Consider the following 134,803-nt stretch of genomic DNA (forward strand, 5'->3'; position numbering starts at 1 on the left):
CTAATTGTCTTGAGCTTGTTCATGCTGACCTTTGTGGGCTTATGAAAACAGAATCCTTTGGTGGAAGTCGATATTTCTTGTTGTTTATAGATGATTGTAGCCGCATGAGTTGGGTGTACTTTCTGCAAAACAAATCAGAAGCATTTGGAATCTTCAAAAAATTCAAAGCTTTTGTTGAAAAGCAAAATGGAAGAAGCATAAAGGCATTATGAACTGATAGAGGAGGAGAGTCTGTATCTCACGATTTTAACAAATTTTTTGAGGAGCATGGTGTGCATAGAGAGCTGAGAGCACCTCACACTCCGGAGCAAAATGGCATTGCTGAACAAAAGAATCATACAGTTGTAGAGATGGCAAGGAGTTTGTTAAAAGCCAAAGAACTTCTAGATGTGTTTTGGGCAGAAGCAGTTGCCACGACAGTCTATTTGCTGAATTTGTCACCGACAAAGGCTATTATGAATCAAACACCATATGAAACTTGGAGTGGTAGAAGACCATGGGTAAGCCACTTAAAAATTTTTGGTCGTATTGCCTATGCTTTGTTAGACTATCATAATCATAGTAAACTTGATGAAAAATCTGTTAAGTGTATTTTTATTGGGTATTGCTCTCAATCCAAAGCATATAGGGTATATAACCTTGTTAGTGGCAAAGTGATCATAAGCGGGAATGTTGTGTTTGACGAAGATTCTAACTGGAATTGGGGAGGAAATAAAGAAGCTGCAGAATTTGAAATTGTGATGGGAAGTGAAGGTCAACTAGATAAAGCAGCAAATCGAACTCCCACAAATACACCTAGTTCATCAGCTTCTTCTTCACCATCCTCCACTTCATCAAGTAGCAGAAGCTCTCCTTCTCAAGCATCCTCAGATGAAACTCCTCCAAGAAAATTCAGATCATTAATAATATTTACAAGGCCACACACGCCTTGTTTGTATCTGACCCTACAAGCTTTGAAGAAGCAGCAGGCAAAGAAGAATGGCAAAGAGATTGAAGCATTTTAGAAAAATGAGACATGGGAATTGGTGGAGCTACATGAAGGGAAAAATACCATCGAAGTCAAATGGATGTTTAGGATGAAGTACAATTCTAATGGAGAAATTCAAAAACACAAAACACGACTCATGGCCAAAGGATACTCGCAGCAACAAGGTATCGACTACGATGACACTTTCTCTCCTGTAGCACGGTTTGAAATGGTGAGAACACTTCTAGCCTTGGCTGCACAATTGAGTTGGCCTGTTTACCAATTCGATGTCAAGTCTGCCTTCTTAAATTATGAGCTGAAAGAAGAAGTTTATGTAACTCAACCAGAAGGGTTCATTGCTCGTGGTAAAGAAGAAAAGGTGTATAGGCTAAAGAAAGCTCTCTATGGCCTGAAGCAAGCCCCGCGAGCATGGTACAACAAGATTGACTCTTATTTTCATCAAAATGGCTTTGAGAGAAGCAAGAATGAGCCCACACTTTATTTGAAGAAAAATGGTAAGAATAATCTTCTCATTGTCTGCCTATATGTTGATGACATAATTTATATGGGTTCTTCTTCTTCTCTTATTGAAGAGTTTAAAGTTTGCATGAAAAAAGAATTTGAGATGTCTGATTTAGGTCTATTGCATTATTTCCTTGGTCTGGAAGCGAAACAAGCTGAAGATGGGATATTTGTTTCATAAAGGAAATATGCAACTGATCTTCTTAAGAGGTTTAACATGCTTAATTTCAAAGTTAAAACCACACCCATGAATGTAAATGAGAAATTGCAGCTTGAAGATGGTACTGAACCAGTAGATGCGAGATATTTTAGAAGCTTGGTGGGTGGTCTGATATATTTAACTCATACTCGACCGGATATAGCCTTTTTGATTGGAGTACTTTCCAGGTTTATGCATTCTCCCTCAAAGCATAATCTTGGAGTAGCAAAGAGAGTCTTGCGTTGTATAGCTAGAACACTTGAATTTGGATTGTGGTATAGTCATGTGTCAAATTTTAAGTTGATTGGATTTATTGATAGAAATTGGGCAGAGTGTTTGGATGATCGAAAAAGCACTTCGGGTTATACTTTCTGTCTTGGATCAGGTGCCATTTCATGGAGTTCAAAAAAGCAAGCAACAACCGCTTTGTCATCTTTAGAAGTTGAGTATGTAGCTGCAACTTCATCAGCATGTCAAGCTGTATGTTTACGAAGGGTACTTGAGGAACTTGATCAAGAGCACAAAGAAGCAATTGAGATTTATTGTGACAACAAATCTACAATTTCTATGACTAAGAATCCAGCCTTTCACAGCAGAACCAAGCATATTGGCATTCGTGTTCATTTCATCCAAGACCTTGTAGTAGAAGGACTGATTGTTTTAAAGTACTATAGCACAGATGAGCAAGTGGCAGACATTCTAACAAAATCTCTTCCTCATAGAAAACATGTTTACTTCAGATCCCAACATGGTGTTTGCAAGTTTGAATCAAGGGGGAGTGTTGAAGTTGATTTAAAAGTTGAAAACTAGACTTGGTCAAGTTTCTGTTGAGATATTTTCTCCTTTATTTTCTGATTGTTTAATTCAAGTCTGATGTAGTGCCAATAAAATCATTTTGTTGAGAAATTTTAGCAATTTAATTTTTAATTGTAAGCCTATATATAGGCACATTCAGTTCAGAAATAAAATGCAGCAGTTAACTACAAACTTCAACAAATAAGTTTGTTCTGTTTCTACTTGTTTTCTTACTTCGATCTCCAACACACCGATGGTGGCGCCAGGTGTGAACATATTAGTTGGTTAGTCTGGCATGGTAGGAACTTCTGCTGCGAGGAACTGCTGCTATTATCACCGGTGGTGGCAATCTTCACGTACGACGCCATGGATACATGGAGGAACTACCGCTGCAAGGAGAAACTTCACGTCATCCCGTTCGACACCGCATAGAGTGGAGGAACTGCCACTACGACCACCACAATGAAGTAAACGCTGACACTGACGAACATAGGCACTCTAGGGATGTATAAGGCGTCTGTGACATCACAAATGGAATTAGTAAAAATCTTGGTTGAGCTGATTTCGTTGGTCTTTAGTCAACCAAATGAGAAGAAAAGGTATACAGTGATATTCAGTAGGGGTTCGATGCCATTAGGGATGACTAGCTTTGCTCGTCTCAAGTGGTCATGCTAGGTGTGAACATATTAGCTGGTTGGTCTGGTGTAGTATAAACTGACAGGCGAAGAACTGCCGCTATTATCACCGGTGGTGGTAGCCTTCACGTGCAACGCCATGGATACGCAGAGGAACTGCCGCTACAAGGAGAAACTTCACCTCGTCCTGTTCGACACCACACAGAGTGGAGGAACTGTCGTTGTGACCACCACAGTGAAGTATACATGGACACTAATGAATGTGGGAACTCTGGCGACGTATAAGGTATTTGTGACATCGTAGGTGGAGTCGGTAAAGATCTTGGTCGATCTGGATTCATTGGCCTTCAGTCAACCAAATGAGAAGAAAACATATATAGTGACGTTCAGCGGGGGTTCGATTACATCGGGGATGACTAGCTTCGCTCATCTCGAGTGGTTGGACGGAGAGCATGCTGTTGAGAGCAAGAACACTCTAGGTTGAGAACAAGAAAGATTCAATGAGGAATTTTGGTAAAAAAAAACTTTAAAAAGCTAAATCACCATTCAGGGGCAGTTTAGTCATGAAACATGCATTTAGGTTGACGTGGACAAATTGGGTTATTGAATTTTAATGTGCTCAAACTGATGGTGAGTTTTAGAAAATAAAATCTAACTGACATGGTGAGTTTTGGACATTTTGAAAAGTTATGGTGAGTATAAGAGAATTCATAAAAAGTGATGGTGGGTTTTGAACAATTTCCCTTTATTTATTTATTTTTCACAATAATTTAAGGTCCGTTTAGTTTGCAGTCGGAATTGGAATTGGAATGATCTATTCCCATATATAGTCTGTTTGGTTCAGATAGAAATCGAAATGGGAATATAAATAAGTTGGAATGGGATTTCATTCCTAAAGGAGGGGGAAGGAATGGCCATTCCCTCAAATGGGAGAATGCCATTTCACCAAAAATGAAAATGAAGGGATGAGAGATCCATCATATGGATAGTCGAACCCTACAGGTAGGTTGGGCGAAATTTCAAAATTTTCTCTCTTTCTCATGTGGGAATCACATTCCCTATTTTAGAAAACTGCATTTTCAATGATAAATCTTGAACCTAATCCAAACCAGATCTGAAACCAAAAGGTAGGAGAGGGATATACCTGATACAAAGTAGTAGTAACCCCCAACGAAGGTGTTCATGCCCAAGGAGAATACCAAAGACTACTCCCACTGAAGATGACACAACGTAGGGTGGAGCAGAATCAACAGGATGGTTCTTCAATAAGAACCGAATACTTCAGCAAGAACTCGATGGAGGGCAGGTGATTACGACTTCTGATTATGTTTTCTCCCAAAAGATAATATCAAGAACTCTTCTTGATCACTCCTACAGGTGGAGTTCGAACTAGCAGAGGCGGCAAGAGTAGGAAAGGGTAGAAATCTGAAGCAGTCAAACTACAAGATTTCTTTCTTGTGATCTGTGAACCAGAAGATCTCTCTTCTTTTCTGTATATGTTTGGTTCGCCCCTTGCTACTCTATTTATAACCTTTAAAGATAGGTTCTCCTAATCCCATTAGGAATTTCCTAATCCAAATCTTGTATTTGGATCTGGACTCTCTTTAAGAGATAAAGATAATCAATCCCTTATCTTATTTGCAAATAAAGGTCAACCCTCCTAATCTAATCAGGGGTATCCTGATCCAAGTCTTTATTTGGATATGGACTCTCTAAGTAAATAGGGATAATCCCTTATCATTTCTGCTAATCCGAATCCCAAAATCACCCTCTTTTAATTAATTACATTAAGCTAGTTCGATTTGGGCTTTAGGCCCATTAAGTCCATTTGTTCACTTACCCTTCTATCTATTGCCCAGTTGGATATCCTTTGTGGTGTGGAACCCAAACATTGATCTACACATCAGCCACATGGGTTCAACTCAGCTTTTGTTACAAGGCCTGGCTGAATTCACTATATGAGACAGTGAACCCTTGAGCCCATCACCATGGGCTCTTAAAGGGCCCAACATTTACACTAAATGGTCATTGGGTCAAGCAACCTTATAAAAACCTAAGGATTGTGGGAAAATGCAAAATTAGCCCATCAGGTATTACCCTCAATGGTCTTACATTTAACCTCTCAGCTCATAATGATTAAGCACTGCTCGGCAAGAGAGGGCTTCTCCCTCGGCTGCAAGGTACAGTGCTGCACTCTCTACTCACATGGATCCTGATAATTAAAACCTTTTGCAAACATTTTGAATATCTCTATATAAATATATTTTGCAAAACAAATTTCAACAGTTGAAATTGACTGCCGGCAATTTTGGTTTCCATCAGAGAGAGTGCATCCCCGATCATTCACTTTATCTAACAAAGGGGATGATCTTGTTACTATGATCACTGACTCAGATGAATTCTTGGACTATCCCAACATACCCAGGTTTTGACTCCCTCTAAGGATCTCGCTGATTGGCATATCAAAGACAGCCCAATCTGATACTTAGTGCAGTATCATAATCGAGTCTAGGTGTTAGGTATAATATTTCAGTTTTGACTATCTATCTCCAAGGTCCAGGGAAATATTAGAATTTTGGTCTGGTTCAGGGTTTCAAGAAAACCCACACTACATGTACCTCAGGTCTTACCCTGGCAGCTGAGACAAGCCACCCCAACCAACTTGGCAGCACATTAGTATCAGCCTTGGCAGGATAAATCTCCACAGATCTATCCGACGGCTATGAAGATTCTAAAATAACACAAGTCTCATATGTGTCCAATTTAAGGGTATTACAGAGAAACACACCATAATAACATGAATCGAATATGTACTTTATTCATTTACATTAAATGCCATAAGGTACATCATTCTGATTGGAGCTAAGGGCATACACTATCTAACAGAAAATGGGATTTCATTTCTACCCAACCAAACAGTTTCGGTTTCAATTCTAGACCCTTATTCTCACGAACCAAATTGACCCTTAATTCTCAAGGGAGACTGTTCAAAGATTGAAAAATCACCGTCAACTTGCACAGTGTTCAATAAACCTGCTAGATTGTTGGATGCAAGTAACTGGAGGAGACCTTTAGTCGCTTCATTAGAGATAAAATTTCCACAACTCTTCAGCCAAAGATCAGAAATTTCTGAATAGGTTGAATCATAATCTAGGGTTATTTTCATCTTCCTAGATATGAAATTCGTTATCTTAAAACATTTAAACACTGTGTTATAAGTTCGTTAATAACATGATGTCTGCTACATTGTGACATTTTGTTTAACAACAGCAGTGAAATGATCCAACAATGAATGCAAGTGAAAAGACTCGTTGTCTCATTGACACTTTGAGTTCTAACTTGTAAGGAGAAGGGTCTCTAAATCACTTACCTGTTAGAATCTGGAACAAGAGTCTTACTTCACTTGGTTGAGGCAAGATTCTAAATATGGATACGTCCAATATGCTGGTAGGGCGTATCAAACAGTATCGATACTGTTTTTTTTTTATTTATTTTTTTACTTCTTTTTTTCAAATCCGATTGAAGGTGGCCAGTTTAAAGTTCTTCCACCCCCTAAATTGGTCAAAACCCCAATACATACTCTATAAGAATATATCAGAATACTCCCAATATAATATATCGGCCGATAAGTAACAATTTTTTGACCCTTGGGTTGAAGTAACTTTTGCAAAAGTTTGGGCTTAAACCCATAATAGATTCAGATTCTATTGATGCTAAACAAATGATTCAAAATCGATGCAATATAAGAGAAGCATTTTGGGGAGGCCCAATCCTAATGTAGCTTGAGTGATTGACCCAACCCAAGCTTTTGTACCGGTTGAGCTTGGATCTTACTCAAATTTCAGACTGCCTTTCAAGTGGGACCATTTTTCCTCTACGCTAGATAATGAGCACCTTGTACGAAGTATGGGGCCACTATTCTGACGTACTCTCTGTTTACACCCATTATCAATTATTATTATTATTATTATTATTATTATTATTATTATTATTATTATTATTATTATTATTATTTGTAGGTATTTTATTTGAGTTAAGAGATTAAATCAAAATCTAGTATATCTAATTAGAGTTCCTTATTTAATGTAATTAAAACATATTTGTAATTGATATCCTATTTCTTTTGTGAGAAACAACTACTTTAACTCTTTCATTCTAAGAGTGGGTAGACGTCTCTTGAGAAAGAAAGCTTTTATTTGAAAGTTAAAAGAACCAATTTCCGGATGCCTTTTTTAGAAGTTAGGGTGCCACTTGGTTGAAGTAGATTAAGCCCTATAATAATGGGGTTCTTCTTTAATATAGGTTAGATTCCAATTCAATGGATGTTTAGGTAGAATTTGATAGTCAACCATCTGAAACAAAATTAACCTTAGGATATGTTTGGTTTCAAGGAAAAATTTAAGAAACCTATACAAGGTTTGTAAAAGCTTTTCTATCTTTCCCTTGATTTTCCTATTTTATCTTTCAAACCAATCACAACCTTAAGGTTTGAAATCTTGGGTGGTTTCATGGGCTAGGAAAATCAATCTATTATGTTCTATGTTGTCTATAGTTTCATCTTTAAGAGTAGACCACACCAATGTTTTCAAAACTGGACTGAACCGGATCAGACGGTCAGACCAAAAAAATTGGGAACCGATCACTTGATCGATTCCATTTTACCCCAAAACTGCCATTTGGCCAAAAACGTTGATTTGGTTAGTGAACCACTAACCCGGGCAGTTGAACCATCAAACCATTCAACTCAAGAATGGGTTTTGGCTATTTTTTGGGTTTATTAATTTTTTTAATTTTTTTGTCAGAGCAGGTCATCCATTCAAACCGAATGATTTGACCGATTGACCTAGGAACCGGACCCCAGAATGGTTCCCTGTCCGGTCTAGTTTTAAAAACCTTGGACCACACATATAATGTATAATCAAGGTAAATAAAAACAAGGCCTCATGTAGGCACAATGTTGTAAGAACGTTCAATGAGCACTTAAAAATAGATTTTTTTAACACTTGTCCATTAGAATACCCCCCAAACTACCCTCGAAAAAGATTAAAAACCACTTCTGATGGTTGTCAAAATATTTGTTAAGTGTTCATTGAACATGCTTACTATATTGTGCCTACTAGATCTAGCCCCAATCGATCTTTCAACTTTGTTGGGTTTACCTATGATTTTCATAGGGAGATGTAAAAATAGGTCACCAAGGAATGACGATTCCTCAAATGTTGCCAATTCTCTTGTGGATGGGATTTTACCACATATGAATAGATTGTGTGGTATATATATATATATATATATATATATATAGTAAAGTAGAGCTTGCTAGGTCAGATGCCCTCTCTTTGCCCCATTACCCAAACCAAGCAATTCTCTAAGGGGTGCAAGATTCCCTCATGAAACCCATGGAGTTTCCACATGGCATGGCAATCTCCCCTTTCTTTTCCCCATTAATTTAGAAAGAAACCCCACTAACTTTTATTTTAGGAAGAAAACCCATTAACTTAGGAAAATATTTTCCTATAATTTCTCTTTTAAAATCTCTCTCCCTCTAATCTTTTCCTATAATCTCTCCCAATCCACACTAATGGAAACTTACCTAAAACCCAACCCTTCCATGTAGTCACGTGGCAGTCTTCTCTTCTTCATTAGAGTCTCATTCCAACTCTCTCTCTCTCTCTCATGTTTCTAAACACTTAGCCAACCCCTCTCCTAAACTATCTCTTCCACCTAAAATTCCTCCTAAAACACCTCTTAATCGAGATCGACTTCCATCAAGGCAAACCTGTGCCCACACCGTTCTAACAGCCTTTTGCAACCTTGCATTGGGAATATCTCCCCATGAAAGTACACAAGTACAAAGATATTCTCAATGCAAGGCAATAAAGGTTGCTCGAATAAACTCCTCTTAATCTATATAACATGCCCAATATACCATCTAAAAACCAAAAAAACATGGTTAAATTTAATTTGTGTAATATTTTTAATATTTTCAATAATCACTAATATTATTGAATATTATTCAGTATATATCAACACCTAAACTATAATTTTTCATAATTTTGGTAACTTGGAAAATTTAATTACTAAAACTTACATGTTGAAAATTACTAATTTTGGTAATTTGATTTCAGAATTTTTTGAAAAATAATTACTGAAATCAATAATTACTGAAAATTGATAGTTAATTAAAATATTAATAAATATAAATTTATGAATTAAAAATTATTGGTAATTTTTCATTGAAATTTTTATTTCATTAAATATAATTTTTTTAAAGCCTCAATAAAATTGATACTGTTAGTATTTTTTTAGCAATAAGTAGTTATTGATATTTTTAGTATTTTTGGTCAATTTACTAATATTTAATGATATTATCAGATAATAATAAAAAAATTTTAGTAATTTATTTTTTAGTGAAAATTTAATTTCAATAACTATAAATCTATTTTTTATATTTTTAATAATATTGATATCTACTATAATTTTTAGCAAAAATTAGTGATTTTGGTAATTTAATTACTAAATATTACTGATTTTGGTAATTTAATTTATTGAAAGTTAAATTCTAAAAATTCCAATTATTCAAGTAAATAATTAGAAAATTTTAATAATTTCCATAATCATTGGATACTACATTTATAATTACCATAATTATTGGAACTATATTTATGGGTTTAGGGAATGACTCCCTAGGTAGGAATGACAATGGGCGGGTTCAGAGCAGGGATCATACTCCCCGTTCAAATCTAGATTTTTTAAATTAATTCCCGTCTCTAACCCCGATCACCATCGGGAAAAGATTTAACATGCATCCCCGATACCTGATGGAGACGAGTTCCCCAATGGGGACCTAAATTCCCAAAACTTTTAATTAAAAGTTTCTTTTCAGAAAGGTATTTGATGAAGGGTGATTTGGCCCTCCAATGACATTGTGACCCATGGCACGATAGAACTGTCGCATGACACCTCAGGCACATGAACAGTTATGGATCCCACTAAGTCAAGCAGGCACACCCAGGGACCAATGTGAGCACCTTGTATACAACTCGGGCACCTCAAGATAGTGGCTAGCAGAACCTCAGTGGGAGGAGTGACCTCCCCCGAAGGACTTACCCACTTGATTGAGGCCTAGGTAGCAACCCATGAGACATGCTTTCTGACCTCCTCTACGTGTGTCTTATCACTCTCGGGTCCACTAAAAGTTAGCTCCCACACTGATCATTTTGGAGGCAACCAGATAAGGCACGGAAGCCTAGTCCTTGTGCGAAACTACCTCCGAGGACATCAAATTGGTAAGTCACATCCTCATAGGGATCTCAAATGTGGTGGGTGAAGCTCACACTAACCGACGCCTATATAAAGGCACCCCCATTTTTTAAGAAAGGCACGTGCAATTTGGCTATCACTGTTCACTAGCTCTCTAGTTCTCTTGCTTTTAACTCTCTCAAATCTCTTCACTGACTTAAGCATTAGAGTGCCCACCTTGAGTAAAGCAACCCAAACACTTTGATATTTGTCTTCTTGCAGTTCGACCAGGCAACCTACTTAGTCCAACGTCCGAGCTGCCTGCCAGTAAGGAGCACCAGATCATGCAACATCAATTGCCGTTGTCTATAGGAACATGCTACACAAAAGCTAAGTTCTCACCCATTATCTAAGCCTCAAGTAATGGAATCCTTAACCAGTGACAATAGCAGATGCATAAGAGAAACCCTCGTAGGGGCAAAATCATAACGACCAGCTTGAACGATCCCTATCAACCATAATCGCAAGGTCGCCTCCACAAGTTGAGCCCTTTGTGGCTCCCGTGGGAGTCAATAGCCAATGGACTGTGGAGTTGCCCTCATGGGTCGAGCCCTACAAGGCTCCCATGCGAGTTGAAAGCCTACAAATAGTGGAGTTGCCACCACAGGTTGAGTCCCCTGTGACTCTCATAGGAGTAGACAGTAGGTGATGATGTGTGATCTGAAAGCTCCTAGCTGGAAGGTTGTCTAGACGTTGCTACTCACGTGACGACCTGGATCAAACTACAAAACAAAGACCGGGGTGGATGACCTAGCGAGGTCACTCCAATGCCTAAGTTAGTATGCTTGCTGTGGTTGCGAGCTAAAGGTTTGAATTCTAGAAAGCTTGTATGTAAATAATCGCGCATACCTAGACCCTGGAGGGGTTGATGCCCTTATATAGTTGAGCTATCATGGGTCTCATGAAACGGTTCCAGGATCTTCGGCCTGAGTAGATAAGATATGTTTCTGCTTTAGACAGGGAGTAACGTATCAGTCAATGAAGTCCATCGCTACCTCCCGGTCCAGGTGGGGGGAGGATAAGGCCTATTTTTACGTGGTGTGATCCCGAGAGGTTTAAAGTCTGCTGAGAAACTTTTGGAGTAGATTATGTGTCACTTTGGTTCTTGGGCCCCAAACTAGCTTAGGTGCTGAGGTGCCTTTATACTGAGGTGACTCTATGCCGAGGTGGCTTTGTACCGAGGTGATCGAACGCCCGAGCTTTGAAAATGACTGACTAGGCTCCTCTTGTTGAGTTGTCATCCTATTGGCACATTGCGTCCACGTGACCTTTGCTTACCAGGTCGTGCCAAATTACCCCTCATCAATTTCCCCCCACTCCTCGTGCCAAGGGTCTTGACCTGGCGCGGGTAGTTCATGACGAGCCTAGGTGGATTTGGCACAATGTCTAGGCGGTACGAAGGGCGGACCTTTGGTTGGACTTGTTCAACTGTTTGGCTCGACTAGGAAATGACCCAGATTGCATATCAGGTACACGTAGACGCCAAGCCGGTTATAAACTCTACAGATGTCAAAACGCGCACTCAGCTGATTTCGACCTCGGGTAGCATGCAATTGGTTTTCCTAGGTTCCATTGGATCGCGCAAATCTCGGCCATTGATCCCTAGATATAATGACTATAAATAGGGGCCAAAGGGCCCATTTTCTTCACCACAAATCATGAATCTAAAGTCCTTGAGATCACGTTCAAATATCCTAGCTCGATGTCAGCTATTCCCAAGTTCGAGGTCATCTTGCTTTCTTTGGTCTTCTTTGGTGAGTTCGTCTTCCTTTGCTTTAGATTCCATTGTCCTTTCTATTAGCATGTCTAGTCTTATCTTAAATAGCCTTTTAGCTGGGAGCAGTGAATCCACTGGGGCCCAGGTGGGTACAACGGAACAAACCACGGAGCCTTGTCCTATCGAGGTGGGCACCTCGGCACAGGATGTGGAATCCAATTCGTCCGAGGCGGACTCACCTCGGCGAAAGCAAAAAGCCTTTGGCAAGTCGGCCTTCACCTCACACCGAGGTCACCTACTGGACAGCTTTGGTCCATCTACAATGATAGCGGACAAGCTCCTACCTTTAGTAGCTTGGTATAGACTCCATAATAACTTAGTATACAATATTCCCTTTGGTAACTTTCCTTGGGATCACGATCATAATGAGATCGTGGTCTTCGAGGAGCAGCTCGTATCTAGGCTATGTCTTCCACTCCACCCTTTCATAGTCGAACTCGTTATTTTTTTGTTTGACAGTGAATGCCCTTAGCTCCAATCAGATTGATGTACATTATAACATTTATTGTAAATGAATAAAGTGCATAATTGATTTATGTGATTTGGTTTGTTTCTGTGTAATACCCTTAAATTGGACAATTATGTGACTCGTGTTAGTTTAGAATCTTCACAACCGTTGGATAGATCTGGGGAGATTAATCTTGCCAATGTTGACATTGTTGTGTCACCAAGTTGGTTGGGGTGGCTTATCTAAGATGCCAGGGTGAGACCAGAGGTACATGTAGTGTGGGTTTTCTTGAAACATTGGTATTGCTTTGAACCTTGGAGATAGATGGGCAAAACTAAAATGTTACACTTGACCCCTATACTCGATTGCAGTACTACACTAGGTGTCAGATTGGGCTATCTTTGATATGCCAATCGGTGAGATCCTTAGAGGGGGTCAAAACTTGGGTATGTTGGGACAGTCCGGGAGTTCACCTGAGTGGGAGATCATAGTGACAGGGTCAGCCCCTTTGTCGGAGAGTGCAGCACTATACCTTGCAGCCAAGGGATCTTTGTGAGTAGAGAGTGCAGCATTGTACCTTGTAGCGAAGGGAGAGGTCCTCTCTTGTCAGGCAGTGTTTAATCATTAAGGGCTGAGAGGTTAAGTGTAAGACCATTGAGGATAATGCTTGACGGGCTAATCTTGCATCTACCCACAGTTCTTGCGTTTTCATAAGGTGTTTGGATCCAAGAACCATTTAATGTAAATGTTGGGTCCATTGAGAGCCCATGGTGATGGACTCAGGGATTCACTGTGACATACAGTGAATTCGGCCTGGCCTTGTAACAAAGGCTGGGCTGAACCAGTGTGGCTGATGTATAGATCAATGTTAGGGTCCCACACCATACAAAGAGAGCCAACTGGGCTAGTAGATTAAAGAGTAAGTGAGCACATAAGCTTAATGGGCTTAAGGCCCAATTCGAACTGGGCTAAAGTTAGTTAAATTAAAAGGGAGCGAATTCAACTTTTAAGCTAATTAGGATTAGCTAAAGGATAAGAGAAGTGTCATCCATTTAAGAGCCTAGATCCAAATATCATATTTGGATTAGGAAACTCTCTCCTAATTAGATCAGGAGGCTAATCCAAAGAAGGCTATAAATAGGGGTGAATTCCTTAGATTTATACAACAGCAAGTTGTAGAATTCTTCCCCAATTCTTTCCGCCCCTACCCAGTTCAATCTCCAATTGTGGATCTGATCAAGAAAGGTTCTTGATATTGTTTTATGATAGAAGAAACAATCTAAAGTTGTGTTCACCAGCCCTTGCTTGATTCTTGATGAAGAATTCAGGTTCTTGCTGAAGAACCATCCTGCTGATCCTACTTAACTACACACTGTGTCATCTTCAGTGGAAGCGGGTTTTGGTCTTTTCTTTGGGCGTGAACACCTACGTTGGGATTTATTGTTACTTTGTATCAGACATATCCCTCACTCTCTTTTGGTTTCAGATCTGGTTCAATTTTGGTTTCAAGAACGAACCTTGAAAATGTAGTTTTCTAAATTAGGGAATACAATTCTCGGATGGGAGAAAAAAAAATTGAAAATTTGCCCAATCTTCCGATAGGGTTCGGCCATGCATATGATGGATCTCCCATCCATTCAGTGGTATCAGAGCCAGGCTTAATTCTTGAGCCAAAAATAAACCAGATCTGATTTGCACAAATTGGCAAAAATCGTTCTACTCAATTTGTGTCGTTTACAGTTTTGCTGGGAAATAGGTTCCTAGTTTTGGGCGATTGATCTGAAAATTAAATCTTTATTAATCTGATATATATTTAGAAATTTTCTATTTATATTTCTTGGATTTTGGGCTATTTGTATGGTGGAGATCAAAATCTTTTATTGGCGCAATGAATCTACACAACTGTTGTATTCTATTCATTCTTGATCTGTAAATAACATTTTTATTTTTTAGATGGAATGTATAGGATTTGCTTCTGATGTAAATTAATAGAAAATTTAGACTTTTTCTATTTTATTTCGTTAGAAGAAGAAGCTGGTTCGCGTGGAGGAGAAAACACTTGCCTAGATGAGAAATCTGTGATCTACGATTTGCAGAAATCAAATCTGCAAGGTGCGACTAATCTTTTTCCTGTAGGTTTGGATCCACACGATCACCCATTGTTTTGTTTATTTGCTGATTATTGATTGTCATTTATCAGCCATATTTAATTTCATATCATCTTCTTGAATTAGACACCACACCCTAGGTACATTTGACCCAGATTGGACCAAATTGGTTGGACCAAATCTGTGGCTCAATAGAGACTGTTCAAAGCCCCAAAATTTCATAATGGACCGAGGGTTTGATGGCTGATTGCAAGACACAATTCGGCCCAGCCTGTGAAACCTAGTAATGTTAAGTTAAAACTGCATTAGCCCTAATTCAGCTATATGGGTCAAACTACCTTTTGTAGTTCAACCCATGTACCTAGATAATATTACATGATAATGTTATGGGCTTTAATGGGCTGATTCTAATTTAACCTAACTATTTTAGGGTTTTACAGATGATTAAATTTGATTGGATCAATTGCGCTTTTATTTCATGCATGTGATATATGATGTGTGATGTTCTACGTACATGGGTCATAAGCACTTGGCCCATGTTAATTTGATAGTGGCTCTTTTGCACACCATGTCTGAACACACATCAATGCCATGGTATCCATAAGATCATTGCATGACTTCCCTTCTTGATGGGCCCCATTTCAGCTTCCTCCCCAAGAGGAACCATGTGGAACCCTAGTCGTTTAGGGCCCATCTGAATCTGACTTTAAGAAAGCCAGTGGGAGCCACTTTGGTTTGACCTAAATAAACCCTCCAACAAAATATAAGTGCATGTGATAGGGAGATTCATATGATTAACTCTCTAAAGGACTTCCATCATTAGCATGAAGATGGGTCATTTAGCAATAAGGAGATGCACCATAAAATTGGGCTATCCATTTGCTGTTGGATCTGTTTGATTGTTTCATAAGATGATAGGGGCATCATAGACTGATGTGGGAGGGGCCTATCCTAAAATGGAAGCCTCTCTCACAATATCTTGGCATTCATGAATATGATGGGTAAACACTTACTGGACAAAAAGGTTTAACCTAAAATGGCAATAAACCTTGTTTGACAGAGCCCAAAGGGAAAGCTCATAAGATGAGTGGATATGATCCTTCACAGAAGGTGGTGGGGTTATGCAGCTGAAATAGTTGGCTCCATGCACTATATGTGATTTTCCACATTTCCAGAGACATACTTCATAGTCTCCATCACTTAGACAAGAGGGAAATCTCAAAGATGAACAAATGGAAATGGAACATAGATTAAAAGCCATATCTATGTCGTAAACATGAATCAGTTTAGGTTGTGGACTAATGAATTGCCTTGTCTTTTATCAAAAATGTTAAACGGACAATTTGCCAAGTTGTTGGACGATAATAAACTTAAGGGCCCAAACCATGCTAACTGGTTCCGTAACCTTATGTTGGTGTTAACGTACGAGAAATTGGACAAGGTTGCTAAGGACCTAGCTCTGGATTGTCCGGGTGATAGGGCTTTCAAGGCACGTAGGAAAGAGCATCAAGAATGGGAAGATAAGAATTCTCTTGCTCGGTGCTACATCATAGCCTCCCTCGATAATCCGATACAAAGACAATTTGATCAAATCGAAGTATCCAAGGATATCTTGGATAATCTGAGGACCATGTATGATGAGTAAAATCATTTGACTCGTAAGAAGGTCTTGAAGTTGTTCATGACCGCTAAAATGACTGAGAGCCAGATGGTTCATAACCATTATCTTAAGATGATGGGTTATATTAATGAACTAGAGGCACTCGGGTCAGGGCTAGATCATGTCACCAAGGTTGATTCCATCATAAATTCCTTGCCTCCCTCCTTCGGTTTATCATGAACTTATAACATGAATAAACTAAATGTTATCCTTCAAAAACTCAGTAATATGTTGCAGAGGGCTGAAAAACTGGTTAAGAAGGATAAACTTACAGACATGCTTGTTGAAGGTTGCAATTCGGGTAAAAAGAAGAGGAGGGCAAAGAAAAAGCCTCAAAAAAAGACTAGCAAACCGAAAAAGCAAAAGAAGAACAAAGCATCGGATGCCTGACACTTTTGCAAATAGATCGACCACTGGAAGAGAAATTGTCCTCAACATCTTTAGATTAAGAAGCAAGGTTTGAATCTTTTATCATAGAGAACAATTTTGTTGGTCACTTCTGTTTCTTGGTGTATTGACTCCGGGCTTCAACTCATGCATGTAACACATTACAGGGGTTCAAGACAAGCAAAAGATTGAACGGCGGAGAAGTAACATTCTACTTGGGGACTTTTGCAATAGTTGTAGCTGCAGCCATAGGAATTGTAAAACTAGTTTTCAGAGAAGGAACAATTGTACTTAAAGATTATCTTTTCGTACTTAATTTAAGATGAAATTTGATTTCTGTCTCAAAATTATGTTTAGAGTTTTTCTATCTTATTTATTAATGTGATTACTATTAAATGAAATGGCAAATTTCTCGCATATGGAGAACTTGAGAATGACGTCTATGTTCTCCATCCTTCTCTTTAAACGAACATTACCAAAGCTACAACGAAAATAATCCCCAAGAAGAGAACTACTGATACACTTAATCCCACATGCTTGTGGCATTATTGACTTGGAAACATTAATATAGATCGTATCACAACATTGGTAAAGGATGGTCCTTTGGATTTTCTAATTGTAAAAGATCATCTAACCTGTGAGCCTTGCCTTCAGGGTAAGATGACAAAACAGCCATTTACGGGAAAACTTGAAAGATCTACAGGCACATTTGACCTTATACATACTGGTGTATATTGTTCCATGAATATTCACGGTATGGTTATGTGTACCTAATGAGACATAAATCCAAATCCTTTGAAAAGTTTAATGAATTCGGACAAGAGATCGAGAAACAGTTAGGGAGAGAAATTAAGACCCTTTAATCAGATTGATGTGACGATTATCTCACTAACGAATTTAGGTTCTACTTAAAGGAAAACGGGATTGTATCACAACTGGCTCCTCCTACTACACAACAGCTAAATGGTGTGTCAGAGAGGAGAAATCAGACTCTATTAGATATGGTCCCTTCACTTCTCGTCCACTCAGAGTTACCCACATACTTTTGGAGTTTCGCATTAGAGATTGCAATTTACATGCTGAATTGGGTTCCAACCAAATCCGTTCCTAAGACTACATATAAGCTATGGACCGGTAAGAAATCAAGTGTGAGACACTAGAAGATTTGGGGTTGTCCGACACATGTTAAAAGAACTAATGCTGACAAATTGGAATCCAAGACCAGTCGTTGCCTATTTGTAGGTTATCCCAAAGGATCTGTGTGTTACTTGTTCTATGATCTAAAAGAGCAAAAGGTGTTTCATAGTCGAAATGGCCACTTCCTAGAGGAAGATTACATCCTGGATAATCTTCATCAGGAAGTTGTTCTTGATGAGGAGAGCCCAGGGGTAGTGGGAGATGTCCTACGAGCTCCAAAAAATAACCAACCTATAAGATACCCGGGTATCCAAGCCTCCAGTTCGTTATGGCTATGACCAAGAAAGTTACTTGGTGGAAACCATGACAAGTGAGGAGGATCCCATGACTTATACGGAAGCTATGTTGGACATAGATTCCTTGAAGTGGGTAGATGTCATGAGAGGTGAAATGGACTCAATGGAAACCAATGGAGTCTGGACTCTAATAGATCCACCCCTAGGTTAAAAGCAATTGGTTGCAAATGGATCTATAAGAGGAAGAAGGGCCCCAATGGTAAGATTGAGATCTACAAGGCTCACCTTGTGGTGAAAGGATACACTTAGAAAGAGAGAATCAATTATAAGGAAACCTTTTTGCCAGTGGCCATGCTTAAATCCATTAGGATCCTACTAGCTGTAATATTATACCATGACTATGAGATTTGGCAAATGGATGTCAAAACCGCATTCCTAAACGGAGATCTTACTGAAGATATCTACATGCAGCAACTAGAAGGATTCATTGCTACAAGTCAAGAACACATGGTATGTAAACTTAATCAATCCATATATAGACTTAAGCAAGCTTCTAGGAGTTGGAACATCTGGTTTGACTCTACCGTCAAACTGTTTGACTTTGAGCAGAATCTGGATGAGCCCTGTGTTTATAGGAAGGCTAGTAGGGATAAGGTTACATTCTTGGTTCTGTACATAGATGACATTCTACTCATGGAGAATGATGTAGGGATATTCACTACAGTAAAAGCGTGATTTTCACAACAATTCTCCATGAAAAATCTTAGAGAAGCCTCCTAAATCATGGCTCTTCAACTATATAGAGATAGATCAAAGATTATAATAGGATTATCCCAGTCTACTTACATTAACAAGATTGTCAAAAGATACAGTATGGAGAACTCCAAGAAAGGAAATGTTCCTTTCAGGCACGGAGTCACTCTCTCCAAGGATATGTCTCCCAAGACTCCCGAGGAGATTGAGGGCATGAAAGAGATTCCCTAGCCTCAGTCGTAGGGAGCATCATGTATGTCATGCTATGCACTCATCCTGGCATTGCTCAGGTAGTGAGTGTGGTAAGTAGATACCAATCTAATCTAGGGTAGGAGCACTAGACTGCTATGAAAAATATACTGAAATACCTTCGAAGGACAAAAGAGTTTTGTCTAGTATTCGATGGCAGTTCACCATAGATGGGATCGTGTGCAATTAGTTAGAAAAGTAGCAAACAGGGGTCCACCATATATTCCACAATCGAAGCCGAGTACATTGCCACAAGTGAAGCTGCCAAGGAAGCCATATGGATGAAGAAGTTCATTCAGGAATTAGGAGTAGTTCCATCTAGCACATCACCCATTCCTATGTTGTGTGACAACACTGGAGCCACTGCATAGGCTAAGGAGCCACGATCCCACTCAAAGTCAAAGCACATCGAGAGGAAGTACCATGTACTACGAGAGATAGTTGGAAGAGGGGACGTCCTGATTCAGAAGGTAGCATCTGCAAAAAATGTAGCAGACCCATTGACTAAGCCACTAACACAAAAAGTGTTTGAGAAACACGTGGAAAGTATGTGACTCTGGCTTGTACCCGTTTAGACCAAAGTAAAAGTGGGAGCTGTTAGATAGTGTATGCCCTTAGCTCCAATTAGAATGATGTACACTATCCCAATTCTTGTAAATGAATAAAGTGAATAATTGATTCATGTGATTTGGTGTGTTTCTATATAATACCTTTAAACTAAATACTTATGAGGCTCGTGTTACTTTAGAATCTTCATAGTTGCTGGATAGATCTGGGGAGATTTAGCATGCCAAGGCTAACACTGCAATGTGGGTTTTCTTGAAACCCTAAGCTAGACCATATTTCAGTATTGCCCTAGACCTTGGACATAGATGGGCAAAACTAGAATGTTTTACCTGACCCCTAGACTTGATTATGGTACTGCACTAGGTGTCGGATTGGACTGTCTTTGATATGCCAATTAATGAGATCCTTAGAGGGGTCAAAACCTGAGTATGTTGGGACAGTACGAGAATTCACCTGAGTGGATGATCATAGTGATAGGATCAGCCCCTTTGTCAGACAAAGTGAATGATCGGGGAATGCACTCTCTCTGATGGAAACCTAAATTGTTGGTAGTGGATTTCAAATATGTTTGAAATTTGGTTTTGCAAAATATATTTATATAAAGATATACTTATATATTATGGTTTCAAAATGTTTGCAAAAGGTTTTAATTCCTAGGATCCATGTGAGTAGAGAGTGCAGCACTGTACCTTGTAGCTGATGGAGAGGTCCTCTCTTGTCGAGTAGTGTTTGATCATTAAGGGCAGAGAGGTCAAGTGTAAGACCATTGAGGATAATGCCTGATGGGCTAATCTTGCATCTACCCATAGGTCTTTGGTTCCCATATGGTGGTTGGATCCAAGAACCATTTAATGTAAATGTTGGGCCCATTAAGAGCACATGGTGATGGACTTAGGGGTTCATTGTGACATATTGTGAATTCAGCCAGGCCTTGTAACAAAGGCTGGGCTGAACACATGTGGCTGATGTGTAGATCAATGTTAGGGTCACATGCCATTCAAAGAGAGCCAATTGGGCCAACAGATTAAAGAGTAAGTGAGCACATAAGCTTAATGGGCCTAAGGCTCAATCCAAACTGGGCTTAAGTTAGTTAAATTAAAAGGGTGCGAATTCAACTTTTAAGATGATGAGGGTTAGTTGAAGGATAAGAGAAGTCTTATCCATTTAAGAGTTCAGATCCAAATATCAAATTTAGATTAGGAAACTCTCTCCTAATTAGATTAGGAGGCTGATCCAAAGAAAGCTATAAATAGGGGAGAATTTCTCAGATTTACACAACAATAAACTGTAGAGTTCTTCCCTAGTTCCTGTCGCCCCTACCCAGTTCGATCTCCATTTGTGGATCTGATCAAGAAAGGTTCAAGATATTGTTTCTTGGGAGCAGAAACAATCTGAAGTCGTGCTCACCAACCCTTGCTTGATTCTTGGTGAAGAATTCAGGTTCTTGTTGAAGAACCATCCTACTTATCCTGATTCACTACACACCTGCGTTGGTCTTTTCTTTGGGCATGAACACCTGCATTGGGAGTTACTATTACTTCGTATCAGGTATATCCCTCACTCTCTTTTGGTTTCAAATCTAGTCCAGTTTTGGTTTCAGGAACGAACCTTGAAAATCCAGTTTTCTAAATTAGGGAATACAATTCCTAGATGCAAGAAAAAGAAATTTTTGAAAATTCGCCCAACCTTCCTGCAGGGTTTGGACATCTATATGATGGATTTCCCATCCCTTCAGTTTTTTGATATCACCATAGACCAGCTACATCTGAACTCCATCCGCAACATCATAGGTACCATTTCCCTTTTCCATGATTATAACCGACCTCTAGACCTCGACATCTTCTCTTCAATCCTTTCCATCAAGAAGAACTCAGCCTATGTTCTACCCCAGCACAGGCGAAGTGATTACATTTCTCCTCGCCCCGGGTACAAGCTGTTGCATGAGTTCCCAAACAAAGCCCAGCCTGGAAGAGACGTTACTTCGTGGTCCATAACACCGAGGAGTGGTTGTTCCTGACTCACTGGAGGGCAGCCATCCATGATCCCGGCATCAGGTTGGACCCAAATCCATCCAGGAGGAGGTCCAATCTTGGGCGAAGCTCGGCTTGATGTTCAAAAACTTCATGACCAAGGAGAAGCTTGAACAAGCCAGTCTAAGTCCTCCTAGTAGGTCGCCAACTGTTGTACTTGTTTACTTTGTTTTGTTTTACTTTGATGTTGCATCTAACTCGATTCGTCAGCTTTCTATAGCTGCCATGGATGACATCCCTACTGACAAGCTCTTCGAGAGCATGCAAAAGGGGAAGAAGAAGAAGAGGGCCTCTAAGAAGGCTTGCCTCCACACTGAGACCACCACCTCCAACGTCGAAGCCTCCATCCCCAAGCACTCACCAGTCACTGAACTGCCTCCCGTGATTGACTTGGCTGAGGAGGACTAAGGCAAGGCTACTCCGCCTCGCATGCCCGAGGAGACCACATCTTCCAAGCCCCAGCACGTGCAGGCGACCACCACTCTGTCGAGTAGCGATACTTCTACTCATAGCATTTTGACTCCGAAGTTTGGCCTCCTCAAAAGCAAGGTTGCGGTATTTGCCGAGGAGGTTGATCGTCAGGCTGACTAATTGGTCGCTCAGCTCGGGGCCAAAGCAGCAATGCAATGCATGGTGGTACGTACTTAGCCATCAGGATACTTTATACTTAGATTTTCTTCATACTTATACTTGGTTTCTTCTTTTAGCAGGTGAACTCCTCAATCCATGCCCTGGCCTACCAATCTGAGGTGAACTTAAAGTGAGCTCTCAAAGCCGAGGAGTCCTCCGAAGTGACCACTTTGAGCTCAACTTAGCTCGCAACGAGATCAACTAGCTAAAGAATGATGCACGAGCCAAGAAGGAGCTATTGACTCTGCTGATGGTGGAGAAGGAGTTGGAAGCAAAGAAGGAGCTAGTGGAGTGCGAGGTGACTCTAAAGAGAGAGAATAGAATCTCGAGGTGCTGGTGAAGGAGCGGACTGAAATTCTGCTCTAGGCAATGAAGGATGCCAAGGTTAAGGCCGTCGAGGAATACAAGTCTTCGGTGGAATAACACGAGAAGCCAGTTGAGGCCAGGACAGCGGGCTACCACAAGGGGTTTAATCTCAATAGATGGTTGACCCATCGTGAATTTCCCCACCTCAACCTCAGTGTCATCACAACATCCAAGATCACCAAGGAAATGGTCGTTGAAGCCGCTAAGGACCTGGACTCCGAGGAGGAGAGCGACAATGACCTTCTCGATGTTGAGACAGCAAGAGAGGGAGAGGGAGCTGATGCCGCCGAGGACCACATGGAGACAGATCCGTCTGCCAACACCTCTACTGGGGATGAGGAGCCCTGAACTAATTGATGCCTCTTTTCTTGGACCCCCTTTGTAAATACTTGATGTCCCGAGCCTCTAAGCTCAAATAAATAGTTGTAATTTTTTTGTTGTTTTTATTCTTTTTTTTACTATGTACCTGAAGTGCTTTATTAATGGAATACAAGTATTTTGCAAAACTCTTTGTGTGCAAAAAATTTTCTAAGTATAGATTACTCCTGACCTAGCGAGCTAAACCAAATAGGAGCAAAATTTTTCTAAGTGTAAATTATCTCGAGCTGGCAACCTCAACTCGAATAGGAATAATCTAATCATCATTGTACGCCGGGGTGAACAGAAACTATAGGGTACTTGCCCGACCTGTCTATGCCTGGGCTACTTCACCTTGCCCATGCCAAAGCGATTGGGTTTTAATGAGTTCATACCGAAGAGTCGACCGGGTTTTAAGCTACCTATGCCAAAGAGGCGATTAGGACTCCTCTATCCATGTTGGAGAGGTGATTGGGTCTTATATCATGCTAAGGTCTCTTGTCAGATTGGCACCATAGCCCTTGAGTGACTTAAGGTCCTCTCTCTAGTTCGTCATCCATAGGATCAGCTCGTTGATCCTATGGACTGTCATTTTTGTCTGCATTGAGGTTTATAGATAGTATCTCCTTAGGTTGTCAACGTTCCAAGCTTAAGGTACCTGTTTCCCTTCCATGGTCTCGAGTTCATAGTTTCCTTCTCCGAACACTCATACCGAAGAGGCGATCGGGTTTTAAGTTGCCTATGCCGAAGAGGCAACTAGGACTTCTCTGTCCATGCTGGAGAGACAACTGGGTCTTATATCATGCCGAGGTCTCTTGTCAGCTCGGCACCATAGCCCTTAGGCTTCTGGTAGTGACTTAAGGTCCTCTCTCCAGTTCGTCATCCATAGGATCAGTTTAGTGATCCTATGGACTTAGTGATTTTTGTTTGCATTGAGGTTTACAGATAGTACCTCCTTAGGTTGTCAACATTCCAAGCTTAAGGTACATGTTTCCGTTTCATGGTCTCAAGTTCATAGGTTCCTTCTCCGAACACCTGTCTCACCTGGTAAGGGCCTTCCCAATTTGGACCGAGCTTACCTACGTCAGGCTTAGGTACCATTACCTTATGGAGGACCAAGTTGCCGACTTGGAATAGTCACTTCCTGACCCGAGTGTTATAATACTGAGATACACGTTGCTGGTAAGCTATAGCTCGAATGTGGGCCAGATCGCGTACCTCCTCGACGAGGTCCAAGTTAGTTCTGGGCTCGTTGTCATTTATCTCTGTTGTAAGCTTCAAGTCATAATGTTGGTACTTCAACCTCTGTCAGGATCACGACATCCATCCCATATGTAAGGTTAAAGGGTGTCTCATCGGTAGGCCCAAAGGACACTGGGTAGGTCATCCACCCACAACCCTTTAGCTCGCGCAAGGAAAGCTTTCAGTTCGCAGAGGATAGCCCTGTTCGTCACTTCAGCCTATCCATTTGCTTGTGGATGTGCTACCAAAGTGAAGTTTTGTTGAATCCCCATCTCGGTGCACCAGTTTTGGAATTTCATGTCCTCGAATTGCTTCCCATTATCTGAAATCAAAGACTTTGGGCAGTCCAAAATGACATACAATGCTTTTCCAAAAGAAATTTGCACATTCCAGGCTGTAATGCTTACCAACGGTTCGGCTTCCACCCACTTCATGAAGTAGTCCACTGCCACGACTAAGAACTTCCTCTGCCTAGTTGCTAATGGAAAAAGACTGAGGATTTCGATTCCCCACTATGCGAAGGGCCACGAGCTAGTAAGATACTTCAAATCGACAACAGGTTGATGGAGGATGTTGGCATGCCTCTGACATCTGCTGCAATTTTTGACAAGCTCAGGTGCATCTACCTTCATTGTGGGCCAATAGTAGCCCTGCCTTAATACTTTTTGGATGTGCTACCGAAGTGAAGTTTTGTTGAATCCCCATCTCGGTGCACCAGTTTTGGAATTTCAGAAATCAAAGACTTTGGGCAGTCCAAAATGACATACAATGCTTTTCCAAAAGAAATTTGCACATTCCAGGCTGTAATTCTTACCAACGGTTCGACTTCCACCCACTAAGAACTTCCTCTGCCTAGTTGCTAATGGAAAAGGACCGAGGATTTCGATTCCCCACTATGTGAAGGGCCACGAGCTAGTAAGATACTTCAAATCGACAACAGGTTGATGGAGGATGTTGGCATGCCTCTGACATCTGCTACAATTTTTGACAAGCTCAGGTGCATCTACCTTCATTGTGGGCCAATAGTAGCCCTGCCTTAATACTTTTTGGGTGAGGGCTCTGCCCCCCAAGTGTCCTCCACATAATCCTTCATGGATATCACAAAGTAAAAACTCAGCTTCTGAGGGTCGCAGGCAACATAGATAGGGGAGGGTGAAGGATCTCCTATATAGTCGTCTATCTATAAAGACGTACCGTGCTGATTGATGCTCTACCCTCTAAGCTCCATTGCATTTTGTAGGTAAGGTCCCGTGGAGCAGATAATCGATGAGTGGGTCAATCTAGCTCGGTTCCGCTTGCAACACGAAAGCGACCTCTTGTGCCCCCCGAGAATGTTGGACTAAGACAAGTTCTCTATGTACACAATCCGCATGGTGTTGATGCTAGTACTAGCTAGTCGTGATAAGGCGTTGGCCTCAGTGTTCTCAGACCTTGGAATTTGCTTAATGAAACAAGAGCTGAAGCTTGGTAGAATCTCCCTGACCGCCATAGTCGAGTCACGTGCTTTGTAGTCACAGTTGACTTGGTTAACGACCAGTTGTGAGTCGCTGCACATGATGAGATGTTTTGTACCCATTTCCTTCACTAGGTTTAGCCCGATAGTTAGTGCTTCATACTCCGCCTCATTGTTCGACGCCTCGAATCTAAACCAGAGAAAGTACTCCAGCTTCACCTTGTTGGAGCATCCAAGGAGCCGTCTATGTGGAGCATCCAGGGGTTCCTCATCCTAGGTCAGTACTGCTCTGACCGGGACCGGTGCCGCACTGGTTGATGACTCTGACGCATTAGCGGGCATAGTCAGTTCAGGGGCCAGTGTGCTGAAAGTCCGACTAGGGCTTTGATTGCTAGTTGTGGCTCGAACCAGATGTCATATTCGCTAAGCTCGATAAACCACTTCGTCAACCTCCCTGACACCTTGGGCTTAAGTAGGATGTGCCTCAAAGATCTATCAGTAAGGACGATGATGGTATGGGCTTGGAAGTATTGGCATAATTTTTGAGCTGATACTACTAGCGTGCACACCAGCTTCTCAATGTCGGGATATCTGGTTTCCACATCCTGCAACACTTTATTTACATAGTAGATGGGTCGTTAGACTCGATCTATTTCTCTAATTAGTACTGAGCTAACCACCTCATCACTCACAGAGAGGTACAACTTCAACTCATCTCCTTCCTCAGGTTGGGTTAAAATTAGGATGGTACTTAGGTATCTTTTCAGCTCATCAAACACAAGTTGGCACTCATCAGTCCATTCGAAAGTTTCATTCTTCTTAATTACCTTAAAAAAGAGGAGGCACTGACCTGCTAAGTTAGACATAAATCGGTTTAGGGCAGCTACCCGGCCAGTCAGTCATTGTACCTTCTTAAATTTCTAGGGTGGTCGCATTTCTAAGATAGCCTTGATTTTATCCGGGTTGGCTTCAATGCCACGTTGGTTCACTATGTAACCGAGGAATTTGCTTGACGTGACCCTGAAGACACACTTGTTTGAGTTTAACATCATATTGTATTTCCTTAAATTTTGAAAAATAACATCTAAATCATTGATTAAAAATCTAGAAAATTGGGTCTTTGCGACCATGTCATCAACATAGCATTCCACTTTATTACCAATCAACGGTTCAAAAATTTTGTTTACAAGCCACTGGAAAGTTGCCCCAACGTTTTTCAAACCAAAGGGCATAACTTTATAACAGAACAACCCGAGTTCAGTTACAAAAGAAGTTTTATCTTGGTCGGCTGTGTCCATCCTAATTTGGTAGTAGCCGGAGTAAGCATCCATGAAACTCAGCAACTCATGCCCCGAGGTCATGTCTACCAAGTGATTTATTCTGGGCAGGGGGAAGCAACCCTTTGGGCAAGCTCTATTTAGGTCGGTGTAATCAATGCACATGCGCCACTTGCCATTAGCTTTCTTCACAAGCACAAGGTTAGCAACCTAGCTCGGGTAATGGACCTCCCTAACGAAGTCTGTGGCGAGGAGCTTCCCGACCTCCCCATCGACTACCTTTCGTCAGTGGCGAGGAGCTTCCCGACCTCCTCATCGACTACCCTCCACCGCTCTAGGGTGAGGTTGCATTTTCTTTGTCTAATTGGCCTAACTAAAGGGTCCACATTAAGCTTATGAGCTATCACACTAGGGTCGATTCTAGGCATTTCTGTCATGGTCCAGGCAAAAACATCTAAATTATTAAGTAAAAAACTTACTAGCTGTGTTGGGAGTGGTTCGCTTATCAATGCATCGATCTAGAGAGTCTTGGTTGGCTCGATCTCAAAAACTGGTATGTGGATTGTCTCTTCCATCGAAGGCAGCTTGCTCCTCGGTGTAGTCCGTTGGTTGCTCTGGTTAGACATCTTCTGCCAGTTTTGCCTTTCCCTTGAGGGCAGCCACGTAGCACTTACGGGATTCGAGCTAATCGCCTCGTATGACCCCTACTCCGTAATTTGTTAGAAACTTCATCACGAGATAGTAAGTCAAAACTATCGCGCGTAAAGCATGTGTAATGGCCGACCTATAATTGCATTGTAGGAGTACGGAGTCATGACCACCAAGAATGTGTGCTCGAACCGTGCAATGTTTGACCATGTGCTTGCCTTCACTAGTACTGTGACCCAACCTATAGGCCTAACTTCTTCTCCGTTGAACCATACTAGTGGGGTGTCCACTGGTTTCAAATTTCTCTTCTGCAGTTGTAACTTGTCAAAGGTGTTAGACAGTGTATGCCCTTACCTCCAATCAGAATGATGTACATTATGACATTTAATGTAAATGAATAAAGTACATATTTGATTCATGTTATTATGGTGTGTTTCTGTGTAATACCCTTAAACTGGACACATGTAAGACTAGTGTTAGTTTAGAATCTTCATAATCGTTGAATAGATATGGGGAGATTTATCATGCCAAAGCTGACACTGATGTGCTGCCAAGTTGGTTGGGGTGGCTTGTCTCAACTGCCAGGGTGAGACCTAAGGTACATGCAGTGTGGGTGTTCTTGAAACCCTAAACTGAACCAGAATTCTAGTATTGCCATGGACCTTGGACATAGATGGGCAAAACTGGAATGTTACACTTGACCCCTAGACTCGATTATGATACTGCACTAGGTGTTGAATTGGACTGTCTTTGATATGCCAATTAGTGAGATCCTTAGAGGGGGTCAAAACCTGGGTATGTTGGGATAGTCCGAGAATTCATCTGAGTGGGTGATCATAGTGGCAAGATCAGCCCCTTTGTTGGACAAAGTGAATGATAGGGGATGCACTCTCTCTGATGGAAACCTAAACTGCCAGTAGTTGATTTCAACCATTGAAATTTGGTTTTGCAAAATATATTTATATAGAGATACACACACACACACACACACACACACACACACACACATATATATATATATATATATATATATATATTATGGTTTCAAAATGTTTGCAAAATGTTTTAATTCCTGAGATCCGTGTGAGTAGAGAGTGTAGCACTATACCTTGCAGCCGAGGGAGAGGTCCTCTCTTATCGAGCAGTGTTTAATCATTATGGGCCAAGAGGTTAAGTGTAAGACCATTGAGGGTAATACCTGATGGGCTAATCTTGCATTTGCCCACAGTCCTTGGGATTTTATAAGGTGGCTTGAGCCAAGGACCATTTAGTGTAAATGTTGGGCCCATTAAGAGCCCATGGTGATGGACTCAAGGGTTCACTATTTCCTACAGTGAATTCAGCCAGGCCTTGTAATAGAGGCTGGACTGAACCCATGTGGCTGATGTGTAGATCAATGTTTGGGTCTCACGCCATACAAAGATAGCCAACTAGGCAGCAGTTAGGAGGTTAAGTGAGCACATAGACTTAATGGGCCTAAAGCCCAATTTGAACTAGCTTAATAAGATTAATTAATTAAGGGCAGTTCTGGAATTTAGATCAACAGATAGGATAAGGGATTATCCCTATCCTCTCAGAGAGTCCAGATCCAAATAAAGATTTGGATCAAGAAACTCCTAATTTGATTTGGAAGGTTGATCTTTATCTGTAGATAAGATAAGGGATTATCCTTATCTCTTAAAGAGAGTCAAGATCCAAATACAAGATTTGGATTATGAAACTCCTAAAGGGATTATGAGATGCCCTCTTTAAAGGCTATAAATAGAGGAGCAGGGCAAATCTCCAATACACAATATTCAGTTTGCAGATTACACAGAGAGAAGAATTTGCAGTTTAACTGCTCTTGTCTTCTACTTTTTCCTGCTCTCGCCGCCTCTGTCAATTTGATCTCCACCTATGTGAGTGATCAACAAAGGTTCTTGATATTACCTTTTGGTAGAAAATGTAATCTGAATTCGTTCTCACCTGCCCTCCATCACATTCTTGCTGAAGAATTTGGTTGTTGCTGAAGAGCCATCCTTTTGATTCTGCTCCACCTCACACTGTGTCATCTTCAGTGGGAGCAATCTTTGGTTTTCTCCTTGGGCGTGAACACCTTCATTGGGAGTTACTATTACTCCGTATCAAGTATATCCCTCTAGTCTTTTTTTGGTTTCACATTTGGTCCGGTTTGGTTTCAAGATTGATCCTTGAAAATGCAGTTTTCTAAAATAGGGAATGTGATTCCCACATGGGAGAGAGAGAAATTTTGGAAATTTTGCCCACCCTTCCTGCAGGGTTCGGCCAACCATATGATGGATCTCTCATCCCTTCAATGGTACCAGAGCTAGGTTCAAATCTTGAACCAAAATTGACCAGATCTAGATCTGCGCAATTGGGCAGAAGGCATTCTACCCGATTTGTGCAGATTAGCATTCTCTGGAAAATTGGTTCCCAGTTTTTAGGAGATTGATCTGAAATTAAATATTTTTAGATCTGATTTATATTTAGAATTGTTCTATATATTTTTCTTGATTTTTGGGTTGTTCGTACGGTGGAAATCGAATTCTTTAATGGCGCAAGAAAACTGAGCACCTAGTATTCTATTCATTCTTGGTCTGTAATTAATTTTTTTAACTTTTTAGATGAAATGTATAGGAATTCAATTCTGATGTATTATTAATAGAAAATAGGTTTTTCTATTTTATTCCATTCGATATTGAAGCAGAAAGCGCAGAGGAGAGATTTTCGCAGATATGGGTTCAGCCATCTGCGATTTACAGTTTTGGAAACTGCATGCTACGATCTAATTTTTGTTTTACAGGGTATCGATCCTATGAACAGCCCTCCTACTGATTCTTGATTGTCTTGTTTCAGTTATTTAATTTCAGATCAATTTTTCTTGAACTAAAAATCAAACCCTAGACCCATTTGAACCGGATTGGACCAAACTGGTTGGACCAAATCTGTGGTTCGACGGGGGCTATTCTCAGCTCTAGTTTTTCACTCATGGGTCCAGAAGTTGATGGTTAATTGCAAGATGCAATTCAGCCCACATCTGTAAAACCCAGTTTTAATATGTTAAAACTGCTTTAGCCCATTCAGCATAAAAGCTATATGGGTCGAACTGCTATTTGCAATTCAGCCCATATACATAGATAATATTAATCAGTAATATTATGGAAATTTATGGGCTTTAATTATGGGTTTTACAGTTATTTAATTGATTGGATCAATTATGTTTTTACTGCATGTGATGTATGGATGTGTGATGTGCAACGTTCATGGGCCATAAGTACTTGGCCCATGTTGATTCGATAGTGGCTCTTGCGCACACCATGGTTGAATGCATATCATTGCCATGGTGTCCTTAAGATCAATGGATGATCTCCCTTCATGGTGGGCCCCACTCTAGCTTCCTCCCCAAGAGGAACCATGCAGAACCCTAGCCGTCTAGGGTCCATTTAAATCTGGCTTTATGAAAGCTAGTGGGAACCACTTTGGTTTGACCTAAATTAAACTAGGGCATAATATTCTGTTCCCTCTACTGAAATATGAGTGCATGTGATAGGGAGATTCATATGATGAAATCTCTAAAGGCCTTCCATCATTAACATGAAAATGGATCCTTTAGTAATGAGGAAATGCACCATAAAATTGGGCTATCCATTTGCTACTAGATCTATTGGATTATTTCATAAGATGATAGGGGCATCATAAACCGATGTGGGAGGGGCCTATGCTAAAACTGGAAGACTCTCTGACGGTACCTTGGCATTCACGAATATGATGGATGAGCACTCATTGGACAGAAAGGTTTAACATAAAATGACAATGAACCTTGTCTAGCCGAGGCCAAAGGGAAAGCTCATAAGATGAGTCGATATGATCCTTCATAGAAAGGTGGTGGGGTTATGCAGCTAAAACAGTTGGCTCCATGCACCCTATGTAATTTCCCACATTTCTAGAGACATAATTCGCAGTCTCCGTCACTGAGATAGGCGAAAAATCTCATAGATGAATAAATGGAAATGGAACATAGATTAAAAGCCATATCTATGTAGATAACATGAATCAAATAAGGTTGTGGATTAATATTTGTTTTGCCCTTTATCAGAAATGGCAAATGGTCAATTCACTAAACTGTTGGACGAAAACAAACTTAAGGGCCCAAATTATGATGACTAGTTTCATAACCTTATGTTGATCCTAACGTCCGAGAAATTGGACAAAATTGCTAAAAACCCTGCTCTGGATCGTCCGGGTGATAGGGCTTCTAAGGCCTGACGAAGAGAGTATCAAGAGTGGGAGGAGAAAAATTCTCTTGCCCGGTGTTATATAATAGCCTCTTTGGATAATCCAATACAGTGACAATTCGATAAGATCGAAGTGTCCAAGGACATATTGGATAGTCTAAAGACTATGTATGAAGAGTAGAACCGTTCTACTCGTTAGAAGGTCTTAAAATTGTTTATTACCGCACAGGTGACCGAGAACCAATAAATTCATGACCATTGTCTGAAGATGATAGGTTATATTAATGAGCTGGAGGCTCTCAGGTCAGGGTTAGACCATGACACTAAAATTGATGTTATCCTCAATTCCCTGCCTCCCTCCTTCAATCAGTTTACCATGAACTATAACATGAATAAGCTAAACGTTATCCTTCAGGAACTCAACAAGATGTTGCAAAGGGCTGAAGAACTGATTAAGAAGGATAAACCAATAGCCATGCTTGTTGAAGGAGCCAAATCGGGCAAGAGAAAGTGGAGGGCTAAAGGGAAGGCTCAGAAAAAAAATAGAAAATCTAAAAAGCAGAAGAAGGATAAGGCATTGGATGCCTGTCACTTTTGCAAACAGGCCGACCACTGGAAGAGGAACTATCCTCAATTTCTGGAGACTAAGAAGAAAAATAATTTCGAATCTTTTATCAAAGTGACCAATTCTGCTTCCTGGTGTATTAACTTCGGGGCTTCAACTCATGCGTGTAACTCATTACAGGGGTTCAAGATAAGTAGAAGATTGAGTAATAGAGAAGCGACACTCTACTTGGGGACTTCTGCAACAGTTGCAGTTACAACCATAGGAACTATAGAATTAGTTTTTAGAGAAAAATTATTGTACTAAAAGATTGTCTATACGTACCAAATTTAAGAAGAAATTTGATTTCTATCTCAAAAGTGTGCATGGATGGTTATTCTATCTTATTCAGTAATGTGATTACTATTAAATGGAATAACAAATTCCTCACATACAGAGAACTTGAAAATGGTCTCTATGTTTTTCATCCTTCTCTGGAAACGAACCTTACCGAAACTACGTCGAAAATAATCCCCAAGAAGAGGACCTGTGATACAATGAATCCCACGTGCCTGTGACATTACCTATTTGGCCACATTAATATAGATTGTATCACAAGGTTGGTAAAGGATGGTCCTTTGGATTTTCTAACTATAGAAGATCTTCCAACTTGTGAACTTTGCCTTCAGGGTAAGATGATGAAACGACCATTTAACAGTAAGGCTGAAAGACGTACAGGCACACTTGACCTTATACATACTGATGTATGTGGTCCCCCTGAATGTTAGGACACGTAACCAGCATGCTTATTTCATAACCTTTGCCAATGATTACTCACGGTATGGTTACGTGTACCTAATGAGACATAAGTCTGAATCTTTTGAAAAGTTCAAAGAATTCAGACAAGAGATCTAGAATCATTTAAGGAGAGAAATTAAGACCCTTTGATCAGATCGAAGTGGCGAGTATCTCTCTAACGAATTCAGGGACTACTTAAAGGACAATGGGATACTATCACAACTATCTCCTCCTGCTACACTATAGCTAAACGGTGTGTCAGAAAGGAGGAACCAGACTTTATTGGATATACGTACACTCAGAGCTACCCACATACTTTTGGGGTTATGCATTAAAGATTGCAATATATGTGCTGAACCGGGTTCCAACCAAATTCGTTCCAAAGACTCCCTATGAGATTTGGACCGGTAAGAAATCAAGTGTGAGATAATTGAAGATTTAGGGTTGTCCAACACATGTTAAAAGAACAGGTGCTGACAAATTGGAATCCAATACCAGTCGTTGCCTATTCATAGGCTATCCCAAAGGCTCTATGGGTTACTTATTCTATGATCGAAAAGAGCAAAAGTTGTTTTATAGTCAAAATGCCCACTTCTTAGAAGAATATTACATCCTGGATAATCATCATCAGGAAGTTGTTCTTGATGAGGAGAACCCAAAGTAGTGGGAGATGTCCCACCAGCTCCAGAAAATAACCAACCTAGGATATCTACCCTGTGTCTACAGGAAAACCAGTGGTGATAAGGTTACATTCTTGGTTCTGTATGTAGATGCCACTTTACTCATTGGGTTATGGACTCATTAGAGAAGCTTCATACTTTTTGGGTCTTCGACTCTATAAAGATAAATCGAAGAGGATAATAGGATTATCCTAGTTTGCTTACATTAACAAAATAGTCAAGAGATACAGCATGGAGAATTCCAAGAAAGGAAACATTCCTTTCAGGCATGGAGTCACTCTCTCTAGGGGTATGTCTCCCAAGACTCCCGAAGAGATTGAGGGCATTAAAGAGGTTCCCTATGTCTCAGCCGCAATGAGCAATGTATGCCATGTTGTGCACTCGTCCTGACATTTCTCAAGCAGTGAGTGTGGTAACCAGATATCAATCTAACCCAGGGCAGGAGCATTGGACCACTGTGAAAAATATACTAAAATACCTTCAAAGGACAAAAGAGTTTTTTCTGGTGTTCGATGGTAGTTCACTACATATCCAGGGGTATATTGATGTCGATTTCTAGTCAGATCCAGATGATAGAAAGTCTACATCTGGTTATATCTTCACGATAGGATCGTGTGTTATTTGTTGGAAATGCAACAAACAGGGGTCCTGAGTAGTAAGAATAATAGTCCATAACCCAAGCCGAACACATTGCTGTAAGTGAGGTTGCCTAATGAATGAAGGTGTTCATTCTAGAATTTGGAATTCAACACTTCACCCATTCCACTGTTGTGTGACAACACTGGATCTACGGGAGATTGATGTTAAAAGGTAGCATCAGTGGAGAATGTGGAAGACCCATTGACTAAGCCACTAACACAGAAAGTGCTTTAGAAACATGTGGAAAGTCTGGGACTCTGGCTTGTACCCGGTTGGACCTAAGTGCAAGTTGGAGTTGTTAGACAATGTATGCCCTTAGCTCCAATCAGAATGATGTACATTATGACATTTAATGTAAATGAATAAAGTACATATTTGATTCATGTTATTATGGTGTGTTTCTGTGTAATACCCTTAAACTGGACACATATAAGACTCGTGTTAGTTTAGAATCTTCATAGTCGTTGAATAGATCTGGGGAGATTTATCCTGCCAAAGCTGACACTGATGTGCCGCAAAGTTGGTTAGGGTGGGTTGTCTCAGCTGTTAGGGTGAAACCTAAGGTACATGCAGTGTGGGTGTTCTTGAAACCCTAAACTGAACCAGAATTCCAGTATTGCCCTGGACCTTGGACATAAATGGGCAAAACTGGAATGTTACACTTGACCCCTAGACTCGATTATGATACTGCACTAGGTGTTGGATTTGACTATCTTTGATATGCCAATCAGTGAGATCCTTAGTGGGGGTCAAAACCTGGATATGTTGGGACAATCCGAGAATTCATCTAAGTGGGTGATCATAGTGGCAAGATCAACCCCTTTGTTGGACAAAGTGAACGATAGGGGATGCACTCTCTCTGATGGAAACCTAAACTGCCAGTAGTCGATTTCAACCGTTGAAATTTGTTTTTGCAAAATATATTTATATATATATTATGGTTTCAAAATGTTTGCAAAAGATTTTAATTCCCAGGATCCATGTGAGTAGAGAGTATAGCATTGTACCTTGCAGCCGAGGGAGAGATCCTCTCTTGTCAGGCAGTGTTTGATCATTATGGGCTGAGAAGTTAAGTGTAAGACCATTGAGGGTAATACCTGATGGGCTAATCTTGCATTTGCCCACAGTCCTTGGGTTTTTATAAGGTGGCTTGAGCCAATGACCATTTAGTATAAATGTTGGGCCCATTAAGAGCCCATGGTGATGGACTCAGGGGTTCATTATTTCCTATAGTGAATTCGGCCAAGCCTTGTAATAGATGCTGAGCTGAACCCATGTGGCTGATGTGTAGATCAATGTTTGGGTCTCACGCCATACAAAGATAGCCAATTAGGCAGCAGTTATGAGGTTAAGTGAGCACATAGACTTAATGGGCCTAAAGCCCAATTCGAACTAGCTTAATAAGATTAATTAATTAGGGGCAATTCTGGAATTTAGATCAACAGATAGGATAAGGGATTATGCCTATCCACTCAGAGAGTCCAGATCCAAATAAAGATTTGGATCAAGAAACTCCTAATTTGATTTGGAAAGCTGATCTTTATCTGTAGATAAGATAAGGGATTATCCTTATCTCTTAAAGAGAGTCAAGATCCAAATACAAGATTTGGATTAGGAAACTCCTAAAGGGATTATGAGATGCCCTCTTTAAAGGCTATAAATAGAGGAGCAGGGCAAATCTCCAATACACAATATTCAATTTGCAGATTACACAGAGAGAAGAATTTGCAGTTTAACTGCTCCTGTCTCTGCTCTTTCCTGCTCTCGCCGCCTCTGTTAGTTCAATCTCCACCTGTGGGAGTGATCAAGAAAGGTTCTTGATATTACCTTTTGGTAGAAAAGGTAATCTGAAGTCGTACTCACCTACTCTCCATCACATTCTTGCTGAAGAATTTGGTTGTTGCTGAAGAGCCATCCTATTGATTATGCTCCACCTCACACTATGTCATATTCAGTTGGAGCAGTCTTTGGTTTTCTCCTTGGGTGTGAACACCTTCATTGGGACTTACTATTACTCCGTATCAGGTATATCCCTCTACTCGCTTTTTGGTTTCAGATCTGGTCCAGTTTGGTTTCAAGATTTTTCCTTGAAAGCGCAATTTTCTAAAATAGCGAATGTGATTCCCACATGGGAGAGAGAGAAATTTTTGAAATTTTGCCTAACCTTCTTATAGGGTTTATGCCATCCATATGATGGATCTCTCATCCCTTCAAAAGGTTCCTTTGAAGAGGATATCTGCCGAATTGCCTAAGTCCACCAAGATCCGCTTCACGTCGAAGTCATTGATGATCAATTTTATGATTAGGACATCATCATGAGGATACTAAATCCCATGAGCATCGTCCTTAGTAAAATAAATGGGTTTTTCGATCCAAGGTCACTTGGGTGGGTTCTTTTCCTTGCTCTCTAGTTCTCGGACTGATGTCTTTCCTGCTACAGTTGTGCACCCCACTACAATGGATCCTCTAGTGATCATATCGATCACCCTACAGATCAGTCTTTCGTCTGGTAAAAGGCGAGGTGGTTACTCATTCTACCTGTTAGTGTTCTGAGGCGTCTTTCTTCCAGTCTCCCTGTCGGTCCCCCTATCCTTTCTCCTCGTGCAAAGTGTATTTCTTCAAGTACCCACGGCAGAGCGGAGGTTTCTGCAGTTCTTCGTCCTGTGACCATGGTCCCAATGAAAGTGACAATAAACATTCAGGTTCCTGGTCGTTGGGTCTCCCCGTAGCCTAGGTGGCCATCTGACAATGGAGGAGTTTTTAATGGCCATCAAGATCTCTCCTCACTTCGCGTTAAGGGGAGTATAGTCGGTTCTCTCCACTGGCAGGGTCTTGGAATGCCGACCCGACCTGTAACTTCATGAGGGGGACTTACTCCTCGAGCTCAAGGACTTGCTTCTTTGCCTCGGGGACTTGCTCTTTTTCCTTTTCTGCTTGTTGCTTGCTCCTTCTTCCTTTCTCTTTCTTTTTTCACCTTGTCGGTTGTCAATCTTCTAGTTTATTTCCTCTTCTGTACTGATAAATTGATCGGCCAACTTGAGGAATTTAGTGATGTTCTTCGGCTTGTTTGCCATGACGTACCACTTGAACTCCTTATGAGTAGTTCCTTTATGTGCTACAATGAAACGTACCGCCAGATCAAGGTTTGGTATCTGTAGGCACGTCTCGTTGAAGCGCTTGATATAGCTTCGAATTGATTCTCCTTCCTTCTGCACCACGTTCAAAAGGCTCTCCTGCGACTTCGGGCACTTCTTATTGGTGATGAAGTGGGCTGTAAACATATCCACGAACTGCGCTTAGCTTCTGATGGATCTTGGTGTGAGGTTCCTATACCTGGTCCAAACTACATTAGGGTCAACATTGTCATTTTCCACTATCATCTAATGGAAGATTGATTAAATCCATTGCAAATTATAAGTGGTATTTTAGTAAAATGCTAACTATAGGATAAATTTTAGTAAATCTATAAAACTATACAAGGTAGTTTAATAAATTACTCATTCTATTATTTAGCTTTTATTTAATAAATCCTGTGCATCTCAGAGATCCCCATTAGTATCTAAACAAAACACATCACTATGGAAATATTTCAAATACAAGATTGTAAAGACTGTTCAAAACAGTGTTGGAATGGGTCTTGCACCGACTGAAGTTGATCACCATTGATAGACGCTGCAAATGTGAACTCCACTCAGGTAGAGTTTTTGACTCCTTATTTGTGTTGTATATATAGTGAATGAAAAGCTTTCTATTAACAAATTTACTATTAAAAAGTTTTTATTTTATTATTTTTAAGGGTTTATGGGCTAGACACCGGGGTAGAGCATTCCCATACCCATAACCCCCAATCCTGATGGCAGCAAAATTTGATCACACGACTCTCCATTACACTTAATCGGACATTCCATCCAATCGCCAGCCCTTTTTTTAGTCCAAACAACAAAAATTCATTTATCTCATTTCCAAAAATTGTGTTAGGAAGCAGTGTAAAATCCAGGTCGATGTAATTTTACATTTTGGTTGATTAAAATATATAAAAAAGAATATTAATGTAAATAAGCTTTTCCATATATAGATTTTTACAATGACAATCGATGTTAAAAATACATCAAAAAAATCGATGTAAAGGTAGTTTCAATCTTCTCCTAGTAATATCTCTCTTCTCCTCCAAATCACTTTGTCTCAACCCCTTTGTTTCAATCTTCCTCGGCGCTGCTGCTTCTCCATCATGCATCTGATGAGTGTGATTCTCTTTCTCTCTCACTCTAAGAACAACAGTAATTGCAGCAGCCACCATGACCTTAAACGTCCGATTGCAATCACAATCATGACTACAGTCGACCGACGGCCACCACGATGCGACGTTCAAGATTCCGAGATGGAATCAGTCGGTTGGCGGTGAAAATCTGAACATGTCTTCGACAAGAGAGAAGCTTCTGCAACTACGTGGTTTGGAGTAACAGTAAAGAAGCTTCAGATTTTGATCCCAAAACCAGAATCTTAGTCTATAAGCCAAAATCTTACGAAACTCTTGTCAAAGATGCTGCAGATTTTGATCCCAAAGCTAGATTTTCAGTAGGTTTTCGTGTTACCAGATTTCGTCTAGAAATCCTACGAAGCTCTTGTTCTTTTTCCTGTTTTTCTTTTTTATTTTTTTGCAAATATTTAACATGCACCGATTCATCCATTGATTCATCATAGAAAAATAGGGGTTCTTGTTCTACAATGAAAATGAAAACATTTAATCCCAGCTGCAATTTAGGGTTTAGAAGATCATGTTCAATGTCGGAATAGAAAAAAGAAGAAAAATTATAAACAACGCTACCTTTTACATCGATCATCCAAACATACAAGAGTGTAAATGAGTATAAAGCTGATTTGCTTTTAATACTCAAAAATCTAACTCTCCATCGATGTAATTTTGCATTTACACGCAAACAAACACAGCCAAAACATCAGAAGTTACAATGGGAATGATCGCTTCTGGACTCAAAGACCAAGTATACGGTTTCTTACAAGATAAAGCCATTTTCGCTAATCAGTGAGCGACTTTGTTAGCATTAAACGTACCGAGACATTAAAATTTGCAATTTCTGCAATCAGCGATTATAGAGCTGATTCTACAGGGTGTTGGTTGGTTGTGTTGTATCCACCAACAGAATTTGAACTAATCATGATAAACAAATCGAGCTGATTATCGAACCACCAGCCTGGCTACGTGACTAATCATGATAAACAAATCGAGTCCAGATCACCCGCCAATAAAAATGTTTCAACTTCATCTGATATCACATATTTCATACATAGAATGGTCCCGCTTTTACGATGGGCTCAAGTTCATAATGAGATGTATGGTGTCAGATCAAATTAATAAGGTGTGAAAATTAAACTTATCTTATTGTACGAAATCCCAAATCCCAATTCAAACAAACCAGTACTGTTTCATATTCACTCATAGTTGGCGACGTAATTAGATTTACATACTTGTATTTACAGTTGATTTCATGCAATCTAAGGCAGCATTGTCTTAGCCCTTAGAATATTCCTCTCCATTTTTATTCATTTTTTATTCACGTAGCCCCTTGTATTGCTACCTCTACCCATGATTTCCTGCTTGTTTTGTTTCGGTTGAGTGCTGGAACTGATTTGTATTAATTATTAGAGACAAAGTTTAAGAAAACCAGCAATTATAACTTATTTTTAACCCGAGGAAATTTATAATTTTAGATGACGATGGTGATGGATAAGGATTCTCTCATTCTCCCATTAGGCATGCATATGATGATGGTTTGGAACTTGGAAGTTAATAGAGTGGGCGCGTTTTAAATTCCAATTAGGATTTACTCGTCACAGAGCACGCCTCAGATACTTGAAAAACTCTCCCATACTTAATTTTATCATTCATGAAAAAGATGTGACATGAGGTGTGTGGTGTGTTCAGGGTGTGACCTGGTTCAAGGGGTTCAAGGGGTAGACGGGCTTTAAACTGATCCTTCTGTATCAAATTGATTTTTTAATCAAATTGCTAATTTGCTATCGAGGGTTGAAAATCAATGGGTGTTCCACCTCATTAATTTGCCATTTTCAAATTGCTATTTTGCCATTTTCATCCGCTGATCCACCTCATTAATTTTAGGGTGAAAGATTTAAACATATCCTGAGACTTAAGCATACTCTGAGATTTTATAACAGACGTAAACTTGTCTTGTGACTCTTTTACCCTTCTTTTTCTTTGAAATTTTTTAAAAGAACTAAAGAGAAGTCAAACTTAAGCTTTTAAGGTCTTATTTGGTTCACAAGAATAGGGGTGTGGAATTGGAATTGGAATTGAAATTTTATTTCCATTCTTACTGAAATGGCATTTCCCCATTTGAGAGAATTGTCATTCTTTGTCCCTCGCTTGAGAATAATATCTCATTCTTCTTGATTCCAACTCCCATTTTCATTCCTGTATGAACCAAACATACAATAAGAAGAATAGATCATTCTATTTCTGATTCCAAAGGATTCTGAATCTAATTCCGAATGTGAAGCAGATGGACCCTAACTCATTGCTATGTTTTTAGTTCATCACATAAAAGAAATAAAAAGAGCATATCTCAAGGTAATGAAGATTTGACATCTTAGTGGATAATTGCCTTGAAAAAACTAGGGGAAGGTAGTAACTCCCTTTGCTTCTCGGGTGCATACCTCTAGCCTCTGCTTCCAACTCAGGTTTGGCAGATTTGAGCCATAAAGATGACTTTTTAGGGTCCTGTTCTTCATAAGATCATCCCATTCCTTTCATCACAGTACCGATTCAACGATACTAGATGGCGATGGCAAAACTGAGATAACATCTCAATTTCAGTTCAGAATTCCGCAAGACCCTTGTGAAAGGGGATTACCCCTTAAGTACCATCCATTAAAACTCCCTTGTACACCTTTCCAAAGCCACCAACCCCAATAACCCGACTCTGATTAAAATTGTTTGTGGCTTCCTGCAACCTCAGAAAAGCAACACGGTATTCAAGGTTTGGGGCAATTCTAGTTGCAGTTTATCAGACTGTGTTTGGTTTGAAGGAAAAGGTAAGGAAAGGTTTGGGGCAACAAAATTACAAAATTTTAGAATTAAAAACAAAAATATATCATACATAGATGCTAGCAATAAAACAACTTAATTGAAGAGTAAAAATTAGGGATATCCATTGGTGGGTCTTGGAAGTAGATAATACTTTTTTCTTAATGAATTCTTCTAAATGGATATCAAGCACATAAAAATACTAATATTTGGTGATGTCAATTCCCAAGAAAAAAATGCTAATATGGCATTTTGTACTAAGAATTAAGAACAAAAATGGTGTTTTTTAAGGCACTTGTTAATGCATACTTGAATTAGTAATTAACTTGTTTTATATTGAGTTAATATTATATATTATCTAAATATATAAAATAATATATCAACTCTGCAAATACATAAAAAACACATTCTAATAGTTAATAATATCTAGGAGATTCCTTAAAGGAATCATTAATTAGTAAATATTAAATAATGCAGCCAAGTTGCTTTTCAATATTTTTTTTATGGAAACCGATAAGCTGATTTCCAAGATTTCATTAGATTAAAGGAGTTATTCATTTATGACAAAGGCCTACTATATATATAATCATGTATTAAAAATAGTAGGGAAAACTGCATATTAGTAACTTGTACTTTGAGCTTATCTTAATTTGGTTTCCAATTTCAAGACATGTCAATCCAGTACCTAAATTTCCAGAGTGCCAAATTAGTATTTGCTGTAAATAGACTGTGAGGTATCTCCATCACGTGATGACATGTATAATTTAAAATTTTTGAAAATATCAAAATTGTGCTTTAAAATAAGGCATTATTCATCATCTTCTTCTTCAATAATCAAGATTGATTTGAACCAAAGCAATGGTGAACAATTTCAAACCGACCACCAATCCAAAGCAATGATCAACAAGGCAACTGAATTAGAGTCGATGGTGCCGTCGATTTTGTAAAGATACTAATCGCTTTAAACCATGCCCACCACCAATCCAAACCATAATAGGGGTTTTTATTGTTCAATCCCCCTCAAAAGTCCTATATAAACTTGCTGCTTTTGGATTCTTGAGCGACCACACCCACACTCGTCTCAATCATCGGTTCATCACTTTGAACCATAGCCATGAATACTGAGGGGAACGATTAATCCTTCATCACAACAAAGATTTAATTTGGTTTCTTCTAAAGAAAAGGTACGCAATGACTTTTCTGTGTTAAATCTTTGAATGTCGTTTACCGAAAAGAAAAAGAAAAAACTACAAATTAATGTCATGTTTTTGGCTTTAGTCTCAAGTCTGAAACCTGTGAACTTTGTAGCTTTCATTTCCGATTCTCCAACTGGCTTGGATTTCTTTTTTCTTCCTTCTGTCTTATTTTAAAACTCAGAAAGCAGCACTCATTGCCTGGATTGTGAGAGGTGGCCCCATCAATTTTTACTTCCAGTTAGGGGTGTCAATTGGACTGGATTTGGTCCAATCCAGTCCAGTCCAATGTGATTTCATTATAAATTGATCAGATCCAATCCAATCCAATAAATGTTTTGGATTAATTTGGACCAGTCCAATTCAATGTCTGGACCATTCAATATGTTCAAATTCATTTTATTTAGATTGATTTTAACCCAAATCCAAACCATTGACACATATATTCTTATCCTATATCATGGACCAGATATTGGCTTAATCCAATCCAATCCAATATAAATTTTATGGATGGACCAGGTCCAATCTAATCCAATAAATAGTTTGGACCGGATTGATTTAATTCAATATGTTTTATTAATCTGTCCAATCGTCCAAATTGATTTTGGACTGTATGGGATCCAATCCAAAACCGGTGCATTGACACCCTTAGTTTCACTCGTGGATGTCAACTGATGATGCTTGCTTGGGTTTGCCCGATAACCTTCTCATGTTCTCAATTTCTTTTCCTGTCTTGTTTTATCTCTTTCGGGATATCAGGGATAGGGAAATGGTGATCCCTCAATTCGTGTATGATGTCCCTCCAAGCTTATCCTCTTGGACGTCTTGAGGGATGAGGGGGGAGTTCATATACTCATTGAGAGGAGCCTACACTCGTACAATATTACCAGGACTTTGACTTCTCCCCTGTCATGAACCGTGAAAAATTACAGTGGCAAGCCGGTTATAAGTGATCTCTCCTACTGCTGTAAATTAAAATGGAATTCTTCTACTAAACACCTTGTACTCGACCAAATTCAGGGCCATCTTCCAATTACAAGTGTATAAGCTTCCGCCTGATATAAACCGAACCGAACTGCCATTCTCAATCCAGATTACAAGTGTGGGCCTCCTATTAGAGTTGACCCAACAGAATTTATTTCCAGACCCAAGCGAGCTTCAACGACAAGCTCAGCCATTACAAGTTGGCAAGTTGTCTGCAACATCACTCTCGACGAAAGGAGAAGAAGTCTCGCTGTTGTATTTCGTTCTCGGGTTTCTACAACGGCCAAAAGAGAAGAAATGCATGGCAAACGTTCCTCATAGGAATCTATGGATAAGAGTCTTCAAAGGGCATGAGTTCGACAATGAGATATGAGTTTTGATCTGTCCGGAAAGGCAAAAGGAGGAGAATTAGTTCTGATGGTTGATAAAGAAAATTAGATGACACTTGATCCAGTATATTCTTTTGTTTTGTGTAAATTGTATCCCCTTTGTAGTTTCTGAGAATTGCTTTAACCTTCCTTGAACCTTCTCCTCTCTAAAAACCTCCCTCAATATTAAATTATATAAAACCCCTTCGTTAATTTGTACAGACAGGGAGGTTAAATTACAAGTTATTCTTATATCTCCAATTCAGGTATAATTACAATAATAATAATAATAATAATAATAATAATAATAATAATAATAAACAATGTTTTAAACAAAGCAATATAGAAATTTGGTGAGAGGGAGGGTAGGAGAGAAAGGGGTTGTGTTCAAAGAAACTTCGAGTAACTGTTTTAATTTTTTCTGTTTCATTGATATTTTTGTTCTTGTTGCATCAAATGAGATTCCAAAGCATTTATCCTTGGACAAAATCGAAAGTTTATCATGTTTAAAAGCATGACACCATCTTTTCTTAAAGCACCTCATCGGCATCAAACTAACGAAAGGAGTCAATGTGTAGGAGGGGGATTTTGGAGAGGTCAAATTACACTTCTTAGTTCATTTTTTGTTTCTCATAGCCTAAAATTTATTCAAACGATACCTTAATTGGATCGATTTTTCTATAAATTAATTTTAAAAACTTGTCCTTCAGAACCTCCCCTCGCGACTTTGTTCTTACTTTCTTATTTTCTGTTAAACCAGAGATAGCTTACCCTTAAGGCCCTGTTTGCATTTCGATAAGTTATTTATTCGGGTAAATGCATCTACCCAGATAATTATTTTCCAGGAAAGATTTGCCCGGATAAGTGCAGTTACCCATTTTTTTTATTTTTCATGTAAAGAAGGCAATGGCCATTTTATCCATAAAAATCCATTATTACAAGGGGCATTTTTGTCCCTTTCAAGTGCTGACAACTTTTCCCCAAGGTGGGAAAATTATTTACCCACCTAGGAGATGGTATCACTTGAGTAATTGATACCCAAGAAAATAAACTTTCCTTGATCCCCACATAAATCCGAAAAAAAAAAACATGGGATTTTTTGTCAATGATAATCAAAATCCCATTGACTAACTTTCCCCCTCTCAAGAAAAAGATATTTCTACCATTTTCCATTGCAAAAATGGAATTTGCAAGATTCTTTCACATGCATGAAAGTCAAAATCATCCAACTACAACCTATGTGCTTATTTTTCTTATATATATATATATATATATATATATATATATATATATATATATATATATATATATATATATTTTTTTTTTTTTTTTTTTTTTTTTTTTTTTTTCAAACGGGCTAACCCATGTTGGACTATTTGATCGATAACCCAGTCGTCCTCCTGATTTGTAAACAATCCGGGTCTAACAAAACTGATTGCCAACACGGATCTCCAATCATGCCCGAGTTGGTTGACGGATGCTGCTAAGGATGCAAATTGCATATGGATTCCCCTATTGGGGTGGGTTTCGCATGTTCCTAATCGGGTTAGGAAATAGGATTGGTTCGGGTCATTGTATGTTATATCTTTAATTAGATTGCTATACCGTGATCCGTGAACCCTTCCAAGTGTTTCTTGTATAGATTTCAAGTATCTCATCCCGCTCTAATCCATTCATGGGCCGGGATAGGTTCGGGTTGATACGTGGTCAAGCCAGGTCGGGTTTTGATAGAGCACAACCATACATACTAACCCGATCGACAAGTTCACAATCCATAATCCGTTATCCGTCCCTACCCGCTGTTATCTCCTTGACGAAAACTTCACTATTTTTTCAAAACAAAAGAACACCGACCGAACTACGGATTAAGAAGCCAAGAACTATACATGAAGGCAGAATCTAGAAACTATAGCCAGTATTTAGCTCAGAAGAACAATCCTCCCCCAAAGTTGCATGATAACACATACAGCATGGCATCGACTTGTTTGCAAGGCAATCATGTCAACCGAGCTGCATCATTTTCATTTGATCCTTCATTACTAGAAGGTGAAGTTGCAGATACACCAACCTCACCAGGTCTCAACAGTCGAACAAATCCTAACGGTTCAACTTGCAACCCATCATCAGATGCAGGTGAGGAAACCGAGATCAGTAAGCAACAAACTAAGTTACTGTTTTGTGATTTTAGAGCTCAAATCAAAAGTCAGGCAGGCTTGAAAGTGTTTTGGCTTTAGACAATGCACAAACAACACACACACACACTTCTCTGTCGTCTGTATCAAATCTTACTCTAACAATGAAAAGTTTGGTTCATTAACAGATCAAATCATGGATCTCCTTACTCATCGACAAGTGCTGAAGGAACTGAATCATTTCCGGCTCCTGTACAAAGCTGCTCTAAGAGGTGATTGGGGAGCTGCTAATCTTTTCTTGCAAAGGAATCCCGACGCTGTGGCTGCTAAGATCAACGTCTCTTGGATGACTGCGCTAAGTGTCGCTGCTAGTGCCGGACACGCTCAATTCGTGCAGAAGCTAGTGGAGAAAATGTCTGTTAAACAACTGGAATCAAAGGATAGATTGGGTAGAACTGCTCTATTTTATGCTGCCATGGCCGACTGCACCCAATCTGCCAAGGCGATGGTAACAAAGAACCCTAATTTGACGCAGATAAGGAATGATGAAAACGCGACACCCCTTCTGTGTGCCTTAACATATGGCAGCACAAAGATGGTAAGGTATCTCTACTCCGTTACCAGAGATGCAGATCCCAGTCCTTTTCGAGGTGGAAATGGTGTTCGATTATTAGTTTTCATGATCGCCTCTGGTTTCTACGGTGAGTGGCGACCTAAAGCTGAAGATATCATCAGTATCAGCTATCGTTCAATTACCGATCTATTTCTCTTTCTCTTCACAGATACTGCACTTGATCTAGTCCAGCGCTACCCTCAGCTAGCTACTGCTCGTGATGATAAATCTGGTTACACTGCTCTCTTGGCGTTATCTCAAAGACCTTCAGCATTTCCAAGTAGAAGTCGCTATGGATTTCTAGAACGATTGATCTATTCATGTTAGTTTTCCCACCACTCCTTTCTCTTTTCTCTGTTAAGCACTTCCGACATCTCTCTTCTTCTCTTCATTAGAAGTTAGAGAAAGAATTCAGATATATTCTGACTGCCTTTTATGTCTATAAGTGATCAGCGTGGAACAATCCGGCAGCCCTCGACAGACGATCAACGGAGATGTTGAGAATCCACCGGAATCTGGAACCCTTACGCAAGTGCCTGATCGGCTTTGCTCTCTCCTGAACGCTCAAATCAATAAAGGTCTGCAATTCTATCAAGTCAACGAGTTATGTTTTGACAAAAAAAAATTAACTGCAGCTGAATTTCTTATTCCCTTTTGACTCCGAATCCGGAATCCACTATAGAGACGGAAGGATACTAGGCCAATCACGATATTCCACGTCAGCGGGTTGTCGTTGACGTGCATGTGTATATCACGGACCCCACATGTACGGAATTAATGTGGCCTATCGTGAATTTGTGATTGCCACAATCTTACCATCCCCTCTTTAATGTATTCGGTTCCTATCGAACATGATGTTTTAGGTAATAAGTTCATGCCAGGGTGACAGTACACTTGAGCTCAAAATTGATGTCAATTTAAGGGGATATTGGTGTATAGTGAGGGGGGTTTTTGACATTTAAAATATTTATAATTTTGCAGTAAAATTCAAAAATTTGCATTGGGCCGTACTTTTTCGTAATATCAATGGAAAAACAAAAATTATCATAAGAGATGAGAGAAAGGGTACCAAGATTTTCTTTAATTGTTTTTATTTTATTGATTTTTTGTGCTTTTTAAGTTCAATGGATATTTCAATATTCACATATTTGGGAAATTAGATTTTTATATATATTTAAAGCATGACATAATCTTTTTTTCTGTTAACATCTCCATGTCAAAGCTAAGGGAAGGGGTTAGTTGTATAATTTATGTGAAACTAGTTAATTAACATGTGATATGTACACATGTAAGTGATATATGATATATGGTACCGGTATTTAGATTTAACTTTTATGATCCACACAAAAATTAAGTAAATCATTTTTTTTTTCAGGCTCAGTTTGGAATGAGTACAAATACAAATATGTAGAGTGTAAAATCTTGTATTGTTTTTATTATTGTGTATGTATTTCAGTATTTGTGTTGTACATATATGTATTTGGGCTCAAGTTGAACAAATTAGGGTTGACTTTGGTTTAAAGCCTTAGGTCCAATGCATAGAGTTGGGTCTACATTAAACTTAAATTTAGCCCAACCTACTTGACTTGCACCATAATGGTCCAATCGTTTGGGTAAATTAGTTAACCAATGATGTCATAATTAAATAATAAAAATTTTAAAAATAGATAGAAACACAAAAATTTTAAAAATACACAAAATTTATAGAAAATTTTGAGATATCTAAGATATTATAACCTTATGATACAAACAAAAATAAGAGTGATAAACAATAATTATTTTTAGAATTAATTATGTAAATGAAATAAAAAATTTAAAGTTGCCCAAAAATGATACTGTCTTTTTACAAGTCAAATAAGTCAGCACATGGTGTTATAATTATATAATAAAAACTCAAAAAATAAATGAAAATAAAAAATATATATATAGAAAGCACAGAAATCTGTTTATAGAATTTGTGCACATGTCTAATATCATATATTTATCATATTAAAAATAAATAAATATGATAAATAAGAAATATTTTTATTAACAATAAAAGTGAAATATAAAATCTAAATACATCAGCACACCTATTACTTATCCTTTTTAAATGGTTCTAATAAGGATATTGGAATTATTAATGCAATCTGAAATTACTATGTGTGCATACTTACTAATATATATAGAAGTTTTGCATAACCTTTCCATGCAATGCAATAATAAATATTAAAAAATATGATTAGATAATATATATGAAGTTGTATAGTATATATAGTAAGATATAAATATTATCTAAACTATACATAGTCCAGAAATATGTTTGTAATTGTACTAAATGGTATAACTATAGTATACTTGTTTATTCCTAAGGAGAAAACTCTAAAGAAACACCTTTCAGGGATTCCAACGTACCAAAGGAGGTCCCAAAAAAGTAGAATAGTTGTTTTTTATACTCAAAATTTTTAGCTTCTCAAAGAATAGAGTTAAGATTTAGGACTATAACCGGGTCGAGTTCGGATCAGGTTCAACTATATCTAAATCCGGAGTTATTATTGAAATCCCAAATCTAAAATATTGGATTCGCATTTCTTTTGTTATTAAAATAAAGAAAAATAAATATTAACTCGCATTGTTATTAAACGAATATTGCAGGTTTTTTGTTTTATAAAAAAAAATATTGTAGGTTTTAACGAGTCCGTATAGGTGTCAATTGGACTGGTTGGACTGGATTTGATGCAAGTCGATCCAGTCCAATGTGAGTCCACTTACAAATCCAATCCATTAAAATGTAAATGGACCGGATTGAATCTAATCCAAACCAAATGAAAATATAAAAAATTATATAAAAAACAAAATATATAAAAAATTACAAAAATATATTAAAATGAAGAAAATCCGAAAATTACAAAAATATACCATCTTGGCATTGAAAACACACTTTTGTAAAAGTGATTTCATAAAAGCATTTTTAAAAGTATTTTGTACTTTTATAAAAGTACTTTTGTAAAACTGCTTTTGCAAAAGTGCTTTCGTAAAACTTCTTTCATAAAAGTGCTTTCGTAAAAGTTCTTATATACAGTACTTTCATAAAAGTGCTTTCGTAAAAGTTATTTCATAAAAGTGCTTTTCGGTAAAGTGCTTATATAGAAGTACTATAAAAATGCTTTCGTAAGTGTTTTATAAAAGTACTTCTATAAAAGTGCTTTCATAAAAGTACTTCCATAAAATGCTTTTATAAAAGTACTTCTGTAAAAGTTGCTTTATAAAAGTGATTTCATAAAAGTGCTTTTGTATAAAAGTACTTTTATAAAAATGTTTTTGTAAAAATATTTTTCATAAAATTACTTTTATAAAAGTGCTTTTGTAAAAGTGTTTTTATAAAAATGCCTTCGTAAAAGTACTTCCATAAAAGTATATCGACTTCAATTTTGATTGATTTCAAATTAGACAAGGGCTTGGCCTCATGATCGGATTATTAAAATTTGGTTTCGGTCCAATTTAGACCAATAAGAGCATGGACCAATTTATTTTGGATTGGCCCAATCCAAAAAATATAATGGACCGTCTAAATCCAATTTGGTAAGGTTTGGATCAGATAAGATCCAATCCAAAACTGGTCGATTGACACCCCTACAAGTCCGGATCTATTCCTCACAGAACACGCCTCACACCAACTTCACGACATGTCCTTACCAGTTACCACACAAGGAGAAAGCAGGATCTACTCCTCACAAATGGGCGCCCCAATGATACATCCATTGTGCGGTGGAAACATCTCCCATGAATAATAACTAATAAGTACATGAGATGTTTCCAATACATGATAGGATGTGCGTGTGAATAGCAGATCCGGTCTCAACATGGAGAGCATATCCCGTAATTGTAATTACTATTCATGTTTCTAATACAAGGTGAGAAGTGAATGAGGTCGATGTTAGGCGGGTTCAGTGAGGAACAGATCCCAAATCGGCTTTAACATCCAAATACGAGTAATCGGATCGGTTGTCAAATCGGGCAACGGATTCTCCGAGTCCAATCCGTTGACAAATGACAGGCCTACTCAGATTTACCGCCACCCTAGTTTAGTTTCATTGATTACATAAAGTACAGTACAGTTCTTCTATGTGATGAGATACGAAACCGTTACTCCATCTCCTTTTTGCTTTTTCTTTTCTCTCGTGGCACTGGCAGGACTCCTCCGATGTTTGAATGCTGTATTTTGGAGTTTGGCTGAACTAGGTAGCTCCTGTTGCCTATGTTACTCCGAGTAAATCATGTTCAGTCAAATTGATTCTTTCTTTTTCACTTGTGAGATTTCAGTCAAATTGATTCTTTCTTTTTCACTTGTGAGATTTGTGTAGTTCCCATGGTCAAGCAAGTGCGCGACATGAAATTGACGCAAATCCAATCTGTCAAACTAGTAAATCGCATTTGTGAACAACTTTCATCCATGGAAACTGATGAGATGCTAGAGTGCTTCCTCAATCCCGCCGTTTTGAACATAGCCGCAGAGCATGGAAACACTGAGGTCGTCATTCAGTGCTGTGAGTATTTTCCTGATCTTTTATGGCTGACAATGAAGGGAAGAAGTATATTTCATGTTGCAGTTGAGCATCGCCAAGATAAAATTTTCAGTCTTGTATATGGTATGAGTGCACGTAGAAGGCTCTTGACTTCTTTGAGAGTTGATGATTCCAATACCATGTTGCATATGGTGGCAAAGTTGGCTCCTTCCCCACAACTTAATGTAGCTTCTGGTGCAGCTCTGCAAATGCAGCGAGAACTTCAATGGTTCAAGGCAATTCTTCTTACCCATTGGTCCATGGTTTTAATTAATAATATTTCGATTTGGTGAACGGCTCTGATAGATTATGATAGATCTTACCTCGATGCTTCTACTGTTGTAGGTACTGTAATTGCTATTATCTTACCATCATCTGGTTTTTGTGAATAATTAAAACTAGAGAAACACATGAACATGGAAGACAAGATTCAATGTGGTTTGGCAATGGCTTCTTATGTTCATGGATGAACCCCTAAGGGATTTGACTAAGTTCATCACAAACCCTAATTCAACCCCTATTAATTCTGTTTAACCATTGTGAAATTATGATTAATTATTTAAATCATTTCTTACTACTTCAATTATTCAAGTCCTTTTTTTTTTCTCCTAGCCCTTCTAGCCCCTTCAAGTTGCAACAGATTGCTTCTACTTATGGGTGTTGTAGATGGCCTTAGAATACAAGATATCTACACATCAAATCTAACTGGACCATTGATGAGCCCCACTTCAAACAAAAAAAGAAAAAAAAAGTTAGCATTTCTTTTAATTGCAAACCACATCCACATAAACAAGTTACAAACTCATAATCCTAGAAAATGGAGACTCTCCTGAATGGACCAAGCCTGATGACTTATTTTCTCTAACCTTTTCTGCGTAGGGGGTCGAGAAGATTGTGGACCCTTCCTTTCAAAATTTGAGAAATTCAGAAGGGAAAACGCCTCGAGCTTTATTTAGTGAACATCACAAGGAGTTGGCTGTAAAGGGAGAAAAATGGATGAAGGAAACAGCAACACCATGCATGATTGTGGCCACAATCATAGCCTCAGTGGTGTTTGGGGCAGCTTTTACTGTTCCAGGTGGAATTAATGGTGATTCAGGGATACCCATCTTTTTACAGTCCAACTATTTCATGGCTTTTGTGGTATCAGATGCGATGGCTCTTTTCTTCTCAACTACTTCAATAGTTATATTCCTATCAATCCTAACTTCAAGCTACAACGAAGAAGATTTTCTAATTGCTTTGCCTAGAAAGTTGATAATTGGTCTTGGAGCTCTCTTCATCTCTGTTGCAGCTATGGTAACAGCATTCAGTGCAGGCCTTTACATTGTACTTGGTCATCGAGTTAAATGGGTCATCTTTCCTATCACTCTACTTGCCTGTCTTCCATTATCTTCATTCGCATTATTACAGTTTCCTCTCTTTGTGGAAATTATACATTCCACATATGGGTCTCCCATATTCCAACAGAATGGTGAACCCAAGGTTTAATTGCTAGTCCTAGCCTCATATATATGGATTATATTTTCACTATTGTAGGATATATTTACCATAATATATAGTATATATTTCTCTATCTTTATTTGGAAATCAAAAACTTCTGAATTTCATTTCCATTTCTGCTCTTTGATAAGTAATTGAGAACGGTAGGAAGAATCATTATTTCCATTTTGCTCTCAACAGAGTATTATTAAGGCTTCAATTATGATGCTGTACACTTGAGAAATGACAATTTTACATAAAAAGGGCAAATAGCTGAAACTTTCCATGAAGTTTCTGCTTGTTGCTGAAACCTCCCCTAAATTTTGGTAATCGCTATCATCTCTCTTGAACTTTCTGACATAGTTGCAAGTAGATTTCTTCTAGTAAAATTTTCTAAAAAGAGTTAAAATACCTATACAGTTATTTTGACAAAAATATTTATTTTCTAAATTTTCTCCTTCATATGAATCACTACTTCAAATCCTTGCAATCACTTTTCTGAAATTGATTTGTTTTTCAAATTTATCCTTCATTTCATTCACTCAAAGGTAAAACTGCAACTTTAAATTCTCTTTTTCTTGTTGTTCATAAAGTTTGTATTGTTTTTTTTTCGGTAAAAACCAGCTTCAATAGTAACTTTATGGTTATTTTGGACAATTTTTATGACTCTTGTTAAAGGATTCTAACAAAGGGGGTCTATTTACAACTGTATCAGAAAGTTCAGGGGAGGTGATTGCAATTACTAAACTTCAGGAGAGGTTTTAGCAATGATCAAAAACTTCAGGAGAGGTTTCAGTATGGCAGCAAATATATAACTACATGGCACCCCCATGCTGTTCCAAGTTGTGCATTTCATTCAAGGATGTTACACTTACCATTACCTGATGCTATTTTAGTCAGTAGCAGGACCTTCTGTCAGCATAGGTATTTATGGCTCTAATATGAAACATCCACTTAATTGAGGATCCTTTAAATTGACTATGGGGTGAAGCAATATGATTGATTTTGTTTTTCAAAACAAAAACAATTGCCACATGAGAAAAAAAAATCAACATATTTTTGCTGATGTGGCAGTTTTTGTTTTCAAAAACAAAACCATACACTTTGCAAATACTATCTAATCAAATGCGAAGTCCACCCACGTCAACCTTGTGTCCAATCCCTACAAGTCTAATCCAAAGTCAATACTAGCTATACCTAGTACGGGTGTCAATTGGACTGGGTTTCGTAAAAGCACTTCTATGAAAGTATTTTTATGAAAGCACTTTAATAAAAGAATTTTTATGAGAAGTACTTTTATGAAAATACATTTATGAAATTCAACTAGGAACAGTTTTATAAGTGGTATTTTAAAAATTAATTAGAGATAATTTTGGAAGAAAAATTTGAATAAGTACTTATTATATAAGCACTGAAAAAACTGAAAATTTGAGCTTGAAAAATAAACCCTTCCTTTTAAAATAAACACATCTGATTTCATACTGTGAAAGCTTTGCCAACCTTGATGTAAAGCTGAAAAACAGACACACCATTTTAGTAGGATGGAGATCCTCACAAGATAAACTTCAATGCTTTCACCAAACCCAGAGAAGGGGGCTTCCACAGGTTTGGGTAAGCACATCAAAACCCCGTCAAATAGTACCAACAATTGATGCCATGGGTAGCCAAGAATGCAACTTAGAAGGTGAACCAACATAGAACTTTGCAACTTCCTCCACGTTGTGGGAGTCCAAAATTATTATTGACTGTCTCAGTAAGAGAATCATATAAACCATGCTTCTACAACACCCAACGTTAAAGATACAGAGGACCATACAACAATACAACCTGGTGGAAAAATTCACCTAATCTAATCCATAACTTATATTAGCTTCACCTTATCTCCAAATTCTTCAAAATGGGAGCTTTTCTGTAATTTTCCTGTGTGCTTTTTCCTAAGTTTGTTATAAGAAAAATAGGAAAAGGAACCTTTTCTTTTCTTATTTTTATTGTGGTTCATGGCACTTGTTGTACACAATGATGATTTTGTTTAGCATCATTTTTCTGGGTAAAAGAATTAAATACTATAGTTCTACTATGAGAATTGACGATGGTAGATTTGGCCCTCCATTGACATCATGACATGTAGCATCTCAAAACAATTGAACTACACCCCGGTACCACGAGGAAGATGATTTGTCTTAGACAAAATGATAGAAACCCAGCTGCCAACCTATTGGAAACCCATCTGGCAACCTACCTCCACCGACCTGATGGAGTTCCAATTGGCGACCTCATACACAACTTGGGCACCTTGACAAGGCGGCTAGGAGCACCTCATCCAGAGCTGACTTGTGGTACCTCATCATTACTGGTCCAAGGGACCTCGACGCAAGGAGCGACCTCCCTCGAGGACTTGTGGACTCGACTGAGGTTTAGGTGGCGATCCACGAAATGTGCTCGCCAACCACATCTGTGTGTGCATCCCGTCACTCTCGAGTCCTCCGAAAGTCATCTCCCGCATTGAATGTTTCAGAGGAAACATGATAAGGCACAAATCCTAGTCTACTTGCGCCACTACCTCCAAGGACTTTAGACTGGCCAGCCACATCTTCCCGAAGATCTCAAACGTGGTGCGTGAAGCCTACGCAAAACAACGCCTATATAAAGATCTTATTTCCAACCTCAGAAGATACGTGCAACTTAACTCTTGCGGCTCTCTAGCTCTCTAGCATTTTATCTCTCTCCAAAATCTCCACATCATTGACTTAAGTATCGAAGTGCCCACCTCGGGTAAAGAAACATGAGTACTCTAACACTTTCTGTTTGTAGGTTGACCCAGCAAACTATCCGGCTCGGCATCTGTGCCACCTTCCAATAGGGAACTCGCCAACTCGACATTCGAACTATCCTCCAGCAGGGAGTTCCAAGATTGTGCATCATTAATTGGTGTCGTCTATTGAATATGCTACACAAAAGCTAAGTTGTCACTCATGTTCTAAGCCTCAAGTAATGGCATTCTCAAGCAACAACAACAACACATGGATCAAAGGAACCCCTGCAGGGGGGAAGAATCAGAATGATCAGCCCGAACATGTCCTAGTAGTCTCGCCCGAATAGAATCTCTCCCAGCCCTAATTGTGAGGCCACCCCCACAAGTCAAGCCCTCTATGGTTCCCGCAAGAGTTGACAACCAACAAGCTGTGAGGCCACCCCCATAGGTCGAGCCCTCCATGGTTCCCACAAAAGTTGACGGCCAATAGACTGTGGAGCTGCCCTCGTAGGTCAAGCCCTCCATCGTTCCAATGGGAGTTGATGACCAACAAACTAGGGAGCCACCCTACTAACCTCAACTCATTTTAAATTTGCACTTAAAATCCAGGTTCTCAACTCATTTTTAACTTACACTCAACGGTAATCAGCCCGGATGAGCCTTGTCAACTCTATTTGCAAGGTGCCTCTATAGGTCGAGCCCTTCATGGTTCCCATGAGAATTGGTGACCAACGGACTCTGCGGTTGCCCTTGCAGGTCGAGCCTTTCAAGGCTCTTGTGCAAGTTGGTGACCTACAGTTAGTAGAGTTGGCCCCTGCAAGTTGAGCTCTTTGCGGCTTATCATAGGAGAAACGACCAGCGTTTTAGAGGGCTAACGTAGTGTAGCAATGGCACTAATCCACCATTCAAGTGCCAATAGTGATGCACGTATCAACAATGCTATCACAAGGGGGGCAAGAACTATACAACCAGCCCAAGCAAGTTTCAAAAGTTTGGCCCAAATTGCCTCCCAACCCAACTGCAAAGCTTCACTACTAATCGAGCCCTTCATGGCTTCCGTGAGAGTTGGCAACTAGTTGAATGTGGAATCGGCCTCACAAGTTGAACTTTTCATGATTCCTGTGAGAGTAGGTGACCCGCAGACAGTAGAGCCACCCCCTCAAGGTGAGCCCCCCATGGCTTCAGTAGGAGTGGGTAGCCAACAGTTCCAGGAGTAGGTGCAGTACATGTGCGGCATTGACCCGCGAACATAGACCTAGGAGAATCAATCCCATGTGATGTCATAAATGAATCTATGTTTAAAGATACTACAGAATGACCATCTACTTTGGCAACCTAGTCAAATCAAATTCTAAGGGAAAGCCAAACTACTTTTAATTAAGGCCCCTATGCCAACCTTGAGATACATCGGTAGCTCGAAAGCTCAACGCTGTTTTGATTTTAAGGAGAAGCCACCCCACTTTTTAGCTAAGGTCCCTCAAGCCAATCTCGAAACACATCAGCAACAGGTAGACCGATCTAAGTAGGTCGGCCCACCATCTATCTAGCTCGGTTGGGTTTTGACTGCTACTACTACACTTAAACTGATCTCAAAGGACATCGGCATATCACCGCCAACCTGATAAAAAAAAGGAAAGAAAAATGGAGGAAATGAAGACTAGTTCACTTTCAGCACCACGACAAAACAGCGAAGTCCTGCATAAGGCTACATTCAACCTTTAGACTCTTCTGACCTAGGGAGCAAATTGGACCAACGCCTACGAGTTCATCAAGCCAGTCATTTCGAACTAAAAATTTACAACGAGCTACTCCCTTCACCAAACCAACCTCATCCCAGGAGTGGAGAGCAATTGATGAGGGCAGATTTGTCCCTCCTCTGACATCATGACACATGGCATCTCAGAACAGCTAGACGACACCCCGACACCACAAGGGCAATGACTTGTCTTAGCCAAAATGATGGAAACCCAACTACTGACCTACTAGAAACCCAGCTGGCAACCTACCTCCACTGACCTGATGGAGTCTTAGGCTCCCAGCTGGCGAACTTGGGCACCTCGACAGGGCGGCTAGGAGCACCTCATCCAGGGCTGACCTGTGGTACCTCCTCAACATTACCTATCAAAGGGACATCAACGCAAGAGCGACCTCCCTCGAGGACTTGTTGACTCGACTAAGGTCCAAGTGGCGACCCACGAGACATGCTTGCCAACCTCCTTCGTGTGTGCATTTCGTCACTCTTGGGTCTTTTGGAAGTTAGTTCCTGCATCGAATGTTTTGGATGAAACCGGATATGGCACAAAGCCTGGTCTACATGTGCCACTACCTCCGAAGACTTCAGACCGACCAGCCACGTCTTCCTAGAGATCTCAGATACGGTGTGTGAATCCTATGCCAAACAACACCTATATAAAGGTCCTATTCCCAACCTTAAAAGGTATGCACAACTTAACTCTCGTAGCATTTCAGCTTATTCTAATTCATGTTTAAACCAAACAAGCTATAGGACTAAACCATTCTGATTCTGATTCCAAGGGTTCAATTCCAATCCCGAAAGTAAACCAAACAGACCTTAAATATTAATAGGTATAGACTATAAATAAAGAGCTCTGGCCTAAAGCTGTTTCAAGTCACACTATCTGAATCTAGTTTTGCGGAACAAGTTTTTATATCATACGATTACATTTTTATGTTAATTACAGAATACTGTGGATTTCACTTCACATGAATTCATGAAAACATCAGAAAGCAATGCATGATATACATGATTTCATTGCATGTAGAAATTTGGCTTTGGGTGGGTTTGGTTGCGCTTTTTATTGGCCCATGGTCTACCCAAAGCCAACCCATCCTAAAAAATGCGCCCTATTTCAGACTGAACCAAGTTGGGTTAAGCCAGCCCGACCCATGTCCCAACCCCTAGATATGCTGATCCAATCAGAAAAGGACAAGAGTTGTAGTTTTGGCAGGTGGAAGGGTCAGCTCAAGAATAACCCCAATTGGCTGTTCTATTAGGACAACGCCAATCCATCCCCAGTCCTCAAGAAAGCACAAAATGACAACTCGTCAGTTTCCTGCCATCCAGAGGAAAAATTGCCTTCTTAATTCTTGCAACAAAGTGCCAAAGACAAATTTCCAAAGCTTACTCTTTTTAATATTGTGATTAGCATTCGTCCAAGACTTACCTAAGACGAAACCACACGTTCAATGAAACAAAATTTAGTCGTGAACCAGAGTAGGTAGCCCACAAGAAAGATTATTGCATTACCGTGGTATTCGCTGGAACCGGACCAAAAAAGAACTGGACTTATGTATATATATAAAAAGACGGCTTTTATATCAGCTACGAATCTGACAGAATCCTGCAAGAGGCAAGACATGGACGGTGGGGATGTCTCTGGATTCCAATCTGACGACCCAACAACAGTGTATAGGAATATTCTCCCTTGAAATATCACACGTCCACGTGTGATTCCATATAAAGTTACTACCCGTGATAGATCAAAGGTTTGCAATTGGACGGTTAAAAAATTGCCAAGTTGCTCAATCACAATCATCGGTTTACAGTTGAGTCCATGGTCAATACAAGACAAACAACGTCACAAGCGGACGCCAGAAAATGGAGTGGATTTCCTAAACGGGTCGCCTCCACTCGAGTCTTCTTCCTCCAGAGGGCTCGTCTACGCTAGCGAAACGGTTCCTGCCGGATGGCCCACATCTTTTGTCCAATAAAACCCTGCCATGTGCAAAACAACCTCTATTTTTGTTGTTGGAGTGCGACAAAGTTTCAGGCTTTCATTTCAATAACCAAGCCACGTGGCACGACGATTTTTTGTCCTTATTTAGAAGATAAAAGCTATTTGAAATTCAATGGCTATTATTATTCAATAATCAATAGGCATGGTGGCACAGATGACAATGGAAATCGTCGGCCTGATGCGTGGGTCCCGTCGTAGGTAGCTGACGTGGTGTTTCTTGATGGCCAGTGGTACTAGGAAATTGTAGACGATTTGAACTCTGGGATCAGGATTTGCCACGTTTATACTAGCACACAATCGTCCAGAGAAGGGATATGCACCAACACCAACACGACCACCCACAGCACACAAAAGCACATCTGATCGTCACAAGATCCTGGAGAGAGTCGTTGCTAAGGAATCGTAACAGTCCTTTGAACTAAGAACTGCCTCTCTCTCTCTCTCTCCATAAAATACCAGCCAATTTTGAATTTTTTGTGTGAGATAATCGAAGTTAAGACCAGACTTCACCACCCCATCTAATTATTCGGCTGATGTAGCTCTGAGAGAGAGAGAGAAAGAGACGTATCTTATTTTCAATTTTCTCGATTTTTTAATTTTCCTGGATTGGTTTGATAATTAACTAATGCTCTCGAACACACGAATACGTATGTGGATGAGAAGACCCATTGGCATGATAGGATGCGGAATCAAATGCACACCTTGAAAAACTGATCCACAAAGCTGTAAATTTCCCTCCATGATCTCAACCCCTTTGTCTTCTTGTGCTGTTTTTTTATTTTACCCATTACGTTTGTTTGCATTATTTTAATTCCTCTCTTCGTTCTCACTTCAATATTATCTATACCTCTTCTCTTCGTTTCTTTCATGCATTTTCCTGCTTAGTCGAAGAAGCCAAGGTCAGCTCTGCTCCTCTCTACTGTTTGAACTGTTGTGATTCCAGCTTGTTTGTTAAGTAGGTGTTTGATTATCAGAAACTTTCCATTTCAGATTGTCTATTGTGTTTTCTGTATATGGGTCTTGTGGAAATTTGATAAATCCTGAGTGCTTGAGTTTATATTTTCTTGTATGGAGTAGGGACGTGACTTTTTCGCTTGATTTCGACCTCAGCTGTGTACTCCCGTTATTGGGTACTTACATGGATCAGACTACATACTGTCAGTTGTGTTTTTATCAAGTGGGGTTTATATGGGATTTAGCTTGCCGCTTCTTTCAGGAACTATGATTTAAATAGAATTTGATTATCAGGTTCTGTTTTTTTTTTTTTTTTTTTTTTCTTATTCTTTTTGCTCCGGGAATTTGATTGCAAGCTGTTTAGTGGTGATATTTGCAAGTTACTAGGATTTTCCTTGAAATTCAGTCTTACTCTTTCACTGGGATCATGAATTTGAGCTGTTTTATTTTTTTGGTTGGTACTGGCAAGGTTTGAATGTTAACAAAACTTTCTCTAGGACTAGCGTTTCAGTGTTTCAAGGAACTCCTTTTATAATGTGACCTCTGATTCAGTATTCCTATTTTCTTGCTGGGAATGTGAAGATCTTCTGTATAGAATAGTATGCGGTTTTTTGTGTCTTTTTTAGTGTGAGTCAGTCTTAAGCTCCTTTGCTTTTTCTGCAAGCTGCCTTTTAAGTAACCTGTGGCCCAGCATCCTTTATCAATAGATTCTAATAAAAGGTTTTACAATCAAGTCTGTTTAATCTTCCGAGATTCAGATGAATTTGTCCATCTACCTATCTTTACTCTCTAAATTTGTCTTACAGTGACTGATCTTAGTATTTTTCTACATGTTATGTTGGAAAATAAAAAACTGGGGTTAAACTAAATTTGATTTGAATCACAAACAAATAAAACTCCAACATGTTACATTCTCTTTGGTTTTACTTGAGTTTTTGAATGATATATTTTTTTAGGGATTTTATTTTCTGTTTTAGCTATTTCTTACTTATCTCGGTGGATTCCTGTCTCTTTGGTTACCCAGATTTTGATGTGACTGTATACTTTAGTTTCAAATAATGAATGACTAACTTTAATACTATCTATATATCATCTTATTGCCTGTAAAAAATTTATTTTCTTTTCCTGTTTCTGTTTCTTTGGGCTCAAGAACTAATTCTTTACATGATAGTAAACCAGAATTTAGTTGCAATCAGTTTTTGTAGGTTTGTGCAAAAAATATACTTTTATTGAATCTCTCTTATATTGATTTTGGGTGGTTCAAGGGAGAAAAATTCTTCATTTGTAAAGATGGAGATAACCAATGTTATGGAATATGAGGCCATTGCAAAGCAGAAACTGCCAAAGATGGTGTATGACTACTATGCATCAGGTGCAGAGGACCAATGGACTCTTCAGGAAAACAGAAATGCATTCTCAAGGATTCTGTAAGCTTACTTTATTAGTTTATTCCTTTATGGTCATCAAGAATCCAACTTTGGCAATTGGTTACATTCCCAAAATCCTAGTGTTTGCGAATTCCTCTATGCTCAAAGCACTTCTTGTGGAAAAGCCAAAAAAGAGATTTTCAGTTTCTTATTTTGATTGTATGCTTACTTGCTTTCTTCTGACAGGTCCCATTTGTTCTATACTTTTGAACCAAGATTTTCTCTTCCAATGAGCTTTCCCTTTAAGCAAATTTGTGTAGTTTTTTCTTTTAGTGTGAAAATGTGGTGGAGTTCATGTTGGTGATTCTACTAATATCCCTGTTTGTTTGTACAAATAGGTTTCGTCCTCGTATTCTTATCGATGTAAGCAAGATAGAGATGAACACCACTGTCTTGGGATTCAAGATATCAATGCCCATCATGATTGCTCCCACTGCCATGCAAAAAATGGCTCACCCTGAGGGTAATCCCCTGTTTCTGTACACATGCCCGTTTTTCATGCTTGAGTAAAACTCAGAAATATCTAATATAAACAAAATTTGAAACTTATTCATGTACTTGAATGATACTATTTTAGGGTTATTTGAGTCATATCAAGTCATTACAGGGTATTTTTTTAATGCATTGTTCAGTTCTGGAAATGTATTGTTGAACCATATCTTGGTAATCTTGAATGAGGTAATCTGAACAAGTTCACTCCAAACTTGGTTGACCACTTGATATTTAGTAAAGCAATGTTTTTGAATAATTTGTTTAATCCTATTCCTTTATGAAAAGGTGTTTTTTCTGTATTGAGTTTTAAGAAATTTGGGTTGCTCATGTGCACCATAATCAACTATCTAATTGAGTTGATACAGGAACTTTCCTTCTTACTAATTGAGCTTCTAGGTATATTTTCAGTTAGAAATTCTACTAGGCTTAACACATTTCAAACACCTGAACGATTCTAAACATTGGTCTATTAGCTCAATGGAGTTGGAGATTAATTAAGATATTTGTTTCTTTGGTTGTGTTTTTGTGCTCTAAGAGTCTAAGACTGACTACCTAGTCGTGGAAAACTTCTTTTTTAAGGAGTTTCAAGGACTGTAATTTTTCTAAAACTTATAAGCTAGTCAAGCTGCAAAGGAAGCTCTTCAAGTTATTAATTAAAATTTTAACCATAATTATTTCTCCTAAGAAAGAAGAGAAACATGTCTGACCCCAAAATATAATCTTTATGCAGGAGAGTATGCGACAGCAAGAGCAGCATCAGCCGCTGGCACTATCATGGTTTGCTTTCTCATCCTTTATGTTTCATTTCAATTTGTTAGTTAATTATGTTCTTACAAGCATCAACCCATTAACTCCAAATCAACATTTGTCTGAGTGCGGATTGTTCAAACTAAATAACAATAGCTTATGAGCAATGTAGGTAAAAGAATCCATCCTGTTGAAAATTTTATATGTTTGATTTGATTACTCATGTTCTCCTATATAGGATCCTGATGTGATTAGTGATGATAAGCTAAGCGAATATAAACAAAATTCCTTTCCACAACAAACCATTTGTTGTTCATAAGTAAATAAATATATATGTATATTTTATTATAATCTCCCTATACTTACACAGTTCTGAATTTATATGCAGAACAAACATTCTTTCTATTGGCTTCATGGATGTTACATAACTAGTATACATTTGTCACTCTGTTTATGCATGATTGTTATTCCAGACGTTGTCATCATGGGCTACTTCTAGCGTTGAAGAGGTTGCTTCAACAGGACCTGGCATTCGCTTTTTCCAGCTCTATGTAGGCTTCCTTATTTTCCTTTTGTTAATTATTTTTTGTTGATCTGGTTCTTTAAGTGCTTTTTCCATTTTTGGTTCTCAATCAGGTAAATGACTATCCTGAAAATTGTTCAGGTATACAAAGACAGGAATGTAGTTGCTCAGCTTGTGAGAAGAGCAGAAAGAGCTGGCTTCAAGGCAATTGCCCTCACTGTTGATACTCCACGATTGGGTCGCAGAGAAGCTGACATCAAGAACAGGTGGGTCTGAAATTTTGTTTGTTAAGACAATTACATGATTAGGTTGGGTTATTTATTAACTTTATAGAGTAAACTCAACCTACGAGAGTTTTGAGTCGTAAGGTTTTTGACAGTATGTATGCAGAAAAATCTTGTTATATATTTACTCTGCTGTTTCTTAAGAATCTGAATTCCTTTTAATTGACTGTTCTATAGATTTACTTTGCCACCATTCTTGACATTGAAGAATTTTGAGGGGTTGGACCTTGGAAAGATGAACGAGGTGAGCAACAAAAACTCTCATGGTTCATTATGGCCCTTAACTAATATTATCCTTCATGATTTTCTTTCTGGGGCCAAATACAGACAAATGATTCTGGACTTGCCTCATACGTTGCTGGACAAATTGACCGATCTCTAAGCTGGAAGGTATGTTAGTGAAACTTCAGTAATTGTGTTTTTCTTCAAATTCGAGAATATCATTATCATAGTTCAATAATGAAGAGATGGACACAACTATTCCTTGAATTATAAAAGTGTACTCTTCTGAAACTTTTATGATGGATTTTGACAGGATGTGAAGTGGCTTCAGACAATCACCAAATTGCCAATTCTAGTGAAGGGTGTACTCACTGCTGAGGATGGTGAGTAATAGATTTGAAAGTCCTCTCTTTTCTAATTTTATTGTGGACTCTCCAGCAATGCTTTATAAATAAACCCTCTTGTATGTTGACTATGCAGCACGGTTGGCCATACAAGCTGGAGCAGCAGGAATAATTGTCTCAAACCATGGAGCTCGTCAACTTGATTATGTCCCTGCTACTATCATGGCTTTAGAAGAGGTATAGTTCCTTAATTATACCTTTCATTTATTTGAGATTATATGACATGGTGTTGACATAAGAGATTCTGTTGAACTAACTTTAGGTTGTTAAAGCTGCACAAGGCCAAGTTCCTGTTTTCCTGGATGGTGGAGTCCGGCGTGGAACAGATGTTTTCAAGGCACTAGCCCTTGGAGCTTCTGGCATATTTGTAAGTAAATAATCCACAGGATCATGGTAGTGAAGCCCCATTTATTTTACTGTCTATATATTTAGCCAATCTGACCTTGGTCTCGATCTCAGATTGGAAGGCCTGTGGTATTCTCTTTGGCTTCTGAAGGTGAAGCTGGTGTTAGGAAGGTGCTCCAAATGCTTCGTGATGAATTTGAGATGACTATGACATTAAGTGGTTGCCGCTCACTCAAGGAGATAACCCGTGACCACATTGTGACTGAATGGGACCATCCTCGTCCTCTCCCTCCTCTGCCTTCAGCCAGGTTATAAACATTCTTGAATTTCAACAACAGGCCAACATAATCCTACAGTATGATTAAGGTTTATCTTTTCAAGAGCCTGATGTCATTGGGAGAGCTTATTTAAGATTTGAGAGTCCAGAAATAATTTAGAGAACCTAATCTTTTTTAATGATGATTAATCGTACTTCCATAAGTGGCCATAATAGCCTTTTTTCTGTATATTCTTTCTTTGAACCAGGATATTGTTTCAAAAGATACAGTATTCTAAACTCCCATGAAGGATACTTGTTATTCTTGGATAGTATGAAAGCGTGGGTTGATAGTTGATACCCACAAATTACAACAGCACTACCCAAAGGAATCTCAAAAGAGTACATAAAAATGGCATCCTGAAAACCTCTAGTACAGTACCTGGTGCGTGCCTAACGCCTTGTAAGAGTCTCAAAGGCCAGGGACTGAGAGCTGGTGCAATAAATAACTAGTACTTTTCAACCATTTGGTACTGGTGAGCCCTGTCATATTCATGGTTAATGGGACCATAGATTTGATAAACCCAAGTTTACATCTGTTTATGTTGTCAACTGGAATATGAGAATGGCATTAGCTGTAATGGCATTGCAGGAGCAAAGGCTCAATAGAAGCTTTGAGTTTGCATTACTGTAATCTTGTAAATACAATCACTTTGCCCCCTTTATATGTTGGCAATCATAACTTCTATCTATTACTGATAGAAAAACTCCCAAAGCCAATTATGCTGCTTCAGTTGTCGACATTTCAGTTGGCCTATTTGGGACATGAATGTTTTAGAGGTTCAATGTGAGGGAATCAGTTCAGACTCCAGAATCTCCTCCACAATAGAGTCAGTGTGCTGCACAAAACCTATTCCTTTGAGGTTTTTCCTGAATTTTAAGGGTTTTGAAAAATGAAACTGTAATAGACCATAGATGGTTTCATTGAAGAAATGATCAGTTCTCTCCTTTACTTGAAGGTGGATGAAAAGTGTCTCAGCATTGTTGCAGTTGTTTATGAAATTAGCAATCTGTTATTCGGAATTGCTCATTTTATCAAACTACTGAAACTTAAAAGCATTCTTAGAAGATGAATGTGGTGATGGCATGGCCATCTGATCCATTTATCAGAAGGTATCTCCTCTGAAATTTCATCTTTCAATCTGGTTCAGATTCAGTTGCTCACTTGCTCAAACATATTGGAATGCAATATGTTGGTTTAATCTGTGTTCCAAATCAGATTGAACCTGGGAACTGGACTGCTTGCATGGTCAGGGCATCCAAAGCAATTCAGCAGTTTGGGCAGTTGTACCTAGCGCTACCCCAAGCTGCCGTGGGACTCTTCGAACCAATTTGAATTTGATCATCACTGGAGAGTGAGGCAAAGAAGTTAGTTTTTTTCAAAGTGATTGGCATGATAAATCTTGGGGATTTCTTGCCATTATTGCAGTGGACTGATTGTCAATGTCTGGAGTAAGACATTGCATTCTTGGAGGTTTTGATGAATGAACCTCTACATCCACAGAAAAGAGTGAATGTTAAAGAATGAAAACCTATTCAGGAACCTCACCAACAGCTTAAGCTTTTAGGCTGCATGGTTCCTTGAGATGATAGCCTGTTTGACCAAATGTATTCTAGTGTTCCATTCTTGTTGCCCATTATAATTAATTAAATTTTAACATGAGGTATTGGTGGGCTTGTGTTTGTATACAGCTCCACACTTCAATCCCAATAGGCTTTCATGTGAGGGGCATGTTAGAGAATGAAAACCTATCTAGGAACCTCACCTAACAGCTTAAGCTTTTAGGTATGTGCAATCTGACACTATGGGTGTTTTAACATCTGCAGTAGGGCTAAAAGGAAAAAATAAGAGGATGGGGTCAATTTGGACATTTTATTTTAACTATTAGACTAATTGAGCTATGACTTACGCATTTGAAAATGTCAAAAAAATTGACATATTGAAATGCCAAATGAACAAACGAAGTAGAGGGTATTTCGATCATTACAGGGAACTAAAAGACAATTAGAAGAAAAGAAAGGAGAAAAACCTCTCAAATCATGTTTTCCCTCATTATGTATTGTTATCTTTTAAGTTATTCTATGACCCCATTAGAAAAAGTTCCTCACTATGCCGCTGCCTGTTTGGCTTTTGGTTTGAGATCATTTTGAGTCAAAACAGCCACAATACACTTTGCATGGAAATCCATGTGGGGAGGGGTATTTGGGTTTCAATATGGAGTTCACATCTGCACCCACAATGCCCCACAGCACATCCCCACCTTGTATTGGGAACATCTCCTAGTGATGTCTCATCATCTCCAGTACTTGTTATCGGGAGATGTTCCCAATACAAGGTGGGGATGTGCTGTGGGGCACTGAGGGGCGCTCCCTTGTGGGGTGCAGATGTGAACTCTTCAAGATGAAAGTGATTCAACCCAAAACATTTCAGGTTGAAACATCAATAGTACCAAGCACAACGAAATCATTGAGGCCTTCTTCACTTTTTGGGAAGTTGAGTACCCATGTTCTTTTATTTTCCAAATAAATAAGACAATGGCCATTTTAGCCATAAAAAGCCATTATTAAAAGGGGGCAATTTTGTCTCATCCAAGTAGGAAAGTTAGCCACCAAGGAGTAGTATTTTCAACCCATCTTTGACTCGGCCGGTTGAATAGTTTGAATCATCACCCGGCTATGACTCCAGGTTTGGTTTTAGTGAATCCCAAAATTTTATAAAAAACCATTGACCAAGTCAAAAGCTGTATGAAAACTTCAAAGGCCATAGCTTTGTGCTCCAATGTTAGATTAAAGTAATCTTTTTTGTTTTGAGTAACTTTTCTTTATCTATGTGTTCTAAGGCTTCATGCCCTACTATTTTCGTGGAAAAAAAAAAAAACCTTTTTTGGCCTCAAATTGTAACTGTTAATTTTTTTTTTTTGTTTGATAGTGACTCCAAACCCAAGACACTAGATGAACCAATCTAGGTAAGACTCGGATGGGAGAGGACACTTTTCCCGAGTCCAATAGGTGCCATCAACATGGGGTTCCATTGCAAGCACAAGCATAAAAAAATAACTATTTAATTAACTAAGAGCATATTAATAAGAAATAAAGCAAAACAGATAAAAAAACATCACAAGAGAATCCCCCTAATTATATTTATATTTATATTTTTTATTTTCTTTTTTTGAATTTTATTTTATGACAAATTTCTTAAACTACCCTTATGGTTTAGCTAATTGACTAACTCTATCCTTATTGTTTATTTACTTTCTTAAAGTATCCCCAAGTTTTTTGACAATTACTAATTACTCCTCTGTCGTTAGGATTCCGTCACAATCTGTCATAATCCACTCACATGCCACACCACGTAACTGTTATATTTTGAGAAAATGGTAGTATCCGATACCAATATTGATTTGGAAAAATTCCCGATTAGTACCCTTTACTTTAGCTCGAGTGACAATTTGGTCATTGAACTTTAAAATGTGGCAATCTAGTACTGAACTTTCAAAACGCAACAATCTAGTACTTAATCGTTAACCAACTGTTAAGTGGCATATGGAAAGACACAAATGTCGTTCAAGTAACATATAATTTTTTTTATCAAACATTCGCTACAATCAAAACCAATAGTCAAATTTTTTATCCATTTTAATTTTTTCCTCTAAGGCCCCGTTCGCTTTTCGATAAGTTACTTACACAGGTAAATGCAATTACTTGGGTAAGTTTTTACTGGGAAACACTTGCCCAAGAAAGTGCATATACCCATGTTCTTTTATTTCTCAAGTAAATAAGGCAATGACCATTTTAGCCATAGAAATCCATTATTAAAGGGGCATTTTTGTACCATTCAAGTGTTAGCAACTTTCCCCCTAGGTGGGAAGTTATTTACCCACCTAGGACATGGGTATCACTTTCCTGGGTAAGTGATACCTAAGAAAATAAATTTTCCCTATTCCCCACATAAAGCTGAAAAAAGAACATGTGATTCTTGGTCAATGGGAACCAAAATCCCATTGACCAACCTTCCCTTGCTCCAAATCCAAAAAAAGAACTAAATGGGATTTCCTACTCACTTTTCCTACCCACTCTCTACCTGTAGTAAATTGCATCCACACATCTCTATTATGAATTGAGAGATGTGTGGCTGCAATTCATGGCGAGTAGAGAGTGGGTAGGAAAAGTGAGTAGGAAATCTAGGTTCAAAAAGAACACCCCCTAAGAGATAATCAACCAAATAAAAAACTGAACAAGAATGATAGAGGAGTAGGTAGGGAGGAGATAAAGGGACAAGCAGAAGTCAAAATAAATGAACAAATTTCCATGAGTAATCCAACGCTCAATCGCGATACACTCATTTAGTAAGAAGGGCCCCTTCTTGGGTCTTACGAAATAGCTTTGTGAAGAATGTGTTGAGCGAAGGTGCGAGGCGGATAGCATTCTAGCTCTGTTTCAGTGACAAGCTCCAGTAATGGCTTGAGGATGATTTTTTATGCTGCTCAATCCTAGGTAATGCAAGAATCGAGGTCACAGTCAGATAATCCTTGCCAACTAGGCAGAGCCTAGGTGGAAGGATGGAGATGCACACCAAGATCTGTGAACAAGAAACAAGTCAGAGGCCTAAGGAGTTATCCCTGGGTAGATACTCCGACGCTCAAGTTAGTTGAAGAATGTGGGGGTCGGTCCAAGTAGTTGGAGAACAGTGTTGGTTCGAGCAGAGTAATGGTATGAAGTCAGAAATTGTATCCCTTACCTTGAGTGGGAGGTACCTTTTTATAGCCAAGGACTCGTGTCCTGGTCGGATGAGGCTACCAGGGTTGTCAGGATGAGTTCAATCTTCAAGGTCTTCGGGATAAGACCTAATCTCCAACAGGGTTGTCCCTATCCACTCTCCTGTCTTGGTCACACTAATCCACGTGATGTTGTGTCGATGTGACTGAAAAGATAGGCTGGGCCATGGAGGTGACACAGCGCTAACATGGCCGAAGAGATGGGGTTGCCACATAGGTGACACATGGTGTTCGAAGCCAGCTCAACCATAACCCAAACACCACTCCCCCAGATTCAAACTTGACGAGTTAAGTGCTCGGCCGAGGTGTAGCACGGAAGAGTACTTTGGTCCTTGACTAAGGAACATGAAGTTGACTATGGTTGAGTACGACGCCAGGGTCAAATGGCTTGGGTTGGACCAGCTTTCTGGGCTAAACCATCCGAGTCAATGTTCGCACTGTCTCCGAAATGGGTTGTTAGAAGCGCTACCTCATTCTTCAAGGCTTCACACATGCGAAAGATGGCAACATCATTTTGTCTTCCCGAGGTGTCAAAGAGCAATGCCTAATTTATACCGTTGATTTGCTTTGTTTTGGGTTATTGGGAGCTCTATAAAAGGGGGTGAAGCGCATTTCCCCTTTGTCGTTTGTGAAGGGAGTGCTTTCAAAGCTCGACGAGAGGTAGTCTTCGGTTGCTTGGTGATTGCTTTAGTTCCGCGGTCTTAATTTCCTGAGTTTAGTAAGATGTCTTCCTCATCCGCTGAGTTTTCCTGATCTTCTTCCTCTTCTTCGGCTTCCTTTGCTTCCACTTCATTTTCTAGTTCTGAGTTCGAGCCAGGGTCTCTCACCGAGACTACCATGCTCAATGTTCCCGAGGTTGGTGACCAAGGGGTTGAGGCCGAGAACATTGGTGGGTTCATATTGAGCGGTTCACTGAAGCCAAGGTGGCAGAGGAAAGGCCGTCGACTAGGGTGGTTGATCTTCCTATACATGTCAGTTGTCGGTTCGGAACCATGCCATGATGTCTAACACCTGGAGACATGGCCCAGATCCGAAGTTTGTGTTGCATTCCTAGTGAGTTTGAAACCAGATGTCCAATGCTTGGGAAGAGGCCCACAGATGCTTGGCCAGGGGAGCTCTATGTGTATGAGCACAACCTGATGGTCGGGCTGAGGTTCACGTTGCACGAGGGACTGGTCGAGGTGTTTAGTCAGTACCGGGTACTGCCGCTACAGCTGATGCCTAACTCATTTAGGTTTTTTATTGGTCTGATGGCGTACTGTTTCATCCATAATATCGAGCTCACCCTAGGGATGATCACCTATTTCCTTTAGCTGCAGCATCACCAACAGGGGTATTACTACTACTCGGCCAAGCAATGCATCAAGGTGTTGATCGGGACCCCGTCTTTGGTGTAGTAGTAGAAGGAGAGATTCTTCTTCGTGCATTATCCTGAAAGCTCGGCTCTACCAGCCGAGCTCTAGGAGTCAAGGACCAAGGTGAAGCAGCCCGAGCTGGACCAGCTCACCGAGGAAGAAAGGGTGACTATAGAGATGATTGAGGAGGTCGATGTGTTGAATTACATGTCCTTCTCAAAATTGATTAGTGCTGGGTTGATGAGCGAGGAGGTTGGTATGTCTGTCATGCCGATTTTCCATTGTCTTCTTTTCTGAGCTGTATGACCTATACTAATTCATCATTTGGATTGTGCAGGTGTCGAAATGGTGAACCACGAAGAGATCAACTATTCTATGAGGGTCGCGGCTGAAAGAGTGCCGTCCCGTGCGGCTCAAGGGACCTAGCTCCATTCTGCAAAGGTGCAACTGACGTTTGTGGGGCATACTCCTCGACCACAAAAGAGGGCGAGGTCGCCCAGTCGTGGTAGCCGATCCAGAGGAGGGCACTACTATCGTTCGCTCTCCCCTCTACGGGATAATGTGCCAAAGAGCAATGACTCCGTAGTCTATCTATCGTGATGGAACATCCGACCTCAGGACAATCTAAGGATGGGGGGTGGGCCACGAGCATATGCTTTGTGGTCTATTGACGCCATCCATAAGGCGCAAGCTACTTGATACGACAAGGGACAGATCACACTCATGTTTCAACTAGTTGTGGTGAGTCTTCTTGCTTGTACCGGTTACTTGCTTTGGTTGGTTACTCCTACTAATACTTGATTTCTTCTGTACAATGCTTGTATGGTGGTCGCCACGGTTGATCATTTTCGGCCGGTGAGATGTCTCTATGAGGCCGACAAGTCGAGGTTGAGCGATCAAAGGCTTGGGCGGCCGAGCTCGAAGCTACGAATGATTGGCTGGCCACGTTGGAGGCCGAGGTGGCCGAGCTGAAGCGCGGTATTGAGGAGCGGTCTAATACGATCTGTAAGTTGAAGGACTGCATCACCAGTTTAAAGGCCAAGCGGGAGGCGTTGAGGAAGGAGGCCAACAAGTGGGTGTCCCAGGCCGAGGAGGAGGCGGTTGCTCGGTTCAAGGCCTCCTAAGAGTATCATCATGAGATGGATGACTTCACTTTGACCTCTTCGGAGACATGGTTCTATCTTTGATGAGAAAGAGTCTTGTGTCAGCTTCCTAATGCGGCCGAGATCGTATAGGGTTTGAGTCTACATGATCTCGGGACACTGATTTAGGGCGATGTTGCAGCAACTGATGTGCCCAAGGAGGCCAGGGAGACTGAGGAGCACCCCATTGTGGGTTGAGATACTATTGTTGACCTGATCTTGTTCTGCCCTATTGAAGTTGTCTCTTTTTTTTGTTGATGTAAGCGAGTCGGTATGCCAAGCTTAGAACCTTGTACAGGCTTTTTTGAATTAATGGAAAAGTATGTTTTTTTTTTCCGAGCTTGTGTGATACCCTTTTTCTCGCTTTTATTTTTTTAAGTTGTAGGCCTCGGTCTTTCCATGGCCAAGGTCGGGAGTGGCCAAGATCTTTGGTCTTCGGCTTACTTGGCCAATGTGTTTTCCAAGCTCTCATCTTTTGGGGATACTCAATTACCAGTCTTGAGAGCTTTCGACTCTTTGTGGGTTGACCATTCATCAACTAGCTCTGGTCTGATGATTCGTCAACAGGATGTGCGGAGTTCAGTGACCAACCACTAGCCTTTGAGGCAAGAAAGTTCTTCTCCACTTTGGGCTCTAGCCATCAATAGCCGAGTCAGTTTGCTTGGTCGGCTTTACACTTCCTAACTATGCATCGTGGGCTCTAGCCGTTCAATGGTCAATCGAGTTGATGTGTGGGCACTCCATCATTGTGATTTCAATTGAGTGACGTGTGATGCGCAGTGTGTGCCGTGTAATGTACGATGTGTGTGTGTGTGCAGTGTCTGCCATGTAGTGTACGCAGTGTGTGTTTGTGCGGTGTGTGTCATGCAATATGTGTCGAACAACCATCTTGTAGAACAAAAAACCTCTTTATTGATATTGGATTACTGACAATATATTTGAAGGTTCCCAGTATTCCAACTCTTCTGTATAGGCCTACCATCGAGGTCTTCTAGCCTGTTGGTACTAGGTTAGAGGACTCGGGTGACTTTCTATGGTCCTTCCCAGTTGGGTTTGAACTTTTCCTCTCCTGGTGCGAGCACTATGACTCTATGGAGAACAAGATCATCGGTTTTGAATTCTCTTCTTCGAACTTTGGAGCCATAGTATTTGGCCATCCTCTGTTGTTGTGCCACCATCTTGATGAGTGCTCACTCCCGTGCTTCCTCTACCAAGTCAAGCTCTGCACAGAGGTCCTCATTGTTCTGTTCCTCATCATATAACTCGGTCCGAAGAGTCGGTGAGCCTATTCCTATAGAGATCATGACTTCAGCCCCATAGGTTAGGATAAAAGGCGTCTCTCCAGTAGTTGTCCGCGGAGTGGTCCTGTAAGCCTAGTGGATATTGGGCAACTCCTCCACCCACCTTCCCTTGGCCTGGTCGAGTTTGATTTTCAGGCCATGCAGTAGGGTCCAGTTGGCCACTTCGGTCTACCCATTACTCTGGGGTTGGTGCATGAATGAAGTACAGTGGTCGATCCTTAGGTCGGTAGAGAGGGCTTTGAATTTCCGGTTAGTGAACTACGACCCATTGCCAATTATGAAAATCCGAGGAATACTTAAGCGATTGACAATACCTTGCTAGAAGAAGTATCAGGCATTGTGTGCAGTAATGCGTGTTGAGGCTTCAGCTTCCACCCATTTGGTGAAGTAGTCCACAGTTACCAAGAGAATTTTCTTTTGCGCAACGGCAGTTGGGAAGGGGCCAAAGGTGTCCATTCCCCACTGCGCAAAGGGCTATGGACTAGAGATCGGCCTCAAGGGGCTGTTGGCTGATGGTGGAGATTGGTATGCCTCTGACAAATGTTACACTTTCTAACGAGTTGAGTTGCATCCTACTTCATGGTCGGCCAAAAGTACACTTGCCGAAGTGCCTTGTGATGCAGGGTTCGAGCGCTGAGGTGATCTCCGCGCATACCTTTGTGTATCTCCCTGAGGACATAGCCGGCCTCGGAGAGGAGAGTGTGTGAGCAGTGGTAGAGTTGTCCCTAGATGAAGCAATATTGTGCTAATCTGTACATGAGTCTTTTGGCCTATATTCAGTCTTTTGGCAATGTTCCATCCCAGAGGTACTATACGATGGGGTCCATCCAGGATGGATTGTGTTTGATAAGAAGGATGAGAAGGGTTGCCGGCGCAATGCTTGGCTGGGCCAAGGTATCCAGTTGTATCATTGAGTCAAGGTCAATCTGTGATGAACTAGCTAGCTTTGAGAATATGTCAACTCATATGTTTTCGACTCGGGGAATCTGTTGACTGTTGAACTGCTCAATTCGTTGGATGAGATCTTGCACCTTTTGTAGATAGCTCGCCATGGTTGGGGTCCGCATCTCAAAATAGTCATGGGTCTTATTGACTCGCCGAGCTCCGAGGTCTAGGGCAAGCCGAAGTCTGGCTATCAAGGCTTCATACTCATCTTCATTATTTGAGGTTTCAAACTCAAACCTAACCATCCACAAGGAGGGTCTAAATTTGTGGCATCGGGGCCAGGTTCTGTGCGATGAAGGTGCATTCTACGAGAAAATCAGCCAAAGACTGGGCTTTGATGGCGGGCTGAGGAGCAAAGCCAATGTCGAATTCACTCTACTCTACACTCCACTTGACGAGATGAATAAATGCTTCTGGCCTCTATAGGACTTGCTTGAGGGCCTAGTTAGTAAGCAGTTGGATGTTATGAGATTGTAAGTATGATCTGAGCTTTCTTACTAAGGTGACTAAAGCCAGAGCCACTTTTTCTGAGTTGATGTTCTGGGTTTTTGCGCCACTGAGGACCTTACTGGAGTAGTAGATCGCCCTATGTACCCAGTCTTCCTCCTTCACCAGTACCAAATTGAATACCTCATCCTTGGCTAAGAAGTAGAGCAACAACTCATCCCTTAGGCTCGATTTTGTGAGGAGAGGTAGTGAGCTTAGGTACTTCTTCAATTCCTGGAACACATTCATCGGTCCATTGGAAGCCCTTTATGTGTTTTAAGGCCTTGAAGAAAGGCCAACACTAGTACGTGGACTTAGACATGAATCTACTGAGAGCGGCTACTCATCCGGTGAGGCACTGCACTTCTTTGTGGGTCTAGGGTGATTGCATGTCGAGGATGGCATGGATCTTTTCTGGATTAGCCTCAATTCCTCGTTAAGTGACCATGAACCCTTTGCCAGATCCAACCCCGAAGGCACATTTGATCAGGTTCAGATTCATCTTGTACTTCCTAAGGGTGCCAAAGACTTCCTTGAGTTCAGCCATGTGGTGCTCGGCTTTCTTGCTTTTACAGTCCACGGTCGGTGATGAAAGTGGTCTTCTCCTGGTCATCTAGGTGCATTTGAATCTAATTGAAGACCGAGAATGCATCCATAAAGCTCTGGAGTTCGTGCCCCATCGTTGCATCTACGAGCTAGTCGATCCTTGACAGGGAAAAGATGTCCTTAGGACAGACTTTGTTCAGGTTGATGAAGTTAGTGCAGATCCTCCACTTCCCATTGGCCTTCTTCACCATTACCACATTGGCAAGCTAGTCTGGGTACTTTACTTCCCAGATAAAGCTAGCGTCGAGCAACTTTTGGACTTTGTCGTTGATCACCTGCCACAGTTCTATGGAAAAGCATCTCTTCTTTTACCTGATGGGTTGGTAGCGTGGGTCAGCGTTCAGGTAGTGGGTGATGACCTTGGGGTCGATCCCCAGCATATACGCTGCTGACCAAGCGAACTCGTCGGCATGGTCCCTTAGTAGTTGTACTAACTCATCCCGAAGAAGATATCCCAGGAGAGAGCCAACCTGGCCCGTCTTTTCGAGGTCTTCTTCGGAGAGCAGCACATGGACGAGGTCTTCAACAAGTTGGTCGCACTATGTCTTCACATCATCCCGTAAATCTATACTTTTGGTCATCAACGTTTCAGCGGTAAGGCGTGGTCCTCAACAGGAAGTCAAGTAGCATTGATGTATGTGAAGGGAATGAGAGATCCATCCCATGGACGCCCAAAGATTGCAGAATAAGGGGCGAATTTCAAAAATTTTTCTCTCCCTTCAACTGGGAATCACATTCCCTATTTAGAAAATCATATTTTCAATGATCAATCTTGAACCTTAAACTAAACCAGATCTGAACCAAAAGGAATGGGAGAGAATAATACCTGATACGGAGAAGTAATATCTCCCAACGAAGGTGTTTACGCCCAAAGAATGATCCAAAGACTGCTCCCACTGAAGATGGTGCAGTGCAGGATGGAGTAGAATCAGCAGTGTTCTTCCCAAGAACTCTGTCCTTCACAAGAAACAGCAGGATGGAACGTGAGCATAGCTTCCCTTTTCAGTCCTTTCTCAAAGAACTGATGTCAAGATCCAATCTTGACTTCTCCCACAGCTGGAGATCGAACTGGAAAACAGGGCGGCAAGAGCAGGGAGGCGGCAAGAGAGTATTCGCAGGGTGCAGAATTCTCTCTTCTTGATTTCAGCACTAAAGAGGATCTGATGTGTTTCTTGTTTCTCTCAAGGCTGCCGCCCCCTCCTTCCTTTTGTTACCTTGAAAAGATCAGCTCCTAATCCCATTAGGAGGTGCTTATCCAAATCATATTTGGATCAGCCTTCTCTTCTAGTGATAAGGTTAAACCCTTATCTTATCTGCAGATTAGATTAGCTTTATCCTAATCCCATTAGGAGGTTTCTAGATCTGAATCACATTCAGATCTTGACTCTCTGAGTGGATAGGATTAAGACCCTATCCTAACTGCTAATCCATCTCAGAATTCGCCCCTTTAATTAACTAAATTAATAGCCTAGTTCGAAATGGGCTTTAGGCCCATTAAGCTTATGTGCTCACTTAGCCTTCCTAACTACTGCCCAGTTGGGCTTCCATGTATGGCGTGGGACCCAAGCATTGATCTACACATCAGCCACATGGGTTTGGCCCAGCCTTTGTTATAAGGCCTGGTCGAATACACTGTTAAAAACAGTGCACCCCCTGAAACCCATCAAATGGGCTCTATGGGCCCAACACTTACCCTAAGTGGTCCCTGGGCCAAGCCACCTTGTAACACCCAGGGACTGTGGGCAGATGCAAGATAGCCTATCAGGTATTATCCTCAATGGTCTTACACTTAACCTCTCAGCCCATAATGATCATACACTGCCCGACAAGAGAGGACCTCTCCCTCGGCTGCAAGGAACAGTGTTGCACTCTCCACTTATATGGATCCCGGGAATTAAAACCTTTTGCAAACATTTTAGAAACCATAATATATATACTTTTATATCTCATATAAAATATATTTTGCAAAACAAATTTCAATGGTTGAAATCGGTTGCCGGCAGTCTTGGTTTCCAACAGTGAGAGCGCATCCCCGATCATTACCTTTGTCCGACAAAGGGGCTGATCCTGTCACTATGATCACCCACTCAGATGAATTCTCAGATTGTCCCAACATACCCAGGTTTTGACCCCCGCTAAGGATCTCACTGATTGGTACATCAAAGACAGCCCGATCCGACACCTAGTGCAGTATCATAATCGAGTCTAGGGGTCGGGTGTAACTTTCCAGTTTTGCCCATCAATCTCCAAGGTCCAGGGCAATACTGGAAATGTGGTCCAGTTCAAAGATTCAATTAATCCCACACTGTATGTGCCTAGGGTCTCACCCCGGTAGCTGAGACAAGCCACCCCAACCGACTTGGTGGCACCACAGTGTCAGCCTTGTCAGGATAGGTCTCCCCAGACCGACCCACTGGCTGTGAACATTCTAAACTAACACGAGTCTCAATAAGTGTCCAGTTTAAGGGTAATACACAGAAACATACCAAGGGAACATGAATCAAATATGTACTTTTATTCATTTACAATAAACTCATAAAGTACATCAATTTTGATTGAAGCTAAGGGCATACAAAACTGTCTAACAGTATGACCCCTCTATGCGCTACTCCCACAACGTGCTAGGTCAAGAATTTCATCGCAAGGTGGAACGTGGAGACTGAGGCCCGCAAAGCGTTCAAGGTTGGTCAGCTGGGAATGGTGTTGTATGATGACAGGTAATGGATGACGATGAAGTCGACCATGGCCGTGGTAGTGATGTCATCATCTTCGATTAGAAGGAGGAGGGTTATCCTCCCAGTTGGCATGAGTGACTCCTCGGAGAAGCCCATTAGGGGAGTGTTAACAGGGATGAGGCGGACTCTGTTGATGCCGAGCTTTTTGAATGTGTCTTCGAAGAGGACGTCCACTGAGCTACCAATGCCAACCAGGAAGCGTTGCACTTTGAAATTGGCCATTTCGGTTGTGATCACTAGGGCGTCATCATGCGGGGTCTGGACCCCCCAGAGGTCATCCCCTATGAAGGTGATTGGGTCTTCGTGTCTCTTCTTCTGCTCTTTGTTATCGATCTCGAGTAGTTGTGCATACTTTTTGCAGCTTGAGCTACTTTTTCTCTGGTGGCAATCCCTCCTGAGATCACGACAATGACACCGACTGGAAGAACCCGAGGTTGTGGTCAGGCTACTAGGCACAATTGCTCTTGTGCTGACTTCTCTACCTTATCGATGAATCCATTGAGGTATCTACACCTGATCAGGTCCTCAATGTGGTGTGCAGATCGTAGTAGTTATTCGTGTTGGGGTCATGGTCTTTGTGAAACTCACAACACTTGTCGCATTTTCTCTTGTTGCATTGTGTCCTCATCTTCTTAGGCCATGGGACGAAGCTAAGGTTGTAGATTTGCATCAGAACTTAAAATCGCAGCATATTTAACGGCATGAAGTTTCCGTAGATTGGTGGAAGTGTCCTTGGTTTGCGATCGGGCTGGCTGTTGGACAGTGCATGCCCTTAGATCCAATCAGATTGATGTACATTTGACATTTATTGTAAATGAATAAAGTACATAATTGATTTATATTATATCTGGTATGTTTCTATGTAATTACCCATAAACTGGACACTTATGAGACTCATGTTAGTTCAGAATGTTTTTAGCCATTGGATAGACCTGGGGAGGTTTATCCTGCCAAGGCTGACACTAATGTGCTGCCAAGTCAATTGGGGCAACTTGTCTCAGCTACCAGGGTTAGACCCAAAGCACATGTAATGTGTGTTTGCTTGAAACATTGAACCCGGACCAATTTCTAGTTGTGCCTTGGACCTTGGAGACAGATGGGTAAAACTGGAAAGTTACACCTAACCCCTAAACTCGATTATGGTACTGCACTAGGTGTTGGATTAGGATGTCTTTGATATGCCAATCAGTGAGATCCTTCAAGGTTCAAAACTTGAGTATGTTGGGGCAGTCTAAGAACTCACATGAGTAGGTGATAATAGTGACAGAATCAGCCCCATTGTCAAAGACAAAGAAAATGATCGGGGAATGCACTCTCTCTGATGGAAACCAAAACTGCCAGTAATCGATTTCAACCGTGTTTGAGTTTTGTTTTGCAAAATATATTGATATGAAAATATATATATATATATATATTTTTTTTTTTTCTGTTTTATGAAAAAGGTTTGCAAAAGGTTTTAATTCCTAGGATCCATCCGAGCAGAGAATGCGGCACTTTACCTTGATGCCAAAGGAGAGGTCCTCTCTCGTCGGCCAGTGTTTGATCACTATGTGCTAAGAAGTTAAGTGTAAGACTATTTAGGGCTTTCATACCTGATGATCTGATCTCACTTAATAACCATAGTTCTTGGGCCTTCATAAGGTGGCTGGAGTAAAGGACCATTTAGTATAAATGTTAGGCCTATTAAGAGCCAATGTTGATGGACTCAGGGGTTCATTGTGTATAATAGTGAATTTGGCCAGGCCTTATATCAAAGGCTAGGCTAAACACATATGGCTTTTGTGAGATCAATGTTAAGGTCCCACGCCATACAAAGAGAGCCAAGTTAGCTAGCAATTAAAAGGGCAAGTGAGTCTACAAGCTTAATGGGTAAAGCCCATATTTAACTGGATCAATTAAGAAATCACATAAAAACTTAAGTAGTCATGTGACTTGGGCGAATTTGGGTTTGGATCTGGGACTGGATCAACAAGAGGATAAGTCTTGTTCAGTTAAGATTTTAGATCCAAATAAAGATTTGGATCAAAGAACTTCTAAAATGATTAGGAGAGTTGATCTTGAAAACTTATAAATAGAGGGGGCGAACTACTTTATTTTTCACCTTTCTACATTCAATTTTCTCCCTCTGTTCTTGTCACCCTACCGTAATTCGATGTCCAGTTTCTTGGACAGATAGAGATCAGTTCCTACCTCTACTTTTGCTAGAAAATCATATCTAATTTCACACTCATACTCCTTGTTTGTTCCTTCTGAACCTACTTCATCTCAAGTTGTGTCATCTTAAGTGGAAGGGGATTTTGGTACCCTCTCTAGGCATGAACACCTAAGTTGGAAGCTACACATGTGGATTCTGTACCAAGTATTGCTCACCCATTCTTTTAGTTTCAGATTAGGTCCGGTTTATTTCAAGAATGATCCTTGAAAAATGTAGTTGTTCTAAAACAAGGAATACAATTCTTGGAAGAGAGAAAAGAAATTTTTGAAAATTTGCCCAGCCACCCATCATGGTTCGGCCATCCATATGATGGACCTCCCTTCCCTTTGGTGGTATCAAAGCCAGGTTCAAGTCTTGAACCAAATTTAGATCAAATTTGAAGCAGTACAAATCAGTAGAAACAGGTCTACCCAATTTGCACAAGTTAGTAGTTTTTTGAGAATTCGGTTCTTAGATTTAGGTGTTTGATCTTTAATAAATTATTTATTATTCTGCAATAATTTTATAATGGTTCCATGATTATTTTTTGAATTTTTGGGCTGTTTGTGTGATGAAGATCGAATTATTTTATGGCACCAAGATTTGCATACCTTGCAATTTCATTCTATTTAATTTGGTCTGTAAATACTTTTTTTTTAGACACAATGTATAGGATTCGATCTGATGTAACTAATAGAAAATTAGGTTTTTCTATTTTTTTCATTGGAAAGATTTGCTGGAGCGCGTGGAGGAGAGGAATATTTTTATAGAAAAAAAAATCTACAATCAGTCATTAACCCTTTTATTGCAGGTTTGTAGTTTGTCCAGAACAGATTCAAACCATCACACTTGTAACCCTAGTTCTTGTGTTTTCTTGTTGTTCTTGAATGTCAATTTCATCTGTAATTAAATTCAAATCATAATCTTGATAATTGCATCATGTATTGGATACCAAACCCTAGGCCGAATTGGCCTAGTTTCGTCCAAACTGGTTGGACCGAACCCATGGTTCGATGGGGTCTGTTCTCAGCCCCATAGGTCACGTTTTAGGTGATTCAAATTTAGTTATGGGCCAAGGGTTTGATGGTCCATCACATAATGCAATTCGTCCCACCCCTATAAAACCATGTTTTGCTAAGATAAAGCAACATCAACCCATTTTTAGCACAACAACTATATGGGCCGAACTGCTCTTTGCAGTTTAGCCCATATAGCTAGATAATATCATTTGATGATACATGGGCCTTAATGGGCTGATAATGTGTTAGCTTTAATTAATTAGGGTTTACAGATTATTTGATTGATTGGATCAATTTATGCATGTGAATGTGTGTGATGTGTTGAATGTGATTCGTACATGGGCCATAAGTACTTGGCCCATGTTTAATCATTAGTACCATGGCTCAATGCACATCATTTGATGAGTGGATAAGATCCTTCACTGAAAGTGGTGGGGATTTACAGCTGAAATAGTTGGCTCCATGCACATATGTGATTTCCCATATTTTCATAGACATAACCGAGTCTCTGTCACTGAGATAGGAGGGAAATCTCAGAGATGAAGAAATGAAAATGGAACATAGATAAAAGACCTTTCTATGTAATTAACATGAATCAATTTTAGGTCGTGGACTAATAATTTATGTTGCCTTTTATCAGAAATGGCAAACGTCCGGGTGATAGGGCTTCCAAGGCCCATCAAAAAGAGTATCAGGAATGGGAAGAGAAGAACTCTCTTGCCCGGTGTTACATAATAGCATCCTTAAACAATTCAATACAGAGAGAGTTCAATAAAATCGAAGTGTCCAAGGATATCATGGATAGTCTAAAGATAATGTACGAAGAGTGAAATTGTTCTGGTCGATGGAAGGTCCTCAAATTGTTGATGACCCCATAGATGTCTCAGAGCCAACAGGTTCATGAGCATTGTTTAAAGATGATGGGCTACATTAACGAACTGTAGGCTCTTAGATCTGGGCAAGATGATGACATGAATAAATTTATGTTCCTAAAACTGATGTGATCTTAAACTCTTTGTCTCCCTCCTTCAATCAATTTATCATGAACTATAACATGAATAAGCTAAAAATTAGTCTTCAGGAACTCAACATTATGTTGTAGAGGGCCGAAAAATTGACTAAGAAGGATAAGCCAATAACCTTTCTTGTTGAAAGTGGCAAGTCAGGCAAAAAAAAGATGAAGGCTAAGAAGAATCCTCTGAAGAAAGTTGGCAAGCCTAAAAAGTAGAAGAAGGACAAGGTATCGGATGCAAGACACTTCTACAAGCAGACTAGTCACTGGAAGAGGAATTATCCTCAATATCTAGAGACCAAGAAGAAAGAAGGTAATTTCGAATATCTTGTCATAAAGGCTAATGTGTTGATCACTTATGCATCCTAGTGTATTAACTCTGGAGCTTCTACTCATGCATGTAGCACTTTGCAGGGGTTCAAAATAAGCAGAAGGCTGAGTAACGATGAAGTGACACTTTACTTAGGGACTTCTACAACAGTTGCAACTACAACCATAGGAACTATAGATTAATTTTTCAGGTAAGGAATTATTAGCCTTAAAGATTGTCTTTGTGCACCTACTTTGAGAAGAAATCTAATTTCTGTTTCAAAATTGTGCAATGATGGTTATTCCATTTTGTTTAGTAATATGATTACTATTAAACTGAAAAACGAATTCCTCATTTACGGAGAACTTGAGAATGATCTCTATGTCCTCCGTCCTTCTCTAGAAACAAACATAACCGAAACTACATCGGAAATTATCCCTAAGAAAAGATCGCATGATACGGTTAATCCAACGTGTCTGTGGCATTGCCGACTTTGCTACATTAATATAATCATATCATATGGCTGGTAAATGATGGTCATTTGGATTTTCTAACTATAGAAAATCTTCCAACCTATGAACTTTGCCTTCAAGGTAAGATGATGAAACAACCATTTTTGGGAAAGCCTGAAAGATCTACAAACACAATTGACCTGATACATATTGATGTTTGTGGTCCGATGAATGTTAGGACACGTAACTAGCAAGTTTATTTTATAACCTTTACCGATGATTTCTCCCGGTATGGTTACGTGTACCTAATGTGACATAAGTCTAAATCCCTTGAAAAGTTCAAAGAGTTTAGACAAGAGGTTTATAAACAGTTGGGGAGATAGATTAAGGCCCTTTGATCAGATCGAGGAGATGAATATCTCTCCAATGAATTCAGGGACTACTTAAAGGACAACAAAATTGTATCATAGTTAGGTCCTCCTAATACACCACAATTAAATAGTGTATCAGAGAGGAGAATCCAGATCTATTAGATATGGTCTGTTTACCTCTCGTCCACTCAGAACTACCTATATCATTTTGGGACTATGCATTGGAGACTATGATTTACGTGGTAAACTAGGTTCCAACCAAATCTGTTCCTAAGACTCCCAATGATCTTTGGACCGGTAAGAAACTAAGTGTAAGACACTTAAAAATTTGGGGTTGTCCAGCACATGTTAAAAGAACAAGTACTGACAAATTGGAACCCAAGACCAGCCATTGCCTATTTGTAGGCTACCCCAAAAGCTCTGTAGGATATTTATTTTAGGACCCAAAAGAGCAAAAAGTGTTTTGCAGTCGAAATGCATACTTCTTGGAAGAAGATTACACTCTAGACAACCATCGCTAGGAAATTGTTCTTGATGAGGAGAGCCCAAAAGTAGTGGGAGATGTCCCATAGGCTCCAAATAACTGAAAAGATCTACCCGGGTTTCTAGGCCTCCAGTTCGTTACGGCTATGATCAAGTAAGTTACTTGATGGAAGCCACGATTAGTGAGGAAGATCCCCTGACTTATACGGAAGCTATGTTGGACATATATTCCTTGAAGTGGGTAGATGCCATGAAAGCCGAGATGGACTCGATGGAAACCAACAAGATCTGGACTTCTTGTAAACCCACCCCTTGGGGTGAAAGATATTGGTTGCAAATGGATTTATGATGGGGTCCTATGCAGTTAACTATAAAAGCAGTAAACAATGGTCCACAGCAAATTCCACGACCGAGGCTCAGTACATTGCCGCAAGTGAAGTTTTTTCAAGGAAACAGATCTCAAAATAAGGAGCCCCGAGGCCACTCGAACTCAAAGAACATCGAGAGGAAATACCATGTATTGCAGGATATTTTTGATAGAGGGATGTCTAGATTCAAAAGGGAGTATCAGTGAAGAATGTGGAAGACCCATTGACAAAGCCACTAACACAGAAAGGGTTTGAAAAGCACGTGGACAGTATGAGACTCTGGCTAGTACAAAATTGGACCTAAGTACACATAGGAGTTGTTAGACAATATATGCCCTTAGCTCCAATCAGATTGATGTGCGTTTGACATTTATTGTAAATGAATAAAGTACACAATTGATTCATGTTATATCTGTTATGTTTCTATGTAAATACCCTTAAACTGGACACTTATGAACTCGTGTTAGTTTAGAATGTTCTCAATTGTTGGATAGACCTGGGGAGGTTTATCTTGCTAAGGCTAACACTAATGTGCTACCAAGTCGGTTAGGGCAACTTGTCTCAACTACCAGTGTCAGACCCAAAGCACATGAAGTGTGTGTTTGCTTTAAACACTGAACCTGGACCAATTTCCAGTTGTACCCTGGACCTTTGAGACTAATGGGAAAAACTATAAAGTTACACCAAACCCCTACACTCGATTATGGTACTGCACAAGGTGTCGGATTAGGTTATCCTTGATATGCCAAAAAATGAGATCCTTACAGGGGGTCAAAACCTGGGGTATGTTAGGACAATCTGAGAATTCACTCAAATGGGTGATCATAGTGATAGGATCAGCCCCTTTGTCATACAAAGTGAATGATTGAGACTTCACTCTCTTTGAGGGAATCCAAAACTACGAGCAATCAATTTCAGCCATGTTTGAGATTTGTTTTGCAAAATTGGTTAGACAGTTTTGTATGCCCTTAGCTTCAATCAAATGGATGTACTTTATGAGTTTATTATAAATGAATAAAAGTGCATATTTGATTCATGTTCCCTTGGTATGTTTCTGTGTAATACCCTTAAACTTGACACTTAATGAGACTCATGTTAGTTTAGAATGATCACAACCAGTGGGTCGGTCTGGAGAGACCTATCCTGACAAGGCTGACACTGTGGTGCCACCAAGTCAGTTGGGGTGGCTTGTCTCAGCTACCGGGGTGAGACCCTAGGCACATATAGTGTGGGATTAATTGAATCTTTGAACAGGACCAGATTTCCAGTATTGCCCTGGACTAAGGAGATTGATGGGCAAAACTAGAAAGTTACACCCGACCCCTAAACTCGATTATGATACTGCATTAGGTGTCGGATTGGGCTATCTTTGATATACCAATCAGTGAGATCCTTAGCGGGGGTCAAAACCTGGGTATGTTGGGACAGTCCGAGAATTCATCTAAGTGGGTGATCATAGTGACAGGATCATCCCCTTTGTCGGACAAAGGTAATGATCGGGGATGCACTCTCACTGATGGAAACCAAGACTGCCGGCAGCCGATTTCAATCGTTGAGATTTGTTTTGCAAAATATATTTTATATGAGATATAAAAAGTATATATATTATGGTTTTGAAATGTTTGCAAAAGGTTTTAATTCCCGGGATCCATACTTGAGAGAGTGCAACACTGTTCCTTGCAGCCGAGGGAGAGGTCCTCTCTTGTCGGGCAGTGTATGATCATTATGGGCTAAGAGGTTAAGTGTAAGGCCATTGAGGTTAATATCTGATGGGCTAATCTTGCATCTGCCCACAGTCCCTGGGTGTTACAAGGTGGCTTGGCCCAGGGACCACTTAGGGTAAGTGTTGGGCCCATAGAGCCCATTTGATGGGTTTCAGGGGGTGCACTGTCTTTAACAGTGTATTCGACCAGGCCTTATAACAAAGGCTGGGCCGAACCCATGTGGCTGATGTGTAGATCAATGCTTGGGTCCCATGCCATACACGGAAGCCCAACTGGGCTGCAGTTAGGAAGGCTAAGTGAGCACATAAGATTAATGGGCCTAAAGCCCATTTCGAACTGGCTATTAATTTAGTTAATTAAAGGGGCGAATTCTAAGATGGATTAGCAGTTAGGATAGGGTCTTAATCCTATCCACTCAGAGAGTCCAGATCTGAATGTGATTCAGATCTAGAAACTTCCTAATGGGATTAGGATAAAGCTAATCTAATCTGCAGATAAGATAAGGGTTTAACCTTATCACTAGAAGAGAAGGCTGATCCAAATATGATTTGGATAAGCACCTCCTGATGGGAATGCAGTTCTTGCTGAAGGACTGCATTGTTGAACCTGCATCATCTCAAGCTGTGTCATCTTCAATGGAAGCGGGTTTTGGTACCCTCTTTGGGCATGAACACCTACATTGGGAGCTACACATATGGATTCCGTATCAGGTGTTGGTCTCCCATTCTTTTAGTTTCAGATCTGGTCTGGCTTGTTTCAACAACGATCCTTGAAAAATGTAGCTTTTCTAAATCTAGGAATACAATTCCCAGAAGGGAGAAAAGAAAATTTTTGAAAATTTGCACAACCACTCTGCATTGTTCAGCCATCCATATAATGGATCTCCCTTTCCTTCCCCGGCGATCCTATCTCTTGTGGTCCCGATATGCCATCTCTGTCTTACGCTCCTCAGTATCCCTCCTCTTCTTGTCGGGCCACTCTTCTCATCTTTTAACTGTGCTTGTTCTTCCTCCACATTGATGTACTTCTAAGCGTGACTCATGATGGGATGAGAGATCAATCATATGTATGGCCGAACCCTGCAAGAAGGTAGGGCGAAATTTTAAAAATTTCTCTCTCCCATGTGGGAATCGCATTCTCTGTTTTAGAAAACCTGCATTTTCAATGATCAATCTTGAACCAAGAACCAAACCAGATTTAGACAAAAAATTGTAGGAGAGGGATATACCTAATACGAAGATGGAATATCTCCCAATGAAGGTGTTCACGCCCAAAGAAAGACTCCAAAGACAACTCCCACTGAAGATGACACAATGAATGGTGGAGCAGAATCAGTAGGGTTCATCCAACGAACCGAATTCTTCAACAATAATTCGATGGAGGCAGTGAGCATGACTTCTGATCAGCCTTTCACCAAAGACTAATATCAAGACACCTCTTGATCGCACCTACAAAGGATGGAGATCGAACTAGTAGTATGGAGGCAACTGGAGGAAACGCAGGGAGAAGATGGCGCAGTCACACTGTTGTTATCTTCTCTCTAGGTGCTCTGAGATCTTATCTCTGGGAAGCTTGGGATGCTGAGGATGAACTTAATGGTTCGCCCCCTCCTCCTTTTATAGGCATAAAGAGAGCTCCTAAACTCATTAGGATTTTCCTAATCCAAATATGTATTTGGATTAAGAGTTCTCTTTAATCTCATTAGGAGGTTTCCATATCTGAATTCAGATCTAGACTCTCTGAGTGGATAGGGTAAGACCCTATCCTATCTGTTGATTTAATCCCAGATCTGCCCTCTTATTTAACTAATCAAACCAGGCCAATTCGAAATGGGGTTTAGGCCCATTAAGTCCAAGTGCTCAAATTGCTTGCAACATGCTACCCAGTTGGGCTTCTTTGTATGGCGTGGGACCCAAACATTGATCTACACATCACCCACATGGGTTTAGCCCAGCCTCTGTTACAAGGCCTGGCCGAATTCACACAAAAGACAGTGAACCCTCTGAAGCCCATCACATGGACTCCTAATGGGCTCAACACTAAGACTAAGTGGTCCATGGGTGAAGCCACCTTATTAAAAACCCAGGGACTGTGGGCAGATGCAAGATTAGCCCATCAGGTATTACCCTCAATGGTCTTACAGTTAACCTCTCAGCCCATAATGATCAAACACTGCTCAACAAACGAGGAACTCTCCCTCAACTACAAGGAACGGTGCCGCACTCTCTACTCACATGGATCCCGGGAATTAAAACCTTTTGCAAACAATTTGAAACCATAATATATATATATATATATCCGTATATAAAATATATTTTGCATAACAAATTTCAACAATTGAAATCGGCTATCGGCAATCTTTGTTTCCATCAAAGAGAGTGCATCCCCGATCATTACCTTTGTCTGACAAAGGGGCTGATCTTATCACTATGATCACCCACTCAAATGAATTCTCGGGCAGTCCCAACATACCCAGGTTTAACCCCTACAAAGGATCTCACTGATTGGCATATCAAATATAGCCCAATCTAACACCTAATGCAGTAACATAATCGAGTCTAGGGGTCAAGTATAACTTTCTTGTTTTTCCCACTAATCTCCAAGGTCCAGTGCAATACTGGAAATTTAGTCCGGTTTAGGGTATCAAGTAAATCAACATTGCATGTACCTAGGGTCTCACCCTAGCAGCTGAGACAGTCCACCCCAACACTTGGCGGCACACCAGTGTCAACCTTAGCAGGATAAATATCCCTAGACTTATCCAATGATTGTGAACATTCTAAACTAACACAAGTCTCATTATGTGTCTAGTTTAAGGGTATTACATAGAAACACGCCACAATAACATGAATCAAATATGTACTTTATTCATTTACAATAAATGTCATAATGTACATCAATCTGATTGGAATTAAGGGCATACATTGTCTAACAGCTCCAACATGCACTTAAGTCCAATCTGCTTTAAGCCGGAGTCCCAGACTTTCTACATGTTTCTCAAACACTTTGTGTGTGATGGCTTAATCAATGAGTCCGCTACATTATCCGCTAACGCTACCTTCTGAATTAGGACGTCCCATCTACCAATAATCTCTCACAGTACATAGTACTTCCTCTCGATGTGCTTCAACTTTGAGTGGGCTCGTGGCTCCTTAACCTGAGTGATAGCTCCATTGTTGTCACACAACAATGAGATGGGTGATGTGCTGGATGGAACTACTCACAATTTGTGAATGAACTTTTTCATCGACAGGGCTTCCTTGGCAGCTCCACTTGTGGCTATGTATTTAGCTTCGGTTGTGGAGTTTGTCGTGGACCCCTGTTTGCTACTTTTCCAGCAACAGCACATGATCCTATTGTGAAAACATATCCAGATGTAGAATTTCTATCATCTGGATCCGACTAGAAATTGGCATCAATATACCCCTGGATCTGTAGTGAGCTACCATCGAATACAAGGCAAAACTCTTTTGTTCTTCGAAGGTACTTAAGTATATTTTTCACAGTAATCCAATGCTCCTACCCTGGGTTGGCCTAGAATTTGCCTACCACACTCACTACCTGAGCAATGTTAGGATGAGTGCACAGCTTGGCATACATGATGCTCCCTACGGCTGAGGCAAAGGGAACATCCTTCATGCCCTCAATCTCCTCAGAAATCTTGGGGGACATCTTCTTGGAGAGGGTGACTCCGTGCCTGAAAGGAACATTTCCCTTCTTGGAGATCTCCGTGCTGTATCTCTTGACAATTTTGTCAATGTAAGCAGATTGGGATAATCCTATTATCTGCTTCGATCTATCTCTATAGAGTCGAAGACCCGGTATATAGGAGGCTTCTCCAAGATCTTTCATGGAGAATTATTGTAAAAGCCATACTTTCACTGTAGTTAACATTCCTACATCATTCCCAATGAGTTTAATGTCATCTACATACAGAACCAAAAACGTAACCTTATCCCCACTGGACTTCCTGTAAACACAGGGCTCATCCGAATTCTGCTCAAAATTAAACTTTTTTACAGTAGAGTCAAACCGGATGTTCCAACTCCTAAAAACTTGCTTAAGTCCATAATAAACGGCCCTCTGCAACATATTGTGACTTCCTGAATGCTGACATTCAATTTATTCATTTTGTAATCCATAATGAATGGATTAAAGGAAGGAGGCAAAGAATTCGGGATGGCATCTATCTGGGTTGCGTGATCCAGCCCGGATTCGAGAGCCTCAAGCTCATTGATGTAACCCATCATCTAAAAACAATGGTCATGAACTCGTTGCCCCTTGGACATCTATGCGGTCATGAACTGCTTCAAGACCTTTTGCCAAGTAGAAGGATTATGCTCTTCGTACATTGTCTTTACACTGTCTAATATGTCCTTGGCAAGTGTGATCTGATCAAACTGTCTCTGTATCGGATTGTCCAGAGAGGCATGTTAGACAGTTTTTGTATGCCCTTAGCTTCTATCAGAATGATGTACATTATGAGTTTATTGTAAATGAATAAAGTACATATTTGATTCATGTTCATGTGGTGTGTTTCTGTGTAATACCCTTTAAACTGGACACTTATTGAGACTTGTGTTAGTTTAGAATATTCACAGACAGTGGCTCAGTCTGGGGAGATCTATCCTGATAAGGTTGACACTGATGTGCCACTAAGTCGTTTGGGGTGGCCTATCTCAGCCACTAGGGTGAGACCCGAGGCACATACAGTGTAGGATTAATTGAATCATTGAACTGTATCGGATTGTCCAGAGAGGCATGTTAGACAGTTTCTGTATGCCCTTAGCTTCTATCAGAATGATGTACATTATGAGTTTATTGTAAATGAATAAAGTACATATTTGATTCATGTTCATGTGGTGTGTTTCTGTGTAATACCCTTTAAACTGGATACTTATTGAGACTTGTGTTAGTTTAGAATATTCACAGACAGTGGCTCAGTCTGGGGAGATCTATCCTGATAAGGTTGACACTGATGTGCCACCAAGTCGTTTGGGGTGGCCTATATCAGCCACTAGGGTGAGACCCGAGGCACATACAGTGTAGGATTAATTGAATCATTGAACCGGACCAGATTTCTAGTATTGCCCTGGACCTTAGAGATTAATGGGCAAAACTGGAAAGTTACACCCGACCCCTAGACTCGATTATGATACTACACTTGGTGTCGGATTGGGCTGTCTTTGATGTATCAATCAATGAGATCCTTAGCGGGGGTCAAAACCTAGGTATGTTGGGACAATCTAAGAATACATTTGAGTGCAACATTGTTCCTTGCAGCCGAGGGAGAGGTCCTCTCTTGTCGGGAAGTGTTTGATCATTATGGGCTGAGAGGTTAAGTGTAAGACCATTGAGGGTGATACCTGATGGGCTAATTTTGCATTTGCCCACAGTCCCTATGTGTTACAAGGTGGCTTGGCTCAGGGACCACTTAGGGTAAGTGTTGGGCCCATAGAGCCCATATGATGGGTTTCAAGGGGTGCACTATCCATAATAGTATATTCGGCCAGGCCTTGTAATAAAGGATGAGCTGAACCCATGTGGCTGATGTGTAGATCAATGTTTGGGTCCCACGCCATACAAGGAAGCCCAATTGGACAGTATTTAGGAAGGCTAAGTGAGTACATAACCTTAATGGTTCTAAAGCCCATTTCGAACTAGGCTAATTTAATCAGTTAAATAAGGGGCGAATTCTGGGAATGGATTAGCAGATAGGATAAGGTCTTAACCCTATCCACTCAGAGAGTCTAGATCTAAATGTGATTCAGATTTGGAAACTCCTAATGAGATTAGGAGAAGGCTTATCTAATCTACAGATAAGATAAGGGTTTACCCTTTTCAACTAAAGGGATGTCTGGTCCAAATATGATTTGGATCAGCAACTCCTAATGGGATTAGGAGCTGATCCTTGTAAGGTTACAAAAGAAGGAGGGGGTGGTAGCCTTTAGAAGACACGTATTCACATCATCTTCAGAGGTGAAACATAGAAGGAAGAATTAAGCATCCCTGCGAAATTCTTTCTTGTCGCCTCCTTCCTATTGCTGCCTCACCTGCTAGTTAGACCTCCAGTTCAGTGGGAGAAATCAAGATTCGATCTTGACATCAGTTCCTTGTGAAGGGCAACAAGTTCATGACCAATGTCTTCGGATGATGGGCTACATCAATGAGCTTGAAGCTCTTGGATCCGGGCTGGACCTTGCGACCCAGATAGATGCTATCTTTAATTCTTTGCCACATTCCTTTAATCTGTTCATCATGAACTATAACATGAACAAGCTGAATGCCAGCTTACAAGAGCTCAGCAATATGTTGCAACGAGTAGAAGAATTGATTAAAAAGGATGAGCCTATAGCTATGCTTGTTAAAGCTAGCAAAACAGGCAAGAGAAAGAGGAAGGCAAAGAAACCTATGAAGAAAGCCACTAAGGGTAAGAAGCAGAAGAAAGACGAAGCATTAGATGCCTGTCACTTTTGCAAGAAGACTGGCCATTGGAAAAAGAACTATCTTGCGTACCTGGAATCCAAGAAAGGCAATTTCGAATCTTGTGTTATAGAAACCAATTTATTCGTAGCTTCTGTGTTCTGGTGTAATGACTCTAGGGCTTCAACTCATGCGTGTAACTCACTACAGGAGTTCAAAGTAAGCAGAAGGCTGAGTGAATGAGAAGTTATGCTCTACTTGGGGACTTCTGCAAGTGTTGCAGCCGCAGCCATAGGAACTGTGGAGTTAATTTTTAGAGAATGAACTATTGTACTAAAAGATTGTCTTTATGTACAAAATTTAAGAAGAATTTTGACTTTTGTTTCAAAACTGTGTGCGGATGGTTATTCTGTCTTCTTTAGTAATACGATTACTATTAAAAGAAATAATAGATTCACTGCATACAGGGAACTAGAGAACGGTCTCTATGTTCAGCATCCTTCTCTAGAAACTAACATAATCGAAACTACGTAGGCTGAAATCCCCAAGAAAAGAGTTCGTGATATAGTTAATCCCACGTGCTTGTGGCATTACCGGCTTGGCCATATCGGTGTTGACCAAATCACAAGATTGGTAAAGGATGGTCCTTTGGATTTTTTAATTGTAGAAGATCTTCCCACTTGTGAGCCTTGCCTACAAGGTAAAATGACAAAATGGCCATTTAACGGTAATCCTGAAAGATGTACAAGCACACTTGACCTTATACATAGTGATGTATGTGGTCTCCTGAGTATTAGGACACGAAATCAACACATGTATTTCATCACATTTACAGATGATTTCAGAGAGGAGGAATAGAACCTTATTGGATATGGTCCGGTCACTTCTCATAAACTCAGAGTTACCCACATCCTTTTGTGGTTACGCATTAGAGACTGCGATTTACATGCTGAATCAGGTTCCAACCAAACCAGTTCCGAACACTCCATATGAGCTTTAGACTGGAAAGAAACCAAGTGTCAGACACTTGAAGATTTGGAGTTGTCCAACACACGTTAAAAGAACAAGTGCAAATTCTTGGAAAGGCTCTATTGTTTACCTATTTGTAGGCTACCCAAAAGGCTCTGTTGTTTACCTATTCTATGACCCAAATGAGCAGAAGGTGATCTGCAGCCAAAATGCATAATTCTTGGAAACTGATTACATCCTGGACATCCATCGTCAGGAAGTAGTTCTTGATAAAGAGAGCTCAGGAGCAGTGGGAGATGTCAACAAGTTCTAGGTAGTGACCAACCTAGAAGATCCACTCGGGTATCCAGGCCACAATTCCGTTATGGTTATGACCAAGATAATTACCTGGTGGAAACCTTGACTAGTGAGGAGGATCTCGTGACTTATGCGGAAGTTAGGATGGACATAGATTCCCAGAAGTGGGTGGAGGCCATGAAAACTGAGATGGACTCAAGGGAGACCAATGGAGTCTGGACTCTAGTAGATCCGCCCTCCGTGGTAAAAGCAATTGGTTGCAAATGGATTTACAAGAGGAAGAAGGGCCCCGATGGTAGGGTTGAGACCTTCAAAGCTCGTCTCGTGGTGAAAGGGTACACTCAAAAAGAGGGCATCGATTATGAGGAAACCTTTTCGCCTGTGGCCATGCTTAAATCCATTAGGATCCTGCTAGCTGTGGCAGCATACCATGATTATGAGATTTGGCAAATGGATGTCAAAACAGCATTCCTGAATGGAGATCTTACTGAAGATATCTATATGCAGCAGCCGGAAGGCTTCATTGCTACTGGTCAAGAACACATGGTATGTAAACTTAATAGATCCATTTATGGACTTAAGCAAGCTTATAGGAGTTGGAACATCTGTTTTGACTCAGCTGTCAAATCATTTGACTTCAAGTAGAATCCGGATGAGCCCTGTATTTACAGGAATTCCAGTGGGGATAAGGTTACTTTCTTGGTTCTATATGTAGATGAAATTCTACTCATTGGGAATGATGTAGGAATGTTAACTATGGTGAAAGTATGGCTTTCACAGTAATTCTCCATGAAAGATCTTGGAGAAGCCTCCTATATACTGGATCTTCAACTCTATAAAGATAGATCGAAGCGGATAATAGGATTATCCCAATCTGCTTACATTGACAAAATAGTCAAAAGATACAGCATGGAGAACTCCAAGAAAGGAAATGTTCCTTTCAGGCATGGAGTCACTCTCTTCAGGAAGATGTCTCCCAAGATCTCTGAGGAGATTGAGGGCAAGAAAGACGTTCCCTATGCCTAAACCATAGGGAGCATCATGTACGCCATGCTGTGCACCCGTCCTGACATTGCTCAGGCAGTGAGTATGGTAAGCAGATTCCAAACCAACCCAGGGTAGGAGCACTGAACTTTGTGAAAAAATACTTAAGTACCTTCGGAGGACAAAAGAGTTTTGTCTAGTATTCGATGGAAGATCACTACATATCCAAGGGTATACTGATGCTGATTTCTAGTCAGATCTAGATCTGGATATATTTTCATGATAGGATCGTGTGTTGTTTGCTGGAAAAGCAGCAAACAGGGGTCCACTGCAGACTTTATGACCGAAGCCAAATACAATGCCGCAAGTGAGGCTACCAAAGAAGCCGTGTGGATGAAGAAGTTCATTTACGAGTTGGGAGTAGTTCCATCCAGCACATCACCCATCCCGTTGTTGTGTAACAACAAAGGAGCAATTGCTCAGGCTAAGGAGCCATGAGCCCACTCGATGTCAAAGCACATCGAGAGGAAGTACCACGTACTGCCAATCAAAATTACGATCTCCAATTGTACGAACAGCCCATAAATCAAGAAAATAATAAAGAACAGTTCAAAATAAATTTTAGATTTATAAAAATTAATTTCAGATCATTCACCCTTTAACTGGGAATCGATTTCCCAGAAAAACCCTAATCTACGCAAATCGGGTAGAACGCCTTCTGCCCATTTGCGTAGGTTCAGATCTGATTTAATTTGGTTCAAGATTTGAACCATGGCTCTGATACCAATGAAGGGATGAGAGATCCATCATATGGATGGCCGAACCCTGCAGGAAGGTAGGGCAATTTTTTTTAAATTTCTCTCTGTCCTATGTGGGAATCGCATTCCCTATTTTAGAAAATCTGCATTTTCAAGAATCAATCTTGAACCAAAAACCGAACCAGATCTGAAGCAAAAATTGTAGGAGAGGGATATACCTGATACGAAGATGCAATATCCCCCAACAAAGGTATATACGCCCAAAGAAAGACTCCAAAGACTTCTCCCACTAAAGATGAGACAGTGAATGGTGGAGCAGAATTAGCAGGGTTCGTCCAATGAACCTAATTCTTCAGCAAGAATTCGATGGAGGTAGTGAGCATGACTTCTTATCAGACTTTCTCCAAAGACTGATATCAAGACACCTCTTGATCATTCCTACAAAGGAAGGAGATCGAACTGGTAGTGTGGCGGCAATTGAAGGAAACACAAGGAGAAGATGGCACAGTCACACTGTTGTTGTCTTCTCTCTGGGTGCTCTGATATCTGATCTCTGAGAAGCTTGGGATGTTGAGGATGAACTGAATGGTTCACCCCCTCATCCTTTTATAGGCTTAAAGAGAGATCCTAATCTCATTAGGAGTTTCCTAATTCAAATATGTATTTGGATTAGGAGTTCTCTTTAAGAAACAAGGATAAGCCCTTATTTTATCTATAGATTAGATCAGCTCTCTCCTAATCTCATTAGGAGGTTTCTAGATCTGAATTCAGATCTGGATTCTCTGAATGGATAGAGTAAGACCCTATCTTATCTGTTGATTTAATCCCAGATCCGCCCCCTTATTTAACTAGTCAGACTAGGCCAGTTCGAAATGGGCTTTAGGTCCAATAAGTCCAAGTGGTCAAACTGCTTCCAACCTGCTGCCCAGTTGGGCTTCTTTGTATGGTGTTGGACCCAAACATTGATCTACACATCAGCCACATGGGTTCAGCCCAACCTCTGTTACAATGCCTGACCAAATTCACTAAAAAGACAGTGAACCCCCTGAAGCCCATCACATGGACTCCTAATGGGCCCAACACTTACACTAAGTGGTCCCTGGGCCAAGCCACATTATAAAAGACCCAGGAACTGTGCGCAGATGCAAGATTAGCCCACTAAGTATTACCCTCAATGGTCTTACACTTAACCTCTTAGCCCATAATGATCAAACACTGTTCGACAAGAGAGGACCTCTCCCTTGACTACATGAAACAGTGATGCACTCTCTATTCACATGGATCCTAGGAATTAAAACATTTTGCAAACAATTTGAAACCATAATATATACATTTATATTCGTATATAAAATATATTTTGCAAAACAAATTTCAACGGTTGAAATCGGTTGTCGATGGTCTCGGTTTCCATCAGAGAGAGTGCATCCCCGATCATTACCTTTGTCCGACAAAGGGGCTAATCCTGTCACTATGATCACCCACTCAGATGAATTCTCGGACTGTCCCAACATACCCAGGTTTTCACCCCCGCTCAGGATCTCACTGATTGACATATCAAGGACAGCCCAATCCGACACCTAGTGCAGTATCATAATCGAATCTAGGGGTCAGGTGTAACTTTCCAGTTTTGCCCACTAATCTCCAAGGTCCAGGGCAATACTGGAAATCTGGTATGGTTCACGGTTTCAAGTAAACCTACACTGCATGTACCTCGGGTCTCACCCTGGCAATTGAGACAGGCCACCCCAACACTTGGTGGCATACCAATGTCAGCCTTAGCAGGATTAATCTCCCCAGACTTATCCAACGGTTGGGAACATTCTAAACTAACACGATTCTCATTATGTGTCCAGTTTAAGGGTATTACATAGAAACACACCACAATAATATGAATCAAATATGTACTTTATTTATTTACAATAAATGTCATATTGTACATCAATCTGATTGAAGCTAAGGGCATACACTGTCTAACAACTCATCAATGAGGCAATGGTCTAAGGAGGGTTCCTCGAGATGGAGAAGGCCACAAACCGTGTTGTGTGGTTGTGATGGCCACTGACTGGTTCTGGTGCCAGACTTGTAGTGCATCGGTGTTTAATCTCGTCGGGTAGTCTCTGAGGGATTCCCCTTTCCTCTATCATTCTTGCATGAGGCTCGTCGAAGTCTTCTAGTGTTTTTGGCTTGCTGTGAATTGTGCCAAAACTGGCTCTCCAGCTACTCCCAATAGGAGATGGACCACTGGTGGAGAGAGTAACTCCAAGTCGGGGATACTCCTTTGAGGGTCACCATGGAAGCTTTACACATCACACCTTCGGATGGGTCGTGCAACATCATCTGGGCTTTAAAGGCTGTGATATGGTAACCGGGGTCTGGCTCATTGATGGGCTGGTTAGTCGGCCCTACAGATTGGATCATAGGAGGGGCCATGCTTCTTTGAGCCTAGATGTGTTCCAACTTGGTCAGACGTTGCCTAAGTTCTCAGATCTCGGCATCCTTGTTGTCTGGAGTTACAGCGTGCATGGGCCTCTCCTCCTTGGGTGGTGCAGGGTGATCCCAGATCGAACTAGACTCAGTAATGGAGACCGGCTGATGCAGAGTCCATCTGTCAAGCCTTTCTTTGGCTAGAAATTGGATAAACTAGAGAGTCCTGCTACGGTAGTCGCGTTCATGGGACCGAGTAGTTGAGCTCGATCTTCTTGAGATGTCTTATTTTTCTTGTTTAGACTATGCCATGTCTTTGTCTTATCGGCACATTTTGGGGTCCTTAGGGTGAGGATCGGTCTTCATATGCGTTGGGGTGATGAACATACAATTTATCTATAATATATGAGGTCTTTACATGAATTCTTATGCCGGTTTTATTCAATTTTGCCCTAATTTAGCTTACTACCAAGAAAGATTTCAAGGGTAATCAATTCAAAAAAAAAAGAAGGCCAAAAATTATCAATTTCGGCCCAGTTCAGCCATGGAAGCAAGAAAGTATAATTTGGCCCAAGTAGTGCAAGTTAATTCCCTGGGAAAACCCAAGAAAAGAAGTCTATCAAGGAGTAAATTTTGGTCCAGTAAGAGGAGGCCCATTCTCAACCCAAAAGAACAGCTTAGAGTGGAGCTAACATGTGCTAAGAAGGAGCTTAATTGCAGCCCAAAAGAGCTAGGGGCGGCAACCCTTAGCTTAAGAGAGCACTCTAGAAAGTTCAAGAATGGAGTGCAATCTAGAGGCTTCAAGAAGGGGCAAGAGCCCCCTTGCAAATCTATATAAGGAGGCCTCTAGAGTGGGGAGAGGTGTTCAATTACTGGAGTTCAAGGCTCCCCCACTCCTAGAGGTTCGAACACCTTGAATAGAAGAGAAGAGAAGAAGGGCTAGGCGCAAGGAGGAGAAGAAGAAGGGCTGAAGGAGTTCAAGTCAAGCTAGCAAGAAGAGAAGGTGAGTTCGAAATTGGGAGTTTTTTATTCAGAGATCTATTGTAATAATTCCATTCTATTTTCATTTTCTTTTGATTTGAATTCAGCTTTCTTGTTGTAATTTTTTTCTTTCTCCCTCTTCCATTCTTTCTTGATGTAATTAAGTTTGTAAAATTTCAGATCAGCAATCAATTTCTTTTTGATTCATTCGAATGGGTGTGAATTGTTCTTGAAGTTTCTTGAATAGGGGTTAATTGTAGATCAATTCAGCCAATTAAACTTTCAAAACTCATATCTGAATTCTCATATCTGAGATTGCAATATCTGAATTGCTTGAAAGAGAATTCAGATCTGCAATTTTCAGATTGACCGATTTGATCTAAAGCTTGGAATTCTTAGAGTGCTTGAGAAAGACTCTAGGAATTCAGATCTACTATTCAAGAACTGAATTGCATGCAAGGTTAGAGATAATTTGCACAATTCAGTTGGTGATCAATTCAGATTTGAATTGATGCCTTAGATGTGTTTAAAGAAATGCATGCATGAATGATTAGATTCTTACTAGAGATAGAAGAACCATCACTCATGCATAGGATGAACATGCGCTTAAAAGAGGTTGTTCATGACCTTGGGGTTATACCAAACCAACACTCAATCATAATCTATTTGAAGGATTCAATTTGATTGATTGCTGAATTCTGAGATTAACATTAACTGCTTACTCTTCTAACCTGAATTGAAGGCAATTGGGCCAATAATTTAGATGGATTTTAGTTTAGGATTTTTAGCTTTTGAATAAAGTTTTGATTTGTTGTTGATCAGATAAGAAATGACCAATTTAGTATTAATAATTATTTCCTAAATCCTCATGGGAACGATACTCTATTCACTACTTTACTACTTGAACAGCTAGTGCACTTGCTAATGCCACAATAATTCGGTCAAGTTTTTGGCACCGTTGCTATGGATTTATAGAAGAAATATTAGGAAACATTGGGCATTCTTAATCTGGTTTCATTCAGCATTGCATTCATAGATGGTTTTCAATGCTTCATTTTACATTTTAGCCTTGGATGCAATACCTGTATTGATTTAGCTATGTTTCTTCTTTCTTTATTAGATTAATTCATTCCTTTGTTTCAGCTTTATCTTTATAGAAGTAGATCTGATTTCCTTTCAATTTTGGAGTTGTTATCTTCAAAATGAAAAAACAAAAAAAGGAGAAAAAAATTTAAAACATGAGTGTTGCATATTTGAGTTGTATTCAACACTCAAATCTACAGAACATAGACCTGCAGCACTCAGCTGAAAAGACTTAGTTATTTTGTTGTTTCAGCGTTTTACTCTTCCATTACAAAAAGAAAAAAAAATTAAAAATGAAAAGAAAAAAAAAATAGAATTGAATGAATGAAAGTAGGGCAATTGAAAATTCAGATCTGAACTCAGACCTAAGTTTAGACCTGAATTCTGTTGTTGAAGAACTACTCAGTTCAGATCTGAGTTCATCTGAACTTAGACCTGAACCTATGCAAGATTGAGGTGAATTGGGTGCCATCACTACCCCAATTCACCCTATGACACATCCAGCCTGCTTCAAGGGTGAATGGATAGCAAAGATTGAGAAAAATTCAGATCTGAAATGCAATTGATATGATGTGAGGACTGAACTGATACAGAGCATACTATGAATTGTGGGTGGACTGAATTCTTGGATTTATCCACTTGTACCCAATCTAAATTAGCTAAGGATGTGTGTTTGGAGTGAATAATTGTGATGCCTCAAATGTTCAATAAAAAGCAGCAATGCATTCTACTAGCATTCAGATCTGTAGCAAGGCTACTACAGTACAACAGTTAGCAGATCCGATTTCAGGTCAGGTTTGTGATCAATTCATATTTGAATTGGTGATCAATTCAGACCACAATTCAGTTGGTGATCAATTCAGATTTGAATTGATGCCTTAGATGTGTTTGAAGAAATGCATGCATGAATGATTAGATTCTTGCTAGAGATAGAAGAATCGTCACTCATGCATAGGATGAACATGTGCTTGAGAGAGGCTGTTCATGACCTTGGGGTTATACCAAACCAAGGCCCAATCACAATCTATTCGAATGATTCAATTTGATTGATAGTTGAATTCTGAGATTAACATTTACTGCTTACTCTTCTAACCTGAATTGAAGGCAATTGGGCCAATAATTTAGATGAATTTTAGTTTAGGATTTTTAGCTTTTGAATAAAGTTTTGATTTGTTGTTGATCAGATAAGAAATGACCAATTTAGTATTAGTAATTGTTTCCTAAATCCTCGTGGGAATGATACTCTATTCACTACTTTACTACTTGAACGGCTAGTGCACTTGAGAATGCCACAATGATCCAGTCATGGGGCAAGAGGGGGGATGGTTTGAGTGGGTCGCGCCATTGATCCCAGCAACAACATCATTGCCAAGATCTTGTCGACATTTTCTTGCATCTCTTGGAACTAAACAGGGTCGACCACGGCTTGTTGTTGAGGTTGCTATGTTTCTTCGCATGGAGGACTGCGATGAGAACAGGATCCCCGAGATGGGGATCATGTAGTTGAGCGTTCCGAAGTATTTCTTGACATTTTGATCAGTTCTTGATTGCATGGTGAGAGAGATTCAGAAAAGGCTTTTCATGTGTATCCCAGAAACGACACCAATTTGATGCTGCTCGATCCTAGGTAGTGCAAGAACCAAGGTCACAATCAGATAATCCTTGCCAACTGGGCCTAGGTGGAAGGACAAAGCCACACACCAAGATTTGTGAACAAGAAACAAGTTAGAGGCCTGAGGACTTATCCCCAAGTAGATACTCCAATGCTCAAGTTAGTTGAAGAAGGTCGGGGTTGGGCCAAGTAGTTGGAGAATAGTGTTGGTCTGAGCAATTGGAGAACAATGCTAGTCTGAGCAGAGTAACGGTATGAATTCAGAAGTTGGATCCCTTACCTTGAGTGGGATGTACCCTTTTATAGCCAAGGATACGTGTCCGGGTCGGATGAGGTTTCTGGGATTGTCAGGATGAGTTTAACCGCTGAGGTCTTCGGTATAAGACCTAATCCCCAGAGATGGGGTGATGTCGACGTGGCTGAAAAGATAGGTTGGGCCACGGAGTTGACATAGTACTAATGTAGCCGAAGAGATGGGGTGGCCATGTAGGCGACACGTGGCATCCGGAGCCAGCTCAACCATAACCCAAACAATTTTCTCCTTTGGTGGTTCGTAGAAGACTGCCCACGAGAACCTAACCTTTTCCTTGTTCACCACTCCCCTGTGAAGGATGCTCTTGTACTTCCCATTGTTGAGTATCTCAATGGTGTCTCCTATGCATGATGACAGAGTTGGGCACGCACTTGGCCGCAACCCACTTATCGTCCTGGAATGCTTGTAGGCCAGGTACCATGTTATGGAGTATGAAGGTGAGAGAACTAACGTTGATGTGAGCTTCAACCCCAAGTGCTAGATCCAACTGGGGACACTTGGGGTAGTAGTTGATCTTCATTTGCATCAACAACTCTTCTAGTCCCCCAACTTCTTTTTCTAGTTTCCCTTCTTTCAGTCCCAACCCCAGCAACAATGCTAACACCCTGGTCGCTAAGCTTCTAAGTTGTCTTGCATACATGCTCGCCATCTCACTTAAGATAAAAAGAACTAAAAACAAGAAAATAATTTGGGATCAAGAATACTATCAAAGATGAGGGATACCATCAAACGTATGGTATTTATTGTTGAGTTGTTTACATTAGAATGGAGTTCTACAAGAATTGGGAGAATATACAGATAATCATAAAGTGGGATAGTTACAATAGGATTAGGATAGAGATCTAAGTAGATGATAGGGATTATCCTAGGAAGATAGATCTGAATCTCCAAAGGACTATTGGATCTCATTATCCTTAACATGCCCCCACAAGCGAAATGGCTTTGTGAAGACGTGCATCTTGGACCAAAGATGAAGAAATCATGGTGTTGGAAGAGCCTTAGTCATGATGTCGGCTATCTGATCTTTGGAGGAGATAAATTTCACCAGCAGTTTCTGTTTGAGAATTAAATATCGTAAGAAATGAAAATCAACCTCAACGTGTTTGATGTGTGCCTGGAACACCGGGTGTGCAGCTAGGTGTGTAGCACCCACATTGTCACACCAAGCAATGGAAGGGAATGTGGATGAACAACCTAGATCTGCAAGAAGGGACTGGAACCATAAAAGTTTTGCCACCGAATTTGTACTGGAATGATCTATTGTTGCTTGTTTCTTGGCATTCCACGCAATGAGATTGTTTCCCAAATATACACAATATCCACCTATGGATTTCCGATCATCAGGGCATCCGGCCCAATCTGCATTACTAAACGCATGAAGCTGAAGAGAATTGGATTTGATGAAATGAGGACCAACATCCAATGTGCCCTTTAAGTAACGGATAATCCTTTAACAACAACCCAAAGAGCATTTGTGGGGGCATGAAGAAATTTGCAAACTTTATTGACCAAATAGGCTATATCTGGTCGAGTGATAGTGACGTACTGGAGGTCTCCCACAATACTTCTATATTCAAATGGATACGATAGAGCTACACCCTAGAGAGAAGATAATTTCCATGACAAAGCCATGGGAGAAGCAATTGGTTTGGCATCTGCTAATATGTCATTGCATAAGGACCAATCCTGTGGAAGTGAAGTAAGCTTCTATACCCAAGAACAAGTGCAGATTACCCAAGTCCTTAAGTGCAAAGGTCTCCGAAAGTGAGGAGATGATGCGAGAGACATCATGAGGCGAGGATCCAGTGATTAATATGTCATCAACATAAACCAAAATAAATATGGAGACTTACTCTGCTATATATGAATAAGGATGGGTTAGCCTGAGAACAGTGAAAACCAAGACTAAGAAGAGCAGCACTCAGTTGAGAAAACCAAGCTCATGGAGCTTGCCATAGTCCGTATAGTGCTTTGCGTAGTTTGCAGACATGATTGGGTTTTGAAGGATCTCCAAATCCCTTGGGTTGTCGTACATAGATGTCCTTAGAAACAAACCCAATCAAGAATGGATTGTTAATATCGAGCTATCGGATATCCCACCCAAAGGATACGACCAAGGCAATGACTGTACGACTGTAACGGGCTTAACCATGGGACTAAAACTATTAGAAAAATCAAGACCCAGTACTTGGTTGAAACCCTGCGCCACCAAGTGAGGATGGTACCGAACAAGATCCCAAGTATTATTGTTTATGAGGGCACAGTATTCTTGTTCCATAGCATGCTACCAGTGGGGATGCTTGGCCACACTAGAATATGTGGCCAGTTCACATTGTTTTGGTGTGATGTTAGCAAGAAGAGCTACCGAAATAGGATACCTGGTGGTAGCCATCGCAAGGGATGCTTTGGAGCTCACCAATCTGGTGACCATGGTATGAGTTCTCTATGGAGGGAGAGGTGCAGCAGGGGTAGCATCAAGAAGTTCTTGAATCAGTCTGGTTCGGCAAGGCGGCTCAAAGGTAGATGATGGATCACTATTGGGAGCAGACTCAATGGATAGAGTAGGAGCAATAGGGGTCTCCAATGGCACCAAGGATTGTTGGTGGAGATCTGATGATGGAGAGGAGACATCACCGGATGGAGTAGAGATGCCAACTGACAATGGAGCTGCTACTAATAGGTTCGATGGACCTATAACTGTTCCAATGGGGGCACCAAAAGAAGAAGTGGTACGATCAATATTGGAGCGGTTAACTGGGAAGAGTTGCATACCCAAAAACCGCGATTCATCAAACATGACATGCCGACTGATGTATTCACGTCCACTGGAAAGATGCCAACACCTGTAACCCTTGTGACCAGCACTATATCCCAGAAAAAATACATTGTTGTGACCAAAATTCAAATTTGTGGCAATTATACTATCATAGAAGAGGATAACAGGCACAACCAAAAATTTTGAGAAAAATGTAATCCGTGGTTCATTGAAACAGTACCTCTTATGGAGAGCGACCACGTAGTGTCAGAGTGGGAAGCCGATTGATCAGATATACTGCTATATGGGCAGCGTCAGTCCAGAAAGAAAACAGGAGAGCGACCACGTAGTCTCTGTGCTTCCTTTCAACTGTACCATTTTGTTCATGAGTGTGTGAGCATGCCAGATGGTGATGAATTCCTTTAGAGTCGAGGTACCGGGAGAGAGAGTGAAATTCCCCTCCCCAGTCAGATTGAAAGATTTTTATTTTCGTGGACAACAAACATTCCACGTGTCGTTTGAAGCTTAGAAAAGCATCCATGACTTCAGATTTCTTTGTGAGTGGGTACAGCCAAGTGAATTTTGAAAAACCATCCACAAAAATAACATAATATTTGAAACTGTTATTAGAAATAATCGGGGCTGGTTCCCATACATCAAAATAAACAACTTTTAACAGATGTGATGCGGTTAATTGTGAAACTGGAAAATGTTGTCTATGACTTACCCATTTGACACGACTCACACACAATAGTACTAGTACGACTCTAACAAGGTAAACCAAATTTGGAGATAATCTGACTTACTACTCTGAATGCAACGTGACCTAGTCATTGATGCCATCCTGAAAATGTAGTAAGTTCTCCAACAAGGTAGTTGCTTTATTGTTGACTTGAGTCCCTCCAAGAAATTGATAGAGTCCATTTCTACTGGTTCCTCTAATGAGAACTCTCCCCGTATAATCCTTCACAAGAAAGAAATCGTGATGGAATTCAAGGTAAATATTATTGTCTTTGATAAATTTTCTCATAGAAAACAGATTCTTGGTGATGTGAGGAACATGATAAATGGAGTTGAGAGCAAATGTATGATTATTATGTGTCAATGATGAAGAACCGGAATGTAAAATTCGCAAACCTAATCCATTACCAACGTTAACCTGATCCAAAGCCATGTACTCAGACCAATTCTACAGATTGTCTACATCTGGAGTTAGATGATGAGTGGCACCTGAATCTAGATACAATGTGGGATCAACTTCATTTCCATCACTTGTGTGATACGCAGCAGTGTTTAAAGGAGTTTGTTGTTCTCCCTAATAGGATTAGTCATAGCGCTTCCAACAAGTAAGAGCGCCATGGCCTAGTTTGTTGCAGACCTGGCAAATTATTTGGGAAAATTTTCCTTTCCCACGGCCACCACCATTATTTCTGCTGCCATTAGATTGATTAGGATAGTTGCGGCCATCGCCGCAACCTCTGCCATTACAGAGAGCTGAACCGCCCCCTCGGTTTGTATTTTTTGAGTTTCAATTTTTATTTTTGTCATGTGAGGCAAAATTTGTAGAAGGGGGGTATCAGCAGTGGGCGGATTGTGTTGTTCCAACCATGCTTCATAATTTAAGAGAAGTCCCAGTATATCATTAATAGTAAGAAAACCAAAACCAATCCTATTAGTGATCACAATGACTATGGACTCATACTCGGTCCCCAGTCTAGAAAGAATGTAGAGAATAAGGTTTTCTTTGCCTACCAGCTCAGAAATAGCTGCTAGGCTGTCGGTAATTACCTTGGCTCTCCTGAAATACTCGATTATCGATTCTGATCCTTTCTTGATGCTCTACAGCTGTCACTTTTGATGAAGAGCTCTCGACCTTGAGATGGCGGAGTAGGTTGTAGATATGGCCTTCCAGACTTCTGCTGATGTAGTCAAACCGATCACTTCTGTCACCATAATCTCAGTGAGAGAAGAAATGACCCACCCAAGAACAAGTTGATCCAGTTGCACCCAGTTATCATATTTTGGATTCATCACTCTCTGTCCATTAGGACCATCGATATGGGTTGGAGAAGCTTGCATGGTTCCTTCTACGTCACCAAGCAATTTGTGAGTTCTAAGGACTACAATCATCTGCACCCTCCAAGGTAAGTAGTTGTCGTGACTCAGCTTGATGGGAAGCGAACGGGAGATGTTGGGGACGTTGATCGCTGATGTACCCAACATCGAGCTTAGGAACTGATTGGAGCTTCCTATGTTTGAGCTTGCTGCCGTGTGCACACCATTGTGAGTCATGGCTCTGATACCAAGTTAAGATAAAAAGAACTGAAAACAATAATATAATTTGGGATCAAGAATATTGTCGATGGCGAGGGATACCATTAGACGTATGGTATTTATAGTTGAGTTGTTTACATTACAATGGAGTTCTACAAGAACTGGGAGAATGTACAGATAATCACAGAGTGGGATAGTTACAATAGGATTAGGATAAAGATTATCCTAAGTAGCTGACAGGGATTATCCTAGGAGGACAGATCCGAATCTACAGAGGACTCTTGATTCTCATTATCCTTAACAAAGAACAAGTGAAGTACAAAAAAGGACGGATTTGCAATGATAAACTTACGTGTAGTCGACAGGAGTCTTGGGCCAGATAGACAAATCACACTTAGTCTTCAGGATATATGAGGTGGAAGAAGTAATCTCCCACTACTCAAGTTGGAGGCTTGATCGTATACATACTTCTCCTTATCGGCGGCCTTGACCCTTTCGATAAGATCATCAGTTATGCCATGGTTGACAAGGTGCATGGCACCCCACTCCATGGCAGCTTTCTTCAACTCCTCCCAGCATTTCTCTCGCTCTACGGTGTCCTCCGAATTGAGACCCTTCGAATCAACAGTTGGAATTTGAGGTCCGTCAGTTTTCTTCTCATCCTCAAACACGTCTACGATGCTGATCAGCTCTTCCTGAGGACGCACGTATTCACACTACACATGCACTGGATTGAAGCTTCATCCGATGAGGATTCAGGTACCTCAAGTAGATCAGATTGTAACTCCTGTACTGGGGATTTACTCAATACAGTTCTCATTAGAATATTGAAAAAAAAAAGAAAATAAGAATGATCCGGAGTAATTCCAACCATCCAATGAGTAGTTCTATTAGAAAAGGTCGCATTTGTAGTGTTTGTAATAAAGAGCTTAGGCTCAATTTGATCTTCTTGAGGAAGAAGATGAACCATGTGTTTTATTTCAAAGTTTATGACCAATTTGTCAAACTCCAGGATACAGATTGGGAATTTTTCCAAAATTATTTATCGTTGAAACCTTTTCCCGTGTCGGGGTGTTTTCATTAGCTATCTGTCTCTTGAAGTTTTGAAATTCAGCAGCGAACTTGTCACTACAAATTTTTTGAAGCAAAATCGTAGACTAATCATTTCTTAGAATGATTTCTACGGTGTAGACAGTTGCACTGGCGCTTACTGTTATGGACAAAGCAATTTACAGGAAATATATGTATGGTAAGATTTGGTGGATGAGAATAGTCATCTCCATTTGAGAGAGAATGGAGGCTTTGGCATCTAATCGGGGTCGGGCCCGTTCGGTGCATCTTTTTGGAAAGGCCTTCTGATAGTTCCGATATGTAAAAAACGTATTGAGATTTTGCATGAAGATCTTACTAGCCTGAAACACGTTTGGCAGATGCACGTCATTTCACATCTTTCCGTGTGAGATTAAAACGTAAAAGACGCGAGAAGCTTCATTTAGAGCATCCCGAAATCAATCCAAAATGGGTTTTTCGTGTCTTTTCGGTGTTCCGTCTTTTGGCAGCTAAATTTTCACATAACAAATGGAAATAGATCGAAAATTGGTCTTCGTGGCTTGTAAACAATCAAAACAATGTGCGGAAAGACACAGTAAATGGGCCCCTAGTAAATTGATACCATTTTGACTCATGTGAGGGAGACAATAAGAGGACGCAAACAAAAACGGAAACGGAAAACAGAGGAGACAGAAATGGAGATGGAGATGGAGACAAAGATAGAGATGAGCAACAATCTACTTCCTATCTTCCTAAAATTTTTCGCCAATTGGGTTTTATTTTAAAATTTTGAAGAATAGTGGATGACAAATTTGATATTTCATTTTTTCCATTAGCACTTAACAATGATGTCATTTGTCAAAAATAGTATGGGTACTTTAAAACAATATATAAACAGTAAAGGTAAATTTAGTCAATTAGATAAACCATACGGGTAGGTTAAGATATATATATAAAGTAGTACTTGAAAAGTTTAGCGTATATATAAGTAGTTTATCGATTCTCTCTCTCTCTCTCTCTCTCTCTCTCTCTCTCTCTCTCTCTCTCTCTCTCTCTCTATATATATATATATATATATATATATATATATATAATCCCTTCTTATTCAGGTGAAGGTTCAAAGTATGGGAAACACTATGTATAGTAAAAAGGTAATTTTGAGAGATGTATTAGGATATGTGTTTTGAATATGTATATGTAAGAGAAAAATTAAGATGCACATGAAAATACTATAAATGCTTCAATAAATTATAAGAATATATAAATAACATTTAAATATAAGGACATTAAATATATAAATTATTTATATATTCTTATAATTTATTGAAGCATTTATAGTATTTTCATGTGCATCTTAATTTTTCTCTTACATATACATATTCAAAACACATATCCTAATACATCTCTCAAAATTACCTTTTTACTATACATAGTGTTTCCCATACTTTGAACCTTCACCTGAATAAGAAGGGATTATATATATATATATATATATATATAGATAGATAGATAGAGAGAGAGAGAGAGAGAATCGATAAACTACTTATATATACCCTAAACTTTTCAAGTACTACTTATATATGTCTTATTGATTGGCACCACATAACATATACAAGACCACCATATGTGCATTATTTAGAGCTGATAATAGCTTACTGCAAATGATTTTTTAATACCAATATTGCCCCTAGTTCAATGATAAAAAACAAAACCTAGAACACAAAAAAATCTGTGCTAAAGAGACATGATCAAAAAAATACAGAACCCACAAGCCACCTTTTTAACTTACCTAGGCTACATTTGGCAATCCTTATTTTAAGGATGTATCTCCTTTTTGCAATTAAAAGCTCAGTGTCCATTGGGGCATTTTAAGAGCAAAAGGGGATAAGTCCTTAAAATAAGGAATGCCAAATGCAGCCTAATGAACTCAAGGAAAATAACAAATACACACGCTCCTAGACTTGGCGCTCCTCTTGGCCAACCAAAGATAGTGGAAAATTAAAACATATTCCATTTCTCATCCGCAATGACAAACTGGGGGTGGTTCAGTTGGTACCATCACAAGAATCAAGAATGTTGTGCAAATTGTTTCTTTGGTGTCACATCCAAGTTCCAACAAAGAAAAAGAAAAAGGAATATGGAAGCCTCGACAAAGTTAAATCTCAATAGTCAATAGTTGTAGAGGGGTGGCGGAGAGGAAGAGTGAGTGGCCTTCTTACCCGGGAAGATAGGGTCAATAGATTGCTTGTGGAGAAGAAGATAGGCATTGTTGCATCTTTGAATGTTGCCCGAGGATAAGAAGACAACCACCTCTGCTTCTTCAAACATCGCTTGAGGAGAAGAAGACAACCACCTCTGCATCATCGAACTCATGATTCTTCATTTGCCCACCTCTTGATTCTATCTAAAATAGAAGTTATACAGGGAAAGAAGAGTGAGGAGAGAATAGCTCTGAGAAGTGGATTTAAGGATTAGTTTAGAAGGAGAATAAATACAAATATGTATAGTATATGATGAGGCAAAAAAAAAAGAAAAAAATGTGTGAATTATTATGTTTTGCATGTTTTTTGTAGTGGGATCCTAAATTGTTGTCTTTGGGTAGTTTTGTTGACAATTTGGAACCAAGGGTATTATCGCCATTTTATAAGTCAATTTTTTTGCTAGGGGCAGTTGGGTGTATTTCTGTTGGGTTTTGGTCTCTTGGGTCTTTTTGAAACAAAAGTTATCGTTTAGGTGTTCATTTGAAGTTAGTTTTGTTCCTAAGGAGTTGTTGGTGAAAGGGAAACATTTCAGGGGCTTATGTGTAAATATTTTAACTAGCTTGTCCAGTAAGTCAATGAGTCTTATAAAAGAGAAGGGGGCTATTTCTGTCAGAGTCTTTTGGTTATTTCTCTCTTGTTTGAGTTGTAGTTCAGTGCCAACTAGGGTTTTCAAGCATTGGGAGCTTGGGTTTGAGGAGTCGACCCATTTTGGCACCTTCCAATCCCTCCATCAATGTATGGCCACGCGGGAGGCCAACTTGTTGCCATTGTTACTGTAGTAGAACTGTTCTAAGAGGAGTTTTACTTCAGGTTCAGGTCTAAAATCCCTAAAAATCCAACTTATTTTGTTGTTTTCAGCTTGGTATTTATTGTGCTTATTACTGTATACTTGAGGTACTGCTTATAATTTGTCTTTTCTTCCACATCAAGTGGTATCAGAGCAAGTTCGTTCCTTGGGTTTTGCTTCAAAGTTCATCTCTTTCATGTGTTTTCTATATTATCATGGCTGCAAGGGGTGGATGTGGTAGGGGTGGAAGAAGACCACAACATGTTACTGTAGAAGTTTTCCAAGAGGCTATAAGGGGACTGCAAGAACAGATTGAACATCTTACTCAACTTGTAGCTCAAAATGCTACTAGGGATGGTGGCATAGAAAATTATTTGGGGCTAGTAAGAAGAAGACAAGCTCCTAGAGTTGATGATCAACTCACTGACATTATTAGTGAAGACATTAAGCAACCTGAAGATGGTCAACATGGAAGGAACAATAACTAGCAGTGGGAAGACCGAATAGTGCAAGCTTTACAATCCAATCAAGGTCATGGTGTTCAACTTTATATTTATGAGTTTGATGGTGAATTGGAACCTAAAGAACTTCCAGACTGGTTGGATAGTATTCAAAATTATTTTGAATGGAAAGAAATGAATGAAGAAAGAAAAGTTAAGCTTGTAACAGCCATGATGCATGGAACAGCCTTAGATTGGTGGAAAAATTACCAAAGGGACAGAGAAAGGAAGGGGAAAAGAAAGGTTAGTTCTTGGGAAAGAATGAAAGAGAATCTTAAATCCCAATTCTTACCACTAGACTATGAGCAAACTCTTTACCAAAGGATGCAGAATTTAAGGCAATGGGAAAAGAGTGTGCAAGAGTACACAAAAGAGTTTAATAGATTAACTCTTTGGAGTAATACGTCAAAAACTGAACAGCAAAGAGTTAGTAGATATATCAATGATTTAAGATTGCCAATACAAGATCAAATCAGCCTATATTGCCCATATAAGGTAAAGGATGCATATCAGCTAGCTCTAAAGGTTGAAGCTCAATTGAGTCAAAGCTCAGGGTAAAAGCTAACTATTGTCCAAGGTATATCTTCATCAGTAGGTCGAAGTGTTGGGGCTGGTAGGGGTTGTGTGATCAACCAAACATGACCTACAGTCCAAGGGAATTCAAATGCAATAAAGAGTAGTCAAGGGCAGCCTACTATTAGATGTTTTAGGTGTATGGAGTTGTGACATCGTTCAAATCAATGTCCTAAGAAAAGGATTGAAGGGCAAACACATATGGTTAATGAAGTCACTAATGAACAACTAGATGATATAGGTCATGTTGATGATGGACAAGTGGCTGAAACTACTGAAGCTAATGCTTTAAAGGAAGAAAACTTCGATAGGGATATTGAGGGTGAAGTTCTAGTGATACAACACTCTATGGTTGCACCTCAAGAACCACTACCAGGGGATTGGTTAAGAAAGAATATCTTTAGAACACATTGTACAACTGGTGGGAAGTTGTGTAAACTAATTATTGATAGTGGGAGTAGTGAGAATCTTATTTCTCAAGAGACGGTGGATAAGTTATAGCTCAAGATTGTTCAACACCCTTGACCATATCGTATTTTGTGGTTCAACAAAGGAAGTGAAGTAAGAATTTCTTCTAAATGCCTAGTTAATTTTCCATTGGTAATACATTTGAAGAATCAATATGGTGTGATGTTGTCCCAATGGATACATTTCATATTCTCTTGAGTCACCCACGGCAATATGACCGTAAGACCATTCATTATGGGGACAAAAACACATACAGCTTTGTGAAAGATAATAAGAAGATAACTCTTAAACCAATGCAACTTGATTCATTTCCAAAGAAGGAAACAAAGCCAACCACTACTCTCTTCACCTCAAATAAATTGGCTCAAGAAAATAGGAATTTGGATGTTTTTTACGTATTGGATACAAATGAAGTTAGCAAAGAAACACCTGTCTCAGAGTTGGTGAAGAAGCTACTTCTTGAGTATGCTGATGTGATGCCTGAAAAATTACCCAATGACCTTCCTCCCCTAAGAGATGTACAACATCATATAGATTTAATGTCGACAGCAGCATTGCCTAACCTACCCCACTATAGAATGAGTCCCAAGGAGCATGAGGAGCTCCAAAGGCAAGTAACCAAGTTTTTAAAGGAGTCAATCCATGAGAGATTAAGCCCATGTGTTGTACCAGCTTTGCTCACACCAAAGAAAGATGGTTGTTGGCATATATGTGTTGACAATCGTGCCATTAACAAGATTACAATTAAATACAAGTTTCTCATACCCCGCCTTGATGATATGTTAGACACATTGGTTGGCTCACAAGTCTTTTCAAAGATAGATCTGAAGAGTGGATACCATCAAATTCGTATCCGAGAGAGGGATGAGTAGAAGACTGCATTCAAGACTAAGGAAGGTCTTTATGAATGGTTGGTTATGTCATTTGGGTTGTCTAATGCTCCTAGCACCTTTATGAGGTTCATGAGCCAAGATTTAAGGTTGTTCATGGGAAAGTTTATGGTAGTTTATTTTGATGATATACTCATCCACAGCAAAAATTATAACAACTACTTAGGACACTTGAGAGCAATCCTAGAAGTCTTGAGACAAAATCAACTATATATAAATTCGAAGAAGTGTAATTTTATGATAGATCCGTTGGTGTTTTGGGGGTATGTTATTTCAGCCAAGGGGATTGAGGTGGAGACTATTCAAGAGTAGTCAACACCAATGACCTTAACTGAAATTTGTAGTTTCCATGGGCTAATAACATTTTATCAATTTGTAAAGAATTTCAGCACTATTGTGGCACTCATTACTGAATGCTTGAAAGGAGGTGAATTTATTTGGGCTCCCGCAGCTGAGAAAAGCTTCCAAGAGCTAAAGATGAGGATGACGAAGGCTCTGGTATTGGCTTTACCTAATTTTAACAAGTTGTTTGAAGTTGAATGTGATGCATCCCATGTTGGGATTGGAGCTGTCCTTAGCCAAAAATGATGTCCAGTTGCTTACTTTAGTGAGAAACTCAGTGATGCTAGAAGGAGGTATTCCACTTATGATGTTGAGTTTTATGCCATTGTGCAAGTGTTGAAGTTTTGGAGGCATTATCTTATCCAATGGGAATTTGTGTTATATTCAGAACATGAAATATTGAAACACCTTAACTCCCAACAGAAGATAAAAGGGAAGACATGCTAAATGGGTTGGTTTTCTACAAGAATATAATTTTGTTTTGAAGAATAAGGTTGGACAGCAAAACTGGGTAGCTGATGCTCTTAGTAGGAAAGTTCACTCGATGTCAACAATGTCTACTAATGTTGTGGGATTCAGCTCCATCAAAGACCAATACCAAGATGACCCTTGTTATGGCCCTATTTGTAGAAGCTATACAAAAGGTGACAAGGATATTCAAGCCAAGTTTGTGTGGAATGATGGTCACTTATTCATGGGCAATAGGTTATGTATTCCATCAAGATCCTTGAAGGCATTATCCATTGCTGATTTACATTGCAAGGGACATTTTGGCCGCAAGAAGACACTTCAAATGGTCTCCAAAAGGTACTTTTAGCCAATGCTACAAAAGGATGTGTTCTATTATGTTGATAGACGTCACAAGTGCCAAACATCTAAGGGGCAGTATCAAAATACAGGTTTGTATCTTTCCTTACCCATACAAGAAGCACCATAATCTGATATTACTATGGATTTTGTGTTGGGATTGCCAAGAACAGCTAGGGGTAATGACTATTTTTGTTGTGGTTGATTGTTTCCCTAAAATGACCCACTTTATTGATGTAAAAAGACTTATGATGCTTCTCACGTATCTAACTTGTTTTTCAAAGAAGTTCGGTTGCATGGATTGCCAAGATTTATCACATCAGATCATGACACAAGATTCATTAGCCACTTTTAGAGAACTTTATGGAAGTGTATGGGTACTACCCTACAGTATAGCAGTACATTTCACCCACAAATAGATGGACAAACTGAAGTGGTTAACCAAATCTTAGGCAACTTTTTGAGGAGCATAGTTGGAGACTATTTAAAGCAATGGGATCTTATTCTACCACAAGCTAAATTTGCTTTCAATGATTCAGTTAATAGATCTATAGAGAAGACTCCTTTCAAGGTTGTGTATGTTCGGTCACCTAAAAGTATTGTTGATCTAGCTCCTATAACAGGGTTGTAGTGAATGAGTGATGATGTCGAAACTTTATTTGAATCCATTCGAGAGATTCAAGAGAATGTATGACAGAATCTGAAAGAAAACAACCAAAGGTATAAAGAAGCTAAGGATAAGCATTGTCGGATGAAAGAGTTTCATGAGACCTAGTCATGGTTTATTTGCAGCCTGAGAGGTTTCCCAATGGGACCTACCATAAGTTGAAGCAGAAAAATATTGGTCTGTGTCAAGTGCTAAGATGGTTTGGTGACAATGCATATGAAATTGAGCTACCACCTGATTTGTCCGTTTTGCCCATTTTTAATGTAACAAGCCTCTTTGATTACCATGGGGATCTATAACCAGCAACAAAGGATGGGCAAGGACTAGAACAAAGGGCTAGTAGTTCTAATGTGTTTGAACAAGTAAAGGGTGTAAAAGATGTTTGAGTTACCAACACTCTTGGGTTAGTGAAGAGGAGTTTATGAAGCTAGATGGAAACATGTGCAAGGCTGCTAAAATCGTTGCTCACACAGGTTGAGTTCTTTTTAACCCAGTGGGAATGATGAAGCAAAAAATAAAAAATAAAAATAATAATAATGTGAAAAAAATGTGAAAAAAAATGTGTGAGTGTATTCTGTTTTGCATGTTTTTTGTAGTGGGATCCCAAATTGTTGTCTTTGGGTAGCTTTGTTAACAGTTTGGGACTAGGGGTATTTTTGTCATTTTATAAATCAATTTTTTTGCCAAGGGCAGTTGGGTGCGTTTCTGTTGGGTTTTGGTCTCTTGGGGCTTTTTGTAACAAAAGTTATCTTTTAGGTGTTCATTTGAAGTTAGTTTTGTTCCTAAGGAGTTGTTGGTGAGAGGGAAACATTCTAGGGGCTTATGTGTAAATATTTGAATTAGTTTGCCCAACAAGCCTGTGAGTCTTATAAAAGAGAAGGGGGTTGTTTCTGTAGGGTTTTTTGGTTCTTTCTCTCTTGTTTTGAGGAGTTGACACATTTTGGCACCTTCCAATCCCTCCATTGTTGCGTGTCCGCATGGGAGGCCAGCTTGCTGCGATTGTTACTGTAGTGGAACTGTTCCAGAAGAGTTTTACTTCAGGTTCAGGTCTGAAATCCTTAAAAATCCAACTTATTTTTCTGTTTTCAACTTAGTATTTCTTGTGCTTATTGTTGTATACTTGCAGTACTACATGCAATTTTTCTTTCTCCCACATCAATATAAATACATATAAAATAACAATGTTTTTTAACCATCGTTGACTCAGATGGTCGGACTGTTTGGCTTGGAAACTGTCCAAGCAACCAATTTTGTTTCACCCCAAACCTATTCTTAGGTCAAAAACCATTGACTTCATTAGAAAACCACTAACCCGAGTAGTTGAACCATCAACTCATTTGACCTAAACAGTAGTTCACAGTTTAAGAAAGTTGCAAAGGAGAAATTGATGGTCTGAGGCATGAACTCAAATCTGAAATCCAGCACAAAGAGAGAGAGAGAGAGAGAAGAAGAAGAAGAAGAAGAAGAAGTAGAAGAGTACAGATCTAAATGTTGTAGAGAAATCGATCTTAGATCTGCATCCACCATCGTCGTCGACATTATCGGCACCGGTGAGCATCGAATCATCCTCCTCCTATTCCTTCTTCTTCCCTCCTTCCCTCCTCCCCCTTTTTCTTCCCTCTTTCCCTCTTTCCTTTGTTCTTTTCCTTTCTCTCATTTTCTTTTTTTTCCTTTCTCCTTCCTTTCTTTCTTTCCTTCTTTTCTTTATTTTTTCTTTCTCAGCTGGTAGTCCCTTCTCCAGTTCTCCACTACTCCTTTCTCATTTATATTTGCCCTAATGCAAAATGTCTGAACCGTTCGACCTGGACAGTTGAACCATTGACCCTAAAACCGGTAGCTAGAACAATTCTATTTCCAGGTCGGTTTTTAAAAGCTTGCAAAATAATACAAAATGTATGGTTTTGCACTCTACATATTTGTATTTGTACTCCTTCCAAACTGAGCCTAAAGAAACAATACAATCAAATTACCCACTAACATGAGATTCTCTATTTGCCAAATTCTTAGTTCTGTCTGAAATAGAGATTTACATTATTATCAAGATGAAAAATCCTCACCCCCCCCCCCCAAAAAAAACACATGGATTAATTTCAAAAGATAAAGAAAACCTTTGAAAGAACTTCAATACTTTATTGACCACGGCATTGGAGAATGAAGATTAGATGTGAATACCTACCTATACATGTAGGAAGTGGATTATGGACCTTATGGTTTGGGTTTTTGAAGTTGTTGGATTTTAACTTCACACTCTTAGGAATACAAACATGGGTTGTTCTAATACTTCATCTGAGTTGTTTATTAATATTAGGGAAAATTCCCAATTGGTACCTTGTACTTTGGGCCTAGTGCTACTTTGGTCCCTAAACTTTAAAATGTGACAACTCAGTACCTAAACTTTCAAAACATGTCAACCCAGTACCTACCATTAATTAGCCTATCACCCTAACTTCCTTGAATAGAAGAGGCAAGGATTTGGGACTGTTAATTTTTTGTCAATGTTTAGATGGTTGATAAAGAGAATTAAATGATACTCGAAGGGCATTTGTATCTTTAAAAATATCACTTAATGGCTAGTTAACGACAGGTACTAGATTGACACATTTTGAAAGTTTGGATATCGAGTTGTCGCATTTTAAATTTCGGAAACCAAATTGGCACAAGGCCCAAAGTACAAGATACTAATTGAGAATTTTCCCATATTATTATGAAGGGTTACAACCCATCCCCCAACCCAAGTGCAAGTGGGATTCTATCCCAAGTCTCCCCTAGAACCTGCAGGAGACCTTACCAACCAACTGATTGGCATCTTGCATCTGAATTATCTATTTATATCCAAGTATAATATCTCCAAGATGCACACTTATGATGCTATTAGATGCAAGGTGCACGAGTTAATCAAGTTAGTATTTGAAAACAGTTCCTTGAACACCATTAATTGAGACATGTATGGAGAAATTTATGATGGCAATTTAGTGATAGAGGCTATGCAAAGCAAATGTAACAGAGCCTGTTTAGGTGCGACTCGAAAAAGGCCCTCTACTTGATGATAAGTTAAACCGTGGAACAATATTAGCTTGTCTTTGATTGCTTTTGTCATTGCTGGGTGAATGTAAAATGAAATAAACAAGGTTGCTTGGTGAGAAGGACCTTCAATTCAATTTCTCGGGTTCTATTCAATTGAATGATTTGATGTCCTTATTAGCTTCAAGGGTTCTAGAAGTGTGTAATCAGAAATAGATCCAAAATAAGTTAAATCATAACCTTATGATGGTGTTTTGCTATATTTTTTTTTTTTCTTTTTTGAGCTTTCTTCAAGCAGTACCACTTAGAGAGCAAAATGTCTCTTTACGAGCAGGAAATGTCATGTGTAAGGCACTTGGGCGATTTGGGAATTTTAGCCATAAAAATATGTTTAAGAAAGCTGAGTGGGCATTAGGGATAGTTTGATCATTAAAATTGCATTAATGCTGATGTATATAATTTCTCTTAATGGTCACTAATGATGATCTAAGGGAAGATGAATTTTGGACAATAAAAATTCATGGAATATGATGTACAATCTTCCTCAATATACAATCTCCCTATCCCAAGGTAAAAGAAATGGAATACTCCTCACACTGACCTCACAGCCACATTTCACCATGCATTTTGCCGCTGGCCGCTGGGACACGCAGTGAGGAGTGATTTGTGAGGAGCGCAGATTCGGACTCGAAGAGATGACTCTGACACCCTTGCTTCTCGTTTTAACGTTTCAAGGAAGGGTAAAAGTGTCTTTCTATTCAAATCAAATCATTTTCTCTTTTGCCCTACCCTAAGTCACTAACCCATCCCCCAACTTCGTCTTCCATCTCTCGCGTCCCGTGTCTCGCCCCGTCCTTTCTTTTCCCAATTGACCTAATCTCATACTGGTTGCCTGCAAAACGGACCTTAATGAGCGATTCAATGAAAGAATCTTTAGTCTCAAACCTGAGCTACTCATCTTCGAACTGATCTCGCAATGCTACTTCTCAATGGGATGTCCTTAAACTGCCATCGCCATTGCCTGCTGCCGAGAATGTTTGGATACACCACGACCACGCACGCAATGGAATTCCCGCCTCCAAAATCCATGAAAATTTTTTTTGAAGATCCCTGGTTCAGCAATTTGTAAGTTTTCAACTTTGATTGTCTAGCAACACAGAATCCTAACACTATGTCATCAGCACATCTTCGAAATCTGGGAAGACGGAGTTGGAGCCCGCTTCCAATACCCCATCGCACAATTCCCGACCCCAAAGGCCAAGATCTCGACTTTGTCAACGTTGCTCACAGCCACCTTGTACAGTCCGATTGGGCTAAGTTAAATACTTTGGCCACCGGTCTGACCCCATTTAGAATCAAACACACTCTTTTGAGGATCCAAAAGGATTCTGTGCTTTCGCTTGAATTCTTCAATTGGGTTGAACTCCAACGATCCAACTCCCACACGCTTGAAACCAATTCCATAATTCTTCATATTCTTACCAAGGCAAATAAGTTCAAATCTGCTGAATCTCTTTTGAGAAATAGTATAGTCCCCAAAACACTTTATTGCCCATCCAAGTTATTTGATGCTATACTTTATTCATATCGCCTTTGTGATTCATCTCCCCGTGTTTTTGATTCCCTCTTCAAGACTTATGCCCATATGAAAAAGTTCAGGAATGCCACCGATACTTTCTGTCAAATGAGAGATTATGGGTTCCTTCCAACCATTGAATCTTGCAATGCATATATGAGCTCATTGATTGATCTAAACCGGACAGGCACTGCCTTGGCATTCTACAAGGAAATGAGGCGGTGCTTGATCTCTCCAAATGTGTATACCCTCAATATGGTTATATGTGCTCTTTGTAAATCAGGAAAAGTAGAGAAAGCTGTTGAGGTGTTTAAGGAGATGGAGAACATGGGTTGTAAACCAACACTTGCGTCTTACAATACATTGATTGCTGGATACTGTAACCAAGGTCTTCTACGCTCGGCGATGAAACTTAAGAGCAACATGGGGAAGAATGGATGCCACCCAAATGTTGTTACATTTAACACCCTCATCCATGGATTCTGCAAGGAAGGGAAACTACAAGAAGCAAATAAGATTTTCAATGAGATGAAAGCTGTGAATGTGGTTCCTAATATTGTAACCTATAATACCTTAATAAATGGGTACAGTCAATTGGGAAACAGTGAGATGGGAGGAAGACTTTATGAGGAGATGTTAATGAATGGAATTAAGGTTGATATCTTAACTTACAATGCACTGATTTTGGGGCTTTGCAAAGAGGGTAAGACAAAGAAAGCCGCATATCTGGTGAAAAAGCTCTATAAGGAGAACTTACTCCCAAATGCCTCAACCTTTTCTTCTCTTATCAGTGGACAGTGTGTGAGACAAAACTCTGAGCGTGCATTCCAGCTTTACAAAATCATGAAAAAGAGTGGGTATCATCTGAATGCAGATATTTTAAGTATGTTGATATCAACTTTCTGCAAGAATGAGGATTTTGATGGAGCATTGCATCTCTTGAGGGAGATGCTGGAGAGATCCATGGTTCCTGATTTGAGTCTTCTAGGTGAGCTTTATGCAGGGCTTTCCAGATGTGGAAAAGATGAAGTGGCCACTAGTTTGCACAATGAAATGGAAGCAAGACATCTTATGTAAAAAAACTTTTGGTAGAGACAAAATCATTATCAAGTAGCCAGGAGTTGATATCATAGAGAGAAATTTTTTAGGTTGTATATGCTTTTTATATATATATTAGAAAGTTTAGTTCTTCAAGTTTGAATAACTTAACAACTTTATTAGTCACTTTCTACATTGACATCTATATGAATTTTTTGTCTGAAGCATATATTTGATCGTAAACTTTAATTTCTATATAGAACTGTTGATATAGGATATTTTAAATTAATTTATCAAGAAGGTAATTTGGAGGTTCAGGATCTTAATTCCACCGTAGTATTGATGCTTGGGATATTTACAAATTAAGGGTAGTAAAATTTGGGTTTTTTAGGATTCAAGGACGACAATATTAGGATGCCATTTAGATGCTGGTGTGATTCTATTGCTGGTCATTCCAGGTGAGGCATGTATCAAAATCTGTTGGTTTCATTCCTTTGGGGCGCTTCCAATTGAAATGGAATTTTAGAGCCAGTAAGTGTTATTCCTATGTTAACCTTTCCAAATAAAATTCCATTGCACCTTGTTCAGCCATCCCAAATGGGATAAATTCAAATGTACCTTTGCAGCCCATAAGGCTGTGTTTGTTGAATGCTTTCACAGAATTAATTTTGATGGATTTTGTGATTCTGAGAATCATTTGTAAGTTTGGATGTAGGAAAACCAATTCCATTTTTCAGCTCGAAATTATTCTAAGAAATGATAAAAGATTAATTTTTGGCTCAAAGCTCATTATTCAAATAGTGATTCTTCGGAGCAGGGTATTTTCTGAAAATAAATAAAAAAGGAAATTTATTTTTATTGAGTAGTAAAAAATAAAATTTATAAATAGAAAAAGATTACAAAGACAGTGATAAGGCATCACCCAGCAACAGCCCCAAAGACTAGCAAAAGAGAAGCCCCTCAAGAGTCAAGACCCAACCAAACAATTACGAACTCCTTCAAAATTACTCCACCCAATGCAAAATAATCCCAACAATCAACACCCAAACGAAAATTGAAAGATTCTCCCCCTTTCAAAACCAAGCAACAAGAAAATCCAAAATCCACATCCCAAGCCCTTCTATAGGAGGGGGGAATTATTTGGTGAAGCACAAGCGCAGCCTTGATTTGGACTATTTGGGAAGATAGAAATGGCAGAATTTTCCTAGAGAAGCTTGAAAGTGGTGTTGGAATGTATTGTAATGAGGGTTATTCATTGGACGAAAACTTTGCATATTTTCCACCTTTCACCTTTCATGATAGTTGGGGGAATTGGAAGGCTGTAGCAAATAGTTCTTCAAGAAAAAGGAGGTCTGTATCCTTTTGGTCTCTACCTGAAAGGGGGTTTGCTAAGCTTAATTTTAATGGTAGTAGTCAAGGAAACCCAGGCCCTTCTGGAATTGGGGGCACATTTAGAGCTAAGGATGGTTGTGTGCTAGCTTTATTTTCTGGTCCAGCCGGGGAGGGTGATTCAATTAGATCTTTGCTGCTCTTCAAGGAGTTCAGCACTTCAGCTAGCAAGGAAGATGAACATTAAGAATTTAATCATTGAAGGAGACTCTAAGTCGGTGACAGGTTGGTTGAAGAACCCAGAAACAGTAATCTGGGCTTACAGAGATGGTATGAAAATGTTTAAGTGGTTGACAAGCAATATGGCCTTTTAAAGTACAGTGGGAAAGCAGATCAGCCAATGGGTTAGCAGATGCTCTAGCTAAGTAATCTTACTTAGCTTCTTGGTAGATTTCACCTCACACCTCTCAGTGAGCCTTTGTAATTATTCTCTCCATTAATAAAATTTTTATTATTTATCAGAAAAAAAAAACCCTTATAGAGGGCCTACTTGCTCCTCAACTCCTAAAGAGCAAAACTTCACTCTGTTTTTTAGATTTCTTTATCTTCTTGGTAGGACTAGCCCCTAGCACACCCAACTTCATTCTACTGAACAATCTTGAAACTTGGACTGTTCAGAGTTGTTTCTATTTGAACCTTCTCAATGCTTTAGACATCTGCTCACTTGCCCCTAAATCCTTGGTTTAGCAATGATTCATTTTAATGCAAAGACCACATTTTTCTTAAAAGTTTGAACTTCCATCCACACTTAATCTTCTTCTATGGCACCTTCAACATCAATGGAAATCCCCAACCCATCTTGCTCTTCCAATTTCTTCCATGTGAATTCTCCATGGTCCAAATTTGTCTTTCATTTTTTCTTTACCGTGAAACTTATTACAAGAATTTCCTACTAACTGCTTGAATGCTTTCCTTGCAAATTCCTCCCCTCCATGAAAAAATAGACCCAAAGATTTGCTAACATCCATTTCTATATTCACCACTGTCTCCAAATTCATTGCACTCCCAATCTCATGAGTTTCATGCAGAATCACCTCACCAACATCTTCCTCAGATTCTTCCTACAGAAAAGTTCTGCAACTTCTTTTATAAATTAATAGTTAGAAATATTTTAATTATTAAATATAGTAACAATGAAGTATAAATAAAATAATAATACAATATAATTAAAGCAATCACAAAATAATAATAATAATAAATTTATAATTAAATAATAAAATATTATGAAAGTAATAATAAGATAACATTACTAAAATAAGAGCGTATTAAAATTTTGAATAATAATAAAACATTCACTAAAAAGTACAAATTAAATATTAATATATTATAATTAAAGAAATGACAAAATAATAATGTACTATTTAAATATTAATGGATTAATAAGAAAAATATGAATAGGATATGATTAATTAATCAATTATTATTAAAATATAATAATAATAATCTATATATAACCTAACAATGAAAAGGGTGTATAATCGTGAGGTCTCCGTGCAGGAAATGGGATCCCACATATGAAGGTCTTCGTACGTGTGATATGCGAGGAGGTAAGGTCTCTGTGGTTGCACATGCGATAATATTGGAGCGTGGTTCCTTAGATGGCAATAAAAAAAAAAAGGTGTGTTTCCCCGTGTTTCACTCATTACACCTTTATGTTTCTCTAGGTGAGGTTTATGTGGTTGAACATGCAATAATATTGGAGCATGCTGAAGGAATGTGAAATTCATCATATGGATGGCCAAACCATGTAGGATGGTTGGGCGAAATTTCAAAAATTTTCTTTTAGCCTTCTAGGATTTGCATTCTCAGTTTTAGAAAAGCTACATTTTTCTAGGGTCGATCTTGCACTGAAATCGAATCAAATTTGAAACCAAACAAGAGGAAGATGTATACCTGATACTGATTCCATAAATGTAACTCCCAAAGTGGTATTTCACACCCAAATCAAATCCCAAAACCAGGTTCCACTGAAGATGGTGCAGCTTGAAGTGAAGCCGGTTTAGCAACGCAATTTTCAACAAAACTGCAATCCAATGCATTGGATCGAACAAGGGAGGTAAGCATGGTTTTTCTCTGTATTTTTCTTGCAAAAATCAGAGATAGAACTAATCAAGATCATTCCCCAAAATCTAAGATCGAACTAGGGTTTATAGGGCAACAAGAGTAGAGAGAAAGCTGAAGGTAGAGTGATCTGAAGTAGTTTGACCTCTCTTTTTCTTAATCCTTAAGCAGCACCACTCCTAATCGAATTAGGAGGTTTGGTCCAAATCTTTATTTGGATCTAGACTCTATCAATAGATAGATTTTATCCTCTTAAGAGAATGGGTGCTACAAACCCATATTCGCCCATGTCACATGACTGCCAGTCATGTTACATATTGATTAATCATATAAATCATGGGCCTTAGGGCCATTAAGTAAGTGGCTCACATCATAAGAGAGATGCTGGCCTATTTAGGTTTGATTTGTATGGCATGGGACCCCAACAATGACCTGTGAAAAGGCCAGGGTGAATTCACTATCAAATGTAGTGAACTCCCGAGTCCGTCACTATGGGCTCAAAATGGGCCCAACATTTACAGTTAAATGATCCCTGAGTCCAACCATCCTATGAAGGCCCATGGATAAAGGACTTAAGTAAGATATAGCCCATCATGTAATCAGCCATTAGTGGTATCTTACACCTAACCTCTCAGCCCACAATGATCAAACACTGCCCGAGAGGGAATGACCTCTCCCTTGACTACAAGGTGTAGTGTCACACTCTCTACTCGGATGGGTCCCGAGAATTAAAACATGTTTGCAAACATTTTTCGTATATATATCATATTAATATATTTTCCAAACAAATCTCAAACACGGTTGAAATCCACTGCCGGCAATTTTGATTTCCATCAAAGAGAGTGTAGTCCTAATCATTCACTATGTCCAACAAATGGGCCGATCCTATCACTATGATCACCCGCTCAAGTGAATTCTCAGGCTACCTCAACATACCCAGGTTTCGACCCCTAGAGGATCTCAATGTTTGGCATATAAAAAGACAGTCTGATCCAACACCCAATGTTGTACCATAATTAATGGTGTAAAGTGGGCACGACACGGCCCGTGGGTAGCCCACCCTAAAGGCGGGTCATACCATGCTGGCCTATGGGCCGCCACGGGCCGTGCAGTCCTCCCTGGTGGAAATTTTGGGGTCAGTCAAGCCGGGCTGCAGGCCATGCCATGGGCTTGGACCACATCGGGTTGGGCCACAGTGTAGGCCTTGGGCTTAGACCAAACCAGGTTGCACTGTTTTTTTATTTTAATTTTTTATTTTTTGAAAATGTTAATTTCTTTTCTAAGTAAAATTGCAAAACTAAAATATTTTAACTTTCCTATGAACTTTGGGAATTAGGAACTATTTAAAAAAATTAAGAAATGAGAAATCTAAGTTATTTAATACATAAATGAAAAAAAAAATACTTAACCAAATTGAAATAAGAATGATGGAATAACAAATTGGAAGAAAAATAGGAATTTTATTTCATTTAAATTTGAATGGTACAAATTAGTGAATTACAAATACAATGATTGGATCATTGCATACTTGGATGAATGAAATATAAAAATGGAATAAATTAAGAAAATATAAAAAAATACAATATGGTTACAAATTGAAAATATAAAATTACATTGTTAAAAAATTAAAATATATATATATCAAATAAATTAAATAAAATTTAAAAATTTTACAATAATTTGAAAAAATGAAAAATTCTACAAGTAGTCAAATTCATGAATCATCATTCATGACTTTCATCATCTGCTTCAGGTGAAATGTTCGATGTTATATCATGCCCTCCATTGTCTTGTAATCTATCTTTTACATCTAGTCAAGCCTTGAAGCAGATGCACATCTCTATGCCCTCATTGTTCATGTAGCTTCTTTTGTCATCCAGCACCTTGGTACGTGCACTAAAATAAGACTCCGATGGAATTATAGACACCAAAGAGGTTAGTAGATCACGTGCCATGGTGGCGAGAACCAAATAATTTTTCGAGTGTTCACTCCACCAGGCTAAAATATCAAAATTATTTGATACTTCACCTAAATTAGAAAACTTTTGCTTGCAAATAAAAGTTAAGTACAGTAAATGAAGTTGTTCTAGAACTAGCAGATTTCTGCCTTCTACTTATTAAATAAAAAAGCTTTTCTCTTCTACTACTAGGCTCAAATTCAGAAGGAGAAGAAGAAGATAAACAAGTTGTAGGAATATTTCCTACAACTTCAGATTCAGAAAAACTGTGCATTTCAAATAATAAATTATTAATTTCTTCTTTTTTTATTTTTTATATCAATATTCATATTTTCATAATAGTTTCACGTAAAATATCTAAACCATCTTTCCTAATCCTAGGGTCAAATATTATAGCTAAACAATAAAGGGGAGAAATGTTCTCCCAATATTTTTTAAATTTGTTTTCCATAATTTCAACAATACATTGAAAATGTGGATTATTTTTATATTTGGCAAAACAATAACTAATTACCATTAATTGATACGATAAATTACAACTAGTTGGATAATAAATTCCAGATAATTCATTTGTTGCATCATAAAAATGTTTTAATAAGTCTCTTATACATACTACCATTTTCCATTCTTCCTCAAATATCATATCATTAGGCATTTTTAAATTATAAAAATCAGAAAGAATCTTTTATGAGATATACAACTTTTTAACATAGTATAGGTAGAATTCCACCTATGCTTTACATCTAATATAAAATGTTTATATTTTAAACCATAATTTTGGCATAAATATTTAAATTCTTGTTTTCTTACCCCTGAACTTTTTATGTATATAATACAATTTCTAATTTTTGAAATATGATTTAAAATAATATTCAAGGCATCTTGAATACATAAATTTAAGATGTGACATGCACATCTAATATGAAATAATTTACCATTTAAGCATGGTTTTAATTGAGATTTTAAAATATTTATTTTATAATTATTATTGCTAGCATTATCAAAACTAATAAACTGTTTTCTATTCCACAATCCTACAAAGTATTTAAAATACTTGCAGCAATAGCTGGGCCACTATGTGATAATTCAAGCCTAGTAAAACTTAAAGTTCATTTATTCAAAAGCCAATTTTCATCAATGAAATGGCCGGTAACACAAATATAACTAATATTAAATTTGGATGTCTAAACATCTGAAGTAATTACAACTTTAGAATTAAGATTTGCTAATAAAGAAATTAAATTTTGTTTATATGAATAAAAAAATTTTAAAGCATCATTTCTTATAGTATTCCTATAAACTTTTTTATATTGTTGGTTTACAGAACTATGCAACCATTTTTCTAGCTTTGGATCTTCAGCTAACATAAATGGTTGTTCCACATGCACAATATACTTAACAAGTTCTTGTCTCATTTTTCTTGTGAATATCTAAAAGTACCAAAACTTGTCCCCCTTGCAATTTGTGTTTGGGTTGTTTCTCTCCATTCATCTTCCACTGGCTCATGTGTGAGCAGATGTCTACTCAAATGACCCGTACCACCCTTGCTACAATAACTAAAGTATTTCCTATATTTTTGGCAAATGACCATTTTCCCCTTTCCCTCAATATCCTCTACTTTGAAAACTTTTCAAACTGGGCTTTTCAGCTTAGAATCCCTCCTTTTTCCCCTAATATCACTACTATCAGGGGTGAAAGCTCCACTTCCATCGACATCAAATACATCGGCATCAGTGCTAACACAAATACTATCGTGATGTGATTGAATGTCATCCAGGGTGAACATGTTGTTGGGGAATCGGTTTTGAGAAGGTTCAGCCATTTTTTCAATTCTAAAAAGATAAAACTTAATCTAATTTGACTTACCCGAATTGCCAGTTCAAAATCCCAACTCGATTTCAACGGTTAAAACCTTTCAACGTCCAAGCCTCTCGAATTGAGATACTTGAGCTGGTTGAGCAAACCTTCTTCTTGTTCAAAGTCGAAACTTCGATAAAGTTGAGACTTGAGAATTGGAAAATGCAGAATTAGACAAACAGCTAATCAGAATTCCTCATATTGTAGATAATTGAGAATGTATGAGTATGAGAGAGAGAAAGAGAGAGAATTAAGAAAATTATTGAATTGGTGTGATGAGAATGGTGGAGGATAGGGTTATTTATAAGAATTGAACATAATTCAATTGCCCAAAATACCAAAAAAATATCTGTTATTTAGTTGTTAGAGAGGGGTATTTTGGTCATTGTAAAGTTACTTATAACTTTACCCAAAATATCCCCTAACTAGTTGCTATATAGATGTTGGGGGGCATTTATGTCATTTTTCAATGCCCCATAAGCAAAATACAAAATTACCCTCTAATATGGCTGTATATAACTGTTGAGGGCTATTCCTATAAACCCCCCAAAAGCTAAAACTAGTCATTGGGCCCCTTTGGAAGGAGGGCCCAACGGCTATATTCCCGGGCAGGTCAAGCGCGGCCAGTTACAGGCTTGGCAGGCTGTGCTCCGTGCCATGCCGCGGGCTGTGTCGTGCCGGCCCATGGGCCTCAAACCCCCATTCTAGCACGGCACGAACCTCCGTGCCAGGCCTAGCACGACCCGTTAGCCGTCGTGCAGTGCTACGCCGGGCCGAGCAGGTCCAAAATCATGTTGGGTTGTGCAGAGCCGCAGGAGACCCGGCCCGATTTACACCTCTAACCATAATCAAGTCTAGGGGTTATGTGCAACATTTCTGTTTTGCACATCAGTCTCCAAAATCTAGGGTATAACTGGAAAATGGTCTAGGTTCAGTGCTTCAATCAAACACAATGTGTGCTTCGGGTCTAACCCTAGCAGCTGAGACAAGCTGTCCCAACTTCTTTGGCAGCACATCAGTGTCAGTCTTGGCAGGATAAACTTCCCAAGTCTATCCATCGATTGAGAACATTCTAAACTAACACATGTCTCATAAGTGTCCAGTTTAAGGGGTAAAATTCATAGAAACATACCAATGACAACATGAAACAATAATGCACTTTTATTCATTTACAATAAATGTATATGTACATCAATCTAATTGGAGCTAAGGGCAAACACTATCTAGCAGCTCCCACTTACCACCTAGGTCCAATCTGGTACAAGCCTTAGTCTCATACTGTCGACGTGTTTGTCAAACACTTTCAGTTAGTGGCTTAGCCAATGGTTCTGCCACATACTCCGTTGATACTACCTTATAAATCTGGATGTCCCCTTCACCAACAATCTCCCATAGTATGTGATATTGAAGGGTTGAGAGATCCATCATATGGATGGCTGAACCCTGCAGGAAGGTTGGGCGAAATTTCAAAAATTTCTCTCTCTCTCCATATGAGAGATCCATCATATGGAGTCCAATACTTCCCATGTGTTTCTCAAACACTTTCTTTTTGTGCCAGTGTCTTAGTCAATGGGTCTGCCACATTTTTTGTTGATGCTACCTTTTGAATCGGGACGTCCCCTCTTCCAACTATCTCCTGCAGTACATGGAACTTTCTCTCGATGTGCTTCGACTTTGAGTGGGCTCGTGGCTCCTTAGCCTGAGCAATGGCTCCAGTGTTGTCACACATACATCAATGTGTATAAGGTTATGAAATAAACGTGCTGGCTACATGTCCTAACTTTCATGGGACCACATACATCAATGTGTATAAGGTCAAGTGTGCCTGTCGATCTTTCATGCTTGCCGTTAAATGGCCGTTTCATCATCTTGCCCAGAAGGCAAAGTTCACAGGTTGAAAGATCTTCTACAGTTAGAAAATCCAAAGGACCATCCTTTACCAACCTTCTGATGCAATCTATGTTAATGTGGGCAAGTCGGTAATGCCACAGGCACGTAGGATTAACTGTATCACGGGTTCTTTTCTTGGGGTTATTATCCGACATAGTTTCGGTTATATTTGTTTTCAAAAAAGGATGGAGAGCATAGAGACCATTCTCAAGTTCTCCGTACGCGAGGAATTTGTTATTTCTTTTGATAGTAATCATATTACTAAAGAAAACAGAATATCCATCCGCACATAGAAATCAAATTTCTTCTCAAATTGAGTACATAAAGACCATCTTTTAATGTAATTGTTCCTTCTCTGAAATACAATTCAACAGTTTCAATGGTTGTAGCTGCAACAATTGCAGAAGTCCCCAAGTAAAGAATCACATCTCCGTCACTTAGTCTTCTGCTTGTCTTGAACCCCTACAAATCCAATAGAAAATGGATAACCCAATTTTATGGTGCATTTTCTCATTACTGAAGGACCCATCTTCATGTTAATGATGGAAGGCCTTTAAAGAGTTCATCACATTAATCTCCCTATCACATGCACTCATATTTCAGTGGAGGGAACTAAATATATACACCCTAGTTTAATTTAGGTTAAACCAAAGTGGTTCCCACTAGCTTTCATAAAGCCAGATTTTGATGGGCCCTAAACGGCTAGGGCTTCACATGGTTCCTCTTAGGGAAGAAGCTGGTGTGGGGCCCACCACGAAGGGAGATCATCCAATGATCTTAAAGACACCATGGCAATGATGTGCATTCAGCCATGGATCTACTGTGGACCCTTGTTTGTTGCTTCCAAATTGCTTCCTAAGCATCATCACTTGCAGCAATGCACTCGGCCTCAGTCATGGAATCTACTATTGACCCTTGTTTGTTGTTTTTCCAACTAATTGCATAGGACTCCATCGTGAAGCAAGGTTCAAAGTATCGTATCGTATCTTTTAGGGTAAGATATGGGATATGCTATAAAATCCCATGTTTTGTATCCATTCGCTCATATTGGTACTGTATCGACCATTCTGGTATCGTATCAGGGTGTATCGACCGATATGACTCCAAAATGATACAGGCGGAAGTTAAAATTTTCAAACTATGGAAAGAAGGCTTCTTTCTCCCGAAAAAAGCCTTTTCTCCCTCCCAAACCACTCCAAACCTCTCATATACTTGCCTACACTACTAGATTTGCAAAAAAATAAAAATAAAAAATAAAATAAAAAAATTAACAACAACAACAACAAAAATGCATCAAACTAGAAGATTTGGGAACATTTTTGAAGTTTTGGAAAATATTGCGAAAACAGGTGAGTTTTTAAATTTTTTCATATAATCTCTTTGATTTGTTGTTTCTTTGTTGTTTGAATGCTTGGAAGTGCTCTAAACCTACCTGATCTACATTATCCATGTCAAAAATCACATTTTTTATTATATGTGTAGATCTATGGATTTTTATGAATAAATATGGAAAAATAAACTAAAGAAAAAATTAGAAAAATTTTGTTTTTTTTATTTGAATGTTAGCACTTAATATGTTAGAAACCTATGGATGATCCACCATATCCATGTAAGATTTAAAACTTTCCATGTTATATTTGTTTTGTTTTTTTTTGTATTTTTTGGAAATAAAAAATAAATATTAATTATTTATTTTTTATTATGATTTGTCCATAATGATTGAATGTATTGTAGATCTATGGCTGATCTATCATATTCATAGATCATTTGGTGTTTTGGCATTTATTCTTTAAATATATGATTTTTTTTTATTTTTTTATAATTTTTAGAATTAAAACTAAATATTAATTAATTATTTTTTAATATGATTTGTCCATAAACACTGAATATATTCTTAATATATGGCTGATCTATCATATCCACAGAAAATTTATTAAGTATGATTTTTTTTGTAATTTTCAGAATTAAAAATAAATATTAATTAATTATTTTTTATTATGATTTGTCCACAAACACTGAATATATTCTTAATATATGGCTGATCTACCATATCCATTGTTCATTTGACATTTATCATTCAAATATGATTATAATTTTAATAAACATTGTTTAGATGTTCACTTTTGTTGAGTACTTTAGTATGATGTGGTTCCTTATAATTCTATTAAAATATATTAATTTAATGTATATATCTTATTAAAGCCTTATATTTAGTGTTATTGATGCATTTTTATGTTATATTGAAGTTTTTATAATCTTCTTATGCGTATCTTAATTTTTCTCCGATATGCATGCGTATCCAAAGCGTATCTCGATACGTATCTTAAAATTGACTTCCCGATACACTAAGCGTATCCGATACTTTGAACTTTGTCGTGAATATGTAACCATATGTAGGGTAGAGCAGAATATGTTGATGAGTAGTAGTAACTCCCAACGAATGTGTTCACACCCAAGGAAATCTCCAAAGACTGCTCCCACTAAAGATGACACAGCGTAGGGTGGAGCAGAATCAGCAAATGGTTCTTCACAAGAACCAAATCCTTCAACAAGAATTCAATGGAGGGTATGTGAACACAACTTCAGATCAATTTTTCTCAAAAAACTGATATCAAGAACCCTTCTTGATCGCTCCTACAGTGTAGAACGAATTGGCAATGGCGGCAGTAGGAGGAGGGTGCAAGAGCAGAAGATGGTGCAGTCTTACTGTTGTTGTCTTCTCTCTTTTTGTGATTTGAGATCTGATTGAGTTGTTGTGTTCTTGGAGGTTCTCCCTCCTCCCCTTTTTATAACCTTAAAGAGATCAGTTCCTAATCCCATTAGGAGTTTCCTAATTCAAATCCTTATTTGAATTTGCACTCTCTTTAAGAGATAAGGATAAGCCCTTATCTTATCTACTGATTAGATCAGCCCTCCTAATCTCATTAGGAGCTTCCTGATCCAAATCCTTATTTGGATCTGGACTCTCTTAGTGGATAGGGATCACTCCCTATCCTATCTATTGATCCAAAACCTAGATTCGCCCCTCTTTAATTAATCTAATTAAACTAGTTCGAATTGGGCTTTACGCCCATTAAGTCCATGTGCTCACTAACCTCCAAACCGCTGCCCAGTTGGGTTTTCATGTATGCTGTGGGACCCGAACATTGATCTACACATCAACCACATGGGTTCAGCCTAGCCTCTGTTACAAGGCCTGGCCGAATTCACTGTTATGGATAGTGAACCCCTGAGCCCATCACCATGAGCTCTCAATGGGCCCAACACTTACACTAACTAGTCCTTGGGCCAAACCACCTTATAAAAACCTAGGGATTGTGGGCAGATGCAAGATTAGCCTATCATGTATTACTCTCAATGGTCTTACACTTAACCTCTCAGCCCATAATGATCAAACACTACCCGACAAGAGATGACATCTCCCTCGACTGCAAGGAACAGTGTTGCACTCTCTACTCACATGGATCTCGGGAATTAAAACCTTTTGCAAACATTTTGAAACCATAATATATATGTATATCTTTATATAAATATATTTTGCAAAAACAAATTTCAACGATTGAAATCAGTTGCCGGCAGCTTTGGTTTCCATCAGAGAGAGTGCATCCCCGATCATTACCTTTGTCCAACAAAGGGGCTGATCCTGTCACTATGATCACCCACTCAGATGAATTCTCAGACTGTCCCAACATACCTAGATTTTGACCCCCTCTAAGGATCTCACTGATTGGCATATCAAAGACAGTCCAATTCGACACCTAGTGCAGTATCATAATCGAGTCTAGGGGTCAGGTGTAACATTCCAGTTTTGCCCATCAATCTCCAAGGTCTAGAGAAAATACTAGAATTCTGGTCGGGTTCAGGGTTTCAAGAAAACCCACACTACATGTACCTCAGGTCTCACCCTAGCAACTAAGACAAGCCACCCCAACCAACTTGGTGGCACATTAGTGTCAGTCTTGGCAGGATAAATCTCCCCAAATCTATCCAATGGCTGTGAAGATTGTAAACTAATACGAGTCTCATATGTGTCTAGTTTAAGGGTATTATATCATTCTGATTGGAGCTAAGGGCATACATTGTCTAACAGAAGTCCCAAGATATAAGAAACTTTTCTAAGATCTTTCATGGAGAATTGCTATAAAAAACATACTTTCACCATATCCAACATTCATATATCATTCCCAATGAGTAAAATATCATCTACACAAGGTTCATC

The 134,803-nt window shown here is 39.5% G+C and overlaps 3 protein-coding genes and 1 pseudogene across 8 annotated transcripts; 3 read left to right on the forward strand and 1 right to left on the reverse strand.

The window, feature by feature from the left end:
* The first annotated feature begins 46,113 nt into the window (after nucleotides 1-46,113).
* On the forward strand, nucleotides 46,114-53,208 carry LOC148865959 (uncharacterized). Of its 2 annotated transcripts, XM_088981434.1 has the most exons (7): nucleotides 46,114-46,436; nucleotides 46,624-47,136; nucleotides 47,218-47,370; nucleotides 47,495-47,626; nucleotides 51,222-51,269; nucleotides 51,392-51,828; nucleotides 52,472-53,208. In XM_088981434.1, the coding sequence occupies exons 1-7, from the start codon at nucleotides 46,190-46,192 to the stop codon at nucleotides 53,081-53,083; spliced, it is 2,142 nt and encodes a 713-aa protein (XP_088837560.1). In that variant the 5' UTR covers nucleotides 46,114-46,189; the 3' UTR covers nucleotides 53,084-53,208. The 2 variants fall into 2 exon arrangements, with proteins under 2 accessions (XP_088837560.1, XP_088837561.1); XM_088981435.1 differs by lacking the exon at nucleotides 51,222-51,269 and having other exon boundaries at nucleotides 46,116-46,436.
* A 6,763-nt stretch (nucleotides 53,209-59,971) lies between these two features.
* LOC148865960 (glycolate oxidase 1) lies at nucleotides 59,972-65,614 on the forward strand. 5 transcript variants are annotated; one of them, XM_088980905.1, is made up of 12 exons: nucleotides 59,972-60,309; nucleotides 61,804-61,965; nucleotides 62,304-62,428; nucleotides 63,188-63,234; nucleotides 63,678-63,755; nucleotides 63,869-63,993; nucleotides 64,189-64,255; nucleotides 64,339-64,401; nucleotides 64,547-64,616; nucleotides 64,714-64,814; nucleotides 64,900-65,004; nucleotides 65,097-65,614. In XM_088980905.1, the coding sequence occupies exons 2-12, from the start codon at nucleotides 61,829-61,831 to the stop codon at nucleotides 65,295-65,297; spliced, it is 1,119 nt and encodes a 372-aa protein (XP_088837031.1). In that variant the 5' UTR covers nucleotides 59,972-60,309; nucleotides 61,804-61,828; the 3' UTR covers nucleotides 65,298-65,614. The 5 variants fall into 5 exon arrangements, with proteins under 5 accessions (XP_088837031.1, XP_088837029.1, XP_088837030.1 ...); XM_088980903.1 differs by having other exon boundaries at nucleotides 59,977-60,309; nucleotides 61,794-61,965; XM_088980904.1 differs by lacking the exon at nucleotides 59,972-60,309 and adding an exon at nucleotides 60,326-60,483.
* A 4,023-nt stretch (nucleotides 65,615-69,637) lies between these two features.
* Nucleotides 69,638-108,269, reverse strand: LOC148865961 (leucoanthocyanidin dioxygenase-like; annotated as a pseudogene).
* An 11,667-nt stretch (nucleotides 108,270-119,936) lies between these two features.
* On the forward strand, nucleotides 119,937-121,585 carry LOC148865962 (Tetratricopeptide repeat (TPR)-like superfamily protein). The gene has a single exon (XM_088980907.1). It carries the CDS (start codon nucleotides 119,987-119,989, stop codon nucleotides 121,466-121,468), a length of 1,482 nt encoding a protein of 493 aa, XP_088837033.1. The 5' UTR covers nucleotides 119,937-119,986; the 3' UTR covers nucleotides 121,469-121,585.
* The last annotated feature ends 13,218 nt before the right edge of the window (nucleotides 121,586-134,803 follow it).

The sequence above is a fragment of the Nelumbo lutea genome, chromosome 3, assembly GCF_056320005.1.
Source record: "Nelumbo lutea isolate HS-2025 chromosome 3, American lotus-T2T, whole genome shotgun sequence".
NCBI lineage: Eukaryota > Viridiplantae > Streptophyta > Magnoliopsida > Proteales > Nelumbonaceae > Nelumbo > Nelumbo lutea.

Excerpts from the sequence above, each read along its gene's own strand:
- LOC148865959 (XM_088981434.1), top strand. The coding sequence starts at position 46,190 with ATGAAGGCAGAATCTAGAAACTATAGCCAGTATTTAGCTCAGAAGAAC. Across the intron at positions 47,371-47,494 it reads AGAACGATTGATCTATTCAT|TGATCAGCGTGGAACAATCC; the intron begins GTTAGTTTTCCC and ends TATGTCTATAAG. Across the intron at positions 51,829-52,471 it reads GAGAACTTCAATGGTTCAAG|GGGGTCGAGAAGATTGTGGA; the intron begins GCAATTCTTCTT and ends TTTTCTGCGTAG.
- LOC148865960 (XM_088980905.1), top strand. The coding sequence starts at position 61,829 with ATGGAGATAACCAATGTTATGGAATATGAGGCCATTGCAAAGCAGAAA. Across the intron at positions 64,617-64,713 it reads TGTACTCACTGCTGAGGATG|CACGGTTGGCCATACAAGCT; the intron begins GTGAGTAATAGA and ends TTGACTATGCAG. Across the intron at positions 65,005-65,096 it reads TTGGAGCTTCTGGCATATTT|ATTGGAAGGCCTGTGGTATT; the intron begins GTAAGTAAATAA and ends TCTCGATCTCAG.
- LOC148865962 (XM_088980907.1), top strand. The coding sequence starts at position 119,987 with ATGTCATCAGCACATCTTCGAAATCTGGGAAGACGGAGTTGGAGCCCG.